Genomic DNA, 144179 nt, shown 5'->3' on the forward strand with positions numbered 1-144179 from the left:
AAATGCTCCGTCAGTTTTCCAGTCCTTTATGCATGATATTTTTCGCGATTATTTGGATAAATTTATGATTGTGTATCTGGATGATATTCTGATTTTTTCGGATGACTGGGACTCTCATGTCCAGCAAGTCAGGAGGGTTTTTCAGGTTTTGCGGTCTAATTCTTTGTGTGTGAAGGGTTCTAAGTGTGTTTTTGGGGTACAGAGGATTTCCTTTTTGGGATATATTTTTTCCCCCTCTTCGATTGAAATGGATCCTGTCAAGGTTCAAGCTATTTGTGATTGGACGCAGCCCTCTTCTCTTAAGAGTCTTCAGAAATTTTTGGGCTTTGCTAACTTTTATCGTCGATTTATTGCTGGTTTTTCGGATATTGCTAAGCCATTGACCGATTTGACTAAGAAGGGTGCTGATGTTGCTGATTGGTCCCCTGATGCTGTGGAGGCCTTTCGGGAGCTTAAGCGCCGTTTTTCCTCTGCCCCTGTGTTGCGTCAGCCTGATGTTGCTCTACCTTTTCAGGTTGAGGTCGACGCTTCTGAGATCGGAGCTGGGGCAGTGTTGTCGCAGAAGAGTTCTGACTGCTCCGTGATGAGGCCTTGTGCCTTCTTTTCCCGTAAATTTTCGCCCGCTGAGCGGAATTATGATGTTGGGAATCGGGAGCTTTTGGCCATGAAGTGGGCTTTTGAGGAGTGGCGCCATTGGCTTGAGGGGGCCAGACATCAGGTGGTGGTATTGACGGACCACAAAAATTTGATTTATCTTGAGACCGCCAGGCGCCTGAATCCTAGACAGGCGCGCTGGTCATTATTTTTCTCTCGGTTTAATTTTGTGGTGTCATACCTACCGGGTTCTAAGAATGTTAAGGCGGATGCCCTTTCTAGGAGTTTTGAGCCTGACTCGCCTGGTAACTCTGAGCACACAGGTATCCTTAAGGATGGAGTGATATTGTCAGCCGTTTCTCCAGACCTGCGGCGGGCCTTGCAGGAGTTTCAGGCGGATAGACCTGATCGTTGCCCACCTGATAAACTGTTTGTTCCTGATGATTGGACCAGTAGAGTAATCTCTGAGGTTCATTCTTCTGCGTTGGCAGGTCATCCTGGCATTTTTGGTACCAGGGATTTGGTGGCAAGGTCCTTCTGGTGGCCTTCCCTGTCACGAGATGTGCGAGGCTTTGTGCAGTCTTGTGACGTTTGTGCTCGGGCCAAGCCTTGTTGTTCTCGGGCTAGTGGATTATTGTTGCCCTTGCCTATTCCTAAGAGGCCTTGGACTCACATCTCGATGGATTTTATTTCAGATCTGCCTGTTTCTCAGAAGATGTCTGTCATCTGGGTGGTGTGCGACCGTTTCTCTAAGATGGTCCATTTGGTTCCTCTGCCCAAGTTGCCTTCTTCTTCCGAGTTGGTTCCTCTGTTTTTTCAAAATGTTGTTCGTTTGCATGGTATTCCTGAGAATATCGTTTCTGACAGAGGGACTCAATTCGTGTCCAGATTTTGGCGGGCATTCTGTGCTAGGATGGGCATAGATTTATCTTTTTCGTCCGCTTTCCATCCTCAGACGAATGGCCAGACCGAGCGGATTAATCAGACCCTGGAGACATATCTGAGGTGTTTTGTGTCTGCTGACCAGGATGATTGGGTTGCTTTTTTGCCATTGGCGGAGTTCGCTCTCAATAATCGGGCCAGCTCTGCCACTTTGGTGTCCCCGTTTTTCTGTAATTCGGGGTTTCATCCTCGATTTTCCTCTGGTCAGGTGGAATCTTCGGATTGTCCTGGAGTGGATGCTGTGGTGGAGAGATTGCATCAGATCTGGGGGCAGGTGGTGGACAATTTGAGGTTGTCCCAGGAGAAGACTCAGCTTTTTGCCAACCGCCACCGTCGTGTTGGTCCTCGGCTTTGTGTTGGGGATTTGGTGTGGTTGTCTTCTCGTTTTGTCCCTATGAGGGTCTCTTCTCCTAAGTTTAAGCCTCGGTTCATCGGCCCGTATAAGATATTGGAGATTCTTAACCCTGTTTCCTTCCGTTTGGACCTCCCTGCATCCTTTTCTATTCATAACGTTTTTCATCGGTCATTATTGCGCAGGTATGAGGTACCGGTTGTGCCTTCCGTTGAGCCTCCTGCTCCGGTGTTGGTTGAGGGTGAGTTGGAGTACGTTGTGGAGAAAATCTTAGACTCTCGTGTTTCCAGACGGAAACTCCAGTATCTGGTCAAGTGGAAGGGATACGGCCAGGAGGATAATTCTTGGGTGAATGCATCTGATGTTCATGCCTCTGATCTGGTTCGTGCCTTTCATAGGGCCCATCCTGATCGCCCTGGTGGTTCTGGTGAGGGTTCGGTGCCCCCTCCTTGAGGGGGGGGTACTGTTGTGAATTTGGATTCTGGGCTCCCCCGGTGGCTACTGGTGGAATTGAACTGGTGTCTTCATCTTCTCTGTTCACCTGTTCCCATCAAGATGTGGGAGTCGCTATATAACCTTGCTGCTTTGTTAGTTGCTTGCCGGTCATCAATGTTATCAGAAGCCTCTCTGTGCTTGTTCCTGCTCCTAGACAACTACTAGATAAGTTGGACTCTTGTCCATGTTTGTTTTTGCATTTTTGTTCCAGTTCACAGCTGTAGTTTCGTTACTGTGTCTGGAAAGCTCTTGTGAACAGGAATTGCCACTCTGGTGTTATGAGTTAATGACAGAGTTTTAAAGTAATTTCTGGATGGTGTTTTGATAGGGTTTTTAGCTGACCATGAAAGTGTTCTTTCTGTCTTCTGCTATGTAGTAAGTGGACCTCAAATTTGCTAAACCTATTTTCATACTACGTTTTGTTATTTCATCTTAATTCACCGCCAATACATGTGGGGGGCCTCTGTCTCCTTTCGGGGTATTTCTCTAGAGGTGAGCTAGGACTAATATTTTCCTCTGCTAGCATTATTTAGTCCTCCGGCTGGTGCTGGGCATCTAGAATCAACGTAGGCATGCTACCCGGCCACTGCTAGTTGTGCGTTAGGTTTAGTTCATGGTCAGCTCAGTTCCCATCTTCCAAGAGCTAGTTCCTATATATGCTGATGCTATGTTCTCTTGCCATTGAGATCATGACACTCGGAGCTCTTCCGGGACTCTTGCGTCGCCCCACTCCTGTTGTTACCCCCCTGTGTCTTCCTGGGTCTGGGTGAGACAGCCCGCCTGTAACTGACTGTCCTGCCGTGGGTTTGAAGTTTGGCTTGGAGCTCTATACTTCCTCGGCGTTCCGGCCACCGGTTATGCGCCTCAATAGGATGTTGCCTCGTCTTACAGCACGACTCCTACTGGTATTCTCCTTGTTGCGTTGATCTCGTTTCTCACTCAGCACAATAAATCTCGCTTCTTATCCTTTCTTGGGGTACCGCCGGTATATCGTGCAGGCGCGGTCCTGTAACGTTCTCTCTGTTCGCTAGGCCTCTGTCAGGATCCCACCCCTGACAGGGACCCCTCTGAATCTTCCCCTACAACACCCTCTGCCACAAGGTGTTGCCTGGTTCCAACCCAGTCAGCTTTCTGTCTAACTTCCTGCCTTACCCCCAGTTTTACCAGACTGTGAGGAGTGGCCTAATAAATAGAACCCTTAGCTCCCCCTGGAGGCCAGACTGTGAAATGTATTGGTGTCTGTGATACCTGGTCAGATGAACTCCTTCAGTGCCATCAGACGTACCATAGCCCCCCTTAGCGGCGGAGCCACAGTACTGCAACGACCAGGACTCTGGGGCGCTGCACTCCCCCCCGGTTAAATCCAGTACTCCTGGACTGGGAAGAAAACAACAATACATGTCAGCAAAAAGACATACAATTTTGAAAATGCAAGTACAAGTAAACTTTTTAACAGAGCTTCCCTTTATGGGAGGTGAGGACACTTGAACGTTACAAACATGGTTAAATACTTTAAATAACATACTATAAATACTTTTCTTACCCAACCGGGTATTCTACTAAGTGCAAAATCTTTGAACAATAATTTAACTTTGCCTTTAAGGACGTACTCGCTGAATTCACTAAAGACCTTCTTATAACACATTATAAGGCTACTCAACGTTTTTGCATTCTCCTACTTTACGTCTGCAGGACCGCCTGTCCTAACTGCTCCAGACCTACTGCCTCTCCTTTCTGTACAGGACCGCCCCTTTCCGCCCGGGCCTACTGTCCTTCCACTACTATACACAGTATAGAACATATAATTTTTCTTTCAGTTCAAGATCACTGAGCCATCTCTGTATGGCTCCTAGGAGGACTCACTAACTAACCCCGTACGGGTTCACTTCCTGTCCTCGTTCTTCTATCAACATCATTAAACATTTCTTACAATCAACTAGTTAGCTACATTTAACTTTCACATATCAGCATTATTACTTTTCCTTTTAGAGCATCATCATTCTCTAAGTACTATCAAGGAACATCCCCTTTAAGAGGGGACCAAGTCTCTATGAGGTAGTGCAACTTCTCAAGCTGCAAGTCTGTTTGCAGTAAGGACTCCGATGCTGGTTCTGCGACCAGTGTCTTCGCAAAGAGTCCTTTCGCTTATAAAACCAGTAGAGAGCACCTTTAAGAAGGTGCAAACAATTTACAACAAGTTTGTAATCATGCATTGTTCATGATTCAGCAGTTCTTTGTAACATTGTGGAACAAAAGCAAAAATGAAAATAAAAGCAAAAATAAAAGCAATAGGGATCCCGGGTAAACGAAGGGATCCCTTTAAGAATAACCCTAGTCGGGTTTAAAGCAGCAAAAAGCAGGGAAACAAGCAGTTATCTATTTACATATCCATGGCATTGAGGTTTACTCTCGCTCTGGCGGCCGTAGCTCCGCATAGACCTCGCTCAGCAAGGTGATCGGCGAGATCGGGGCCTTTAAGAAGTGCTCCATACCCGTGGCCCGATCCCAGGGTGTAAGGCGCCGGAGTCTATAGGTCCCAGGGAGAGGGGGTGCTGTGACGGGGTCTATCAGCAGGTCCTCTGCTGGCGGGGCAGGGTCGTTCTTCATACCTGCTTCAGATGCGGTCCCTCCGGTGCCGATTTGCTCCGTCTCCGCTGGGATCTGGAACGCTGGTTGCAGGGCCTTGCGCTGCGGCGTTGTCATCTCTGTTTGCAGTATCTCGCTTTCCAGCAGGGCCTTGCTTTCTGGCTTCGGAGCGCTGGAACTTCTTTCTTGCTCCGGACCAGACGAGGCTGCCGACAGATGTCTCTTGAGGCTCCCAATGATGGTCTTCTTCCACCCGGCCTCAGTGCTCAGCTGCGTCCGCAGGAGTTGGTGGATCAGCTCGTCCGCTCCAGTCTGCAGGAGGTCAGCGTCAACTGTGGAGGTCTGGCTGCGGTGCCTCTCCGGGTAGCTGGGGGAGTCCTCGGCTCCGACCCCACGCTCCGGCTCCGGGCGGCTGGCCATGGCGTCCTCCATGTCGCTCGCTCCTTCTTCCTGGTCCTTTTCCCGCTCTCTCCTTCGTGGGCGATTTCGCTTTCGTTGTCTCCGCCCCCCATTGAGAATCAGTAGGCGGATCTCGGCTGCTGACGGACACGTCCTCAAGGGACAGAAATACTTAGACTGGGCGGCCATTGTCTTTTGCGCTCTTCAGCTTGTTTACGCCCACTTCCATGCCCTTCTTCTTCTCCTGCGTTCTCCTTAGCGCTGTAATGGCGGCGGTTTTGGCGGGAACTTTTCGCGGCAAGTGGCAATACACAGTCTTTGCAATAAGTCACAGTCCAAGTATAATAAATCACAGTTCCAAGGCACACATGACCTGATTCTTCAGGCTTAAGTAGATCCTGTTCGTGACGCCAAGTTGTAGCGCCCCCACTGCCGCAGGGCCGAGGGGTACCCGGTACCGGGCCTCTGAGTCTCTGCTCTGGGATTGTCACGGTGGCTAGACCCGGTCCGTGACCCTGCTGAGGGGCGTACAATAATAGATGTGGATGGTGGTGGAGGTGCGGTGCAGTAAATAATGAAGACACCAGGTTGCAGTCTCTTTATCTCTTTACTGAAGGCTTCTGAGTCCTCAATCCGGAATACGGTTAACAGGGCTGCGCAAGTCCGGCCGGTCCGATGGCACCTCCAGAGTTCCCTTTGCAGGTGGAAATCTGTGCCTACCTTCCTGCGCTTGTGTTGTGGTCCTCCCCTGCTGTGCTTACGGGATAGTACCCCACAACTGTTGTGTCTGTTTCTCGTGTTCCCTCACAACTCGATTCTGATGTTCTCCCTCTACGTCCCCCTGATCTTACGGTTAGGACGCACCCGTATGACGGGAGGCTCAGAGCTCTTCTGGGACTCTTGTGTCGCCCCACTCCTGTTGTTACCCCCCTGTGTCTTCCTGGGTCTGGGTGAGACAGCCCGCTTGTAACTGACTGTCCTGCCGTGGGTTTGAAGTTTGGCTTGGAGCTCTATACTTCCTCGGCGTTCCGGCCACCAGTTATGCACCTCAATAGGATGTTGCCTCGTCTTACAGCACGACTCCTACTGGTATTCTCCTTGTTGCGTTGATCTCGTTTCTCACTCAGCACAATAAATCTCACTTCTTATCCTTTCTTGGGGTACCGCCGCTATATCGTGCAGGCGCGGTCCCGTAACGTTCTCTCTGTTCGCTAGGCCTCTGTCAGGATCCCACCCCTGACAGGGACCCCTCTGAATCTTCCCCTACAACACCCTCTGCCACAAGGTGTTCCCTGGTTCCAACCCAGTCAGCTTTCTGTCTAACTTCCTGCCTTACCCCCAGTTTTACCAGACTGTGAGGATTGGCCTAATAAATAGAACCCTTAGCTCCCCCTGGAGGCCAGACTGTGAAATGTATTGGTGTCTGTGATACCTGGTTAGATGAACTCCTTCAGTGCCATCAGACGTACCATAGCCCCCCTTAGCGGCGGAGCCACAGTACTGCAACGACCAGGACTCTGGGGCGCTGCAGCAGCATCTGCCATGCCCGCATAAGCAGGGGTAGCAAAACTACCGGCCTGACCACCACCAGCATGATCAGGCACATGGCAGCAAAGCACCCACATTTGTGGGCTGAACCCCAAGCTCCAGGAACACTGTCTGCAGGTGACACCACTGCTTTTTCCACTGTTTTGCATAGAAGCCAATCCCCAGGCCATGGAGCATGTAAAGATGCCTCATTCCCTACACCTGTTGTTGCCCACAGTCAACCAGCACCATCATCAAGCCCGTCCATTTCCTTCTCCCAGCGCATTCTTCAGTTATCTATACACCAGTCATTAGAACGCAAGTAGAAATATGCAGCCAATGCCCGATAGGCCACAGAACTGAATTTTAACATTTCTCATCTGCTTGCCCTCAAAATGTTACCTTTTAGGCTCATTGAGACAGAAGCTTTCCGCAATCTGATGGCGGTGGCCGTCCCTAGGTATTTGGTCCCCAGTCATTACTATTTCTCCCGTTGTGCAATATCAGCTTTACACCAGCACGTGTGTCACAACATCACCCGTGCCCTCAACTATGCTGTTACTGGGAAAGTCCACCTAACCACGGACACGTGGACAAGTGCTTATGGGCAGGGATGGTACATCTCACTGACGGCACACTGGGTTAACATAGAGGAAGCCGGGACTCAGTCGGACCTTGGGATGGAACACATCCTCCCGACGCTGAGGATTGCGGGACCTATGTCAATCAGGGTTGCCCCACAGTCTACAGCTCCTGCATCACCTCCTCCTCCTCCTCCTCTTCAGCTTCCATCTCTGAAATGAGCACATCAGTCAGAAGCTGGAAGCACTGCAGCACTGCATCAGCCAAGCGGCTGCAGGCTATGCTGAAGCTAATCTGCATAGGTGACAAAACCACACAATGCTGAAGAGATGTGGCCACTGGCCAGCGCTGAAAGAGCAGTCAGATTTTTGGATGACACCACTGAACCTACAGCCAGGCATGGTCGTGTGTGACAATGGCTGGAACCTGGTGGCGGCTCTGAGACAAGTTGAGCTTACACATGTACCTTGCCTGGCCCATGTGCTTAACCTCATCGTTCAACATTTTCTCAAAAGCTACCCAGATCTACTAGTGAAAGTATGCCATCTGTCTGCCCATTTTAAAAAGTCAGATACAGCTTCAGCCGCCCTTGCCGTGCTTCAGCAGCATTTGCATCTTCCGGCTCACCGACTGGTGTGTGATGTTCCCATGCATTGGAACTCTACACTGCATATTCTGGAAAGGATTTGTGAGCAGAAGAGGGCAGTTGTTGACTACCAGCATCAACATGGCCTTCGTTATTCAATTCAGACTCCACACATAAGAATTCAGGAGTGGACATTGATGTCAAACACATGTACCATCCTCAAAAACTTTGAGGACTGCACCAAGATGGTGAGCAGCAATGATGCCATAATTAGTGTCACCATCTCGCTTCCCTGTATTCTGAAAACCTCTCTGCTCACAAATAAAGAGGATGCATTGCAGGCAGAGCAGGACTACATGGAGCAAGGAACCATACAGGGTGATTACACTCAGCTTAGCCTCATGTCATCCCAACATGGATTGGTAGACAATGAGGAAGAGGAGTAGGAAGAACAGAAGCTACTTTCATGTGCTATAGATGGTACTACAAGCACAGCTGTCATACTGTCTGTTCAGCGTGGATGGCCTGAGGACAGGGAGGAGAAGGAGGAGAATGAGGAGGACAGCATGATCAGTCATCCTGTTGGTGAGGACATGGCAGTCTTACCTGTTAGCAGTCTGGCATGCATGGCTGACTTTATGTTGCGCTGAGTTTCTCGTGAACCTCGCATTATTAAAATTTTCGGTGACACTCATTACTGGTTGGTGACACTTCTAGACCCATGCTACAAGGAGAACTTTCAATCTCTTCTCATCTTCCAGAGGCAGACAGGTGTACTAAAATGTTGCAGTACCAGAAGGCCCTTGTAGCGGAATTACTAAAAAAATTCCCATGTGAGAACGCTGGCAGCAGACGTCAGAGTTTGTTGTACAACCAAGGAGTCCAAGCGAGAGAGACAGAAATACAATCGAGCACAGGCAGGGGAACAATGGCAAAGTTCTGGGACAGTTTCCTCAGACCCTCCCATCATGCCGGCACAAAGGCAAGGGGTGCTGTCACAAGAAGTGCAATGCTTGGGAAGATGGTGAGGGAGTACCTTGCTGATCATGCAAACGTCCTCCGTGATTCCTCTGTGCCTTTTAATTATTGGGTATCCAAGCTCAACACGTGGCAAGAACTGGCTCTCTATGCCTTGGAGGTCCTGGCCTGCCCTGCTGCTAGTGTTCTGTCAGAGTGGACTTTTTGTGCCACTGGCAGAATTATAACTGATAAGCGCATCCGCCTGTCAACTGAAAATGCTGACAAGGACTAAATTATAAAAATGAACAAGGGCTAAATTGGGCAAGACTTCTGTACACCACCGAATGAAAACAATGAAACATAACCTCAAATACATTGTATTTTTTGTGGAGGTGTATTCTTATGCACCTCTTCACAACCACACATGGGTATACGCTTCCTGATTTGGTCTATTTGGTGTTATCCTCCTCCTTATCCTCATATTCATCATCCACAACCACTATAACACCAGGGTGAACATATTCTGTGATGCAAAAGTCACTAAATTTTTGTGCAAGGGTGTTTTTATGATGCCCGTTACTAATTTGAAAACAAAAAAAATGTACTCCCCTATGGGGGAAATGTTTGTCAGCCCATGCACTTAGTGTATGGGTATTACAAGTCTAGGAGACCCACTCCTTTAAATTGGGCCTAGTTTTTATAAGGCCTTCCTCAATGTCTTATCATCCACCACCACTAGATCCCCAAGTTTAACGTGCTCCATGCTGCTAAAGCCAGTACATTTTTTGACAAGGGTGTCTATGATCCCCATAAAATATTTTTAACAAATGTACCCCCATGGGCAAATGTTTATCAGCCCATGCACTTAGTGTATGGGCATTACAAGTCTAGGAGACCTGCTCCTTTGTAATGGGATAGTTTTTTATGAGGCCCTCCTCCATGTCTCTTCCAAGGGGGAATTGGGGTGGGTGCAAATTTGGGTCAAGGCGGCCCTTGCAATCAATGCATAAGGAAACAATATGGCAGGACCAACGGAAGAATGTGAAGTGGGTTTTCCTGTGGCCATCCAGTGCCTGGGTTCAAAGGCTTATTGGGGTGCATATGACTTGGTAGCAGGGCAGGTCTTGCAGTTAATACATAAGAAAACAGTATGGGAGTACAAAATGAATAATGTGAAGTGGATTTTCCTGTGGCCATCCAGTACCTGGGTTCAAAGGATTCTTGGGGTGCATATGACTTGATAGCAAGTCAGGCCTGGCATTCAATGCAACGTTTTTTTCAGGAAGCCCTTCTGTACCTCTCGTGAAAGGGGTATTGGGGTGCGTCATAATTCTTGGCAGCCCAGCCACTCACTGCATAGGTAATAACAGAATAGGAGCCCCACTGTTTAATAATGGCCCTTTAAGAATATTAATGCAGTCTGATGCCCCTTTAAAAATAGGCTTTGTGACTTTAAGAGTCCCTCCTTCCTAAATGAAACAAGATGTGTCTGCTTATGTGTCACACAACACATGGCTAGCTAGGGTTGTTAAATGTTACAATGACATTTCCCAGTGAATGCATTTGTATTGGTTGAATGCAATGTTAAAGTTGAAAAACGCATCAAAAACATAACCCAAGTGGTGGATGAACATTTTGGTCTGGGGTTAATTATTTTGCCTTATATACAAGTCATTACCCTGGAAAGGATGTACCTTAACATATTTCCCAGCAAAATCCATTTTGGTTTTGTTTTTGGATGTTTTTTGGTGCACCTGTAAAAATGGCGTGAAACTCTGACAACATTGTTTACAGCTGTGACCTAGGAGTCAGAAATGCTTCCAGGGGCGATCCCCATGATGTTCTCGTGTCATTTGAGCAGGGTTTCCATCATTTTGAGACGTTTTTAGATCTTTAAAGAACCCCCCGGGGGGGGGGGGAATCGTGGTAAAAATGCTCGGGTCTCCCATAGACTTACATTGGGATCGTTGTTCTGTCCGAGTACCCGAGTATTCCAATTTGCTCGAAACGAGCAATGAGCACCCGAGCATTTTAGTGCTCGCTCATCACTAATCATCACATAACGATATCAAAATATCTCATAGCTATATATTAATAATTTACAAAAGTAAAAGAATAATGGACACTAGTGTTGAGCATTCCGATACCGCAAGTATCGGGTATCGGGTATCGGCCGATACTTGCGGTATCGGAATTCCGATAAGAATGAGGAGTTTAGGACCTGCGATGACGTCGCGGCTTGTGATTGGTTGCGTGAGCGGTCACATGAGCGGTCACGCGACCAATCACAAGCCGCGACGTCAGCCGTGACGTCATCTAAGGTCCTAAACTCCTCATTCTTAGGAACGGAGGCTGCCGGTTAACAGCGGTAAGGTCCAGGGGCCGCCGGACGCGTGAGTATATCCATATTTTTTATTTTAATTCTTTATTTTTTACATGAATATGGATCCCAGGGCCTGAAGGAGAGTTTCCTCTCCTTCAGACCCTGGGAACCATCCAGGATACCTTCCGATACTTGAGTCCCATTGACTTGTATTGGTATCGGGTATCGGTATCGGCGATATCCGATATTTTTCCGATACCGATACTTTCAAGTATCGGAAGGTATCGCTCAACACTAATGGACACTCCACCAGAATATTAATCCTAAAAGAGTCTTGGAGTACCAAACCAGAGTACAATATAAAAAACAACTTTTTTAAATTAATCACATAAGATAACAAAAGCTAATACATGAAAACGTCTAAAGGTTTGAGACAATGGCACATGGTGTCAATAAGCTACACATCCACAAAAATGGTAACAGGTGTGGGAAATACAGACAAACCAATGATATTATAAGGGGCTCACAAAAGTGTTGTTTCCCTTTTAATTAACAAGTGAAAGAATAACATACATTGTTAGGGTTGGCGGATTGCACTAAATAAAATATAAATTAAAGTGCAATCGCAACCCGGGGTCCACCATGCAGAGATGTATAACTGCTGCTAGTGTGAACAATGATGGAACAAAACAGCTAGCATTACCTTAAACACACTGTGTTAACTCCACACAGTATGAACAGGATGCATAATACCTTGCTCAGTTAACTTCAGAGAGGTAGAGCTCCATGTTTACTAAGTATTGTACCCTGTTAAACATCACAGGGAAGATAGCACATACAGAGAGCATGCTCTGTAACTAAACTGTGCTAACTGCACGCATGAATGAAGCAGATGCTAAGCCATGAGAACGTACTCATATGACATTAGGTACAAAACCCTGTAGCCTTTGTAGAAAAGAATAGCATAAGGGTTGAGCTTGCTCTGTAACTGAACTGTGCTAATCGCACACATGTACTAAACAGATGCTAAGCCAAGCAGCTAGTTACCCCATTCCTGACACCACTGAACCTGTGACTGATTGGCACCCTTAGCATGTAGCAGACTAGAGACTCAGGCATAGAGCCAAGGGTACAAAACCGCAAACGTGTGCAACCTGCCTGCCAACGTGTACAGTCTCTGAGCAAAGACACACACACATGTGCAGACAGAGTGGTAGAGTAGCCACACACCAAACATAAATGACACAAGTGCGCCCGCGTGCGCCACTGAGAGTCTTTTAACCAACTCGGAAGTCAGAGTACAAAATTGGATGGCAAATTGACTAACCATGGACGAACCCCGAGTTAGTGCCAGAAGTTGAAGTGTGGGACCATGAGTTACTTGTGGCCCCCAAAAGACCTCTTTCAGGGCACCCTAAAAATGAGAAGTTAAGAGCCAATGGTCATCATGCTCTCATAACGGCATAGCCCGCTCCAACGCTCTGCCTGACAAAAGGGAAATCACAAATCCCACCTTGGTTCACTCCATTGGGAATCGTTAAGCCAGTAACTCAAGAGGAATTGAGCACTGATTCATGAAACCTCTATAGGCCTTGCCATCCCCGGAAAATTTATCGGGCAGCAAAAAGCATGGTACAGGTGAAACAAGTGCCACAGCAGAAACCATATAGACAGCTTTGCTGGCTGATTCTGCTGCCACTGCGGTAAAGTCCACAGCTGAGGTTGAAAGCTCAAGGGTGGACAACCTGCTCTCCAGCTGTTGGATGTACCGCTGGAGTCGCTGCTTGTCCACCATTTCTAGCCAGACCCTGGTGCTAGTATAATGTTAGGGTTGGCGGATTGCACTAAATAAAATATAAATTAAAGTGCAATCGCAACCCGGGGTCCACCGTGCAGAGATGTATAACTGCTGCTAGTGTGAACAATGATGGAACAAAACAGCGAGCATTACCTTAAACACACTGTGCTAACTCCACAGTATGAACAGGAAACAGAATACCTAGCTCTGTTAACTTCAGAGAGAGGTAGAGCTCAGAGTTTGCTAAGTATTGTAGCCTGTTAAAGGTCACAGAGAAGATAGCACGTGGAGAGAGCATGCTTTGCAACTAAACTGTACTAACCGCACACATGAATGAAGCAGACGCTAAGCCAAGAGAATGTACTCATATGATGCTAGGTACAAAACCCTTTGTAGAGAAGAATAACATAAGGGTTGAGCTTGCTTTGTAACTGAACTGTGCCAATCATGCACATGTACTAAACAGATGTTAAGCCAAGCGGCTAGTTACCCCAGTCCTGACACTACTGAACCTGAGCCTGATCGGCACCCTTAGCATGTACCAGACTAGAGACTCAGGCTTAGAGCCAAGGGTACAAAACCATAAAAAGTGTGCAACCTGCCTGCCAACGTGTACAGTCTCTGATCAAAGACACATGTGCAGACAGAGTGGTAGAGTAGCCACCCACACACACCAAACAAAAATGAGATTAGCGCGCCCGTGTGCACTGCTGAGAGCCTTTTAAACCCTATGATCCACTGAAAACACTCACATCCAGCTGACAGTGACAAATCCCGCATGTCAATCCGGAACCGCCATTTAACCAGAGCAGTTAATGTCTGACCACCAATGAGAAGATGCCACATCATGGACATCCTCAGTAAGGTGGTCTCTAGACTTAGACTCCAGTTCGCAAGACTGCAATTGCATATCACTGGTTACCATAGACTTAACTGGAGAGCCAGCAGTAACCAAATGTATACCACGAGCCTGAGCAGGATGCTGGGATCGACATCTGTGCTGAGCAGCAATCCCAGCAGCTGGACCAGAATGGGAGGCCACAGCACCAGATGATGCTTGAGATCTATCCAGCACAGTGGGAGAATCCCGATGGCTAACATACATATCATCAAGTCCCATAAGGGAAAATACCACCAATAATTAATAAGAACACCCAGGTAATCAATTGTATACATATGCCATAATGTTTACAAGAAAATAGCAGCAACAATCTTGATATACAGATGTAATATATGTAATAAGTATAAGTAATAGAGCCAATAAAGGCATAATCTTAAGAAAACATGGCATGAATGCTCAAAGAGGAGATATCTCACCCATAGTAACCTATGTGGGAATGTACAGACAACAGGAACCTCAAAAAGGCATTTTGCATGAGCTTCTTTGGGGGGCTGTGACAGGGTGCAGGATGGAGACACATGGTGCAGGATCATGGGGCAGGATGGAGAAAGATGGAGCATGATGGAGACGTGGGGCAGGATAGAGTCAGATGTTGCAGGATCATGGGCAGGATGGAGACATGGGGCAGGATGGAGACAGATGGTGCCTTTTTTTCTTCATCTGGTGTAGTGTTGAAGTTGGAAAAAAATTAAGTAGTGAACTCTGCAAGCGGTGCTCTAGATAACTGTTATTTCCTGCAGAAAGAAGCCCTAGGTGGAGTCTGTGCTGGATGAAGATGAAAAACGAAGATGAAGGCCTTCACCTAGAGACGTCACTGGTGAGTCAGTGTGTTACCTGTATACTGACACTATACATTGTATTCTTTATACAGAGGTCCTGTGCACAATGTCACCAGTGATCACTGTATTACCTGTACACTGAGAATATATACAGAGCTCCTGTGTATGCCACTGGTGATCACTATTACCTTTATACTGACACTATATACAGAGCTTCTGTGTACAATGTCACCAGTGACCACTGTATTACCTGTACACTGACACTGTATACAGTACTTCTGTGTATAATGTCACTGATCACTGTATTACCTGTACACTGACACTATATACAGAGCTCCTGTGTACAATGTCAGCAGTGACCACTGTATTACCTGTACACTGAGAATATGTACAGAGCTCCTGTGTATGTCACTGGTGATCACTGTATTACCTGTACACTGACACTATATACAGAGCTCCTGTGTATAATGTCACTGTTCAATGTATTACCTGTACACTGAAACTATATAAAGAGCTCCAGTGTACAATGTCACTGGTGATCACTGTATTACCTGTACATTGACACTATATACAGATCTCCTGTGTATAACGTCACTGATCATTGTATTACCTGTACACGGACACTGCATACTAAGTACAGCTCTCCTGTGTATAATGGCACTTATGGTGATATTAGTATTGTGTTTTTTTATTAATTATCAGTATTGCAGCAGTCGATCAATATGTGGTTGTAATATATGGTCCGGCCATGTTGTGGCTGTATTTGTTCCTTGTATGTGGCATTATAGGTCACTATGTGGTGTGTGATGCAGCGGTATGACCATACACAGTGAAACGGCAGTGACCCAAACAAGTTCAAACAAAACGTTCTTTTATTGTGTTACTTCACACAGTCAATATAGTATACGGCTTCTTCATACAGTCCATTAATAATGCATGGCTATATGACGCTGTCAATACACAGGCCAAACTTCCCTCTGTCCAGTTTCCCTGGGTGACCGCACACCGGTAACAAGTCTCTGTACTCACTCAGCGCACTGCACTCTTTATTCCCTGGAGTGCAGCCGGGTACACGTAAGACAGCCCAAGACGCAGGGTGTCATGGTTCTCAATGGCAAGAGAACATAGTAAAGCATACAAAAAGGACTAGCTCTTGGAAGATGGGAACTCGAGCTGACTGTGAGCTAAACCTACCGCACAACTAACAGTGGCCGGGTAGCGTGCCTACGTTTTATCCCTAGACGCCCAGCGCCAGCCGGAGAACTGACTGACCCTAGCAGAGGAAAATACAGACCTGGCTTACCTCTAGAGAAATTTTCCCCAAAAGGCAGACAGTAGCCCCCACATATATTGTCGGTGATTTCAGAGGAAATTAACATACGAAGTATGAAAATAGGTTTAGCAAATTGAGGTCCGCTTACTAGATAGTAGGAAGACAGAAAAGGGAACTTCACAGTCAGCTGAAAACCCTTTCAAAACACCATCCTGAAATTACTTTAAGACTCTAATATCAACTCATGACACCAGAGTGGCAATTTCAGCTCACAAGAGCTTCCAGCCTCAGAAATAATCAATCACAGAGAACTGGAACAAAAATGCAAAACAAACTTAGGACTACAAGTCCGACTTAGCTGATAGTAGTCTAGGAGCAGGAACATGCAACAGAAAGGCTTCTGGTAACATTGTTGGCCGGCATAGAAATGACTGAGGAGCAAGGTTAAATAGAAAACTCCCACATCCTGATGGAAACAGGTGAACAGAGGAGATGAAGCACACAAGTGCAGTACCACCAGAAACCACCGGGGGAGCCCAGAAACCAAATTCACAACAGCTGGGTGTCAGTCTCTCTGGTTCCTTTAGCCTCTGTGCTGCTCCACACAGAGAGCTCTGCAGACAACTGCCCTGTCTGCTTCCAAGAACACACTGACACACCTCCCCCACTACTACAGGGCTTTTTAATCAGTCACTGCTTCACTATTCTAATTACAACCACACCTGTGTCTGTAGTACGTCCTCATGGCCTCACTATGCTTCCATGCACATTCTGCAGAGCACATACAGCGCCCCCTAGCTGTAACAGAGGTCACTGCCTCACAGGTGGTAAATTGGTAATATGTTGTCTGGTCATGGTGCGGTGGTATTTGTCCCTTGTATGTGGTATTATTGGTAATTTTAAACATTGAAAAATTATTAAAAATACACCTAAATTGTATTAGGTAATTTTTCTCCTTGTGGAGCGTGACATACCAGCTCTAGCTTGTCAAGGTAAGGAGGCTTATTCGCTGTGCAATGCCCTTCTGAGAAATTTTACATGCAAATTGCCTTTTCAGAGAGAAAGAGGACTTGAACTCTATAGTGCCTCCTGTTGGAAGCAGCGATCCTACAAGTCACAATCAACCCTTTAACGAGTCTTGAGATATGACTTAGGATAAAAGCCAAATCAGAATCTCAATTTGCAGACTTGGTGTTTTGGGCTATTTACCCTCGTCAGTTGAAAGTTATGAGATCTGATTTGGCTAGGTGAGAGGCTCTGCACTGGGGTCTAAGGGGTAAAGTTTCTCCTTTTAGAGAGTGACATACCAGCTCTGGCTTGTCAAAGTAAGAAGGCTTATTCCCCATGCATTGCTCCTCTGGGAAATTTTATATGCAAATTGCCTCTTCAGAGAGAAAGAGGACTTGAGGCACTATAGAGTTCAAGTCCTATTTCCCTCTGAAGAGGCAATTTGCATATAAAATTTCCCAGAGGAGCATTGTACGGCGAATAAGCATCCTTACCTTGACAAGCCAGAGCTGGTAGGTCATTCTACACAAGGAGAAACTTTACCCCCTAGACCCCAGTCCAGAGCCTCTCATCTAGCCAAATCAGATCTCATACTTTGCACTGGCGAGGGCTAATAGCCCGAACATGGTGTCTGCAAATGGAGATTCTGATTTGGCTTTTATCCTAAGTCATATTGCAATACTTGTTAAAGGGTTGATTGTGACTTGTAGGACTGCTGCTTCCAACAGGTGGTGCTATAGATTTCAAGTCCTCTTTTTCTCTCAAGCAGCAATTTGCATATAAATTGTATTGGATAGTTTAACAAATGATTAATTGTATAGAGTAGAGTCGGGCTCGGCCAAAAAGTCGACCATGTCATGGTTTCGGATTAAAAAATGTTTTGGCCAAAACAAAAGCTGCTGGCTATGTATGTGATCTGATGATGGGAACTGTTAATGTGTGATTGATGAGGACGTGGTGCAGAAATGGAGTTTTTCCAAGAGAGGGCGGTGGGACTGTGGACAGTTTGAGGGGTGGAAGCGGAGCTGGGGTGGAGCCGTGGCTGGAGTCTTCAGGGGGCCCTGAAAATTTTGCCAGTATGGGGCCCCGAAATTCCTAATGGCAGCCCTGATCCCTGGAGCTGGTTTATGAGGAATATACAAAGGCCGAAAACAATGTGATGAATATTTTTTCATTTTTGACTGAGGTGTTACTTTAACATGAGAGTTTTTGCTGTATTACATTTATTATATTATAATTCTGTGTATGTCTATGGAGTAGTGCGTAACAGCATGGCTGGAATACATGGAAAAGAAACAGAGAGTAAAAAATGTTTTAGTAGGCTGTTTCCCTCAGCAGTTCAAGTTGTTCTGTCTCTTACTTCAACTTAGGATAGACGGGTACTTGCTCCCACTGCTGCTTGTTATGCGAGGTGCTGGTTGCTGAATGCCAATCTGGTTGATGTTGCTTGGCAACAAGAGAACAATGCGGAGTGCTGACTTGCTCAGGTACCGCAGCAGTAGTTCATCTTTTCCATTGTTACAGTAAATACAGGATGAAAGTAATCACTTTGTACCATACTTGTACTGGAACAAAATGAGGATAAATACATGAACTCTGTACTGTTTTGTAGAAGGACATTAAACATGGTGGATGAGATAGGTTTCAATTTTTCGATCATAGTCACAAATGTGCATGCTGCATGGTACATAATAAACATTTCATACAAGGCTAAACAGTGATATTACAAGAAACCAAACAATGAGCCTATGTGAACATTTGTCTCCTGGAAAATGTTTCTCCTTCTTCTCCTATTTTTTTATTTAGCTATCAATTTCTGCATAAGTCTTGGTGAGGGCCTCAAATTTACTCAATGTTAACCCCTTGCCGCCAAGGCCAAATTCAGGGGTTTTTTTTTCCTCCCCATCTTCCAAGAGCCATAACTTTTATATTTTTCTGTACATATAAACATATTGATAACAAAAATCCCAAATACATATTAGAAAGTCGAGAATGTGGCCTGTAATAATGCCCACCCCCAGACTAATTCAATCCGCTAAAAAGGAATCATGTGAATAAGGAGGAGAATACAGAGCATCGATGAAAATTAGGTAGCATATTTTATTTTTATTAATATTAATCCATATAAAAGTTAAAAATATTGCACCACAAAATGACACAGTAACAAGACGACGCCAATCAAAATGCAGGAAAAAACCCCAAACACCCCAAAAAGGGACCCCCATCATCCAGTGTATGTCAAAATGACTGATGGTCTATACCAGGTGAGCTAGCACAACAAAGTACCATAGCCACAGACTTCCTAAAAAAGTTAAGTGTCACTAAATATCATAGCAAGTGCAAGAAGTCTGCTGTGAATGAGCAGGGCTTACCGGTAGAGGGGCGTGATGAAGGAACAGGCGGATGATGGACGCCGACGTGCGTTTCGCGGCAGCACAGTGTAACATCAGGTTCCCAATAGGACCTTCAAATACCCTAGTGAACCTGGTCACATGGATGCCGGCAGCAGATGACAGCGGCGCTTTCGGCGCATGCGCATTGAGGCCATCAGGTCCTTGAACGCAGACACAAGCGTCAAGCCCAGCGCGCACGTGCGGGGAGGGAAGCTCCCTGAGCATGCGCCCAGAGCATGAAGACGCTGGTCCACAACAGGGCACAGCTGGCAACAATGCGATGCGCACGGCCACAAAAAGGTAGCAAAATTATACATACAACCATGACACATTTCAGAACCGTAAACAGAACACATGTAATATATACAATGCAACGCTTATTCTTCTTGTCCAAGTTCGTGCAAAGAGGCAAATGTCCCTAAGCATTGTAGTACAGGTCAGATGGTTGAGTAGATGTCAGTCCATTCAAAATGTACAGCTATGTTCCATAGCAGCAAGAAGGAGATTGTGCCTCTTATCCCTAATATGTGTCTGAAGTCCATAATAGGTGTGATGGTGACATGGTACAGGTCACAGATTTCAAAAGAAGAAGGGCAGAAGGAGGACATAGTGGACTCCGGATTGTCACAAGTTATTGGTGATGGAAAAATAAGAAACATTAAAAACCACACAAATTAACAAATTAAAAACAAAAACAAAAATAACAGGGCCAGCTAAAAGCAAGGGGGTAAATTGATGGGAAACAGAAGGAAACCTAGCGTTAAAGCAGCCAAAAGGGGGGGGGGGAGACATTTTTTAAGAAAGGGGCGAAACTCAATATTTTGTTTAAGTACTTCGGTGACATAGTATCGAGTGGCACAATCCACCTTGTTTCGATTTGTGCCAAAAGTTTCTTGTTGTCACCACCTCTAATACCCATGTGCAGGGCATCAATCCCCCCTCACCTGAAGTAATTTTGCATCGCACTTGTGGTGCGACTTGAAGTGGCATGGGATTGTTTTTAAATCAGAGATGTCGGACACTGTCTTGACTGCACCAATGTCCTGCACATGGTCCTGTACACGAACTCTAAGTTCACGGGTAGTAAGTCCTACATATATCCTGGGACATGGACACGTGGCATAATAAATCACATTAGATGAACTGCAGGAGATCCACTGTCTGATTTGAAATTCCTTGGATCCATCTGCAGAAACAAAACTGGGGCAGTGCAGGATATTGGTGCAGGCAAGACAGTGCCCACATGGGAAACACCCCCGGGTAGGGCCGTTAGTACCAAAAGGATTGCTAGGAGTAGGGATATAATGGCTCCGAACCAATAAATCATTTAAGTTTTTGAATCTCTTAGAGGTCATTTGCGGAGAAGTACCCAGAGTGGCCAGAGTGGAATGCATGTTGTTCCATTCATGATTGTAGGTGGAGATGAACCGAATGGGTCCATCGCCACCCACATAATTCCGCTTCTTGGCTGGGCGCAAGAGACTGTTACATGGAGATTTCCTGGCATGATCATACCCAGACTTAACACACCTCCAACTGTAACTCCGAGCCATGAAACGCTTTTTCAGGTCCAAAGCTTGTGATTCAAATTTAGTGTCAGAGGAACAGATTCATCGCATCATGAGTAACTGTCCGACTGGGACAGCCCTAATGGTGGACGGATCATGAGCTGAATAGGCATGCAATAGAGAATTGACAGACGTCAGCTTCCTGAAGACATCCGCTTGGATGCGCCGGTTGGTGTCAACCTCCAGGCAGATGTCCAGGAAATCAACCATCGTACCACTATAAGTGTATGTAAGCCGAATGTTAGAAGCATTGCCATTGAGTGTTTTCACGAAATCCTCAAGCTGGTGGACCGACCCATCTAACAAAAACAGGATTCGCCCCTCTCTTATAAAATCTCCCCCCCCTTTTGGCTGCTTTAAATAGGTTTCCTGTTTCCCATCAATTTAACCCCTTGCTTTTAGCCGGCTCTGTTGCTTTTGTTTTAGTTTGTAATTTGTTCATTTGTGTGGTTTTTAATGATTCTGATTTTTGCATCACCAGTAACCTGTGACAATCCGGGGTCCACTATGTCCTCCATCTGCCCTTCTTCTTCTTTTGAAACCTGTGACTTATACCATGTCACCATCTCACCTATTATGGACTTCAGACACATATTATGGATAAGAGGCATGATATTTGTATATTTTGAATGGACTGACACCTACTCAACCATCTGACCTGTACTACAATGCATAGGGACATTTGCGACGTTGCACGAACTTGGACAAGAAGAAAAAGCGTTGCATTGTATATATATTGCATGTGTTCTGTTTACGGTTTTGATATGTGTCATGGTTATATGTATAATTTTGCTACCTTTTTGTGGCCATCGGCATCGCGTTGTTGCCAGCTGTGCCCTGTTGTGGACCGGTGTCTTCATGCTCTGTGCGCATGCTCTGGGAGCTTCCCTCCTCGTGCGTGCGAGCTAGGCTTAACGCTTGTGTCTGCTCTCTGGGACCTGACGGCCTCAATGCGCATGCACCGAAAGTGCCGCTGTGATTTGCTGCTGGCAACCATGTGACTGGGTTCACTAGGGCATTTGAAGGTCCTATTGGGAACCTGATGTTATCCCCTTGAGAAAGCGGCACTGTGCTGCCGCGAAACGTGCGTCGGGGTCCATCATCCTGCTGTTCCCTCATCACGCCCCTCTACCGGTAAGCCCTGCTCATTCACAGCAGACTTCATGCACTTGCTATGATATTTAGTGACACTTAACTTTTTTAGGAAGTCTGTGGCTATGGTACTTTGTTGTGTTAGCTCACCTGGTATAGACCATCAGTCATTTTGACATACACTGGACCATGGGGGTCGCTTTTTGGGGTGTTTTGGGTGTTTTTTTTGCATTTTGACTGGCGTCGTCTTGTTATTGTGTTATTTTGTGGTACAATATTTTAAACTTTTATATGGATTAATATTACTAAAAATAAAATGTGTTACTTAATTTTCATTTATGCTCTGTATTCTCCTTCTTATTCACATATAAACATATGATGGCTTATTATTTGCAGGGCGAGTTGTACTTATGAATGACATCATACATTTTATCACATGATGTACTGGAAAGTGGGAAGAAAATTCCAATTGCAGCAAAATTGCAAAAAAAGTGAAAATAATAGTTTTTTGTTTGTTTTTACTTACCATGTTTCACTGTAAGGTAAAAACGACATGACAGTATGATTTTCTAGGTTAGTATGATACCAAATATGCATAGATTTTTGTTATTTAGCCCCTTATCGAAAGCCAATACGCCTTTTAACGACTGCAGTTAAGGGTACCTATTCCTCAGCGTCGCTTTTTAACGACGCTGAGAAATATGGGTATAGTGCCAACCAGCATTGGAAAATCTCCAGGGTCTCAGCTACCGGGGGTAGCTGAGACTCCAGGAAACATGTTTCAGGTTGTTTTTACCCTACCAGTGTTGCAATGACCACTATTCACCAAATAATGGCAACTGCAAAAAAGTGTCAGATTTCCCATTCATTTCTCTCTCCTCTGATATGATCTAGCTTACCAGAGGAGAAAGAAATGGGGTCCACAGAGCCCCCTGGTGCCTTTGTAACACCCCAGTTATAGTGACATTGCTTTCCTCATTGGGAGAGTAATGTTACACTTGGAAGCAAGGAAGGGTCTCTCTTATCAGGTAACCACAAGTATACAACATATTCGTACTCCAGGCCAGAAGGGGAAGCTCTGAAACAGCTTGTCGGTGGCTCCCCTATATATATTCTGGTCTGGAGGGAAAGTTAGTTCAGACAGTCTGTCAGAGGGACAGAGAAGAGAACAGTCAGACAGTGAAAGTCAGGAAGACTGAAGGGGCAGTGCAGTCACAAGAAGTACTGCAGCCCCTGGCAAGAGATAGAAGAGAAAGAACAGAATGTAGTGAGCGGGTAGGGGAAGTGGAGCGCAGGAGAGAGAAGAACTGGGGAGTTAGCTGTGACTGGGTTACCTCCTTACTGAGCGCAGACACCGGTAGCCGGAAGACCGAGATTGTGAGAGACTCCACGTCTCACAGCAGAAACCAGCAGGACAGCTGGATTACAAATCACCTGTCCACCCTTACACCTGAGGACACAGTAATGCATAGAACCCGGGTCTTGACAGAGTCCCTGTAAAAAGGCTCAAGCTACCTCTCACACGGAAAATATCCTACCAACCTGGAGGACAGAGAGAACACATGAGGACCTTGTGAGAGGCTTAAGAAAGCAAGAGACTAAATCACACTGCTAGAAGGAAGGCTTCTAACCCCACCTAGTAAGGGGGACTCCCAACTCACTTCCAAGCCAGCCGGACCATTGACACCTGTGATCTGGTACCCTGGACTGTGGCTGCCTGAATTCATCAGAAAACCAGGTAAAGAGACTGCAAACCTATGTCCTCCGTTTCCTGCTATACCACCCACCATCTTCATCTATACACCGGGAGCCCTGGTGACCCAGCTTCACCTGTAGGAAGCCATACCATGTTAGCTACCATAACATCACCCCAGTGGACCCCTTTAAGCAGCGTCGGTCATCCCTGACAGAAAACCACAGGTGGCGTCACAAACACAAACTTTATTCAAACCCCTTTAAAGACCGTCCCTTTTATTTGAGCGCCCATAGTAATGGACCAGATCGCTGACATGACACATCCCCTTTAAGTACCGACCCAGTACCGAATACCCCACGGCCCTGTTGGGCGTTCCAACTTCAGCATCCCCAATCCATCCGGCTCTGTCCTCCGGCCCTTGGCATCTTCTTCCGGGAAGAAAATGGCTGGCGCATCAGCAGTGCATCCGCCAAGATCTGCCGGCTGGCACCCGGCAACAATAGATTTTTCCTATTGGTTTATTTTGATCACTGTGATAGACCCTATCACAGTGATCAAAATAAAAAAATGGAAATCAAACCTCCCTTTATCATCCCTTTAGTTAGGTAAAAATAATAAAATGTATATATATTTTTTTAGATTTTTCCATTAGGGTTAGTGTTGGGTCTAAGGTTAGGGTTAGACTTGAGGCTAGGGTTGGGGATAGGGTTAGAGCTAGGGTTAGGGTTGGGCTAAGGTTAAGGTTGGAGCTAGGGATAGAGCTAGTTTTAGTGTTGGGCTATGGTTAGTATTTGGGCTAGGGTTGGGGCTATGGTTAGGGTTGGCGCTAGGGTTACAGTTGGGGCTAGAGATAGAGCTATGGTTATGGATGGGGCTAGGGTTATGGCTAGGGTTGGGGTTAGAGTTGTGTTAGGGTTGGAGTTAAAATTGGGGCTTTCAACTATTTAGGTACATCAGGGGGGTCTCCAAACGCGACATGGCACCCGCCATTGATTCCAGCCAATTTTGCGATCAAAAAGTCAAACGGTGCTCCCTCCCTTCTGAGCCCTGCCATGCACCCAAACACTGGGTTTCCCTCACAGACGGGGTATCGACATACTCAGGAGAAAATGTACAATAAATTTTGTGGTTCATTTTCTCCTGATACCCTTGTGAAAATAAAAAATTAAATATGTAACCAAATTTTTTATGAAAAAAGTAAAATGTTCATTTTTTTCGTTACACATTGCTTTAGTTCTTGTGAAGCACCTGAAGGGTTAATAAACTTCTTAAATGTGGTTTTGTTCACCTTGAGAAGTGTAGTTTTTAGAATGGTTTCACTTTTGGCTATTTTCTGTTATATTGACCCCTCAAACTCACTTCAAATGTGAGGTGGTCCCTAAAAAAATGGTTTTGTAAATCTTGTTGTAAAAATGAGAATTCCCTGGTCAATTTTAACCCTTATAATGTCCTAATAAAAAATATGTTTCCAAAATTGTGCTGATGTAAAGTAGACATGTGGGAAATTATATTTATTAACTACTAGATGGTGGCCTGATTCTAACGCATCGGGTATTCTAGAATATGTATGCGTAGTGTATAGCACAGCCCACGCAGTACATCGCGCAGCCCACGCAGTACATTGCACAGCCAACGCAGTACATTGTGCAGCCAACGCAGTACATTGCGCAGCCAACGCAGTACATTGCGCAGCCAACGCAGTACATTGCGCAGCCAACGCAGTACATTGCGCAGCCCACGCAGTACATTGCGCAGCCCACGCAGTACATTGCGCAGCCCACGTAGTACATTGCGCAGCCCACGTAGTACATTGCGCAGCCCACGTAGTACATTGCGCAGCCCACGTAGTACATTGCGCAGCCCACGTAGTATATTGTGCAGCCCACGTTGTATATTGCGCAGCCCACGTAGTACATTGCGCAGCCCACGTAGTATGTTGCGCAGCCCATGTAGTACATTGTGCACCTCACATTGTACATTGCGCAGCCCACGTAGTACATTGCGCAGCCCACGTTGTACATTGCGCAGCCCACATAGTACATTGCGCAGCCCACGTAGTATATTGCGCAGCCCACGTAGTATATTGTGCAGCCCACGTAGTATATTGTGCAGCCCACGTAGTATATTGTTCAGCCCACGTTGTATATTGTGCAGCCCACGTTGTATATTGCACAGGCCACGTTGTATATTGTGCAGTCCACGTTGTATATTGCGCAGCCCACGTAGTATATTGCGCAGTCCACGTAGTATATTGCGCAGCCCACGTTGTATAGTCACGTAGTATATTGCACAGCCCACGTATTATATAGCACAGCCCATGTAGTGTATTGCCCAGCCACGTAGTATATAGCACAGCCCATGTAATATATTGCCCAGCCACGTAGTATATTGCCCAGCCCATGTAGTATATTGCCCAGCCCACGTAGTATATAGCAATGTGGGCATCATATCCCTGTTAAAAAAAAGAAATAAAATAAAAAATAGTTATATACTCACCTTCCGGAGCCCCCGGATCCAAGCGAAGCGGTTACCGACGCTGCTCGTGCGCTCCGGTCTCAAGAGCGCATTGCGGTCTCGCGAGATGATGACGTCTACGCTGACACTACGTCATCATCTCGCGAGATCTCAGCATGGACCGGTTACCGGAGTGTCGCGAGGAGCAGGAAAGGCCTGTTCCTGATCCGAGGGGCCGACGGACGGTGAGTATATAACGATTTTTTTTTTTTAATTATTATTTTTAGCATTCGATCGCTTTACTATTCATGCCGCATAGGCAGCATGAATAGTAAAAAGTTGGTCACACAGGGTTAATAGCAGCGTTAACCGAGTGCGTTACACCGCGGTCAACGCTGCTATTAACCCTGTGTGAGCGCGGACACTGACTGCGGGGAGGAAGGAGCGGCCATTTTTCCGCCGGACTGTGCCCATCGCTGATTGGTCGTGGCTGTTTTGCCACGACCAATCAGCGACTTGGATTCCATGGCAGACAGAGGCCGCGACCAATGAATATCCGTGACAGACAGACTGACAGAAGGACAGACAAAAAGACGGAAGTGACCCTTAGACAATTATATAGTAGATTTTGACAATATGACTCTCTGATTCAAGGGCACAAAAAATAAAAGTTTAAAAATTGCAAATTTTTTGTCAAATTTCCATTTTTTTCATAAATAAACACAAGTCATATAAAAATTTTTTTACCACTAACATGAAGTACAATATATTACGAAAAAACATTCTCAGAATCAGTGGGATACATTGAAGCGTTCGAGAACTATAACCTCATATAGTGAAAGGAGTCAAAATTGTAAAAATTGGCTTGGTCATTAAGTACAAAATTGGCTCTGTCATTAAGGCGATAGGCGGTGGGAAAAAAAATTTGGAAATTTGTTAAAAAATGTTTTTTTTTGCTTATGGCGCCATTTTCCGAGGTCTGTGGAGTTTTAAATTTCTGACTGAAAGGGCTTTGTGAGGGCTTATTTCTTGCAACCTGAGCTGATGTTTTTATTGATATAATTTTATATAGATATGCTTTGATCACCTCTTATTGCATTTTATTGCAGTGCTGTGGCAGCTGTAAAACCATAATTCTGGAGTTCAGATTTTCTTTCTCACTACGCTGTTTACTGATCATATTAATTCATTTTATATTTTAATATATTAGACTTTAGCAGAGGTAACAATACTACATGTGTATTTTTTACATTTCTTTCATTTTAATGGGGCAAAATGGGAGTAATTTGAACTTTTATATAATTTTTATATTTTTTAAAACTTTTAATTTTCACTGTATTTGTGACCCCTTTGGAACTTGAACCTACGATCATACTATCATTTGTGCTGCATATATCAATACCACAGCACTGTGTAAGCAGGTTGCGGGATGCAGTGTCACAAGAGAGGCAGAGCAGGGGTTAACAGTTTTAATTTAACAGGGGATACTCCATGCAGGGAGATAAACAGTTAAATGAGGGTTAAACAGTTCAAGGGTAGGCAATAGGTAGAGTTAATGAGAAATAAACAAGATAATGGCAGTTCCTTAAATCAATTATCGTGACAAAGGCTTCCCAGTCTATAGGCCCCGTCTCACTAAGCGATTTACCAACGATCACGACCAGCGATACGACCTGGCCGTGATCGTTGGTAAGTCGCTGTGTGGTCGCTGGGGAGCTGTCACACAGACAGCTCTCTCCAGCGACCAACGATCAGGGGAATGACTTCGGCATCGTTGAAACTGTCTTCAACGATGCCGAAGTCCCCCTGCAGCACCCGGGTAACCAGGGTAAACATCGGGTTACTAAGCGCAGGGCCGCGCTTAGTAACCCGATGTTTACCCTGGTTACCAAAAAAAAAAAACAGTACATACTCGCCTTTCGGTGTCCAGGTCCCTTGCCGTCTGCTTCCTGCTCTGACTGAGCCGCCGTACTGTGAGAGCAGAGCGCAGCGGTGACGTCACTGCTGTGCTCTCACTTCTCACTGTACGGCGGCACTCAGTCAGAGCAGGAAGCAGACGGCAAGGGACCTGACGGACATCAGAAGGCGAGTATGTACTGTTTGTTTTTTTTTTACATTTACGCTGGTAACCAGGGTAAACATCGGGTTACTAAGCGCGGCCCTGCGCTTGGTAACCCGATGTTTACCCTGGTTACCAGTGAAGACATCGCTGGATCGGTGTCACACACACCGATTCAGCGATGTCAGCGGGGCCTCAACGACCAAAAAAAGGTCCAGGCCATTCCGACACGACCAGCGATCTCGCAGCAGGGGCCTGATCGCTGGTACGTGTCACACAGAGCGAGATCGCTATGGAGGTCGCTGTTGCGTCACAAAACTAGTGACTCAGCAGCGATCTCGCTAGCGATCTCGCTATGTGAGACGGGGCCTTAAAGCTGAAGCTTGGAGGGAGGTGGCACCGACAACAGCTAGCACAGTGCTGTTCCAGTGGGGTCCTGAAAACAGCGGTCCATCTTTTGGCGGCAGTGGTCGGTTTCCAGTACTTTCTGCTGAGCCCCTAGTCCACAAGTTGGAGTGGCAGTTCTTGATACAGAATGAAAGAAGGTTGTGGTCAGAGAGCCGGAGAGGGGAGTTTGTGAAAACATCCACTGAGCAAAGCCGGGAGAACACTAAGTCAAGGGAGTTTACGTCTTCATGCGTTGGAGAGTTAGGCTTCTTTCACACTTCCGTTGGTACGGGGCCGTCACGAAGCATCGGCGCGACGTACCGAAAGAAGTGTGTGAAATTTTGAGTGACGTGAGCAGCAGACGCAGTGTTTCAACCCGTCCACTGTCCAATGTAAAGGCCCAGGGAGGAGGGGGGGGGGATTTCCAGCTGGGCATGCACATTAAAAAATGCAGGATAGGACGCACGAAAAAAAACGTTCCCTTGAACGTTTTTTCTATACGACGGCCTGCCAAATACCGACGCATTCAGTGCACGACGTATGGAACGTGTGTCCATACGTCGCGATGCGTCGGTAATACAAGTCTATGTGAAAAAAACGCATCCTGGGGGCAACTTTGCAGGATGTTTTTTTTTTTCACAAAACGATGCATTGTGATGGTTAGCTGAAAACGTAAGTGTGAAAGTAGCCTTAGTAAGCTGCGAAAGGCCGAAAAAGGGGGTTAGAGATAAAAGGTGAGTAGCGGATGGGGAGAGGGGAAAAACAATGGAGATGTTGAAATCACCAATGATGAGGGTGGGGATGTCACAGGAGAGAAAGTGTGGAAGCCATGTGGCAAAGTGATCCAGGAACTGATGGGAGTGGAACGGAAGACGATACATCACCACTACTCGCATATATAAGGGGATGTAGAGTCTGACAGCATGGACCTCAAAAGAAGGGAAGACAAGTGAGGATACTTGAGGGATAACCTGAAAGGTACATTTGGGTGATAGGAGCAGACCAACACATCCACCTGCTCTGTTTTCCGATCTTGGGGTATAAGAAAAGTGTAGTCCACCATAAGAGAGAGCAGCAGCAGCAGCGGTGGTGTCTGACTGCTGGATCTAGGTTTCAGTAAGAGCCAGGAGGTTAAGAAAAAAGAAAGGAAGAAGTCATGGATGAAGGAGAGTTTATTACACACTGAGCGAGAATTTCAAAGGGCTCAATTGAAAGAGACAGAAGGCATGCATGGAGTACCGACGTTGCGAGGGGGTCACATAGAAAGAGCCCCATCGCCCGCAGAGCCAAGCATGCACAGTAGCATGCCAGAGAGACCACTGTGGAGCAGTGCAAAGCACAGACGAGCTGTGTATGTAGAGCTGAGACATGCACACTGAGTAGAGCTGAGCTAGCCATGCAGCAGCCCTGAGAACATCTGCAGGGTGCAAGCTAGTGCCAGATGTCACCCGTCACCAACAGCAGGGACCAGAGAGAAAGGGATGCACAGCATGAGTCCGGTGACTGTCACAAAGCAAGGCACAGAACACTCAGAGTCTGTGAGTATAACACACATTCCCCATATGAGTGACCGAGTACAGGACAGACCCTTGTACCCTGACCATGCCGTTAAACAGGAGAGAGGGAACCTTGTAAGCGAGCCACAGGCAGCAAGGACCTCACATAAACGTACTGTCACATTAAGCGACGCTGCAGCGATATAGACAACGATGCCGATCGCTGCAGCGTCGTTGTTTCATCGTTGTATGGTCGCTGGAGAGCTGTCACAGACAGCTCTCCAGCGACCAACGATGCCGAAGTCCCCGGGTAACCAGGGTAAACATCGGGTTACTAAGTGCAGGGCCGAGCTTAGTAACCTGATGTTTACCCTGGTTACCAGTGTAAATGTAAAAAAAAAAACCACTACATACTTACATTTCGGTGTCTGTCGGGTCCCCCAGCGTCCGCTTCCCTGCACTGTGTCAGCGCCGGCCCTAAAGCAGAGCGGTGACGTCACCGCTGTGCTCTGCTTTACGGCCGGCCGGCGCTGACACAGTGCAGGGAAGCGGATGCCAGGGGACGCGACAGACACCGGAATGTAAGTATGTAGTGTTTTGGTTTTTTTTACATTTACACTGGTAACCAGGGTAAACATCGGGTTACTAAGCGCGGCCCTGCGCTTAGAAACCCGATGTTTACCCTGGTTACCAGTGAAGACATCGCTGAATCAGCGTCACACACACCGACTCAGCGATGTCAGCGGGTGAGCCAGCGACTACATAAGGTGCTGGCCTTCTAGCTCCGACCAACGATGTCACAGCAGGATCCTCCAGGACGCTGCAACGTCACGGATCTCTATCGTTATCGTTGTTAAGTTGTTCAGTGTGAAGGTACCCTAAGAGTACAAGAAGGAAGGCTTACAAACCTCACCTGGGAGAGGGATCCACCATTGCCTCCAGGCCGACCACACCAACACCTGTTGCCAGTACCCTGGACTGAGACTGTCTACATCAGTAAACCAGGTAAAGAGACTGCAACCCTGTGTCCTCCGTTTATTTCCGGCACTACACCATCCTTGCCAAACACACCGGGAGCCCTGGGGACCCAGCTTCACCTGTGGGAAGCGATACCATCTTTGCTGCAGTACCATCACCCCCCAGAGGACCCCTGGCTGAGTACCACAGGTGGCATTACAAACTTTTATTACTTTACAAATCCCTTTAAAGACTATCCCTTTATCTTGGGCGCCCAGGGCCACAGACCTGGTCGCTGCCACTATGACCACCCCTTTAATAATGACTGGACCCGGTACCGAGTGCCCCACAGCCCTGGCAGGCGTTCCAACTTGGCATCACGAACAGGATGGACCGACCCATTGAAATGGGTCTGTGCACCATGGACTGTATTGAATTGTTTAATGGCCACCATTGCTGCACCACTAGGCGTATAGAGGATGCAGAAGATGTGCTGTCACGGGTGGAGCCCATGGATAGGCGCGAAAGCTGGATATGCCCACTACAGAGACTGTAATGCTAAAAGAACATGTCGATCAGGAGGATGGATCCGCCCCTGGAGATGGCTGGCGGGAAAGTGTAGCAGATTCCTCCCACAAACAGGAAAGGAGGAGGACGTGGGAAAGCGTGGCCGGAGCATGGCTGCACGCTACCTGGTGAAAGCGATGGCTGACAGCAGTGGACAGCCACCGGAACATGCTGACACCAGAGAGGTTGTCCACAAGAAACCCTGGACTAGATGACAGCATTGGATCCAGAGCTCCTTGGCGCAGAAATGGAGTAGCTGGCCCGACAACTCCTGCGGACCCAGATGGCAGCGGTGACCGCATGGAAGGAGTCTCTGATCAAAAGAGTGAACACAGCACAGCACCAGTCCTTACCACCAGCGCTCACAGCCCCAGCGGAGCCGGAAAGAGAGATGACGATATCGCAGCCACAGGCCCTGCAAACAGCGCACCTGACCCCAGTGGAGGCGGAAAAGGACACCGGCACCAGAGAAGCAGGTAGGCAAACTGCCCCGGTAGCTGATGAGACTCTGGTGGAACCCTTAGAACTCCCGCCAATCCTAACGCCCGGCCAGGTAGTTAAAACCGTAGCCTGGGACCGCGTGACAGACCTGGGGGGTAAACTCACAGACCCGCTGGTACCTAAAACCTTGCCCCTGAGAGCACGCAAGCAGCAGGAAGCCATACACTGGAGGCACCCAAAGACAGACCTTATGGGGTTCCCAGAAGAGGCCCAAGCAGCAGCTAATCGCTTAGAGATAGTGGAAAAGGAGGAATACTGCCGGCAGCAAATATTAAAACTTGTGGCAGAGCATAAAGAGCGTAGAGCTAAGTAGGAGATAATGGAGGAATGTAATATGTTAGTGCAGCACCCCGTTGCAGTACTGATGCTCCGCCGCTAAGGGGGGCTATGGTATGTCTGATGGCACTGAAGGAGTTCACCTGACCAGGTATCACAGACACGAATACACTTCACAGTCTGGCCTCCAGGGGGAGCTAAGGGTGCTATGTATTAGGCCACTCCTCACAATCTGGTAAAACTGGGGGGTTAGATAGGAAGTTAGGGAGAAGCTGACTGGGTTGGAACGAGGCAACATCCTGTGGCAGAGGGTGTTGCAGGGGAAGATTCAGGGGGGTCCCTGTCAGGGGTGGGATCCTGACAGAGGCCTAGCGAACAGAAAGAACGTTACGGGAACGCGCCTGCACTTCATCGCGGCGGTACCCCAAGAAAGGACAAGAAGCGAGGTTTATTGTGCTGAGTAGGGTTGAGCGAAACGGATCGTTCATTTTCACAAGTCCCCTGTGTGGGGTCTGCCATGCGGTACGCGACTTTCGCGCCAAAGTCGCATTTCAATGACGCTAAAAGCGACATTTCTCAGCCAATGAAGGTGGATGCAGAGTGTGGGCAGCGTGATGACATAGATCTCAGTCCCCACCATCTTAGAGAAGGGCATTGCAGTGATTGGCTTGCTTTCTGCCGCGTCACAGGGGCTATAAAGGGGCGTTCCCGCCGACCGCCATCTTACTGCTGCTGATCTGAGCGTAGGGAGAGGTTGCTGACGCTTCTTCAGAAGCAGGGATAGTGATAGGCAGGGTACATAAAGCCACAAACCGCTTGTGCTGTAGCGATTTCCGCTGTCCAACACAACCTTTTGTTTGCAGGGACAGTGGAAGCTACATTTTTTTTTCCTCAGCGCTGTAGCTCACTGGGCTGCCCTAGAAGGCTCCCTGATAGCTGCGTTGCTGTGTGTGTACGCCGTGCGCTGTGCAAACCAACTGCTTTTTTCAAAGCACAAATCCTGTTGTTCCTTCCTTTCTGCACAGCTATCTTGTGTGTTTGTCCCCACTTTTGTGTGCAGCAGTCCTTTTTATAGCTGCCTGCCATACTTTCCTGAGATTACTGCAGGGAGATAAAGATTGGCAAGTCTGCCTCTGTGCCAGTCCTGTGTGTGGCATCTGTCTCTCATTGTGTGCCACCGAAAACCACTGTGTAATACTTGGCCATTTAGTTTTTTGGGGTAAATTCTCCCTGGAAAAAAAAAATAATTAGTGGGAGATAAAGATTAGCAAGTCTGCCTCTGTGCCAGTCCTGTGTGTGGCATCTGTCTCTCATTGTGTGCCACCGAAAACCACTGTGTAATACTGGGCCTTTTTTTTTTTCTAAATTCTCCCTTTTAAAAAAAAAATAATTAGTGGGAGATAAAGATTGGCAAGTCTGCCTCTGTGCCAGTCCTGTGTGTGGCATCTGTCTCTCATTTTGTGCCACCGAAAACCACTGTGTAATACTGGGCCATTTATTTTGTGGGGGTAAATTCTCCCTTTTAAAAAAAAAATAATTAGTGGGAGATAAAGATTGGCAAGTCTGCCTCTGTGCCAGTCCTGTGTGTGGCATCTGTCTCTCATTGTGTGCCACCAAAAACCACTGTGTAATACTTGGCCATTTATTTTTTGGGGGTAAATTCTCCCTTTAAAAAAAAAATAATTAGTGGGAGATAAAGATTGGCAAGTCTGCCTCTGTGCCAGTCCTGTGTGTGGCATATGTCTCTCATTGTGTGCCACCGAAAACCACTGTGTAATACTTGGCCATTTATTTTTTGGGGGTAAATTCTCCCTGGAAAAAAAAAATTAGTGGGAGATAAAGATTGGCAAGTCTGCCTCTGTGCCAGTCCTGTGTGTGGCATCTGTCTCTCATTGTGTGCCACCGAAAACCACTGTGTAATACTTGGCCATTTATTTTTTGGGGGTAAATTCTCCCTTTAAAAAAAATAATAATTAGTGGGAGATAAAGATTGGCAAGTCTGCCTCTGTGCCAGTCCTGTGTGTGGCATCTGTCTCTCATTGTGTGCCACCGAAAACCACTGTGTAATACTTGGCCATTTAGTTTTTTGGGGTAAATTCTCCCTGGAAAAAAAAATAATTAGTGGGAGATAAAGATTGGCAAGTCTGCCTCTGTGCCAGTCCTGTGTGTGGCATCTGTCTCTCATTGTGTGCCACCGAAAACCACTGTGTAATACTTGGCCATTTATTTTTTTGGGGTAAATTCTCCCTTTTAAAAAAAAAATAATTAGTGGGAGATAAAGATTGGCAAGTCTGCCTCTGTGCCAGTCCTGTGTGTGGCATCTGTCTCTCATTGTGTGCCCCCGAAAACCACTGTGTAATACTTGGCCATTTATTTTTTGGGGGTAAATTCTCCCTGGAAAAAAAAAATTAGTGGGAGATAAAGATTGGCAAGTCTGCCTCTGTGCCAGTCCTGTGTGTGGCATCTGTCTCTCATTGTGTGCCACCGAAAACCACTGTGTAATACTTGGCCATTTATTTTTTGGGGGTAAATTCTCCCTTTAAAAAAAATAATAATTAGTGGGAGATAAAGATTGGCAAGTCTGCCTCTGTGCCAGTCCTGTGTGTGGCATCTGTCTCTCATTGTGTGCCACCGAAAACCACTGTGTAATACTTGGCCATTTATTTTTTTGGGGTAAATTCTCCCTTTTAAAAAAAAAATAATTAGTGGGAGATAAAGATTGGCAAGTCTGCCTCTGTGCCAGTCCTGTGTGTGGCATCTGTCTCTCATTGTGTGCCACCGAAAACCACTGTGTAATACTTGGCCATTTATTTTTTGGGGGTAAATTCTCCCTGTAAAAAAAAAAATAATTAGTAGGCGATAAAGATTGGCAAGTCTGCCTCTGTGCCAGTCCTGTGTGTGGCATCTGTCTCTCATTGTGTGCCACCGAAAACCACTGTGTAATACTTGGCCATTTATTTTTTGGGGGTAAATTCCCCCTTTTAAAAAAAAAATAATTAGTGGGAGATAAAGATTGGCAAGTCTGCCTCTGTGCCAGTCCTGTGTGTGGCATCTGTCTCTCATTGTGTGCCACCAAAAACCACTGTGTAATACTTGGCCATTTAGTTTTTTTGGGTAAATTCTCCCTGGAAAAAAAAAATAATTAGTGGGAGATAAAGATTGGCATGTCTGCCTCTGTGCCAGTCCTGTGTGTGGCATCTGTCTCATTGTGTGCCACCGAAAACCACTGTGTAATACTTGGCCATTTATTTTTTGGGGGTAAATTCTCCCTGTAAAAAAAAATAATTAGTGGGAGATAAAGATTGGCAAGTCTGCCTCTGTGCCAGTCCTGTGTGTGGCATCTGTCTCTCATTGTGTGCCACCGAAAACCACTGCGTAATACTGGGCCTTTTTTTTTTTTTTCTAAATTCTCCCTTTTAAAAAAAAAATAATTAGTGGGAGATAAAGATTGGCAAGTCTGCCTCTGTGCCAGTCCTGTGTGTGGCATCTGTCTGTCATTGTGTGCCACAGAAAACCTAGTGTGTAATTTTTTTTTATTTATTTATTTTTTTTAAATTCTCCCAGAAAATAAAAATAAAATAGTGGGAGATTAAGATTGGCATTTCTGCTTGAGTGCTGGTCCTGTGTGTGCCATCTGTCTCAAATTATTGGGGCACAGAAAACCTAGAGTGTAACATTGGGCCTGATTTTCCTTTCAGTGTCAGGCACCTATAAAGGTATATATAAATCCTACAGAAGTTTGAGTTCACCTTATAAGTTCTTTTACAGTATCAAATACCGTTACTTTGGTTACGTTTTGCAAACAATGAGGAAGTCTAGTGGAAGAGGTCGTGGCCGTGGGCGGTCATTGTCAGCTGGTAATGATGGTAGTGGTGGTGGAGCATCAGGTGATCATGGTAAAAGCAGTACAGCACCTAAGTCTCGAGTTGTTGAGCCAGGTTCGTTGTCTGGCTACACAAGGCCTCGAACGCTCTCTTTTCTGGGAGTAGGAAAACCACTTTTGAAGCCGGAGCAGGAGGAACAAGTATTGGCTTTCATTGCTGACTCTGCCTCTAGCTCTTTCGCCTCCTCCTCGGAAAGTGCCAAATGTCAGAGCAGTGCATCGTCAGTGGATGCTCCCGGTCAGGAACAAGTCGCTTCCTTGTGTCCTTCACCCAGAACAACAGTGAAGGATGCGTCAGTCAACAGAACAGGTTACTCCATGGAGCTCTTTACACATACCGTTCCTGGGTTAGACAGTGAAACAGTTAACAGGCCATGCCCATTCGAAGTTGAATCGGACATGGAGTGTACAGATGCACAGCCACAGCCAGATTACTATGCTGTTCCTTTGACTCAGACCAGAACATTGCCCTCGCAGTGTACTGTGGCAGAATCAAACTCAGCGGAGACTATGGTGCCCCGTCACGAATGCAATACCACCGGCTTACACGGTGACACAGACGAAGTTGCACACGACATAGAAGAGGAGGTCATAGATGACCCAGTTGTTGACCCCGATTGGCAGCCATTGGGGGAACAGGGTGCAGGCGGCAGTAGTTCTGAAGCGGAGGTGGAGGAGCCGCAGCAGGCATCAACATCACAACAGGTTCCATCTGCCGGGCCCGTATCTGGCCAAAAACGCGGGGCAAAACCAAAACGAGTTGGAGGACAGCGTGGCCATCCGGTTAAAGAAGCTCAGTCTGCAATGCCTGAAAAGGTATCCGATAGTAGAAAAAAGTGCAGTCTGGCATTTTTTTAAACAACATCCAAATGATCAGCGCAAAGTCATCTGTCAAAAATGTTCAACTACCTTAAGCAGAGGTCAGAATCTTAAAAGTCTAAATACAAGTTGCATGCATAGACATTTATCCACCATGCATTTGCAAGCCTGGACTAACTTCCAAACGTCCCTAAAGGTTGCAGCACTCTCGGCCACTGAAGCTAGTCAGCAACGCTACATCCCTTCCCTCCCTGTAAGACCACCATTTCCCGCGCCACCTGCAGTATCTGTGCAGCTTTTGTCGCCAGGCCAAAGCAGTCAGGGAATCACCAGGTTAGTTGTAGTAAACAATGCATGTAGGGCACCGGCAAGAATACCATCTCCAACCCTCTCTCAGTCACCCATGTCCACCGGCACCACCGCTAGTTCCACGATCTCCAGTCCAGCTCACCCTACATGAGACTCTTGTTAGGAAAAGGAAGTACTCATCCTCGCATCCGCGTACACAGGGTTTGAATGCCCACATTGCTAGACTAATCTCATTAGAGATGATGCCCTACCGGTTAGTTGAAAGCGAAGCTTTCAAAGCGCTGATGGACTACGCTGTACCACGCTACGAGCTACCCAGTCGGCACTTCTTTTCTAGAAAAGCCATCCCAGCCCTCGAACAGCATGTTAAAGACCGCATCGTCCATGCACTCAGGCAGTCTGTGACTACAAAGGTGCACCTGACAACAGATGCATGGACCAGTAGGCATGGCCAGGGACGTTACGTGTCCATCACGGCACACTGGGTTAATGTGGTGGATGCAGGGTCCACAGGGGGCAGCAATATTGGGACTGTTCTGCCTAGCCCACGGTCAAGGAAAGAGTTGGCTGTAGGCGTTCGCCCCCCCTCCTCCTCTTCCTCCTCCTTCTCCTGCAGAAGCGAGAGCTCGTCCACAGACCGCAGTCGCACATCCACTCCATCCGCAGCTGCCACTGTTGCACACCAGGTGTGCCATTATGGGACAGCTAGTGGCAAGCGTCAGCAGGCTGCATTGGCAATGAAGTGTTTGGGCGACAACAGACACACCGCGGAAGTTCTGTCCGAGTTCTTGCAGAAAGAAACTCAGTCATGGCTGGGCACTCTACATCTTGAGGCAGGCAAGGTAGTGAGTGATAACGGAAGGAATTTCATGGCTGCCATAGCCCTTTCCCAACTGAAACACATTCCTTGCCTGGCTCACACCTTAAACCTGGTGGTGCAGTGCTTCCTGAAAAGTTATCCGGGGTTACCCGACCTGCTCCTCAAAGTGCGCAGACTTTGCTCGCATATCCGCCGTTCGCCCGTACACTCCAGCCGTATGCAGAACTATTAGCGTTCTTTGAACCTTCCTCAGCATCGCCTAATCATCGACGTTGCAACAAGGTGGAACTCCACACTGCACATGCTTCAGAGAGTGTGCGAACAGAGGCGTGCTATTATGTATTTGTGGGAGGATACACACGGTCAGGCAGTTGGATGGCAGACATGGAGTTGTCAGGTGTGCAGTGGTCGAAGCTACAAGACCTGTGTCAAGTCCTTCAGTGTTTTGAGGAATGCACACGGCTGGTTAGTGCAGACAACGCCATAATAAGCATGAGCATCCCCCTAATGCGTCTGCTGATGCAAAGTTTGACGCACATAAAGGAGCAGGCGTCTGCAGCTGAGGAAGAGGAAAGCCTTGATGACAGTCAGCCATTGTCTGGTCAGGGCCGTGTAGAGGACGCGGTAGCGGGCGAAGAGGAGGAGGAGGACGAGGAGGATGATGGGGATGAGTACTTTTTTAATGAGGAAGCTTCTCCTGGGCCAACAGAAATTAGTGGCGTTGCAAGGCCGGGTTCTGTTTTTTTAAGGGAGACAAGTGACGTAGATTTGCCTGTAACTGCCCCTCAAACCAGCACAACCACAGATTTGACAACTGGAACTTTGGCCCACATGGCGGATTATGCCTTACGTATCCTCAAAAGGGACCCACGCATTAGTAAAATGATGAGCGATGACGATTACTGGTTGGCCTGCATCCTTGACCCTCGCTATAAAGGCAAATTGCAAAATATTATGCCACATGAGAACCTCGAACAAATATTAGCAACCAAACAAGCTACTCTTGTAGACCGTTTGATTCAGGCATTCCCAGCACACAGCGCCAGTGATGGTTCTCACACAAGCTGCAGGGGGCTACAGGGCAGAGGTGTTAGAGGTGCACAGATCAGAAGTGGCATTGGACAGAGGGGTTTTCTGACCAGGTTGTGGAGTGATTTCGCAATGACCGCAGACAGGACAGGTACTGCAGCATCTATTCAAAGTGACAGGAGACAACATTTGTCCAGTATGGTTACTAACTATTTTTCATCCCTTATCGATGTTCTCCCTCAACCGTCATTCCCATTTGATTACTGGGCATCCAAATTAGACACCTGGCCTGAATTGGCAGAATATGCATTGCAGGAGCTTGCTTGCCCAGCAGCTAGTGTGCTATCAGAAAGAGTATTCAGTGCTGCTGGTTCAATATTAACCGAAAAAAGGACTCGTCTGGCTACACAAAATGTGGATGATCTCACCTTCATTAAAATGAACCACTCCTGGATTTCAAATTATTTTGCCCCACCTTTCCCGGCTGACACCTAGCTTTCCTATAAAAAGATCTTGCTTGTGGACTGGTCTTACTGAGTGTTCCAATCTCTTAATTTGCAGCAGCTGTTTGTGCAGCATACGACATGTTTACACCTCCCTCAATGGGAAAATTCCCCCCACGGGGCCGTGGTCTCGTCACTTGGCGCAAGCACCCGTTACAGTGCCGTTTGTCTGAAGAGGTGGGTGTGCCCGCTTTTGGTCGACGGCACTGCCACTGGGTCCCTCATAGTACAATGAAGTGTCTCTGGCGGTGGTGGTGCGCACCCAACGTCAGACACACCGTTGTAACATGAGGGGCCCTGGGACGGTACCGCCGGCCACAAGAGAGTTCCCCCCCCCCCAGATCAAACTGTGCTCTACCACGTGCAAAATTATCTCGCACAGCTCCACCAATGTTTAGTCTATGCGCTGACATCATTCAATGCCTGGCACTGACAATACCAATTTGTTGACATCTATGATGCTAGTTAAAGTAGTCTGGGTCAGTGTCCTATATTGAAAACAGTAAATACTGCCAAATTACTTTGTCAGAAACTCAGCAGATGAGCCCACCCCTGTACCTAAGTATGCCACACCTTTTTTTTTGTTGTTTTGCGAGACATTAACATCAATTTTTTTTTTGAGTACTAACTGTGTCAGACCCTCCTTGCAATCCTCCTCCGCTGACCACAATGCTGCCTGTGTATCCATGTAACCGATTTAAAAATGCCTTGAGCCTATTTTTTGTTATTTTAGGCCTTCGTTAGCCTGTCTGCGGTCCTTCCTTGCAATACTCCTCCACTGACCACAATGCTGCCTGTGTATCCATGTAACCGATTTAAAACTGCCTTGAGCCTATTTTTTGTTATTTTAGGCCTTCGTTAGCCTGTCTGCGGGCCTTCATTAGCCTGTCTGCAGTCCCTCCTTGCAATACTCCTCCACTGACCACAATGCTGCCTGTGTATCCATGTAACCGATTTAAAACTGCCATGAGCCTATTTTTTGTTATTTTAGGCCTTCGTTAGCCTGTCTGCAGTCCTTCCTTGCAATACTCCTCCACTGACCACAATGCTGCCTGTGTATCCATGTAACCTATTTAAAACTGCCATGAGCCTATTTTTTGTTATTTTAGGCCTTCGTTAGCCTGTCTGCGGTCCCTCCTTGCAATACTCCTCCACTGACCACAATGCTGCCTGTGTATCCATGTAACCTATTTAAAACTGCCTTGAGCCTATTTTTTGTTATTTTAGGCCTTTGTTAGCCTGTCTGCGGTCCCTACTTGCAATACTCCTCCACTGACCACAATGCTGCCTGTGTATCCATGTAACCGATTTAAAACTGCCTTGAGCCTATTTTTTGTTATTTTAGGCCTTCGTTAGCCTGTCTGCGGTCCCTCCTTGCAATACTCCTCCATTGACCACAATGCTGCCTGTGTATCCATGTAACCTATTTAAAACTGCCTTGAGCCTATTTTTTGTTATTTTAGGCCTCCGTTAGCCTGTCTGTAGTCCCTCCTTGCAATACTCCTCCACTGACCACAATGCTGCCTGTGTATCCATGTAACCGATTTAAAACTGCCTTTAGCCTATTTTTATTTATTTTAGGCCTTCGTTAACCTGTCTGCGGTCCCTCCTTGCAATCCTCCTCCGCTGACCACACCAATGCTGCCCGTGTACCCCTGGAACCTATTTAAAAGTTCATAGAGCCTATTTATATATTTTATTTAATATTAATAAAGCCATGATGGACTACGCTGTACCACGCTACAAGCTAACCGGTCGACACTTCTTTTGCGAGAAAAGCCATCCCAACCCTCCACCAGCATGTAAAAGACCGCATTGTCCATGCACTCTGGCAATCTGTGAGAACAAAGGTGCACCTGACAACAGACGCATGGACCTGTAGGCATGGCCACGGAAGGTTACGTGTCCATTACGGCGCAATGGGTTAATGTGGTGGATGCATGGTCCACAGGGGACAGCCTACTAAGTCTGTCTGCAGTCCCTAATTCAAATTGTCCTCCACTGTCTAAATCTGGGCTTCAACCTTCTGCCTCTCCTTAAGTGTTTTTTTTTTTTTTTTAATTGGTGTTTGGGGCCCAATACCTCTGTTTGCCGCTCACTGGTGTTCTCCTCAACTAAATAAATCTGAGCTTCAACCTTCTGGCTCTCCTTAAGTGCTGTTTTGTTAAAAATTGGTGGTTAGGGCCTACTAACGGTGTCTGCCGCTCCCTGGTGTTTGTCCTCAACTGTATAAAGCTGAACTTCAACCTTCTGGCTTTCGGCCTATAGTATCAGATATTAAACAGCATTTGGCCTTCAACTTTGGTTGCGGCCTACTAACGGTGTCTGCCGCTCCATGGTGTTTGTCCTCAACTGTATAAAGCTGAGCTTCAACCTTCTGGCTCTCATTAAGTGCTGTTTTTTTAAAAATTGGTGGTTAGGGCCTACTAACGGTGTCTGCCGCTCCCTGGTGTTTGTCCTCAACTGTATAAAGCTGAGCTTCAACCTTCTGGCTTTCGGCCTATAGTATCAGATATTAAACAGCATTTGGCCTTCAACTTTGGTTGCGGCCTACTAACGGTGTCTGCCGCTCCATGGTGTTTGTCCTCAACTGTATAAAGCTGAGCTTCAACCTTCTGGCTCTCATTAAGTGCTGTTTTTTTAAAAGTTGGTGGTTAGGGCCTACTAACGGTGTTTGCCGCTCCCTGGTGTTTGTCCTCAACTGTATAAAGCTGAGCTTCAACCTTCTGGCTTTCGGCCTATAGTATCAGATATTACACAGCATTTGGCCTTCAACTTTGGTTGCGGCCTACTAACGGTGTCTGCCGCTCCATGGTGTTTGTCCTCAACTGTATAAAGCTGAGCTTCAACCTTCTGGCTCTCCTTAAGTGCGGTTTTTTAAAAAATTGGTGGTTAGGGCCTACTAACGGTGTCTGCCGCTCCCTGGTGTTTGTCCTCAACTGTATAAAGCTGAGCTTCAACCTTCTGGCTTTCGGCCTATAGTATCAGATATTAAACAGCATTTGGCCTTCAACTTTGGTTGCGGCCTACTAACGGTGTCTGCCGCTCCATGGTGTTTGTCCTCAACTGTATAAAGCTGAGCTTCAACCTTCTGGCTCTCATTAAGTGCTGTTTTTTTAAAAATTGGTGGTTAGGGCCTACTAACGGTGTCTGCCGCTCCCTGGTGTTTGTCCTCAACTGTATAAAGCTGAGCTTCAACCTTCTGGCTTTCGGCCTATAGTATCAGATATTAAACAGCATTTGGCCTTCAACTTTGGTTGCGGCCTACTAACGGTGTCTGCCGCTCCATGGTGTTTGTCCTCAACTGTATAAAGCTGAGCTTCAACCTTCTGGCTCTCATTAAGTGCTGTTTTTTTAAAAGTTGGTGGTTAGGGCCTACTAACAGTGTTTGCCGCTCCCTGGTGTTTGTCCTCAACTGTATAAAGCTGAGCTTCAACCTTCTGGCTTTCGGCCTATAGTATCAGATATTAAACAGCATTTGGCCTTCAACTTTGGTTGCGGCCTACTAACGGTGTCTGCCGCTCCCTTGTGTTTGTCCTCAACTGTATAAAGCTGAGCTTCAACCTTCTGGCTTTCGGCCTATAGTATCAGATATTAAACAGCATTTGGCCTTCAACTTTGGTTGCAGCCTACTAATGGTGTCTGCCGCTCCATGGTGTTTGTCCTCAACTGTATAAAGCTGAGCTTCAACCTTCTGGCTCTCCTTAAGTGCTGTTTTTTTAAAAATTGGTGGTTAGGGCCTACTAACGGTGTCTGCCGCTCCCTGGTGTTTGTCCTCAACTGTATAAAACTGAGCTTCAACCTTCTGGCTTTCGGCCTATAGTATCAGATATTAAACAGCATTTGGCCTTTAACTTTGGTTGCGGCCTACTAACGGTGTCTGCCGCTCCATGGTGTTTGTCCTCAACTGTATAAAGCTGAGCTTCAACCTTCTGGCTCTCATTAAGTGCTGTTTTTTAAAAAATTGGTGGTTAGGGCCTACTAATGGTGTCTGCCGCTCCCTGGTGTTTGTCCTCAACTGTATAAAGCTGAGCTTCAACCTTCTGGCTCTCATTAAGTGCTGTTTTTTAAAAAATTGGTGGTTAGGGCCTACTAACGGTGTCTGCCGCTCCCTGGTGTTTGTCCTCAACTGTATAAAGCTGAGCTTCAACCTTCTGGCTCTCATTAAGTGCTGTTTTTTAAAAAATTGGTGGTTAGGGCCTACTAACGGTGTCTGCCGCTCCCTGGTGTTTGTCCTCAACTGTATAAAGCTGAGCTTCAACCTTCTGGCTTTCGGCCTACAGTATCAGATATTAAACAGCATTTGGCCTTCAACTTTGGTTGCGGCCTACTAACGGTGTCTGCCGCTCCATGGTGTTTGTCCTCAACTGTATAAAGCTGAGCTTCAACCTTCTGGCTCTCATTAAGTGCTGTTTTTTTAAAAGTTGGTGGTTAGGGCCTACTAACGGTGTTTGCCGCTCCCTGGTGTTTGTCCTCAACTGTATAAAGCTGAGCTTCAACCTTCTGGCTTTCGGCCTATAGTATCAGATATTAAACTGCATTTGGCCTTCAACTTTGGTTGCGGCCTACTAACGGTGTCTGCCGCTCCCTGGTGTTTGTCCTCAACTGTATAAAGCTGAGCTTCAACCTTCTGGCTTTCAGCCTATAGTATCAGATATTAAACAGCATTTGGCCTTCAACTTTGGTTGCGGCCTACTAACGGTGTCTGCCGCTCCATGGTGTTTGTCCTCAACTGTATAAAGCTGAGCTTCAACCTTCTGGCTCTCCTTAAGTGCTGTGTTTTTAAAAATTGGTGGTTAGGGCCTACTAACGGTGTCTGCCGCTCCCTGGTGTTTGTCCTCAACTGTATAAAGCTGAGCTTTAACCTTCTGGCTCTCATTAAGTGCTGTTTTTTAAAAAATTGGTGGTTAGGGCCTACTTACGGTGTCTGCCGCTCCCTGGTGTTTGTCCTCAACTGTATAAAGCTGAGCTTCAACCTTCTGGCTCTCATTAAGTGCTGTTTTTTAAAAAATTGGTGGTTAGGGCCTACTAACGGTGTCTGCCGCTCCCTGGTGTTTGTCCTCAACTGTATAAAGCTGAGCTTCAACCTTCTGGCTCTCCTTAAGTGCTGTTTTTTTAAAAATTGGTGGTTAGGGCCTACTAACGGTGTCTGCCGCTCCCTGGTGTTTGTCCTCAACTGTATAAAGCTGAGCTTCAACCTTCTGGCTTTCGGCCTATAGTATCAGATATTAAACAGCATTTGGCCTTCAACTTTGGTTGCGGCCTACTAACGGTGTCTGCCGCTCCATGGTGTTTGTCCTCAACTGTATAAAGCTGAGCTTCAACCTTCTGGCTCTCCTTAAGTGCTGTTTTTTTAAAAATTGGTGGTTAGGGCCTACTAACGGTGTCTGCCGCTCCCTGGTGTTTGTCCTCAACTGTATAAAGCTGAGCTTCAACCTTCTGGCTTTCGGCCTATAGTATCAGATATTAAACAGCATTTGGCCTTCAACTTTGGTTGCGGCCTACTAACGGTGTCTGCCGCTCCATGGTGTTTGTCCTCAACTGTATAAAGCTGAGCTTCAACCTTCTGGCTTTCGGCCTATAGTATCAGATATTAAACTGCATTTGGCCTTCAACTTTGGTTGCGGCCTACTAACTGTGTCTGCCGCTCCCTGGTGTTTGTCCTCAACTGTATAAAGCTGAGCTTCAACCTTCTGGCTTTCAGCCTATAATATCAGATATTAAACAGCATTTGGCCTTCAACTTTGGTTGCGGCCTACTAACGGTGTCTGCCGCTCCATGGTGTTTGTCCTCAACTGTATAAAGCTGAGCTTCAACCTTCTGGCTCTCCTTAAGTGCTGTGTTTTTAAAAATTGGTGGTTAGGGCCTACTAACGGTGTCTGCCGCTCCCTGGTGTTTGTCCTCAACTGTATAAAGCTGATCTTTAACCTTCTGGCTCTCATTAAGTGCTGTTTTTTTATAAAATTGGTGGTTAGGGCCTACTTACGGTGTCTGCCGCTCCCTGGTGTTTGTCCTCAACTGTATAAAGCTGAGCTTCAACCTTCTGGCTCTCATTAAGTGCTGTTTTTTAAAAAATTGGTGGTTAGGGCCTACTAACGGTGTCTGCCGCTCCCTGGTGTTTGTCCTCAACTGTATAAAGCTGAGCTTCAACCTTCTGGCTCTCCTTAAGTGCTGTTTTTTTAAAAATTGGTGGTTAGGGCCTACTAACGGTGTCTGCCGCTCCCTGGTGTTTGTCCTCAACTGTATAAAGCTGAGCTTCAACCTTCTGGCTTTCGGCCTATAGTATCAGATATTAAACAGCATTTGGCCTTCAACTTTGGTTGCGGCCTACTAACGGTGTCTGCCGCTCCCTGGTGTTTGTCCTCAACTGTATAAAGCTGAGCTTCAACCTTCTGGCTCTCCTTAAGTGCTGTTTTTTTAAAAATTGGTGGTTAGGGCCTACTAACGGTGTCTGCCGCTCCCTGGTGTTTGTCCTCAACTGTATAAAGCTGAGCTTCAACCTTCTGGCTTTCGGCCTATAGTATCAGATATTAAACAGCATTTGGCCTTCAACTTTGGTTGCGGCCTACTAACGGTGTCTGCCGCTCCATGGTGTTTGTCCTCAACTGTATAAAGCTGAGCTTCAACCTTCTGGCTCTCATTAAGTGCTGTTTTTTTAAAAATTGGTGGTTAGGGCCTACTAACGGTGTCTGCCGCTCCCTGGTGTTTGTCCTCAACTGTATAAAGCTGAGCTTCAACCTTCTGGCTCTCCTTAAGTGCTGTTTTTTTAAAAATTGGTGGTTAGGGCCTACTAACGGTGTCTGCCGCTCCCTGGTGTTTGTCCTCAATTGTATAAAGCTGAGCTTCAACCTTCTGGCTTTCGGCCTATAGTATCAGATATTAAACAGCATTTGGCCTTCAACTTTGGTTGCGGCCTACTAACGGTGTCTGCCGCTCCATGGTGTTTGTCCTCAACTGTATAAAGCTGAGCTTCAACCTTCTGGCTCTCCTTAAGTGCTGTTTTTTTTTTAAATTGGTGGTTAGGGCCTATTAACAGTGTCTGCCGCTCCCTGGTGTTTGTCCTCAACTGTATAAAGCTGAGCTTCAACCTTCTGGCTTTCGGCCTATAGTATCAGATATTAAACAGCATTTGGCCTTCAACTTTGGTTGCGGCCTACGAACGGTGTCTGCCGCTCCATGGTGTTTGTCCTCAACTGTATAAAGCTGAGCTTCAACCTTCTGGCTCTCATTAAGTGCTGTTTTTTTAAAAATTGGTGGTTAGGGCCTACTAACGGTGTCTGCCGCTCCCTGGTGTTTGTCCTCAACTGTATAAAGCTGAGCTTCAGTCTTTAGGCTTTTGGCCTATAGTAGCAGATATTAAACTGCATTTGGCCTACTAGTGTGGTTGGGCCCTTAAAACAGTGTCTGCTGCTCCTGGGTTTGCTACTCCACTGAACAAAGCAATGCCGCCAGTTTAGCCTGTTACCAATTTTGAACTGCATTTATCCTACTTTATTCTTTGGCCCTATATCTGTGTTTCCTCCTCATCCTGCCCATTGCCCAGCCACTGCTAGATGAGTCTGCTGGTACATTGACCTAGACCACTACATTACCCTTGCACTCTACACAGCCAGAATCTGACCCTGCTGAAATAAGATTCCCCTTCCCGCATGTTATACCACCTTACACAGGGACAAAGAGGAAGGTGAAGATGAAAGTGCAGGTTCCTTCATCAGGTGGGGGGGCATACTCGTTGGCGACGTCACTGGCACAGGGCCCCTCAGAGTACGCAAAAGTGTCGCTGCTGGTGGGAGGCGCCACCGCCATGCAAACACACCGCTGTACTTTGAGGGGCCCTGTGCCAGTGCCAATGCCAACGAGTGGGCCCCCCTGCTTGCTTAGAATCACAGCACTTGCAAACTTGACATACTTACCTTTCACTGCTCCACCGCCGTGACATAGTCCACGTTTCCTGGGCCCACTAAAACCTTGAACTAGCCCTACCCCCCACAACTTTTGCCAAATGACCCCCAATTTCCAATGCCCAACTATTATTATAAAGTTAATTAAGATTGACAAGCTTCAGAAACAAGAATGGATGTTTTTGGCATTAAAATGGGCACTGTAGGTGTTTTCCTGGCCTCCACTCACTGTCGACTATGCTTCCCCATTGACTTGCATTGGGTTTCGTGTTTCAGTCGATCCCCGACTTTAAGCGATAATCGGCCGACTGCACTCGACTCGACTCTGGACAAAGTCGGGTTTCGCAAAACCCGACTCGATCTTAAAAAAATGAAAGTCGCTCAACCCTAGTGCTGAGTGAGAAACGAGATCAACACAACAAGGAGAAATACCAGTAGGAGTCGTGCTGTAAGGCGAGGCAACATCCTACTGAGGCGCGTAGCCGGTGGCCGGAAACGCCGAGGAAGTATTGAGCTCCAGGCCTTACTTCAAACCTACGGCAGGACAGTCAGTTATAGGCGGGCTGTCTCACTCAAATCACCTAAGAAGACATAGGGGGCAACATTTGGAGAGGGCGACTCTAGGGTCCCGGAAGACCTCCGAGCCTACCCGTCATACGGGTGCGTCCTAGCCATATCATCTGGGGGGACGAAGAAGAACATCATAATCGAGTTGTGAGGGAACTTCAGAAACAGACACAACAGTTGTGGGGACTCTCCCGTAAGCACAGCAGGGAAGGACCACAACACACAAGCGCTAGAAGGTAGGCACAGATTTCCACCTGCAAAGGGAACTCTGGAGGTGCCATCGGACCGGCCGGACTCAGGTAGCCCGGTTAACCGTATTCCGGACTGAGAATCCTGAAGCCTTCAGTAAAGAGGTAAAGAGACTGCAACCTGGTGTCCTCGTTATTCACCGCGACCTGCACCACACCACAACATCATCACTCTCCACCTTCATTGGACGCCCCTCAGCAGGGTCACGGGCCGGGTCTAGCCACCGTGACAACCCCAGAACTGAGTCAGAGAGGCCCGGTACCGGGTACGCCTCGGCCCTGCGGCAGTGGGGGCGCTCCAACTGCTAAAGCCCGGTCCCGCAAAATTAATCTTGCGGATAGAGGACCAATAAGAAAAGGAACTGTGGTCACATTTAACCTGGACAGAGGATGGGGGTTTATTAAGGAACATGGAGAAAATACTGAACTGTTTGTCAACTGCAGAGACATGAAGTCATACCTCTTAAAGGGACACCGTGACTGGGACCTATACCCTGGAGATAAAGTGACATTCACCCGGCACAATGGTGAAAGGCGATACTATGCCCTGCACTTAAAAAGGTGCACAGAAGAGAGTGCCAATACCGGTGTAGCCACAGAGAGTAGGTTGCATACCCAGGCTACACAAACCCCTGTTACTGGACTGTTTTCAGCTGAGTGTTGTGACATTTGCAAAAGAACTTCCCCAGTCAGGAAGCAGTGGACACCAGGATCTACCATGGAAAAAGAAATAAGTAAATGGAGATACAGAGTTACCTGGTTTAAAAATGTTTGATTGTGTTTAATTATGTTTATTGAAGTTAACAGGACAGTAGGGTAATGAGCTGTAAATACCTGAGAACTTTCCCCTATAAATAGTTGGCACCTCTTTAGGTGCCCCTTATTGGTTTTACCATGCGCCGTCAACGTGTGTGGAACCATGTGTGTTTACAGATTCGAAGAAAAAACGTCTGGCATGGCTGAAGACCAGGTCTGGATGATATGCCTTGTAGCCTGCCCAAGACTACGTTGGAGGTTTATGACGGGTCCCCCGCTCATTGCTGTTATTGGTGCACAAGGACACCTGATATTAAAGTTTGCAATTTTCATTTGTTTTCACTTTTTGTAAATTTGTTATGTAACGTTAAAGCCAAGAACCTCCCATAAAGGGAAGCAAAAGTTTTTACCTGTTAAACCTGTTGATATGCATATTCAAAAATGTTTGCATTATTCATTACCTGTATTGTTTATGCCTTCTTTTCCCAGTCCGGGAGTACTGGAGTTAATGGGGGGAGGAGTGTAACACCCCAGGTAACCAGATGTTACAGTGATGTTGCCTCCTCTTCAGGGAGGGTGATGTCATGCCTGTAGGTAAGGAGGATTACCTTTAACAGGTACTACACCTACATAAAACAATTCTGAATCCAGGCCAGAAGGGGGAGCTCTGAACCCAGATTCAGGGGAGCTTCCCCCAGATATAGATATTCTTTTCTGAAGGAAGAGTTAGTTAGTTGGTGACAGAGAGAGAAGGAGAGAGGAGTGTGAGGAGAGAGTGGGGCCCTGAAGCCACGTGTGGTGCTGCAGCTCCAGGACAAAAGAGAACCAGAAGGGTTGCAGTGTTAGCAGGTGTTGGAGGGGAGAAGCAAAGGAGAACAATAGAAGCTCAGAGGGGAACTGTGTCCGGGCATCCTCTCTGAGTTGAAGTGCAGGAACCAGGCACCTGGAGCCCAAGGCTGTGTAGAACTTCTTGTCCCACAGCAGAACTAGAGGGCAGAAGACTTTATGTAGTCTGTCCGCACCCACACCCGAAAGTGCAGCAGTACACAGAGCCCGGGTCATGATTGAGACCCTGCAAAAAGGCTCGCATTGCCCACCATACAGGGTACTGTGCCAGGACAGGAGAGAGGGGACCTTGTAAGGGAGCCACAGGCAGCAAGGACCTCGCATAAGAGTGCGAGAAGGAAGGCTTATAAACCTCACCTGGGAGAGGGATCCACCATTGCCTCCAGGTCGACCGGACCACACAAACACCTGTTGCCGGTACCCTGGACTGAGACTGCCTACATCAGTAAGCCAGGTGAAGAGACTGCAACCCTGTGTCCTCTGTTTATTTCCGGCACCACACCATCCTTGCCATACACACCGGAAGCCCTGGGGACCCAGCTTCACTTGTGGGAAGCGATACCATCTTTGCTGCTGTACCATCACCCCTGGAGGACCCCTTTAAGCAATGTTACCCCTGACCGAGTACCACAGGTGGTGTCACAAACTTTTATTACTTTACAAATCTCTTTAAAGACTATCCCTTTGACTTGGGTGCCCAGGGCCACGGACCGGGTTGCTGCCACCGTGACCACTCCTTTAATAATGACCGAACCCGGTACCGAGTGCCCCACGGCCCTGTCGGGCAATCCACTTACCTTTGCAGAAAGCTACAGTATATGGACTAGGGGCAGTGGAAGGTACTGGATACCAACCACTGTCACCAGAAGACGGGGGTATTGTTGTCTGCTTGACCCCATTAATGCGGACACTGCATCGGCCGTTGCCTGCACCATAGAGTTTGCAGCAGGAGCTGCAGTATTGACTTCCTTATATGCTTGCTAATATTTGAACCGTTGTATGGTACTGTGCCGTTAATACTGTTTTACTCTTTACCTCCCTGCGTGAAGTATCTCCCCTGTAAATAAACCTGTTAACCCTTGCTCTGCCTCCCATCTGTCACTGCATTCCGTGTTCCTGCTTGATATCTTACACTTGGCGTAGTCGGCAGGATGCAGTCTACAGACGTGGGGATGGCAGACCAAGTGGTCAGGGGTACACCAAGAGCCACCATACCATTGGGAACAATATTGAATAACCTCCCTAAGTTTACAGGAAGCAACATTCTACTGTGGCGCTGGACTGAGCGAGTTAGGGCATGTTAAGGATGTATCCCATGGATCCCATATTGAAGGCAGAGGTTTCCCTGATGGCTCTGGACGGAGAGGCGAGGACCTCCGTTATGTTATGGCCTTCCCATGAGCGAGACATCTTTAATAAGGTGTTGCAAATTTTAGAAGAGACCCATGGAGATCCCACAGACGTAGGGGAACTGAGGACACGTCTCTTTAGCAGAATGCAGAGGGAGGTTGAGTCTGTAACACAAAACATGAGTGCATTGCAGGAGTTACGCACTGCGATTACTAGAAAGGATGGTATGGGGTAGGCCCCACAGACATAATGTTGCAAGAACTCCTAGTGACTGGTTTACGAGACGTGATGACAAAACAGGCCCTGCGGAATCATGTGCGAGTAAACCTGTGAACGAGGGTTTCCCTGAGGTAGTGAGTGAGGCATGCATAGGCGAGCAGGAGCAGGGGGTTGCAGCCTTGACAGGGATGGTCTGGTGTTACAGGGTAACCACCCTGATCGAGGATGAATCAAAGTGGTCCTGCGAATTTCAGCAGGGAATGAGAAGAATTTGGGAAGAAGTCGAAGGCCTGAAAGAAACCCTTGCTGCCATCCTGGAGTACAGCATCCTACCACGAGGTAACTCACGGCTAAAGGCAGAAGAAGTCAGAGTGGAGGTGCGGAGCATCAGAAGCACCCCAGCATTTGTCCCAAGATTTGCTCCCAGTTTGTGGAATGAAGAGCAAAAGGAAAGGAGGTTATGCCTTTTGGAGAGGTCGATGATTCAGACTGAGGTGCCCATTAGACAGGCCCAGAAGTGAATGTTGGACATGTGGAGGAATGGACACCTTTCCAGAAGTTGCCCTACCCGAGACAGATGACAGCAAAAATCCAGTCATCCCTCCAAAGGACCTGCTAATTGGAGAGAACGCTGCCCCTGGGAGAAAAGGTTCGGCGAGAAGAGGGGGGTCACCCCCAGAGCCAGTCAGAGTCACAAAGTCGAATGCCGAGAAGGGATGAAGAAGGAGTCGAGCGTTTGCGGTGAGATACCTGCTCTGTCCAGATGCGTGGAGAAGAGTCTGGTGGAACTCCATCCTTGGTCCAAAGGTCATGTCTGCAAGTCTCGACCCGAAGGAGAAGAAGGGATATCTGCTAGAGGGGCCTACCAGAGTAAATTGTTACATTGTCCACCACAAGCACCCGACGGAAGAGAGAAGGTGACCAGTGTTTCTGGTGTCATGAATCCCAATGGCTAGGGATAGCACAGGACAAGCAAAGTACAAATATATTACGGACGAGCTCTAGGGTGATGGAACCTGGGCTGACCGCTGCCCTACGCCTGACAAACGCAACTAGAGATAGCCAGGGAGCGTGCCTACGTTGGTTCTAGACCCCACGCACCAGCCTAAGAGCTAACTAGCACTGCAGAGAAAATAAAGACCTCACTTGCCTCCAGCGGAATGAACCCCAAAAGATATAGTTGCCCCCCACATGTATTGACGGTGAAATGAGAGGAAGGCACACACATAGAGATGATATATATAGTTTTAGCAAATTGAGGCCCGCTGTAAACTAGAAAGCAGAACGATACAAAAGGGGACTGAGCGGTCAGCAAAAAACCCTAATCAAAAAAACCATCCTGAGATTACAAGAACCCATGTGCCAACTGATGGCACATGGGGAGAACCTCAGTCCACTAGAGCTACCAGCTAGCATAGAGACATAATAAGCAAGCTGGACAAAAAACCAAACAACTGAAAATCAGCACTTAGCTTATCCTGAAAGATCTGGGAGCAGGTAGGCAGGAACCAAACAGAGCACATCTGAATACATTGATAGCCGGCAAGGGAAATGACAGAAAGGCCAGGTAAAATAGGAAACACCCAGCCACTGATGGACAGGTGGAAACCAAAGGCCGCAACCCACCAAAGTCACCCAGTACCAGCAGTAACCACCAGAGGGAGCCCACAAACAGAATCCACAACAGTACCCCCCCCTTGAGGAGGGGTCACCGAACCCTCACGAGAACCCCCAGGGCGATCAGGGTGAGCTCTATGGAAGGCGCGGACCAAATCAGTCGCATGAACATCGGAGGCAACCACCCAGGAATTATCCTCCTGACCATAACCCTTCCACTTAACCAAATACTGGAGTTTGCGTCTGGAAACACAAGAATCCAAGATCTTCTCAACAACATACTCCAATTCTCCCTCCACCAGCACCGGAGCAGGAGGCTCAACCGAAGGAACAACGGGCACCTCATACCTCCGCAACAACGACCGATGGAACACATTATGAATAGCAAACGATGCTGGGAGATCCAAACGAAAAGATACAGGGTTAAGAATCTCCGAGATCCTATAAGGACCGATGAACCGAGGCTTGAACTTAGGAGAAGAGACCTTCATAGGGACAAAACGAGAAGACAACCACACCAAATCCCCAACAAGAAGTCGGGGACCCACGCGGCGACGGCGATTAGCAAACTGCTGAGTCTTCTCCTGAGATAACTTCAAATTGTCCACCACCTGATTCCAAATCTGATGTAGCCTGTCCACCACCACGTCCACTCCAGGACAATCCGAAGGCTCCACCTGACCAGAGGAAAAACGAGGATGAAACCCCGAATTACAAAAAAAAGGAGAGACCAACGTGGCCGAACTAGCCCGATTATTAAGAGCAAATTCGGCCAGTGGCAAAAAAGCAACCCAGTCATCTTGATCAGCAGAAACAAAACACCTCAAATAAGTTTCCAAGGTCTGATTAGTTCGCTCCGTCTGGCCATTCGTCTGAGGATGGAATGCAGACGAGAAAGACAAATCAATGCCCATCTTGGCACAAAACGTCCGCCAAAATCTAGACACAAACTGGGATCCCCTGTCAGAAACGATATTCTCCGGAATCCCATGCAAACGAACCACGTTCTGAAAAAATAAAGGGACCAACTCAGAGGAGGAAGGCAACTTAGGCAAGGGCACCAAATGAACCATCTTAGAAAAGCGGTCACACACAACCCAGATAACGGACATTTTCTGTGAAACCGGGAGATCAGAAATAAAATCCATGGAATTGTGCGTCCAGGGCCTCTTCGGGATGGGCAAGGATAACAACAACCCACTGGCCCGAGAACAGCAAGGCTTAGCTCGAGCACACACTTCACAAGACTGCACAAAGGTACGCACATCCCTAGACAAGGAAGGCCACCAAAAAGACCTGGCCACCAAGTCTCTAGTACCAAATATTCCAGGATGACCAGCCAACACAGAAGAATGGACCTCGGAGATGACTCTACTGGTCCAATCATCCGGAACAAACAGTCTTTCTGGTGGACAACGATCCGGTTTATCCACCTGAAACTCCTGCAATGCACGTCGCAAGTCTGGGGATACGGCGGACAATATTACCCCATCCCTAAGGATACCAGTAGGCCCAGAGTCTCCAGGAGAGTCAGGCACAAAACTCCTGGAAAGAGCATCTGCCTTCACATTCTTTGAACCAGGCAGGTATGAAACCACGAAATTGAAACGAGAAAAAAACAACGACCAACGAGCCTGTCTAGGATTCAAACGCCTGGCAGACTCAAGGTAAATGAGATTCTTGTGATCAGTCAAGACCACCACACGATGTTTAGCACCCTCAAGCCAATGACGCCACTCCTCAAATGCCCACTTCATGGCCAAAAGCTCCCGATTACCCACATCATAATTGCGCTCGGCGGGCGAGAATTTTCTAGAGAAGAATGCACATGGCTTCATCACCGAGCCATTAGAACTTCTCTGTGACAAAACCGCCCCCGCTCCACTCTCGGAAGCATCAACCTCAACCTGAAAAGGAAGTGAAACATCTGGTTGACACAACACAGGAGCAGAAGAAAACCGGCGCTTAAGTTCCTGAAAGGCCTCCACGGCCGCAGGAGACCAATCAGCAACATCAGCACCCTTTTTAGTCAAATCAGTCAAAGGTTTAACAATACTGGAAAAATTAGCAATGAACCGACGATAAAAATTAGCAAACCCCAAGAACTTCTGAAGGCTCTTAACAGATGTAGGTTGTGTCCAGTCACAAATCGCCTGAACCTTGACGGGATCCATCTCAATAGTAGAAGGAGAAAAAATGTACCCCAAAAAAGAAATCTTCTGGACTCCGAAGAGACACTTTGAGCCCTTCACAAACAGAGAATTGGCCCGCAGAACCTGAAACACCTTCCTGACCTGTAGAACATGAGACTCCCAGTCATCAGAAAACACCAAAATATCATCTAAATACACAATCATAAACTTATCCAGATATTCCCGGAAAATATTGTGCATAAAGGACTGAAAGACTGACGGAGCATTGGAGAGTCCAAAAGGCATAACCAAATACTCAAAATGGCCCTCAGGCGTATTAAATGCGGTTTTCCACTCATCACCCTGTTTTATCCGCACCAGATTATACGCACCGCGAAGATCTATCTTAGTGAACCACCTAGCCCCCTTAATGCGAGCAAACAAATCAGTCAATAATGGCAATGGATACTGATACTTGACTGTAATCTTATTCAGAAGGCGATAATCTATACAAGGCCTCAGGGAACCATCTTTTTTTGCCACAAAAAAAAAACCTGCTCCCAGAGGGGACGAAGATGGACGAATATGTCCTTTTTCCAAGGACTCCTTAATATAATTCCGCATAGCAGTATGCTCTGGCAGTGACAGATTAAATAAACGACCCTTAGGGAACTTACTGCCAGGAATCAATTCTATAGCACAGTCACAATCTCTATGCGGAGGGAGCGAATTGAGCTTAGGCTCCTCAAAAACATCCCTATAGTCAGACAAAAACGCAGGGATCTCAGAAGGAGTAGATGAAGCGATAGAAATCGGAGGTGCATCATCATGAACCCCCTGACATCCCCAGCTTAACACAGACATTGTTTTCCAGTCCAGGACAGGATTATGAGTTTGTAACCATGGCAGACCAAGCACTAGTACATCATGTAAATTATAAAGTACAAGGAAGCGAATCACCTCCTGATGAACGGGAGTCATGCGCATGGTCACTTGTGTCCAATACTGCGGTTTATTCATAGCCAATGGTGTAGAGTCAATTCCCTTCAGAGGAATAGGAACTTCCAGAGGTTCCAGACTAAATCCGCAGCGTTTAGCAAATGACCAATCCATAAGACTCAGGGCAGCGCCCGAATCCACATAGGCATCGACGGAAATGGAAGACAGTGAAAAAATCAGAGTCACAGACAAAATGAACTTAGGCTGCAGAGTACCAATGGCAAAAGATTTATCAACCCTTTTTGTGCGTTTAGAGCATGCTGATATAACATGAGCTGAATCACCACAATAGAAACACAATCCATTTTTCCGCCTATAATTTTGCCGTTCACTTCTGGACTGAATTCTATCACATTGCATAGTCTCAGGTGCCTGTTCAGAAGACACCGCCAACTGGTGCACGGGTTTGCGCTCCCGTAAACGCCGATCAATCTGAATGGCCATAGCCATAGACTCATTCAGACCTGTAGGCGTAGGGAACCCCACCATAATATCCTTAATGGCCTCAGAAAGACCATTTCTGAAGTTTGCAGCCAGGGCGCACTCATTCCACTGAGTAAGCACCGACCATTTCCGAAACTTCTGACAATATATCTCCGCTTCATCATGCCCCTGAGAGAGGGCTAATAAAGCCTTTTCAGCCTGAATCTCCAGGTTAGGTTCCTCATAGAGCAATCCCAATGCCAGAAAAAACGCATCCACACTGAGCAATGCAGGATCCCCTGGTGCCAATGCAAATGCCCAATTCTGAGGGTCGCCCCGCAGGAAAGATATTACAATCTTGACCTGTTGAGCAGGGTCTCCAGAGGAGCGAGATTTTAAAAAAAGAAACAATTTACAATTGTTCCTGAAATTCAGGAAGGTAGATCTATCTCCAGAAAAGAACTCTGGAATAGGAATTCTAGGTTCAGACATGGGAGTGTGAACAACAAAATCCTGTATGTTTTGAACTTTTGCCGCGAGATTACTCAGGCTGGAAGCCAAACTCTGGACATCCATGTTAAACAGCTAAGATCAGAGCCATTCAAGGGTTAAGAGGAGGTAAGAAGCAGCTAGACAGCAATTAAGGGCTAGGCAGCAAAACTCTGAAGGGAAAAAAAAAAAAAAAAAAATTTCCCTCAAACACTTCTCTTTCTCCTGCTTCAGCCCAAACAATTAACACTTTGTGGGCCGGCTATACTGTCATGAATCCCAATGGCTAGGGATAGCACAGGACAAGCAAAGTACAAATATATTACGGATGAGCTCTAGGGTGATGGAACCTGGGCTGACCGCTGCCCTACGCCTGACAAACGCAACTAGAGATAGCCAGGGAGCGTGCCTACGTTGGTTCTAGACGCCACGCACCAGCCTAAGAGCTAACTAGCACTGCAGAGAAAATAAAGACCTCACTTGCCTCCAGCGGAATGAACCCCAAAAGATATAGTTGCCCCCCACATGTATTGACGGTGAAATGAGAGGAAGGCACACACATAGAGATGATATATATAGTTTTAGCAAATTGAGGCCCGCTGTAAACTAGAAAGCAGAACGATACAAAAGGGGACTGAGCGGTCAGCAAAAAACCCTAATCAAAAAAACCATCCTGAGATTACAAGAACCCATGTGCCAACTCATGGCACATGGGGAGAACCTCAGTCCACTAGAGCTACCAGCTAGCATAGAGACATAATAAGCAAGCTGGACAAAAAACCAAACAACTGAAAATCAGCACTTAGCTTATCCTGAAAGATCTGGGAGCAGGTAGGCAGGAACCAAACAGAGCACATCTGAATACATTGATAGCCGGCAAGGGAAATGACAGAAAGGCCAGGTAAAATAGGAAACACCCAGCCACTGATGGACAGGTGGAAACCAAAGGCCGCAACCCACCAAAGTCACCCAGTACCAGCAGTAACCACCAGAGGGAGCCCACAAACAGAATCCACAACATTCTGGGATGCCCACTTTTACAGTACCCGATTGTGGGAAGAATGAGCCACTTATTGCATCCTCTGGAGTGGAGAGTTTGCCGCCCATGAGCTCAAGGGACCCTGATCCAACGGAAGAGTTTCAAGATGCCCCTGAGGTACCTCCACCAGAAGTAGTGGACTGTGAAGGGGAAGTAGGTTCTGAGAAACTACCTCCGGCAGCTCTTGAGCATGGAGAGGGAGAGTTTCTCGACTTGTCAGATGTTGACCCAGAAAAGATTGCTGATCCATGGGACCATGGGATCCCTGCCACTCTACCTGAAGTTCGGAGTGTACAATCTGTGCAGGCAGAATGTGATGCAGGAGAGGCAGGAGCGGATGCAGAAATTGTGGGCATCTGTCAGCCCACAGAAGACGATATTGGAGTACGATGAAGCCTTGCCAGTGGAATGGCGAGTTAAAAAAGAGGGGGAGTGTAAGGAGATGGACCGGACCTCAGGTACCTGGAACTGGAAAGGCTGCAACCTCTGTTCCCAGGGAGAAGCCTGAGTGAGGCGGACCTTCTCATGCTGCATGAGGGAAGCTTGAGAGAGGCAGACCTTCCTGCAGACCCAAGAGGCCAGGGAGAGACACGAGAAAAGGGCGCATAGGAGCAGAGCAGTTTGGCGCCAGGGCAGAGCAGCATGCAGAGCGGTGAGAGGCACGCAGTACCGACGCCGTGAGGGGTCGCATAGAAAGAGCCCCGTCGACTGCAGAGCCAAGCTTGTACAGTAGCACGTCAGAGAGAGAGACTGCTGTGGAGCAGTGCAAAGCAGAGCCGAGCTGTGTACATAGAGCTGAGACATGCACACAGAGTAGAGCTGAACTAGCCATGCAGCAGCCAGAGAGAGAAGTGCCAAGCCCTGAGAACATCGGCAGGGTGCAAGCTAGTGCCAGACATTGCACGTCATCAACAGCAGGGACCAGAGAGAAAGGGACGTACAGCGTGAGTCCGGTGACTGTCAGAAAGCAAGGCGCAGAACGCTCCATGTCTTTGAGTATAACACACATTCCCCATATGAGTGACCGGGTACAGAAGAGACCCTTGTACCCTGACCATGCCGTTAAACAACTTCTGAGTCACGAGGGCCCCATACCAGATCGTGATCCCTTTCACCATCAGCCACTTTGGGCTCGCTTGACTGAGACTGTGAGCAGAGTTGTACAGGAGTCTTATCGAGCTTAGGCAGTAGTCGTGGTCCTTACCTTTGCAGAAAGCTACAGTATATGGACTAGGGGCAGTGGAATGTACTGGAGACCGACCACTGTCACCAGAAGACGGGGGTATTGTTGTCTGTTTGTCCCCATTAATGAGGACACTGCGTCGGCCGTTGCCAGCGCTATAGAGTTCGCAGCAGTAGCTGCAGTATTGACTTCCTTATACGTTTGCTAATATTGCAGGTATTGAACTGTGCCGTTAATACTGTTTTACTCTTTATCTCCCTGTTTGGAGTATCTCTCCTGTAATTAAACCTGTGAGGCCATGTGCACACGTTCAGTATTTTTCGCGTTTTTTTCGCGTTTTTTCGCTATAAAAATGTGATAAAAACGCGAAAAAAACGCTAACATATGCCTCCCATTATTTTCAGTGTATTCCGCATTTTTTGTGCAAATGTAGCCTTTTTTTCCGCAAAAAAATCGCATTGCGGAAAAAAAAGCAACATGTTCATTAAAATGCGGAATTGCAGGGGATTCCGCACACCTAGGAGTGCATTGATCTGCTTACTTCCCGCACGGGGCTGTGCCCACCATGCGGGAAGTAAGCAGATTATGTGCGGTTGGTACCCGGGGTGGAGGAGAGGAGACTCTCCTCCACGGACTGGGCACCATATAATTGGTCAAAAAAAAAGAATTAAAATAGAAAATAGTCCTATACTCACCTTCGATGTCTTCCCGCCTCTCCGCTGCATGCTGCCGCTTCGGTTTCTATAGCTGGTGTGCGGTGAAGGACCTGCGATGACGTCACGGTCTTGTGATTGGTCGAGACCGGTCATGTGACCGCTCACATGACTGCGACGTCATGGAAGGTCCTGAACCACACCGGCATCTATAGGAACGGACGCCTGCAGGTGAGTATAACCATTTTTTTATTATTTTTTATTATTTTTAAACATTCTATCTTTTACTATAGATGCTGCATAGGCAGCATCTATAGTAAAAAGATGGTCACACTTGTCAAACGCTATGTTTGACAAGTGTGACCAACCTGTCAGTCAGTTTTCCAAGCGATGCTACAGATCGCTTGGAAAACTTTAGCATTCTGCAAGCTAATTACGCTTGCAGAATGCTAAAAAACGCAAAAAAAAACGCAAAAAAAAAAATGCGGATTTCATGCAGAAAATTTCCGGTTTTCTTCAGGAAATTTCTGCAAGAAATCCGGACGTGTGCACATACCCTTAACCTTTGCTCTGCCTCCAGTCCGTCACTGCATCCCGTGTTCCTGCTTGATATCTTACACAAGGACGGTGGATGTGAGTGAATGCAGCAGCAAGGACATACATTATACAAATACATATGGTAAATACTGTATTTGTTGCAGTCCAAATGTACTGTGATCAGGTCTGTGTAAACGTCTTACCTGTTTCCTGCCTTATATAACTGCCATGGTACAATTGACGGTACTTTGATAAATGTACTTCGATTAAATGTACATAAATGCTGTCCCCAGCACAAATGCTTCCCTAGGCTATGTTTCAATATATAGGAGGCTAGCTCTAAGATCTCTCACTATTTTACCTCGTTAGCAAGCAATCAACTAGTTACCACAGCAGGAAGCAATAAATGAACTAACAAATAAACAAATTATGCAGGCCTACATGAATCATAAACTACTTTAAAAAAGTTGCATGACCTTACAGCATAAAGGGACAAGTACAGTAAGTTGAATTGCCTAAATAACTTTACATATGCTTGCAAATATGAATAGAATTGACTGGAGAAATGAAGGATCAATGCAGGAGTTGAAAGAGCTGAATACCATTAGAATTTGCTTGCTGGCATAGAATAGAGTGACTGGAGACATGCAGGATCAATGTAGGAGTTGAAAGAGCTGAATACCATTAGAAGCTGCTTGCTGACATAGAATAGAGTGACTGAAGACATGCAGGATCAATGCAGGAGTTGAGAGAGCTGAATATTAATATGAACAAGAAAACTCAATGCTTAATAATAATTTGCAAATGAATATTAGAATGGTATTTATACACACTGGTAAAACCAAATCAATTAGTCAATATGCCCAACATTATGCTGTTAATATTTGACAATCCTGAGATTATTCCATCAAAAAGGCAATCTATCTATAAGATCGCCTAAGGGTCACTTCCATCTGTCTGTTTGTCTGTCACGGAAATCCCGCGTCGCTGATTGGTCGCGGCCGATAGGCCGAGACCAATCAGCGACAGGCACAGTCCGGCCCCGAATTCGCCCTTCCCTACTCCCCTCCAGTCAGTGCTCCCTCCCTACTCCCCTCCAGTCAGTGCCCCCATAGCGGTTTGGCAGTACGTTAAATGGACTGCGTTACACTACGGCATAACGCAGTCCGTTAACGCTGCTATTAACCCTGTGTGACCAACTTTTTACTATTGATGCTGCCTATGCAGCATCAATAGTAAAAAGATCTAATGTTAAAAAAATAAAAAAAATAAAAAATCATTATATTCTCACCTTCCGGCGCCCTTCCCGCTCCTCGCAACGCTGCGGTCCCAAGAATGCATTGCGGCAATGACCAGAGATGACTTGTTATTGCCGCAATGCATTCTTGGGACCGAAGCGTCGTGAGAAGCATCACTAAACACCTGGGCTGGATCCAGGGGCCGTCGGAAGGTGAGTATATAACTATTTTTTATTTTAATTATTTTTTTAACAGGGATATGGTGCCCACATTGCTTTATACTATCTGGGCTGTGTTGGATACTACGTGGACTGTGTTATATACTGCATGGGCTGTGTTATATACTGCGTGGCCTGTGTTATATACTACATCTCTGTGCTATATACTACATGGGCTGTGCTATATACTACGTGGCTGTGCAATATACTACGTGGCTGGGCAATATGCTACGTGGCTGTGTTATATACTACATGGGCTGTTATATACTACGTGGGCTGTGTTATAAACTGTTTGGACTGTGTTATAAACTGCGTGGGCTGTGTTATTTACTACATGGCCTGGGTTATATACTGCGTGGGCTGTGCTATATACTGCTATACATATTCTAGAATCCCCGATGCGCTAGAATCGGGCCACAATCTAGTATATATATATAATTGTCTAAGGGTCTGTTTGTCTGTAACCGAAATCTTGCGTCGCTGATTGGTCGCGTCTGGCCGGCCTCGACCAATAAGGGTTCATAAATAAACTACATATACTAGAAGGAGAATAACATGAAGGACAGTCTGTGAGGGAGAGAATAACATGGAGAACAGTCTGTGAGGGAGAGAATAGCATGGAGGACAGTCTGTGAGGGAGACAATAACATGGAAAATCTGTGAGAGAGAGAATAACATGGTGGACAGTCTGTGAGGGAGAGAATAACATGGAGGACAGTCTGTGAGGGAGAGAATAACATGAAGGACAGTCTGTGAGGGAGAGATAAGCATAGAGGACAGTCTGTGAGGGAGAGAATAATGTGGAGGACAGTCTGTGATGGAGAGAATAACATGGAGGACAGTCTGTGAGGGGGAGAATTAACATGGAGGACAGTGTGTGAGGGAGAGAATAACGTGGAGGACAGTCTGTAATGGAGAGAATAACATGTAGGACAGTCTGTGAGGGGGAGAATTAACATGGAGGACAGTGTGTGAGGGATAGAATAACATGGAGGACAGTCTGTGAGGGAGAGAATAACATGGAGGACAGTCTGAGAGGGCGAGAATAACATGAAGGACAGTCTGTGAGGGAAAGAATAACATGGAGGACAGATTGTGAGGGAGAGAATAACATGAAGAACAGTCTGTGAGAGAAAGAATAACATGGAGAACAGTCTGTGAGGGAGAGAATAGCATGGAGGGTAGTCTGTGAGTGAGAGAATAACATGGACAAACTGTGAGGGAGAGAATAACATTAAGGACAGTCTGTTAGGGAGAGAATAACATGGAGGACAGTCTGTGAGGGAGAGAATAACATGAAGGACAGTCTGTGAGGGAGAGAAAAACATGAAGGACAGTCTGTGAGGGAGAGAATAACATGGAAGACAGTCTGTGAGGGAGAGAATAACGTGGAGGACAGTCTGTAATGGAGAGAATAACATGAAGGACAGTCTGTGAGGGGGAGAATTAACATGGAGGACAGTGTGTGAGGGAGAGAATAACATGGAGGACAGTCTGTGAGGGAGAGAATAACATCAGTCTGTGAGGGAGAGAATAACATGGAGAACAGTCTGTGAGGGAGAGAATAACATGGAGAACAGTCTGTGAGGGAGAGAATAGCATGGAGGAGAGTCTGTGAGGGAGAGAATAACATGGAGGACAGTCTGTGAGGGAGAGAATAACATGGAGGACAGTCTATGAGGGAAAGAATAACATGAAGGACAGTCTGTGAGGGAGAGAATAACATGGAGGACAGTCTGTGGGGGAGAGAATAACATGGAGGACAGTCTGTGAGGGCAAGAATAACATGAAGGACAGTCTATGAGGGAGAGAATAACATATAGGACAGTCTGTGAGGGAGAGAATAACATCAGTCTGTGAGGGAGAGAATAACATGGAGGACAGTCTGTGAGGGAGAGAATAACATGGAGGTCAGTCTGTGAGGGCAAGAATAACATGAAGGACAGTCTATGAGGGATAGAATAACATGGAGGACCGTCTCTGAGGGAGAGAATAACATCAGTCTGTGAGGGAGAGAATAACATGGAGAACAGTCTGTGAGGGAGAGAATAACATGGACAACCTGTGAGGGAGAGAATAACATGGAGGACAGTCTGTTAGGGAGAGAATAACATGGAGGACAGTCTGTGAGGGAGAGAATAACATGAAGGACAGTCTGTGAGGAAGAGAATAACATGAAGGACAGTCTGTGAGGGAGAAAATAACATGGAGGACAGTCTGTGAGGGAGAGAATAACATGGAGGACAGTCTGTGAGGGAGAGAATAACATGGAGGTCAGTCTGTGAGGGCAAGAATAACATGAAGGACAGTCTATGAGGGACAGAATATCATGGAGGACCGTCTCTGAGGGAGAGAATAACATCAGTCTGTGAGGGAGAGAATAGCATGGAGGGTAGTCTGTGAGGGAGAGAATAACATGGACAATCTGTGAGGGAGAGAATAACATGGAGGGCAGTCTGTTAGGGAGATAATAACATGGAGGACAGTCTGTGAGGGAGAGAATAATATGAAGGACAGTCTGTGAGGGAGAGAATAACGTGGAGGACAGTCTGTGAGGGAGAGAATAACATGGAGGGCAGTCTGTTAGGGAGAGAATAACATGGAGGACAGACTGGGAGGGCGAGAATAACATGAAGGACAGTCTGTGAGGGAGAGAATAACATGGAGGGCAGTCTGTTAGGGAGAGAGTAACATGGAGGACAGTCTGTGAGGGGGAGAGTTAACATGGAGGACAGTGTGTGATGGAGAGAGTAACATGGAGGACAGTCTGTGAGGGAGAGAATAACATGGAGGACAGACTGGGAGGGCGAGAATAACATGAAGGACAGTCTGTGAGGGAGAGAATAACATGGAGGGCAGTCTGTTAGGGAGAGAGTAACATGGAGGACAGTCTGTGAGGGAGAGAATAACATGGAGGACAGTCTGGGAGGGCGAGAATAACATGAAGGACAGTCTGTGAGGGAAAGAATAACATGGAGGACAGATTGTGAGGGAGAGAATAACATGGAGAACAGTGTGTGAGGGAGAGAATAACATGGAGGACAGTCTGTGGGGGAGAGAATAACATGGAGGACAGTCTGTGAGGGCGAGAATAACATGAAGGACAGTCAGTTAGGGAGAGAATAACATGGAGGACAGTCTGTGAGGGAGAGAATAACATGAAGGACAGTCTGTGAGGAAGAGAATAACATGAAGGACAGTCTGTGAGGGAGAAAATAACATGGAGGACAGTCTGTGGGGGAAAGAACAACATGGAGGACAGTCTGTGAGGGCGAGAATAACATGAAGGACAGTCTGTGAGGGAGAGTATAACATGGAGGACAGTCTGTGAGGGAGAGAATAACATGGCGGACAGTCTGTGATGGAGAGAATAACATGGAGGACAGTCTGTGAGGGCGAGAATAACATGAAGGACAGTCTGTTAGGGAGAGAATAACATGGAGGACAGTCTGTGAGGGAGAGAATAACATGAAGGACAGTCTGTGAGGAAGAGAATAACATGAAGGACAGTCTGTGAGGGAGAAAATAACATGGAGGACAGTCTGTGGGGGAAAGAATAACATGGAGGACAGTCTGTGAGGGCGAGAATAACATGAAGGACAGTCTGTGAGGGAGAGAATAACATGGAGGACAGTCTGTGAGGGAGAGAATAACATGGAAGACAGTCTGTGAGGGAGAGAATAACGTGGAAGACAGTCTGTAATGGAGAGAATAACATGAAGAACAATCTGTGAGGGGGAGAATAACATGGAGGACAGTGTGTGAGGGAGAGAATAACATGGAGGACAGTCTATGAGGGAGAGAATAACCTGGAGGACAGTCTGTGGGGGAGAGAATAACATGGAGGACAGTCTGTTAGGGCGAGAATAACATGAAGGACAGTCTGTGAGGTAGAGTATAACATGGAGGGCAGTCTGTGAGGGAGAGTATAACATGGAGGACAGTCTGTGGCGGAGAGAATAACATGAAGGACAGTCTGTGAGGGCGAGAATAACATGAAGGACAGTCTATGAGGGAGAGAATAACTTGGAGGACAGTCTGTGCAGGAGAGAATAACATGGAGGACAGTCTGTGGGGGCGAAAATAACATGAAGGACAGTCTATGAGGGAGAGAATAACATGGAGGACAGTCTGTGAGGGAGAGAATAACATGGAGAACAGTCTGTGAGGGAGAGAATAACATGGTGGACAGTCTGTGAGGGAGAGAATAACATGGAGGACAGTCTGTGAGGGAGAGAATAACATGAAGGACAGTCTGTGAGGGAGAAATAAACATAGAGGACAGTCTGTGAGGGAGAGAATAATGTGGAGGACAGTCTGTGATGGAGAGAATAACATGGAGGACAGTATGTGAGGGGGAGAATTAACATGGAGGACAGTGTGTGAGGGAGAGAATAACGTGGAGGACAGTCTGTAATGGAGAGAATAACATGTAGGACAGTCTGTGAGGGGGAGAATTAACATGGAGGACAGTGTGTGAGGGATAGAATAACATGGAGGACAGTCTGTGAGGGAGAGAATAACATGGAGGACAGTCTGGGAGGGCGAGAATAACATGAAGGACAGTCTGTGAGGGAAAGAATAACATGGAGGACAGATTGTGAGGGAGAGAATAACATGAAGAACAGTCTGTGAGAGAAAGAAAAACATGGAGAACAGTTTGTGAGGGGGAGAATAGCATGGAGGGTAGTCTGTGAGTGAGAGAATAACATGGACAATCTGTGAGGGAGAGAATAACATGGAGGACAGTCTGTTAAGGAGAGAATAACATGGAGGACAGTCTGTGAGGGAGAGAATAACATGAAGGACAGTCTGTGAGGGAGAGAATAACATGAAGGACAGTCTGTGGGAGAGAATAACATGGAAGACAGTCTGTGAGGGAGAGAATAACGTTAAGGACAGTCTGTAATGGAGAGAATAACATGAAGGACAGTCTGTGAGGGGGAGAATTAACATGGAGGACAGTGTGTGAGGGAGAGAATAACATCAGTCTGTGAGGGAGAGAATAACATGGAGAACAGTCTGTGAGGGAGAGAATAACATGGAGGACAGTCTATGAGGGAAAGAATAACATGAAGGACAGTCTGTGAGGGAGAGAATAACATGGAGGACAGTCTGTGGGGGAGAGAATAACGTGGAGGACAGTCTGTAATGGAGAGAATAACATGTAGGACAGTCTGTGAGGGGGAGAGTTAACATGGAGGACAGTGTGTGATGGAGAGAGTAACATGGAGGACAGTCTGTGAGGGAGAGAATAACATGGAGGACAGTCTGGGAGGGCGAGAATAACATGAAGGACAGTCTGTGAGGGAAAGAATAACATGGAGGACAGATTGTGAGGGAGAGAATAACATGGAGAACTGTGTGTCAGGGAGAGAATAACATGGAGGACAGTCTGTGGGGGAGAGAATAACATGGAGGACAGTCTGTGAGGGCGAGAATAACATGAAGGACAGTCTGTGAGGGAGAGTGTAACATAGAGGACAGTCTGTGAGGGAGAGAATAACATGGCGGACAGTCTGTGATGGAGACAATAACAGTAGTATAATGAAGGAGATCATAGTAGCGCTTAGCTAGTAGATATGAGTGAATATGGCAATATTCGGTTCAGCTCTCGATTGACGAGTTTGCAATATTCACTAATGTAATCATCGATTTAATGTCAGAATATAGCCCAACATACACAGCACAAAAGCCAGTGTTTCCCACTCTGTGTGTGAGTAGCGCTTCTGATCGGCGGTGAAATCATCCCCGCCAGTCAGAGAGCCACGGTTCCCACGCTGTCAGAAGACAGTTGTGATCAGAGGAATAAAGTTTACCTCCAGTCACAAGTGTCAGTGGAGCACCCTCTAGGACCCTGGGGTACTCAGGCCGGGTCCGGTGGTCTTTAAAGGGGTATTCACGGCAGCAGTGACCCGTTCGTAGCCCTTGGCATCCAAGTTAAAGGGAAGGTCTTTAAAGGGGTTGTTTGAATAAAGGATGTTCGTGACACCACCTTTGGTATTCGGTCAGGGATGACCGACTCTGCTTAAAGGGGTCCACTGGGGAATGAAGGAACTGCAGCAGGGATGGCATGGCTTCCCACAGGTGAAGCTGGATCTCCAGGGCTCCCGATGTAGTAGGCAAAGATGGTGTGGTGCCAGAAAGAATCAGAGGATGCAAGGTTGCAGTCTCTTTACCTTTTACAGGTGGTAAACTGCCACAGTTCAGGTTACCGGTAACAGATGATGGTGAGGTTAAGGCAGCCTAGAAACGATTAGGAATCCCCTTAGCCAGGTGGCATTGGGAGCCTTCCTCACTGCGCTGTAATGTGGGTCCCTTGCATGGCAGGCAGCTTGAGCCTTTTTACAGGTGTTTCTATTTACGGTGACTCTGGGCTCTGCATGCTGCTGTGCCTTCAGGTGTAGTTGTGGGCAAGAAACTTTCAATCTCCTGCCCTCTGGTTTCTGCTGTGGGGCATACAGTCACACACAGTCTTGGACTCCCAGTGTCCAGTTCCTGTGCTTCAGCGAGGAGGGAGCCCAGTCGCAGCTCTCCTCCAGCTCCTCACTTCTCCTCTGCTCCTTCCTCATTCACACTCTCTACAAACTGACCTGAACCCACTCCTCCTCCAAGCCAGAGTATATATATCGAAATTCCCCTGAAACCGGGTCTAGAGCTCCACCTTCTAGCCTGGAGTCAGAACATGTTGCATATATTGTGCTACTTGTTAAAGGAATCCTCCTCCTCGTTTCCAGGCATGGCATCACCCTCCCCGAGAGGAAGGCAATACCACTGTGGTACCCAGACTCTTGGAGTGCCATATTTCCCCCTGTTAAATCCACTACTTCCGGGACTGTGAAAACACAAACAATAGCAGGTTAGAAAAAGCAAACATTTTGAAATGCATTACAACAGATAAATAAACTTTTTCTTCCTGTTATGGGAGGTTTCTTTCCTTGAAAGTTGCAAAACCTTATTTACAAGAGTGCAACTGATCTTATACCAGGGTGTCCTTGTTCATGAACTGTAATGATACGGGGGACCCGTTCTCAACCCCCATCGTGGGACTTTGGCGGGCTGCATGGCGCAAACAACCAGACCTTTCTTCAGCCACACCAAACGGTTTTTGTTCTGGTCTTTTGAAACAAACAAGGTTCCACTCACGCTGCCAGTGCATGGTAAAAGCAATAAGGTGCACCTTAGGAGGTGCCAACTATTTACAAGGAAAGTTTTTTAGGTAATTCACCATCCATTATCCTATTGTCCATTTAAACTTTCAATAAGCAAAATCAAACATTTCTAAACAGGTAACAACTAGTGTTGAGCGATACCGTCCGATACTTGAAAGTATCGGTATCGGAAAGTATCGTCCGATACCGGCAAAGTATCGGATCTAATCCGATACCGATACCCGATACCAATACAAGTCAATGGGACTCAAGTATCGGACGGTATTCCTGATGGTTCCCAGGGTCTGAAGGAGAGGAAACTCTCCTTCAGGCCCTGGGAACCAGAATAATGTGTAAAATAAAGAATTAAAATAAAAAATATTGCTATACTCACCTCTCCGACGCAGCCTGGACCTCACCGAGGGAACCGGCAGCGTTCTTTGCTTAAAATGCGCGCTTTTCCTTCCTTCCGTGACGTCACGGCTTGTGATTGGTCACGTGCCGCCCATGTGGCCGCGACGCGACCAATCACAGCAAGCCATGACGTAATTTTCAGGTCCTCAATGCCTAATTCTAGGCATTCAGGAATTTAAAATTACGTTCCGGCTTGTGATTGGTTGCGTGCCTCCCATGTGACCGCGACGCGACCAATCACAGCAAGCCGTGACGTAATTTCAGGTCCTGATGCCTATTTCTGCGGTCACATGGGCGGCACGCAACCAATCACAAGCCGTGACGTAATTTTAAAAATGCGCGCGTCTCCTGCCTCCTGTGACGTCACGGCTTGTGATTGGTCGCGTCGCCCATGTGACCGCGACGCGACCAATCACAAGCCGGAACGTAATTTTAAATTCCTGAATGCCTAGAATTAGGCATTGAGGACCTGAAAATTACATCACGGCTTGCTGTGATTGGTCGCGTCGCGGCCACATGGGCGGCACGCGACCAATCACAAGCTGTGACGTCACGGAAGGAAGTAAAAGCGCGCATTTTAAGCAAAGAACGCTGCCGGTTCCCTCGGTAAGGTCCAGGCTGCGTCGGAGAGGTGAGTATAGCAATATTTTTTATTTTAATTCTTAATTTTACACATTAATGTTGTTTCGATACCGATACCCGATACCACAAAAGTATCGGATCTCGGTATCGGAATTCCGATACCCGCAAGTATCGGCCGATACCCGATACTTGCGGTATCGGAATGCTCAACACTAGTAACAACATTAATTGACTTCGTATATTTTAGTCCCTGTAACGGGCTTGGATCTGACATCTGGTACTATGGGTAGATCTACGCAGAACAGGCACTGATGGTGATCTGACTGGATTCACTAAGCTTGCTATCACTGGTGTTGTGCGCCCTCTTATGGCTACGCTACTGGGGATTCTATGTAGCACCGGTGTACCTGATCTCCTACTAGTACTTCTGCTCACTGTGGGCATGACAGATTCACCGATAACAGGGGGTGAATTCTCTTGCTCCTTTGCTAATGTTACATCTGCTGCTTGAGCCCACTGGTGTAGAGTCTCTTCTAGTTCAGATTGATTGTGAGCCACATCTACTTCTGGTATTTCCAACTGGGGAAAGGACAAAATGGGCACCACTGTGGCCTAATTTACTTGAGTCCATGACTGGAGAAAGTCTCCAAGAACGGCATAGATTCTCTTTTCCTCCTCTTCTGTGGATTGAGGGCTATCTTGGTCTTCCTTGCTGCCTTTCATTTGGTCAGGGCATACCTTAAGAGGATCTCTTGATACCGCTGTCTTTGCTTATGAGACACATCTTGGTGTTATCAAAGTTTGAAAGTAAGATGGTGTATGGTTCTGCCTCCCACTGATCCTCAAGTTGTGCATTCTTCTTTTCCTCTTTAGAATTTGTTCACCTGGTGACAAGTTAATTGCAGGGGTGTGCTGGTTATAGTTTCTCTCCTGCCTCTGTCTTGCCAGGGACAGACTTCTTTCCACGCATTCTTGTACTTGGCGGTATTTCTGCTGCTGCTCCGTATCCAAATCTGCATCTGGTGATGTTGTTTCTGGTGTTGTGACTCTCATATCAAAGTCAACAGATTATTTGCTAGGTCTTCCTTTCATTAGGTAGGCCGGAGTGCAGTTGATGGAATTCACAGGGATGTGATTGTACAGATCTACCAAGTCCGGCAACTTCTCTGGCCACAGTTTTCTTTCTTCCATGGCCAAGGTCTTCAGCATGTCGGTTACCACCTGATTCTTTTTCTTACACATACCATTTGTCTGCGGATGGTACAGCATTGTCCCGATTTTCTTGCATCCGTACAGGTTACAGAACTCCTGGAACACTTCTGCCTCAAAGGCTGGGCTTTGGTCAGTGAGTACCTTTTCAGAGTAACCATGTTTTCGACAAAATTGTTGTTGGAATGCCTTGGCTGCCATCTTTGCTGTTTGGTCCTTAACAGGCACGACTACCAGGAATCTTGAGTAATGGTCCACTATAGTCAAGGCATAAACATAGCCTGACCCGCTTAGGGAGAGCATCACATGATCCAAAGCTACTAGTTCAAGTGGCTGTTTGGTGACTATGGGCTGTAGGGGTGCCCTATGGCTATCACGGTCCTTTCTGCACAGGTTGCATGGGCCACACTCTCGGCACTACTTTTCAACTGTTGTTCTCATGCCAATCCAGTATAATCTCCCACGAAGTAGGACCTCCAACTTCCAAGACCATTGGCGCATCTTACCTCAGGATTACCACCTGCCAGACCAGCTCATGAGTGGGTGGATCGAGATTCCTCCAACACAGCTTACCGTAGATAAACAATTTGCCCTTCTCCTTCCACAACTGTTGGGTCTCCTGTGGAGCATCTGGACCACAGTGTGAATCGGCTTGTGTCAGCAGCTCTTTTACCAGATGGACTGCTGGGTCGCTATCCTGCGTCTCTGCACATCCATGGTGGGGCAATGGTTTCAGTGTGGCTATTCGCCTGTTATTGTGCTTGTTATCCACATAATGAGAGCACTGGGTCGCCTCGGGGTGTTGGAAGGCTGGTATCTCAATCTCTTCAAGTGCTTCCAGATCTTCTCCCTCGTCTGGCAAATTGGGCATCCTGGAGAGTGCATCAGCATTTGCTTTCTTGTGCCCGGCACGGTACTCGTAGTTGGACAACCAGGCCATCCATCGCTGCTCCCATGCACCTAGCTTTGCCATTTCCAGGTGAGTCAGCAGATTGTTGTCTGTGAAAATGGTGAATTTTGCTGAAGCCAGGTAGGGCTTGAACCGCTCTGTTACTGCCCAGACTATGACGAGGAACTCCAGCTTGAAGGATCTGTAGTTGTCAGGGTTCCTTTCAGTGGGAAAAAGCTTCCTGCTGGCGTAGGCAATTATTCTTTCTCTGCCTTTCTGCACCTGGGACAGCACTGCTCCCAATCCCATGTTGCTGATGTCTGTGTAGAGTACAAAAGGTTGGTCATAGTCAGGGTAAGCCATTACTTCATCTCCCATGAGAGCCAACTTCAACCCAGTGAAGGATCCTTCCAGCCTGTCGTTCCACTCGAACGGAGGTCTCTTGTTCTTGGTTTTTTGGATTGCCCCACTAACAGGCTTACAGGGGTGTGGCTATCTTAGTGAAATCCTTGATGAATCTCCGGTAGTAGCCTACCAACTGCTGTACTTCATGAATGTTGCTAGGTTTTGGCCAATCCCTGATCACGGTGACTTTGTCAGGGTCTGGTGCCACACCTTCGGCATTTACCACATGGCCCAGTTACTGCACTTTGGGCTTTAACAGGTGGCACTTGGACGGCTTCACATTCAAGCCATAATTGGACAGGACTTCAAATGCCTCCGCCAGGTGCTTCAAGTGGTTTTCATAGGTCTTGGAGAAGACAATGACATCATCCAGGTACAACAGATCAGTTTCAAAGTTCTTGTGCCAAAGACAGTACTTCATCATCCTCTGGAATGTCTCTGATGTGTTGCAAAGTCTGAACGGCATGTAGTTGAACTCGGAGAGGCCTATCGATGTTGTGAAGGCGGTCTTCTCTTTATCCGCCTCTGCCATGGGAACCTGCCAATGCTCACTAGTGAGATCTAAGGTGGAGAAAAAATAGTTAGCATATTTTAAGGCAGCTAATGACTGCTCAATTCTGGGCAACGGGTAGGCATCCTTGTGTGTAATGCGGTTAATCTTCCTTTTGTCAACACACATCCTGATTGTGCCATCTTTCTTTCTAACGAGGGCTAATGGAGCTGCCCAGGGGCTACAACTGCCTCTGATTACCCCAGCGTCCTTCATCTCCCATAACATACTCTTGGCACATTGATAGTAAGCTGGAGGTACAGGCCGATACCTCTGTTTAATGGGCGGATGATCTCCAGTGGGGATATGATGTTGGTCCCCATTTACCTGCCCAAAATCTAGTGGGTGTTTGCTGAATACCGCTCATACTCATGGACCACCCGGTAAGCCCCATGTTTTTGGTGTGAAGGGGTAGAGTCAGTAACTACATCTAACTTCTGGCACCAATCCTCCAACTGTCCTGCAGAGCCACTGTCTTCCACCTGGTTGGACAGGACCAAGGGTTCTATTGCTTGTTTTGCATTATCACTAACAGTGAACAGTTTATCAAGGGTGGCATATCTGGGTAAATTGACCTCTTTCTCTCCACAATTAAGGATGTGTACTGGTACCCTGCCCTTGCGGATATCAACCACCCCCCTGGCTGTCAGGATGGTGGGCCTACTATCTGAATATAGAGGTTCTACCAGGGCCTGGTAGTCTTTGCTTCTGAGGCCTATTGCTGCCCAACACCAGATTAACATTTCACTCCTGAGGGGTATTGCAATGGGGATGGGATCACTCACTGTGACTCTGACAACTTCTTCACCAGACAGTTCAACCTGTTGTCACTGCATCAGGGCTTTGATTTCTTTTTGGGGGTCATGCTACTCATTGAAACCAGCAGTTTCGGCCACCTGTTGTAACAAGACAAGTCGGCAAGATAGTTTTCTATTGCATTAGTACCTAAGCTGATCATTGGGTTACATTCTCACTGGTCAATATCTACAATCATCAGACCTTGGCTTTTTTATTCTACCCGCCCCACCTTAATGGTCACCTCCTTATGCAACACTTGTCGCAAAGGCTGGCCATTGCTGGCCAATATTGTCAGGTCACTATCTGGGCCACGGGTAATGTCTGACTCAGCCCAGTACTGTTTGTAAAGAATATATGGCATAATTATCACCTTAGAGCCAGTCTCCAATAAGGCGTTCATCGGGATGCCATCAATCACAATTGGGAGGACTGGTCGTCCTCCGACGTATTTGGCTCACCAACTTTGTGGGCCTGGTCATCCTACTCCAGGGGATTGGCCCTCTGCCCCAGGGATGGCTCATTTAAACTGCAGAATCTTGCGATGTGTCCCACCTAGTTGCAGTGGCGACAAATGGGTCATCTGTCCTGATGGTAGTGGTGTCTCTTTCTCTGATTGGTGGAATCTAGTGATGAGCGAATTTACTCATTGCTCGGGTTTTCCAGAGCACGCTCGGGTGGTCTCTGAGTATTTATGACTGCTCGGAGATTTAGTTTTCCTTGCCACAGCTGGATGATTTGCGGCTACTAGACAGCTTGATTACATGTGGGGATTCCCTAGCAACCACGCAACCCCCACATGTACTCAAGCTGGCTAGTAGACGTAAATCATCCAGCTGCGGCAAGGAAAACTAAATCTCTGAGCAGTCACAAATACTCGGAGACCACCCAAGCATGCTTGGGAAAACCCGAGCAACGAGTATACTCACTCATCACTAGTGGAATTCTCTTCTGCTGTCACCATGGGACTTCATCTGGACCAGAAGCCAGCTGGATCTTTTCCTTTGGGGACTCTTGCAGGGACTGCACGGTTTTGGCTAATGCAGCTACGCTTTTGGTCAGTTCCTGAACCTGGAGGCGCAGTCCTGCGGAGGGGTAATCATCCAGGGCCTGTGCGTCAGCCTCAATGGGGGCCTGATGAAAGGATGCCACTTCCTGGTGGTACGTAATTGCTGGATGCCTAGGGGGAGATGTGCAGCTGGAATTTGGCTCATGCAGCACCCGGATGGCCCTGTCTTTAAAGTGTGCAAAGTTCAAGTCAGGGTTTTGCAGGGTCAGGTTGTGCAGCTGTGTCCTGTGGGTGCCAGACAGGAGTCCCTCAATAAACTGCTCCTTTAATAATTTGTCCCCATCCTGCATGCTGTTCGGGTTGACCTGCTTAATGGCCCACAGTGCCTCCTGGAGATTAAGGGCATAGTCCAGTATGCTCTCCTGCACCCTTTGTTTGCACCCAAAGAACCTCATCATTATTTCTGTAGCAGTGCGGGTGTCAAAAGTGTTTTTCAGTTTGACAAATATCTGCTCCACAGTTCCTTTTTCAATATCCAACAAGGATTTTACCTCCCTTTGTGCTGCTCCAATTAATTGGCCAGTTAGGATGCTGACCTTTTGATGTTCCGTCAGGGGGTACACTTCAAATAGGCTGCAGAGTCTTTCTATGAAGTCACTCAGGATGTGGGATTCTCCTGAATATTGTGCCAACTAGGCCGCTCCCGATATATAGGGCTTGGATAACGGCATTATGGGAGCTGTGGCTGTGGCTGGGTGCTGCCGGATCATGGAGGCTGTGGCCACCACGGGGCCTGGTGGCATCATGGGGCCTGCGACTGTGACCGCCGTGGGGCCTGGTGGAATCGTGGGGGCTGCGGCTGCCACTGGATCTCCTCCCGGGTCAGACACATCCCTTCCTCCATGATAACCTCACACAGGCCTGACGTTTTGTCGCCAGAGTCTGCAGCTGTACCACCGGTGCTTAGTACGGTGCTCCTTCCAGTTCTCTGTCAGGGCCTCCTGCTTCTTCACTCACGTTACGAAACGCTGATAAGTATTTTTTGTGCAATAGCACCTTGTATTATACTTCAGCAATATGAGTGAGCACTCTAATTGAGCCTTTATATTAAGTCCTAATAAGGTGTTGCTAAAGGCTACTACTACGCTGTAACTGCTTATATAAATTCCTTTTGCTATCAACATACCTTAGCAATATGAATGAGCGCTCTAGTCTAATTTATAACATTAAGTTCTAATAATGTGGTGCTGCTAGTTACCAATATCTCCTAATTACTATTAAGGCCTCTTGCTAAAGCATGTTTACCCTTGTCCAGTATAGACTGATTGGAGTCTGACCATTGAGCCAGTAAAAACTACCATATTATTGGAGTCTTATGTGGTGTATAATTCTCAGCCTTGCATTGATTGGGCACTATATGGCAGGATTAGGCCATACCTCTCTAAAAACAATAGAGATACACTATGGAGAATATCCAAGTGCTGTAACTGTAAATAATTATTTGTTCGGATTAAGGTATATTAGTACACTCCAGTGACCTGTGCTCCCATTTAGGACGTACCAGTCTGTTGTTTATCTAAACAGTACTTTAAAACCACCCTTATGGGTAACAATAGTCTGGCAAGGTGTCTATACATTGTTTGATTTTTGCTAATTTTTTCTGGTTATTTTGTATTTTCTGTTTTGTTTCTTTTTTCACGGGTCGGTGGGATGTATTGGGACATACATCTTTTATCTTTCCTGATTGTAGGGTGAGTAAGGGAACCCAGGGTCAGCCGCCGCGGAGTGGGGGCGCCTACCGTGACAATTTAGGGTGCCTACCTCCACTGTCAGGTAGTGGTCACTATAGGGGCAGGTTTTAGTGCCTATTAGGTTTCCAGTATTACAGGGAGCCCTAGGGCAACAATAGGGCCAGCCTTCGACGAGTGGGGGCGCCTACCGCGGTAAAGTAGGGTGCCTACCTCCACAGCTAGGTAGGGTGAATCTAAGTACCACACAGGGCTATTTAGGTACATTTGTTGCCTTTTTAAATTTATATAATATTATGATTAATAAAGTCCATTTTAAAAGTACCCTAATAAAGGTTATATTTTAGGGATCCTTGTTTTGTTTAGGTTAGTTTTTGCAACCATTTAAAACAGTATCCTCAAAAAATAAAATAAATACATTACTGCAGTAATAATATCCCTTAATTAGCCCCTATGGTAAAAATATTCCCCATCCTGGCCCCTGTGTGTCTCATTCCTGGCTCTAGCCATATGTTCTCCTATCCTGCCCCCATGCGATGTCCCATCCTGCCCCATATGATATCCCCATCCTGCCCCATGATCCTGCCCCATCTGTCCCATGATCCGCCCCATCTGTCCCATGATCCTGCCCCATCTGTCTCCATCCTACACCATCTGTCTCCATCCTGCCCCATCTGTCCCACGATCCTGCCCCATCTGTCTCCATCCTACCCCATATTCCTGCCCCATCTGTCTCCATTCTGCCCCGTGTCTCCATTCTGCCCCCTGCTTCTCCATTCTGCCCCCTGTTTCTCCATTCTGCCCACTGTCTCCATTCTGCCCCAGTGTCTGCATTCTGCCCCAGTGTCTGCATTCTGCCCCACTGTCTCCATTCTGCCCTAGTGTCTGCATTCTGCCCCACAGTCTCCATTCTGCCCCAGTGTCTGCATTCTGCCCCCATGTCTCCATTCGGCCCCAGTCTCCATTCTGCCCCACAGTCGGCATTCTGCCCCCGTGTCTGCATTCTGCCCTAGTGTCTGCATTCTGCCCCGTGTCTCCATTCTGCCCTCATGTCTCCATTCTGCCCTCGTGTCTCCAATTCTGCCCCATGTCTGTAATTCTGCCCCCGTGTCTGCAATTCTGCCCCCTTTTCTCCATTCTGTCCCATGTCTGCATTCTGCCCCGGGTCTGCATTCTGCCCCAGTGTCTCCATTCTGCCCCAGTGTCTCCATTCTGCCCCACAGTCTCCATTCTGCCCCATGTCTGCATTTTGCCTCAGTGTCTGCATTCTGCCCCACAGTCTCCATTCTGCCCCGGTGTCTCCATTCTGCCCTCGTGTCTCCAATTCTGCCCCCTTGTCTCTATTCTGCCCCGGTGTCTCCATTCTGCCCAGTTGTCTCCATTCTGCCCTCGTGTCTCCAATTCTGCCCCCTTGTCTCCATTCTGCCCCATGTCTGCAATTCTGCCCCCTTGTCTCCATTCTGCCCCATGTCTGCATTCTGCCCCGTGTCTGCATTCTGCCCCATGTCTCCAATCCTGCTCCCGTCCTTGTGTCTCCATCCTGAAACATTGCCGCTTTCAATTAAAATAATAAAAAAATAAAAAAAAACTTTTTTCTTACCTGACCGCGCTTCTGCTGCGAAAAGATGATCCCTTCTGACGTTTCAGCGCACATTCGCCGGCGAATGACAATGACATCATATGCCAGCGATGCGCGCTGACGTCAGCTGCCAGCATAGCGACGGATCCAGCAAAAAACGTATGAAACTGAGATGTGAAATGATGAATCCAGCCTCTGAATCCAATTTTTCATGCACGTTTCCATTCAAATCATGCACATTTTCCGTTTATTTATTTATTTCCAAAAACTGCATCAAACTGCATCAAAACAGCGCAAAAACCGCACCAAAAACTGTATCAAAACTGCACCAAAAACCGCACCAAAAACTGCACCAAAACTGCATAAAAACTGCTTCAAAAACTGCATCAGGGTATGTGCACACGTAGAATGGTCCACTACGTTTTTTTCTGCAGGGGGTTTCATAAATCCGCAGGGCAAAAACACTGCGTTTTTCCTGCTGATTTATTGTGGATTTACAGCGGATTTACCGTGTTTTGTTGTGCGGATTCCACTGCGGTTTTCTATTATGGAGCAGGTGTAAAACCGTTGCAGATTCCGCACAAAGAATTGACATCCTGCGGAATGTAAACCACTGCGTTTCCGTGCGTTTTTTTTCCACAGCATGTGCACTGCGAATTGCATTTCCCATAGGTTTAAATTGTAATGTAAACGCATGGGAAACTGCTGTGGACCCGCAGCTGTGGAAACACTGCGGATCCGCAGCAAAATCCGCAGTGTGTGCACATAGCCTCATAACTGCACCAAAAACTGCACCAAAACTGCATCAAAAACGCATCAAAACTGCACCAAAAACTGCATCAAAACCTGCATCAAAAACTGGTGCAGGTTTGTTGCAGTTTTTGTTGCAGTTTTGGTGCAGTTTTGGTGTGGTTTTTGATGCAGTTTTGGTGCAGTTTTTGGTGCAGTTATGGTGCAGTTTTTGATGCAGTTTTGGTGCAGTTTTGATACAGCTTTTGCTGCGGTTTTTGCGTGGTTTTGATGCAGTTTTTGGAAATAAATAAATAAACAGAAAATGTGCATGATTTGAATGGAAACATTCATGAAAAAATTGATTCAGAGGCCGGATTCATCATTTCACATCTCAGTTTCATACGTTTTTCACCGGATCCGTCGCTGTGCGTTTTTTCCCCGGACAGAAAAACCGTTCCTCTGTATGTGTTTTCCGTCCGGTGTTTTTGACGGATCCAGGCAAAAAACGGATGAAACGTGTGGCCATCAGGCACAATCTGGCACTAGTACAACTCTATGAGAAAAAACGGATCCAGCAGAAAAAAAACGGATCTTTTTTTAAAACTCGCCGGCTTGTGCCTGACTGCAAAAACCTGATGTGTGAAATTAGCCAGATAGATATATGGATAGAAACATCTATGTATCTATAGATATATCTGTAGATAGATATATCCATAGATAGGGCGATGTTGATAAATTAACATAAAGAAAAAAACGGGAAAAAAGCGACGAGGGCTCTCGCGCAATTTTCTGCGCCAGAGGGGAAAGCCAATGGCCGACGACCAAAATTTGTAGCCTGGGAAGGGGGTAATACCCATGGCCCCTCCCAGGCTATGAATATCAGCCCGCAGCTGTCTGCGTAGCCTTTACTGGCTATTAAAATAAGGGGACCCCCCCAAAAAATGATGTGGGGTCCCCCTATATTTTATAGCCAGAAAGGCTACGCAGACAGCTGCGGGCTGATATTCACAGCCTAGAGAGGGGCCATGGATATTGGCCCCCCCGGCTACAAATACCAGTCTGCAGCCGCCCCAGAAATGGCGCATCTGTAAGATGTGCCAATTCCGTCACTTAGCCCCTCTCTTCCCACTCCCATGTAGAGGTGGGATATGGGGTAATAAGGGGTTAATGTCACCTTGCTATTGTAAGGTGACATTAAGCCGGGTTAATAATGGAGAGGTGTCAATAAGACACCTATCCATTATTAATCCTACAGTAGTGAAAGAGTTAAAAAAAAATAAAGAAACATCCAGAAAAAAGTATTTTAATATTCTTAGGGTACTGTCACACAGTGGCACTTTTGTCGCTACGACGGTACGATCCGTGACGTTCCAGCGATATCCATACGATATCGCTGTGTCTGACACGCAGCAGCGATCAGGGACCCTGCTGAGAATCGTACATCATAGCAGATCGTTTGGAACTTTCTTTCGTCGCTGGATCTCCCGCTGTCATCGCTGGATCGTTGTGTGTGACAGCGATCCAACGATGCGTTCGCTTGTAACCAGGGTAAACATCGGGTTACTAAGCGCAGGGCCGCGCTTAGTAACCCGATGTTTACCGTGGTTACCAGCGTAAAAGTAAAAAAAAACAAACAGTACATACTTACATTCCGGTGTCTGTCCCCCGGCGTTCTGCTTCTCTGCACTGTGAGGGCCGGCCGGCCGGAAAGCGAGCACAGCGGTGACGTCTGTGCTTTCCGGCTGGCGCAGACACAGTGGAGAGAAGCAGAACGCCGGGGGACAGACACCGGAATGTGAGTATGTACTGTTTGTTTTTTTTTACTTTTACGCTGGTAACCACGGTAAACATCGGGTTACTAAGCGCGGCCCTGCGCTTAGTAACCCGATGTTTACCCTGGTTACCCGGGGCCTTCGGCATCGTTGGTCGCTGGAGAGCTGACTGTGTGACAGCTCTCCAGCAAGCACATAACCACTTACCAACGATCACGGCCAGGTCGTATTGCTGGTCGTGATCGTTGGTAAATCGTATAGTGTGACAGTACCCTTATTTTAACCATACTTACCAGTGCCTGCAAAAAATGTAAAATACTAAACCGTATACTACCTGTCCGCCGTAGTCCAATTAATAACGAGTGTCCCACGACGATCTCCCCTATAGAACAGTGACATCAGGTGATGTCACTGCTCTATAGGACCTCCAGTGACTCACTGACAGGAGACAATGGCTCCTGCAGTGCATCACTGAGAGGTTACTATAGTTCACTGGTCTCACGTTATGGCAAAAAGCTGTGTGGGAACTTTCTCACACAGCAATGCCAAAAGTGAGACTAGGGACTATTTTTTTACAGCAGCGGAGGAATACAGTGTGGAAGGATAGCTTCCTCCCATCATTGTATTCCTGGAGAGTGGTCGCATCAGCTGATGCTGCTGTTCTAAACGGGAGATAGACTAGTGGAACGCATACCAAGACACATGAAAGCTGTGATTAAAAAATCATGGTTATTCCACAAAATTTTGATTTCTGAACTCTTCCTGAGTCAAAACATTAGTATTGTTGTTTCTAAATGATTATGATCTTGTTTTCTTTGCATTATTTGAGGTCTGCAAGCAATGCTTTTTTAAATTTTGCCAATTTCTCCTTTTCAGAAAAAAATACAAAATGTATTGCTTTGAAATTCGGAAACATGTTGTCAGAAGTTTATAGAATAAAAGAACAATTTACATTGTACTCAAAAATATACCTATAAAGAGAAAAATCGGACATACTGAACATTTTTCAATGGTCTCTTAATTTTTGCAAAAGCTGTATATGTGATTTTTACTTTGTTGGATTCATTGACTACATACAGATATGTTTTCGTAAATACATGTCTGGCTACTGAAAAATTGAGCTGTATATATGAAAAAATGTTTGTCAATTTACTTGTTTGCTAAGATGATTTTACAGTTGGTTAAGACTTCAATTCCATATAATATATCAATCTAAATTTGCCTTATAATTTATACCATTTTATGCACAGTACATTTCTTTGGTTTGCAGAATTCCTCGCCACCATCTTCTAGACTCCGGCAGTCTAAAAATAAAAAATGTAAATGTGCTGCTGAAAATGAAAAGTGAAGATTTTTTGCTGTAATTTTGTGTACAAATTTTTGTTTTTATGCATGTTTTCTTTTCTTTAGTTATGCTATGGCATTTGAGTAGCTGCGTGTACTCTTATTTTATTAGCACTGATAAATTGGATATTGCAGGTATGGTCATGTGGTCTGTTTTGGCTTAATAACTGTTTCAAGTTTTCCTATCCAGCTGCTGTCTCATAATTAGAGATGAGCAAAAATTTCAAGGCTTGGTTAGGTTTTGTCCGGTCCGGATCGGCAAACTTAATAATGATCGCCTAACACACCAGAACCCCATTGAATTCAATGGGAGGCAAGACCAAATGCTTAGACAACACCTCAAGGGGGCCAAAAAGCTTCCCAAACAGCTCAAATTAGAAGCAGACACCAGGACAAGTGGCATCAATTGACTCAGAGTACAACTAGTATAATTGTGCAGCATGGATGCATGGGACGAGACTTGGACCAGCATTTGTACTGAAACATTGATCAGTAAAAAGGTGGATAAGTGACAGGTGCAGGACTGATACTCTGAGAGGCCAGCCAAATTCAGGCAACAAACATGAAGAGACCCATCTTAGAGTCCAAACATTTCCAAAAATTAGGGGCAAACCTGAGGAATTGTGGCATCCATTGACCAACAGTAGAAATTTTATGGTAGCACAGCACCAGTCAGCCATGGGCCGTACATGAGGTATCTGCATCTGGGCCAGCACTTACAGCTTTGAATTTAAGTTTCAATTAAGAAGAGGTGGGTGAGGGAGCGGTGTAAGCCTGCTATGCTGGGAGTCCTGATACATCATGTAACAGCTAAAACTGTTTTTTCTTCAGCCACACTGAGGTAGCACAAACATCCGTTTCATAGACTGATATTGGTAGAAAAATGTAAGGATAGTAACACAGGTAGTTGACTGATCAATTGACCCATAGTAGAACATTTTAGAATGGTGCAGCAGCAGTCAGCCATGTGCCATACATGAGGTATCAGGGTCTGGGCCAGCATTTAGAGCTTTGAAAAGAAGTTTCAATTAAAGAGACTCTGTCACCTGAATTTGGAGGGAACAATTTTCAGTCATATGGGCGGGGTTTTCGGGTGTTTGATTCACCCTTTCCTTACCCGCTGGCTGCATGCTGGCTGCAATATTGGATTGAAGTTCATTCTCTGTCCTCCGTAGTACATGCCTGCACAAGGCAATCTTGCCTTACGCAGGCGTGTACTACGGAGGACAGAGAATGAACTTCAATCCAATATTGCAGCCAGCATGCAGCCAGCGGGTAAGGAAAGGGTGAATCAAACACCCGAAAACCCCGCCCATATGACTGAAAATTGCTCCCTCCAAATTCAGGTGACAGAGTCCCTTTAAGACTAGGTAGGTAAGGAATCGGTGTAATCCTGCTTTGCTGGGAGACCTGATACCTTGTGCAACAGCTCAAATTGAATTTTTACTCAGCCACACTCAGGTGGTACAAATATCAGCTTTGTAGACCACAAATGTTATAAAAATTTAAGGATAGTAGCGCAGGTAGTTGACTGAAAGTAAGTGCAGGCCTCTCGGTCTGGGAGCTGTAATGCTACAGGCAACACACATGAAGGAGACCCAACTTGGAGTGCAAACATTTAAACAAATTATTGCCACACACCACTAAAATGGGCATCAATTTCCCCAGAATAGAAATAGCATAATGGGCCTATGACACCCCGTCTACTACATGCAACCCACCAGATGGAAAACCAACTTGGAGTATCCACATTTTTAAAAAAGTGACATTAATTTCTGCAGAAGAGAAATAGTATAATAGGAATCTGACACCTTTTCCACTACAGGCAACACACCAGATGGAGATCCAACTTGAAATCTCCACATTTCAAGAAATTATTGCCACACACCACTAAAGTGATATTAATTTTCCCAGAAGAGAAATAGTACAACCCCTGGCAAAAATTATGGAATCACCGGCCTTGGAGGATGTTCATTCAGTTGTTTAATTTTGTAGAAAAAAAATAGATTGCAGACATGGCACAAAACTAAAGTCATTTCAAATGGCAACTTTATGGATTTAAGAAATACTAAAAGAAATCAAGAACAAAAAATGTGGTAGTCAGTAATGGTTACTTTTTTAACAAAGAATAGGGAAAAAAGTTATGGAATCATTCAATTCTGAGGAAAAAAATATGGAATCACCCTGTAAATATTCATACCCAAAAATAACACCTGCATCAAATTAGATCTGCTCCTTAGTCTGCATCTAAAAAGGAGTGATCACACCTTGCAGAGCTGTTGCACCAAGTGGACTGACATGAATCATGGCTCCTACACCATAGATGTCAATTGAAACAAAGGAGAAGATTATCAAAGAGGGTAAATCATCACACAATGTTCCAAAAGATGTTGGTTGTTCACAGTCAGCTGTGTCTAAAATCTGTTCCAATGAGATTTATAAAGATGACTGCCTGAAGAGAACATGCAAATTTCCACAGTCATTGATGATATGGGGCTGCATGTCAGGTAAAGGCACCGGGGAGATGCCTGTCATTACATCTTCAATAAATGCACAAGTTTATGTTGATATTTTGGACACTTTTCTTACCCCATGAATTGAAAGGATGTTTGGGGATGATGAAATCATTTTTCAAGATGATAATGCATCCTGCCATAGAGCAAAAACTGTGCAAACATTCCTTGAAAAAAGACACAAGGTCAATGTCATGGCCTGCAAATAGTCCGGATCTCAATCCAAATGAAAATCTTTGGTGGAAGTTGAAGAAAATGGTCCATGACAAGGCTCCATCCTGCAAAGCTGATCTGGCAACAGCAATCAGAGAAAGTTGGAGCCAGATTGATGAAGAGTACTGTTTGACACTCATTAAGTCCATTCATCAGAGACCGCAAGCTGTAATGAAAGAACACCATAAGAGGAAAAACCTCCACTATTCTTGACAAAAAAACACCAGTACACAGGCAAAGATGCTTACCTGTCCAAGGCCTCCAAACAATTGCACTATCCTAGGTGCAGCGGACCCAAGTTAAGATGGCAAATAAACAGGTGCAATAATACCGATAAGGCAGCCAGCCTACAATCAGGGATTGGCCGCTTGGTACACCTGTGCAAACAAATAATCTGTATGTGGCATGTTCACACAGAAATGCAGAGCATCTGGCAAAGCCTATTATTGACGCCATATGGCGCTGTAATAAAAGCCAGAGGTGGTGCAACAAAATACTAGTGATGTTTTGGAGTGTTTTTTTGTTTGTTTGTTTTTCATGATTCAATAATTTTTTCCCCGGAATTGAATGATTCCATAATTATTTCCCTATGCTTGGTTAAAAAAAGTAACCATTACTGACTACCAGATTTTTTGTTCTTGATTTCTTTTAGTGTTTCTTAAAGCCAGAAAGTTGCCATTTGAAATGACTTTAGTTTTGTACCATGTCTGTGATCTGCTTTTTTTCTACAAAATTAAACAACTGAATGAACATCCTCCAAGGCCGGTGATTCTATAATTTTTGCCAGGGGTTGTATAATGGGATTCTGACACACCTTCCACTACAGGCAACAAACCAGATGGTGACCCAACTTGGAATCTCCACATTTCAAAAATGTATTGTCACAGACTACTAAAGTGGCATCAATTTCCCCAGATTAGAAATATTATAATGAGCTTCTGACACCCCTTCCACTACAGGCAACACACCAGATGGAGACCCAACTTATTAAAAAAATATTTTCACACACCATTAAAGTAGCATCAATTTCCACGGAGTCTCCACATTTCAAAAAATTGTAACATCAGTAGCAAAAGCAACAGCAGGCATAGAAGCCATGACAAAGGTGTCACAGACTGCAATAACTCTTTTCCAGGGGAAAAGAATCTGGCTAAATTTACTTTGGTACCATGGGTCTAACAGAGTGGCAATCATAGATTTATAAACACAGTCTATTAAAGTGCATATAATCAGAGAAAAATATTCCTCTCACATATTAGATATCAACACAATCCCAAATCTAAATTAATTTAGGAAAAGAGGATCCATTCCACAAAAATAGATTTTAAAAAGACAAATTTTATTTCAAATAATCTTAAAATGATAGCAAAATTCAAGCAGGTAGTACAAAAAGTGACACATGCAAATCTATATACTCATATGCATGGTCCGATTACTCCCAATGGGCCTTAGCTACTTGGCATATAGAATATTATTTAACTATTACTCATAACCTCATGAAGAAATAAATGCATATAGGTAGAACAAATTGCTTTTCTACATAAAGTGCACGTGCTTATACTTTAATGCTCAGTAAAATCTATAGACTGCAGTATATTGTAGTATATGAGATGTCCATTAAAAAGTAGAGAGGACAAAGAGTAAAGTTCAGATAAGGTGGAGTACTTATGGATCGCCCCCAGGCGCAGGGCAGTGGGGTACTCGGTACCGGGTCCCTCTGTCTCGGTTCTGGGGATGTCACTGTGGCCCGACCCGGTCCGTGGCCCTGCTAAGGGGCGTCCAATTAAAGGGAGTAGATGTAAGTTTGTCAAGTGTTCGTGACGCCACCTGTGGTGTTCGGTCAGGGTGACCGACGCTGCTTAGGGGTCCGCTGGGGTGATGTTATGGCAGCTAGATGGAATACCTTCCCACAGGTGAAGTATGTCCCCAGGGCTTCCCAATAAGGTAGATGGTGATGATGTAGGTCGTAGTAAATAACGAGGACACAGGGTTGCAGTCTCTTTACCTCTTTACTGTAGACTTCAGCATCCACAATCCAGAGCACTGCTAACAGGCCTGGCTGAATCCGGCCAGTCCGAAGGCACATCCAGAGTCCCCTTTACAGGTGGAAATCAGTAGCCTTCCTACTTGAGCCTGTGTGTTGTAATACCTCCCTGCTGAGCACCACGGGATAGTCCTCACAACTCTTGTGTATGTTTCTGATGTTCTCTCTCCGTCCCCAGATGGTATGGATAGGACGCACCCGTATGACGGGGTAGGCCTGGAGTTAATTTATAGTGACCGTAGTGATGCCCCTCTCCCACAATTGCCTCCGTTGTCTTCATAGGTGTAAAGGTGAGACAGCCAACCTAGAGTTAACTGCCCTGCCGTTGTCTGAAGTAATGCGTAGAGCCTATTACTCCCTCGGTGTTCCGGCCACCGGCTACGCGCCTCAGAAGGATGTTGCCACGATCTTAAGGCAGGACTCCTCCTGGTATTATCTCCTTGTGCTGTGATCTCATTTCTCACTTCTCCACAATATACTTCGCTTCTTTTCCTTTCTTAGGATGCTGCCGCAATGAGGTGCAGGTGCAGCTCCGTAACGTTCTATCTCGTGCTAGGCCGCTGTCAGGATCCCACCCCTGACAGGTCCTCCCTTGGTCTCCCCAGTCAGCTTTCTCTCTCTCTGACTCGATGTTACCGGGGCCGAGCCCAGTCAGCTTCTCCCTAACTTCCTATCTAACCCCCAGTTTTACCAGAGTGTGAGGAGTGGCCTAATAGATAGGACCTTTTGCTCTCCCTGGTGGCCGGAGTGTGAAGTGTAGTGTGTGTCTGTGATACCTGGTCAGGTGAACTCCTTTAGTGCCATCAGACGTACCATCACTCCCCCTGGTGGAAGAGCGACAATACTGCAACGACCAGGACTCTGGGGCACTGCACTTACATAAGGTGTTAAGTACTTCTATGAGGTAGATAGCTAAGTGTCACCACCCCGACGCCGCCGTTTCGCCATATGCTTCTTCAAAAAGGGGGCGATCATTACCTGCAGAACTGTTTCCTATATATATCCTGGTAAATACATCCCATTGGTTGTCAGCAGTAGTGCGGTGCATGTCAATCCCTCGCTGCATATCCTATTGCAAATGACCTCCGGGTGATGCCGCACTGGAATGCAAGCGTGGAATGCAAGCCGTTCCATAGTGCGCAGGACCAGAAGTCAAGGAGCAGTTGAACTGACATGCGCACACATTGCCATCCAAGAGATTATTACAACTATACCATGGGGTGGTGCGCAAGGGGTGGGATTGTATACCGATCCCATAGCAAAAACATGGACTATTCAAGTCACACATGAATCAAGGGGTGGAGTCACAAATAAACGGAAAAATCCTTGCATCTAGCAAACGAAGGTATCGATTTTAAGGGTGTGTAAGTGTCTAATGTATAATAAGAACAAACATTTAAGTGAAAAAATCCTGTGAATGAGAAAATCTAATATCTATATAACAGACCACAGTGAAAGGAACAGGACAGAACCCACAACCAAAGAGCAAGAAGACATACAAAAAAGCAGGGATCACCTTAAGAAATGTCAAATTTTATTATTACACATAAACCCACAACACCAGGACTTTTAAAAAACATTTAAAAACAATCGGTAAGTATACTATTAATGTAACAATCAGGAGCAACGGTTAATACAGTCAAGGCAGGTATTTACCATGCAATAACAATATAATAAAGCACAAATGGTAGATTTTAAAGGAGGCAAACCTTTATAGCATAACTAAATGCATTTATCATCTCTGAATAGATTGGCACCAAATACAAGGTAAGAAACCTATAACCTCATAGGCAACCCCAACCAAAGGATATGGGAACATAAATATCAACACTAGGGTTGAGCGACTTTTATTTTTTGGGGTCGAGTCGGGTTTTGCGAAACCCGACTATCACAAAAGTCGAGTCGAGTGCAATCGACCGATTATCGCGAAAAGTCGGGGATCGACCGAAACACGAAACCCAATGCAAGTCAATGGGGAAGCATAGTCGGCAGTGAGTGGGGGCCAGGAAAACACCTACAGTGCCCATTTTAATGGCAAAAACATCCATTCTTGTTTCTGAAGCTTGTCAATCTTAATTAACTTTATAATAATAGTTAGGCATTGGAAATTGGGGGTCATTTGGCTAAAGTTGTGGGGGGTAGGGCTGGTTCAAGTTTTTAGTGGGCCCAGGAAATGTGGACTACGTCACGGGGGTGGAGCAGTGAGAGGTAAGTATTTCAAGTTTGCAAGTGCTGTGATCCTGAGCAAGCAGGGGGGGCCCACTCATTCGCATTGGCACTGGCACAGGGCCCCTCAAAGTACGGCGGTGTGTTTGCATGGCGGGGCCGCCTCCCACCGGCAGTGACACTTCTGCGTACTCTGAGGGGCCCTGTGCCTGTGACGTCGCCAACGAGTATGCCCCCCCACCTGATGAAGGAACCTGCACTTTCATCTGCACCTTCCTCTTTGTCCCTGTGTAAGGTGGTATAGTATGCGGGAAGGGGAACCTGACTTTCAGCAGGGTCAGATTGTGGCTGTGTAGCGTGCAAGGGGAATGTAGTGGTCTGGGTCAATGTACCAGAAGACTCATCTAGCACTGGCTGGGCAATAGGCAGGATGAGGAGGAAACAGATATAGGCCCAAATAATAAAGTGGGCTAAATGCAGTTCAAAATTGGTAACAGGACTAACAAGGCCGCATTGGTTTGTTCAGTGGAGTAGAAAACCCAGGAGCGGCAGACACAGTTTTAAGGGCCCAACCACACTAGTAGGCCCAATGCAGTTTAATATTACAAATCTAGCCTGAAAGCCTGAAGATTGAAGCTCTGGAAAATAACACAGGACAACACCAAGGTGCGGCAGACACCGTTACTAGGCCCAACCAAAATAGTAGGCCAACTGCAGTGTTATATAAACAACAACTTAATGAGAGCCTGAAGATTGAACCTCAGCTCTGTTCAGTGGAGAACAGAAAGCAGCGGCAGACACCGTTAGTAGGCCCCAACCACACTAGTAGGCCAACTGCAGTGTTATATTAACAACAACTACTTAATGAGAGCCTGAAGATTGAAGCTCAAGAAAACCAAACAGGAGAAAACCCAGGAGCGGCAGACACCGTTAGTATTCCCCAACCAAACTCGTAGGCCAAATGCAGTTTAATATCTGATACTATAGGCCGAAAGCCTGAAGATTGAAGCTCAGCTTTGTGCAGTGGAGGACAACACCAGGGAGCGGCAGACACCGTTAGTAGGCCCCAACCAAACTCGTAAGCCAAATGCAGTTTAATATCTGATACTATAGGCCGAAAGCATGAAGACTGAAGCTCAGCTTTGTACCGTGAAGGACAACACAAGGGAGCGGCAGACACCATTAGTAGGCCCCAACCACACATGTTAACAACAATTACTTAATGAGAGCCTGAAGATTGAAACTCAGCTTTGTGCAGTGGAGGACAACACAAGGGAGCGGCAGACACCGTTAGTAGGCCCCAACCACACATATTAACAACAACTACTTAATGGGAGCCTGAAGATTGAAGCTCAGCTTTGTACAGTGGAGGACAACACCAGGGAGTGGCAGACACCGTTAGTAGGCCCCAACCACACATATTAACAACAACTACTTAATGGGAGCCTGAAGATTGAAGCTCAGCTTTGTACAGTGGAGGACAACACCAGGGAGTGGCAGACACCGTTAGTAGGCCCCAACCGAAATAGTAGGCCAACTGCACTGTTATCTTAACAACAACTACTTAATGAGAGCCTGAAGATTGAAGCACAGCTTTGTACAGTGGAGGACAACACTAGGGAGCGGCAGACACCGTTAGTAGGCCCCAACCAAACTCGTAGGCCAAATGCAGTTTAATATCTGATACTATAGGCCGAAAGCATGAAGACTGAAGCTCAGCTTTGTACCGTGAAGGACAACACAAGGGAGCGGCAGACACCGTTAGTAGGCCCCAACCACACATGTTAACAACAATTACTTAATGAGAGCCTGAAGATTGAAGCTCAGCTTTGTGCAGTGGAGGACAACACAAGGGAGCGGCAGACACCGTTAGTAGGCCCCAAACACACATATTAACAACAACTACTTAATGGGAGCCTGAAGATTGAAGCTCAGCTTTGTACAGTGGAGGACAACACCAGGGAGCGGCAGACACCGTTAGTAGGCCCCAACCAAACTCGTAGGCCAAATGCAGCTTAATATCTGATACTATAGGCCGAAAGCATGAAGACTGGAGCTCAGTTTTGTACAGTGAAGGACAACACAAGGGAGCAGCAGACACCGTTAGTAGTCCCCAACCAAAATAGTAGGCCAACTGCACTGTTATCTTAACAACAACAACTTAATGAGAGCCTGAAGATTGAAGCTCAGCTTTGTGCAGTGGAGGACAACTGTAATGGGAGACAGACACAATAAGTAGGCCTAAATAAGTAATTAGGCAAAATGCAGTTCAAAATTGGTAAGTGGAGTACACTTGCAGCATAGCGTGGTTCAGCGGAGGAGGGCATGTGTAATTAGTGGCTCTGACACCGGAAGTAGGCCTAAAATGAAAATGAAGGCTATATTAAGTTCAAAATTGGTAAAAGGAGTACACAAGTGGCATAGCTGGGTTCTGTGGTGGAGGACAACTGTTATGACAGGCTTACACAGTTACTAGGCACAAATAAGTAAGTAGGATAAATGTAGTTCACAATTGGTAACAGGAGCACACAGGCGGCATAGCTTTGTTCAGTGGAGGACAACTGCAAGGAGTGGACTGGCCGAGATAGACACAGGTAGTAGGCCTAAAATAGAAAGTAGGCTCTATGCAGTTTAAAGTAGGCTACAGGGGTACACAGGCATCATTGTTGTGGTCAGCGGAGGACGATTTCAAGGAGGGACCACAGACAGACTTCCTAGGCATAAAATAATAAAGCAGGCTCGATGCGGTTTAAATTAGGCTACAGGGGAACACAGGCAGCATTGGTGTGCTCAGCGGAGGACAATTGGAAGGAGGGACCGCAGACAGACTTAGTAGGCCTAAAATAACAAAATAGGCTCTATGCAGCTTCCATTATGTGGCAGGGTACACAGGCAGCATTGGTATGCTCAGTGGAGGACAATTGGAAGGAGGGACCGCAGACAGACTTAGTAGGCCTAAAATAACAAAATAGGCTCTATGCAGCTTCCATTATGTGGCAGGGGTACACAGGCAGCATTGGTGTGCTCAGTGGAGGACAATTGGACGGAGGGACCGCAGACAGACTTAGTAGGCCTAAAATAACAAAATAGGCTCTATGCAGATTCCATTATGTGGCAGGGGTACACAGGCAGCATTGGTGTGCTCAGGGGAGGACAATTGGACGGAGGGACCGCAGACAGACTTAGTAGGCCTAAAATAACAAAATAGGCTCTATGCAGCTTCCATTATGTGGCAGGGGTACACCGGCAGCATTGGTGTGCTCAGTGGAGGACAATTGGAAGGAGGGACCGCAGACAGACTTAGTAGGCCTAAAATAAAATAGGCTCTATGCAGCTTCCATTATGTGGCAGGGGTACACAGGCAGCATTGGTGTGCTCGGCGGAGGACAATTGGAAGGAGGTATCGCAGACAGTAAGTACTCAAAAAAACTAAATAGATGTTAATGTCTCGCAAAAAAAAAAGGTGCCATACTTACGTACAGTTGTGTGCTCCTATGCTGACTTTCAGACATTTTAATTTGGTGCAAAGTATTTACTGGTGTAAATGTAGGACAGGGCCCCTGCCTATTTTAAATAGCATCATACATGTCAACAAATTGTTATTGTCAGTGCCAGGCATTGAAGGATTTCAGCGCATAGACTAAACAGTGGTGGAGCAGCGAGAGATAATTTTGCAAGTGGTAGAGCACTGTGTGAGCTGGGGGGGACACGCAGACAGACTTAGTAGGCCTAAAATAACAAAATAGGCTCTATGCAGCTTCCATTATGTGGCAGGGTACACAGGCAGCATTGGTATGCTCAGTGGAGGACAATTGGAAGGAGGGACCGCAGACAGACTTAGTAGGCCTAAAATAACAAAATAGGCTCTATGCAGCTTCCATTATGTGGCAGGGGTACACAGGCAGCATTGGTGTGCTCAGTGGAGGACAATTGGACGGAGGGACCGCAGACAGACTTAGTAGGCCTAAAATAACAAAATAGGCTCTATGCAGATTCCATTATGTGGCAGGGGTACACAGGCAGCATTGGTGTGCTCAGGGGAGGACAATTGGACGGAGGGACCGCAGACAGACTTAGTAGGCCTAAAATAACAAAATAGGCTCTATGCAGCTTCCATTATGTGGCAGGGGTACACCGGCAGCATTGGGGTGCTCAGTGGAGGACAATTGGAAGGAGGGACCGCAGACAGACTTAGTAGGCCTAAAATAAAATAGGCTCTATGCAGCTTCCATTATGTGGCAGGGGTACACAGGCAGCATTGGTGTGCTCGGCGGAGGACAATTGGAAGGAGGTATCGCAGACAGTAAGTACTCAAAAAAACTAAATAGATGTTAATGTCTCGCAAAAAAAAAAGGTGCCATACTTACGTACAGTTGTGTGCTCCTATGCTGACTTTCAGACATTTTAATTTGGTGCAAAGTATTTACTGGTGTAAATGTAGGACAGGGCCCCTGCCTATTTTAAATAGCATCATACATGTCAACAAATTGTTATTGTCAGTGCCAGGCATTGAAGGATTTCAGCGCATAGACTAAACAGTGGTGGAGCAGCGAGAGATAATTTTGCAAGTGGTAGAGCACTGTGTGAGCTGGGGGGGACACTCTCTCTTGGCCGGCGGTACAGGCCCAGGGCCCCTCATGTTACAACGGTGTGTCTGACGTTGGGTGCGCGCCACCACTGCCAGAGACACTTCATTGTACTATGAGGGACCCAGTGACAGTGCCGTCGACCAAAAGTTGGCACACCCACCTCTTCAGACAAACGGCACTCTGACGGGTGCTTGCACCAAGTGGCGAGACCACGGCCCCGTGGCGGGAGTTAGGCCATTTGAGGAGGTGTAAACATGTCGTATGCTGTACAAACAGCAGCTGCAAATTAAGAGATTGGAACAGTCAGTAACACCAGTCCCAAAGCAAGACCTTTTTTCAGGAAAGCTATGTGTCAGCCGGGAAAGGTGGGGCAAAATATTTAGAAATCCATGAGTGGTTCATTTTAATGAAGGTTAGATCATCAACATTTTGGGTCGCCAGACGAGTCCTTTTTTCGGTCAGTATTGAACCAGCAGCACTGAATACGCTTTCTGATAGCACACTAGCTGCTGGGCAAGCAATCTCCTGCAATGCATATTCGGCCAATTCAGGCCAGGTGTCTATTTTGGATGCCCAGTAATCAAAGGGGAATGACGGTTGAGGGAGAACATCGATAATGGAGGAAAAATAGTTAGTAACCATACTGGACAAATGTTGTCTCCTGTCACTTTGAATTGATGCTGCAGTACCTGTCGTGTCTGCGGTCATTGCGAAATCACTCCACAGCCTGGTCAGAAAACCCCTCTGTCCAACGCCACTTCTGATTTGTGCACCTCTACCACCTCTGCCCTGTTGCCCCCTGCAGCCCGTGTGAGAACCATCACCGGCGCTGTGTGCTGGGAATGCCTGAATCAAACGGTCTACAAGAGTAGCTTGTTTGGTTGCCAATATTTGTTCGAGGTTCTCATGTGGCATGATATTTTGCAGTTTGCCTTTATAGCGAGGATCAAGGAGGCAGGCCAGCCAGTAATCGTCATCGGTCATCATTTTTATAATGCGTGGGTCCCTTTTGAGGATGCGCAAGGCATAATCCGCCATGTAGGCCAATGTTCCAGTTGTCAAATCAGTGCATGTGCTGGGTTGAGGAACACTTTCGGGCAAATCAACGTCACTTGTCTCCCTCAAAAAACCTGAACCCGGCCTTGCAACGTCAGCAGTTTCTATTGCCCCCTGAGAAGCTTCCTCATCCAAAAAATACTCATCCCCATCATCCTCCTCGTCCTCCTCCTCTTCGCCTGCCACCTCGTCCTGTAGACTTCCCTGATCAGACAATGGCTGACTCATCTAGGCTTCCCTCGTCCTCGGCTGCAGACGCCTGCTCCTTTATGTGCATCAAACTTTGCATCAGCAGACGCATTAGGGGGATGCTCATGCTTATTATGGCGTTGTCTGCACTAACCAGCCATGTGCATTCCTCAAAACACTGAAGGTCTTGAAACAGGTCTTGTAGCTTCGACCACTGCACACCTGACAACTCCATGTCTGCCATCCAACTGCCTACCCGTGTATGTGTATCCTCCCACAAATACATAACAGCACGCCTCTGTTCGCACAGTCTCTGAAGCATGTGCAGTGTGGAGTTCCACCTTGTTGCAACGTCGATGATTAGGCGATGCTGGGGAATTTTCAAAGACCGGTGATGGTTCTGCATACGGCTGGAGTGTACGGGCGAATGGCGGATGTGTGAGCAAAGTCTGCGCACTTTCAAGAGCAGGTCGGGTAACCTCGGATAACTTTTCAGAAAGCACTGCACCACCAGGTTTAAGGTGTGAGCCAGGCAAGGAATGTGTTTCAGTTGTGAAAGGGCTATGGCAGCCATGAAATTCCTTCCGTTATCACTCACTACCTTGCCTGCCTCAAGATGTACAGTGCCCAGCCATGACTGAGTTGCTTGCTGCAAGAACTCAGACAGAACTTCCGCGGTGTGTCTGTTGTCGCCCAAACACTTCATTGCCAATACAGCCTGCTGACGCTTGTCACTAGCTGTTCCATAATGGGACACCTCGTGTTCAACAGTGGCAGCTGCGGATGGAGTGGTCGTGCGACTGCTGTCTGTGGACGAGCTCTCGCTTCTGCTGGAGGAGGAGGAGGGGGGACGAATGCCTACAGCCAACTGTTTCCTAGACCGTGGGCAAGGAAGAACTGTCCCAATATTGCTGTCCCCTGTGGACCCTGCATCCACCACATTAACCCAGTGTGCCGTGATGGAGAGGTAACACCCCTGGCCATGCCTACTGGTCCATGCATCTGTTGTCAGGTGCACCTTTCTACTCACAGATTGCCTGAGTGCATGGACAATGCAGTCTTTTACATGCTGGTGGAGGGCTGGGATGGCTTTTCTCGAAAAGAAGTGTCAACTGGGTAGCTCGTAGCATGGTATAGCGTAGTCCATCAGGGCTTCGAAAGCTTCGGTTTCAACTAACCGGTAGGGCATCATCTCTAACGAGATTGGTCTAGCAATGTGGGCATTCAAACTCTGTGTACGCGGATGCGAGGATGAGTACTTCCTTTTCCTAACGAGAGTCTCATGTAGGGTGAGCTGGACTGGAGAGCTGCATAAAGTGGAACTAGCGGGGGTGCCGGTGGACATGGCAGACTGAGAGAGGGTTGGTGATGGTATTCTTGCTGTTGCCCTACATACAGTGTTTCCTACCACGAACCTGGTGATTCCCTGACTGCTTTGGCCTTGCGACGAAACCGCCACATTTACTGCAGGTGGTGTGGTAAACGGTGGGCTTACAGTGAGGGAATGGATGTAGCGTTGCTGACTAGCTTCATTGTGAGAGGGTGCTACAACGTTAAGGGACGTTTGGTAGTTAGTCCACACTTGCAAGTGCATGGTGGTTAAATGTCTACGCATGCAACTTGTATTTAGATTTTTAACATTCTGACCTCTCCTGAAGGTCTTTGAGCATTTCTTACAGATGACTTTGCACTGATCATTTGGATCTTGGTTAAAAAAATGCCAGACTGCACTCTTCCTACTATCGGATACCTTTTCAGGCATTGCACACTGAGCTACTTTAACCGGATGGCCACGCTGACCTACAACTGGTTTTGGTTTTGCCACACGTTTTTGACCAGATACAGGCCTGCCAGATGCAACCTGTTGCGATGTTGATGCCTGCTGCGGCTCCTCCTCCGCTTCAGAGCTACTGCCGCCTGCACCCTGTTCCCCCAATGGCTGACAATCGGGGTCAACAACTGTGACATCTTCCTCTGGGTCACCGTGTAAGCCGGTGCTATAGTGTTCGTGACGGGGCTTAATAGTCTCATCAGGGTCAGATTCTGGATCAGTACACTGCAAGGGCAATGTTCTGATCTGAGTCAAAGGAACTGCATAATAATCTGGCTGTGGCTGTGCATCTGTGCACTCCATGTCCGATTCATCTTGTAATGGGCACGGCCTGTTAACAATTTCCCTTTCTAACCCAGGAACAGTATGTGTAAATATCTCCATGGAGTAACCTGTTGTGTCGCCTGACGCATCCTTCTCTGTTGTTCTGGGTGAAGAACACAAGGAAGCGACTTGTCCCTGCCCGGGAACATCCACTGTCGACGCACTGCTTTTACATTTTGCACTTTCCGAGGAGGAGGCGAAAGAGCTAGTCAGAGTCAGCAAGGAAAGCCAAAACTTGTTCCTGCTGCTCCGGCTTTAAAAGCGGTTTTCCTACTCCCAGAAAAGGGAGCGTTTGAGGCCTTGTGTAGCCAGACAATGACACTGGCTCAACAACTCGAGACTTAGGGTCTATATTGCTTTTCCCACGACCACCTGATGCTCCACGACCACCACCACTACCATCATTCCCAGCTGACAATGACCGCCCACGGCCATGACCTCTTCCACCAGACTTCCTCATTCTTGGAAAAATGAAACCAAACTAACAACCGTTATGTGGTCCTGTACAAGCAGGTAGAAGGTGTACGTAAACTTGTTGTGAATTTGAATCTCACTTTTTTATGTGTGGGAGAATGCAGGAAAAAATCAGGCCCACTGTATTACACTACACAGTTTGATTGGCAGAAAGAGGCTGGCAGATATGCCACGAACAGGACTGACACACGCAGATGCAGACACTGGCAATAGAAATCTCCGTCTTTATGTGTGGGAGAATGCAGGGAAAAATCAGGCCACTGGATTACACTACACAGTTTGTATGGCAGAAAGAGGCTGGCAGATATGCCAATAACAGGACTGACGCACACAGATGCACACACTGGCAATAGAAATGTCCCTCTTTATGTGTGGGAGAATGCAGGGAAAAATCAGGCCCACTGGATAACACTACACAGTTTGATTGGCAGAAAGAGGATGGTAGATATGCCACTAACAGGACTGACGCATGCAGATGCACACACTGGCAATAGAAATCTCCCTCTTTATGTGTGGTAGAATGCAGGGAAAAATCAGACCCACTGGATTACACTACACAGTTTGATTGGCAGAAAGAGGCTGGCAGATATGCCACTAACAGGACTGACGCATGCAGATGCACACACTAGCAATAGAAATCTCCCTCTTTATGTTTGGGAGAATGCAGGGAAAAATCAGGCCCACTGGAAAACACTACACAGTTTGATTGGCAGAAAGAGGCTGGCAGATATGCCACTAACAGGACTGACGCACGCAGATGCACACTGGCAATAGAAATCTCCCTCTTTATGTGTGGGAGAATGCAGGGAAAAATCAGGCCCACTGGATAATACTACACAGTTTGATTGGCAGAAAGAGGCTGGCAGATATGCCACTAACAGGACTGACGCACGCAGATACATGCACTGGCAATAGAAATCTCCCTCTTTATGTGTGGGAGAATGCAGGATTTAATCAGGCCCACTATATCACAGTATATTTTCTGTGGCACAAAATGACTGACAGATACCACAGACAGCACTGGCACAGATGCACAGATTTGGCAAGATTATTCTCCCTTTATTTTATTTTTTTTTATATGGGAGCAAAGTGAATAAATCAGGCCCACTATATCACAGTATAGTTTCTGTGGCACAAAATGACTGACAGAAACCAAAGACACGACTGGCACAGATGCACAGATTTGGCAATATTATTCTCCCTTTATTTTAATTTTTTTTTTTTTTTTTTATATGGGAGACAAGTGATTTAATCAGGCCCACTCACTATATCACAGTATAGTTTCTGTGGCACAAAATGAATGACAGATACCACAGACAGCACTGGCACAGATGCACAGATTTGGCAAGATTATTCTCCCTTTATTTTAATTTTTTTTTTATATGGGAGACAAGTGAATAAATCAGGCCCACTATATCACAGTATAGTTTCTGTGGCAAAAAATGAATGACAGATACCACAGACATCACTGGCACCGATGCACAGATTTGGCCAGATTATTCTCCCTTTATTTTATTTTTTTTTTATATGGGAGACAAGTGATTTAATCAGGCCCACTATATCACAGTATAGTTTCTGTGGCACAAAATGAATGACAGATACCACAGACAGCACTGGCACCAATGCACAGATTTGGCAAGATTATTCTCCCTTTATTTTATTTTATTTTTTTTAATATGGGAGACAAGTGATTTTATCAGGCCCACTATATCACAGTATAGTTTTTGTGGCAAAAAATGACTGACAGAGATACCACAGACAGCACTGGCACAGATGCACTGATTGGCAATATAAATCTCCCTTCTTAGGTGTGGGACAGTGCAGAAAAATACAGGCCCACTGTTTTACACTACACAGTTTCAGGGGCTGAAAGTGGCTGGAAGATATTAAAAAGAAAAAAGGGACTGTACTACAATTACTATCTCCCTACAATAATCTCTGAAAAGTATAGCAGGCAGCAATAAAAAGGACTGCTGCACACAAAAAATGAGGACAAACAAACAAGATAGCTGTGCAGAAAGGAAGGAGCAACAGGATTTGTGCTTTTAAAAAAGCAGTTGGTTTGCACAGCGGCGTACACACAGCAACGTAGCGATCAGAGAGCCTTATAAGCTACAGAGCTGTTGCACAGAAATCTTGCCTCCACTGTCCCTGCAAAGAAAAGGTGGTATTGGACAATGGAAATCGCTACAGCACAAGCGGTTTGGGGGTTAATTTACCCTGCCTAAGGCTAGTCTCACATTTGCATTTAAAAACGCAGCATTTAAAACGCAAACACAGGTGGTGAAAAAACGCATGTAAACGCATGCAAACGCTGCGATTTTTAGACACATGCATTTTCTCATGCGGTAACAAATGTGGCGTTTTGACGCGTTTACATGCGTTTTTTCCTGCGTTTGCGTTTTTGAAACTCATGCTGAGAAGTGTGTGACAGCTGCCAATCATCAAAATTATCTAGAAAACCCACTATAAATAGAAATCGCTAGGGTTAGGGTTAGGGGTAGGGTTAGGGTTAGGATCCCTAGGGTTAGGGTTAGGGGTAGGGTTAGGGTAAGGATACTAAAGAAAAAAAAAAGTAGCCAGCTCACCAGTAACCACCGCAGGTGCACGGAACTCCGTTGCAGGAAAACGCCATGTTCATCAGAGAAAAAAAGAAGTGTTGAGTTCCAGCTCCTTAAAACATAATTTTAATGATATCCAAAAATATAAAAACACATGTGCAAGGTGGACAAGCTCCCTTCGGTAAGTGCCCCAAAGCAGAAGAAGCTATACGGCAACGCGTTTCGATCAACTGATCTTTTTCAAAGCCATAACTAAGTCCGGCTGTGCTCCTCTAAATGAGGAGACTCCACCAACCAGAAACCTTGTATAAATCACATGATAAATTAGAAGATCCTAACATAAAACCATTACTAAACATCTATACATAATAAAATATTCACTTCAAAATCAGCAGTAGTGCAGCATAACTTCATTTCTTTTGTTTAGTCCCATCGGGGATCGGGTATTAAGCTGGAATATCCAGTATGCTTCTCGCGTGAGGAGACGCCGCCTTGTGTCTCCGCCGTGAGGAGACATATTAACCCTTTCTATTCCTTGAACCTGGAAACTTGCTGTACTCCGTGCATGGTACGTAACAAAGTGTTTAGATGCTGCCGATATGTTTCTATTTCCAGTCTGTGTGTTACCTACAGTATGTCATATAAATGCTCCCTGATGCGTGTCTTTAGTTTCCTAGCCATGCATCCCACATAGGACAGGTTGCACTCTCTACAATTAATTTTATACACTATATTAGTTGAATTGCAGTTTATATATTGCTTAATATAGAATTTAATTGTTTCATCTGCATTATGGAACATTTTAGCTACAATAGCATATCTACAAGTGCTACAGTTATTAGTGCCACATCTAAAAAACCCTGTGTAATTTAACCAGGTTTTTGTATTTTTTGACATGTCAGAACGAAACATGCTGGGAGCTATTTTGTTACCGATGGTCGGTGCTCTTCTGGATACAACATTAATACCAGAATTTAGTATATCATATAATTGCTGGTCTTCATATAGAATGGGCAAGTATTTATAAATAATATCTTTCATTTTATTGAACTGTGGACTATATTGAAAACATATATAGGGCTTTTTCTCCATTTTCCCGTAGGTACTTTTTTGAGATGTTATTAATTTTTTCCTATCTTTTCCTTCTACAATCCTTTTTGCCCGATTTATCGTCCACTGAGGATATTTCCAATTTTTTAGTTTATTCACCACTTGATCAAATTCTCCCTTCAGGTCCCCCTCCAAACTACAGTTTCGCTTGATCCGGGAGAACTCACCCACTGGGATCGACTTGATCGTATGCTTACTATGGCTGCTATTGGTGTGCAAGATGGTATTACCTCTTACTGGCTTATGATGTGTTTTAGTGATGATATTCTGATCTATACACCCCGTAAGCTCCAGATCCAAAAAGGAGATATTGGTATTATCATGTTTATATGTAAATTTAATGTTATAGTCATTGTGATTGAGATAATCAATGAAGTGTGGTATGGCAGATACATCCCCCTCCCAAATGATGAGGGTATCATCTATGTATCTGCCATACCACACCACGTGATCCAAATAGGGATTGGTCACAGAAAAAAACAACCTCCATTTCCCAATAGGACATTACCAGATTTGCGAGGGAGCGTGAATATTTCGCACCCATAGCCACTCCCGTTTTTTGCAGGTAAAATTGACCATCAAGTGAAAAGAAATTATTCGTCAGCAAAAATTGTATTACAATCAATAAATATTCAATCAGATCTGTAGTATAATTGCTGAATTTCACAAGGTGGTAATGTATCGCTCGTATTGCTAGACTATTCGGAATGCAGTTATATAGGGATATGACATCGCAGCATAGCCAGGAATAATTGGCCTGCCACACCCTCACCCTATTGTCCAGAATTTGTAATACCTCTTTAGAGTCTCTAATGTACCCTGGAGTACGTTTCACGAGGGGCTGAAGGAGTGAGTCTACACATTGACACAGTTTTTCATTGCATGAGCCGATTCCGGATACTATGGGTCGCATGGGGGGAATACCCTCTTTTTTATGTATTTTAGGTACCCCATATATAATGGGGAAAATTGGATTTTCTACTGTGAGATATTCTATCTGTTTTTTCGTTAGTACCCCCAAGCTTTGTCCCTCCTTAATAATCAGGTCCCTCTTTTTTATAATTTCCTGAGATGGATTCTGTTTTAATTGTTTGTATGTATTTTGGTCAGATAGTAGTTCTAACATTTTCTTGTGGTAATCCATTGTATTTAACACCACAACAACTCCTCCCTTATCTGACATTTTAATGGTAAGATCTGCCATTTCTTTCAGCTCTTTAATTGCATTCTGATGTCCTTTGGCTATATTTGTTCGACTATTTTTACCATCACTCTTTATATTATTATACAACAATCCCAATTCCCTCTCAACACTTTCCTGAAATCGGTCCATGCATTCCGACCTAGCCTGAACAGGATAATATGGATTCTTAACACTAAAGTCCCGAGAAGAATTAATCCGTTCCTGATCTGGCAATAATTCAGTGTTTAGATCTTGCAATGCAACCAGTGTCACCTGTTCTTTAAAATCCATTTGAGAAAATTCATTCTCCAATCTCTCTGAGGCAATAGTCTCTACTTGAGCTTGTTCCTCTTCATCATTAACCCCGTGCTAAAAATGTTTCTTAATGGTTATATTTCGTATAAATTTGTTGGTATCCATAATAGCCGTAAATAAGTCAAAATCCTGATCCAGGACAAAATTTAAACCTAGTGATAAGACTTGGATCTGCTCCTTTGTCAAAGGTTTCGATGATAAATTAAGCACATTGGTATATTCATTTATTTCTTGTGGAGTTTTTTGTTGCGCGTAATCATCCCCCCTTCGTCTGTGCTTTCTCCCCCCCCCCCCCTGCGTTTTTTGTCTGGCGATAATCATTTCTTGGGGCAACTGCCCTATTCTCCATGAGGGAAACATCTGAAGCACTACCTTGGTTATCCGACGAATCTGGGTCTGACGAGGTAAAGTACACGTGCGGTTTGGTTACATTCTTTTTATAATTTTTGTGTTTATAGTGAGGCTGACTCGGTTTCGATCCATGATTTGTTCCTCCAGAGCTGCTACTCTTTCGTTGATTTTTACCATTAGCGCATCATATTGTACATCAGTTTTATATTCCCCCAACAGGGAATTAACTTCATCCAACTCTTGCTGAACATTTTTCAATTTTTCATCCTCATATTTAGAGGAGCACAGCCGGACTTAGTTATGGCTTTGATGCACTACTGCTGATTTTGAGGTGAATATTTTATTATGTATAGATGTTTAGTAAGGGTTTTATGTTAGGACCTTCTAATTTATCATGTGATTTATACAAGGTTTCTGGTTGGTGGAGTCTCCTCATTTAGAGGAGCACAGCCGGACTTAGTTATGGCTTTGAAAAAGATCAGTTGATCGAAACGCGTTGCCGTATAGCTTCTTCTGCTTTGGGGCACTTACCGAAGGGAGCTTGTCCACCTTGCACATGTGTTTTTATATTTTTGGATATCATTAAAATTATGTTTTAAGGAGCTGGAACTCAACACTTCTTTTTTTCTCTGATGAACATGGCGTTTTCAACGGAGTTCCGTGCACCTGCGGTGGTTACTGGTGAGCTGGCTACTTTTTTTTTTCTTTGGTATATTTATTGCTGGATTGCCGTGCTCCTAATGTTGCTCCCAGAGAATTGATTGCATACAAGTGTATATATACTAAATTCGGTATAGTTGCCCATAAGCACGGAGCGGTTTTATTCACCTCTTGTATCAGCATGGCTACGGATCTGTCAAGAGACAGTATAAGGAAAGCTGCACAGGTGTTCTCCACTCAACAAGATGAAGATATGAGTATATCAAGTCTCAAAGAAAATCTGAATAGATTGGAAATACTTATGATGCAGGAAACCAAAGTGTGGTGGGATCAGACCACTTTAAAAAACTATGTGGCTAAAGACATGATTCCGAGGGGTCTGCGGATTAAAAAATTGCCTACAACGGTATATTCAGTGGAGTTTACTGAGGAATGGAACTCTGTTTTAAACAACTGTTCGCTCAATTTGATGAAACTCATTATTAAATATGACGATGAAAAATTGAAAAATGTTCAGCAAGAGTTGGAGGAAGTTAATTCCCTGTTGGGGGAATATAAAACTGATGTACAATATGATGCGCTAATGGTAAAAATCAACGAAAGAGTAGCAGCTCTGGAGGAACAAATCATGGATCGTAAGAAAAGGAAATTCACGAGAGATTCTGATGATTATTCCACCAACAAGGTTTATGATTGGGGTAATTGGACTAATGTGAATAAAACCCCTAAATCTATACTGAAACAGAGTCAGCCTCACTATAAACGCAAAAATTATAAAAAGAAAGTAATCAAACCGCACGTGTACTTTACCTCGTCAGACCCAGATTCGTCGGATAACCAAGGTAGTGCTTCAGATGTTTCCCTCATGGAGAATAGGGCGGTTGCCTCAAGAAATGATTACCGCCAGACAAAAAACGCAGGAGGCGGGGGGGGGGGAGAAAGCACAGACGAAGGGGGGATGATTACGCGCAACAAAAAACTCCACAAGAAATAAATGAATATACCAATGTGCTTAATTTATCATCGAAACCTTTGACAACGGAACAGATCCAAGTCTTATCACTAGGTTTAAATTTTGTCCCGGATCAGGATTTTGACTTATTTACGGCTATTATGGATACCAACAAATTTATACGAAATATAACCATTAAGAAACATTTTCAGCACGGGGTTAATGATGAAGAGGAACAATCTCAAGTAGAGACTATTGCCTCAGAGAGATTGGAGAATGAATTTTCTCAAATGGATTTTAAAGAACAGGTGACACTGGTTGCATTGCAAGATCTAAACACTGAATTATTGCCAGATCAGGAACGGATTAATTCTGCTCGGGACTTTAGTGTTAAGAATCCATATTATCCTGTTCAGGCTAGGCCGGAATGCATGGACCGATTTCAGGAAAGTGTTGAGAGGGAATTGGGATTGTTGTATAATAATATAAAGAGTGATGGTAAACATAGTCGAACAAATATAGCCAAAGGACATCAGAATGCAATTAAAGGGCTGAAAGAAATGGCAGATCTTACCATTAAAATGTCAGATAAGGGAGGAGTTGTTGTGGTGTTAAATACAATGGATTACCACAAGAAAATGTTAGAACTACTATCTGACCAAAATACATACAAACAATTAAAACAGAATCCATCTCAGGAAATTATAAAAAAGAGGGACCTGATTATTAAGGAGAGACAAAGCTTGGGGGTACTAACGAAAAAACAGATAGAATATCTCACAGTAGAAAATCCAATTTTCCCCATTATATATGGGGCACCTAAAATACATAAAAAAGAGGGTATTCCCCCCATGCGACCCATAGTATCTGGAATCGGCTCATGCAATGAAAAACTGTGTCAATGGGTAGACTCACTCCTTCAGCCCCTCGTGAAACGCACTCCAGGGTACATTAGAGACTCTAAAGAGGTATTACGAATTCTGGACAATAGGGTGTGGCAGGCCAATTATTCCTGGCTATGCTGCGATGTCATATCCCTTGTGACGGGGTGTACGGCAGAGCAAGAAGGGACAACAGGCCAAGGGATGATTCCACAGATTTATTATCAAGAACGCTGGAACAACACATGCAGGTAGATCTACAGAGTCCACAATTAGTCTACGGAAAACGGAACAGGTACGGGGGCACCTCCCGATAATCCTTGTGCCAGCTAACAAAACAATAGTCCACACGAGTCCAAGCGATCACAAAACAATCCCACGAACGACGAGATATGTCCTCAGCTCAAGTCTCGCCCCGTTCGCTTCCGCAGTCACAGATGGACATGGGGTCTTGCCTCAGCTAAGAATCCCCACTCCTTCTCCTTCAAAAGTCAACTCACATCTGATCTCAAAAATAAGAATGGATTGTCTGAGCTCCTGGGATCCGCCCATGAAGGGGGTAGGGGTCACACCTTCTATCAATGGTTGGGTCCATCAGAAGATTCTATTCTGGTCGGCTCCGCTTAGTCTACGTAGTATGTACATTTGACTAGCCACCTGCTGTGAGGAAGAATAGCTATTCCACTAGAGGTGTTGACAAAGCTTAATTACATTATAGCTTAGGGCTGCAAGTATTGGGGGAAGGAGACATTGTTACAGGTGAACTCCCAGCACAAGAAAATACATAAATTACAGCTTATAGAAACCAGAGAACAGTTACATACATCAAATGGCATATTACTCAAATACAGGACCGGGGAAAAGTACATACCATGACAATCCCTTCCCCTCCAAATTTGTGTACGTACTAGGGACCTCTACAGGTCGCTGGTTAAGTACACACAGGCAGAGCGTAACTTACATGTGGCTTCATGCAGCCACGAATTGGCATCGTAGCTCTCCCACATCATTGCCCCGGAGAACATCTGCAGGCAGACCACCCATCACCCCAACCACACATCGCCTGACCCCAAAACCAAAGTTCAGATCCACAGTGGCTGTGGGAATAGTCCTCCATTGCCCACCAGCCAGTTTAATGACAATCCCAGGTCCTCTATGAATTGCCTCAGGCCGAACCACTCAGGGATCAGCCACTGTGAGGAAAGCCCCTGAGTCACAAAATCCAATAAGTCTCTGTCCATCCAGCACGACCTCCTGCAAGTGCTTACCTCGATGAGCAGAAGTCGTCATAGCTGCAGGTCGCACACCATAAACTCCTAGTGGTGCAACATGGGTGGGTGAGGCACTAGGCCAGTCCTCACATAGTGGTGACACGTCTTCCTCCATGGCACTTGGCTGTACATAATTAATAATATGACTGGGTACAGGATCAATCCTCATTTGAACAGCTGGGCAGGAGGCTTGCAGATGCCTCGGCTGCCCACATCGATAGCATCTGTGCTGGGTCTCACTCCATCCAAGGCATCCTCTTGGGCGAGGGGTAAGGGAACCTAGAGGCCGGCTCCCACCTAAAGGTGCTGTAGGGGTTTGAGGACGACTCCTCCATGGGCTGGCTGGGCATGAGGCCTGCAGATGCCCCGGATGCCCACAACCATAACACCTGCGCTCTGCTACTTCCTTTCCTCTTCGTATTCCAGAAAATGCAGTAGAAGCAACTGGAGGCACATTTACACGGGTATCAGCATGAGGTGGTGGCTTAGAGGAACAGGGAACAATGGGGACAGAAGAACTGGGGGCCACCGATGTTGTGGAGCTGGTAGGCCTCTCTCCATCCTCCAACAGAACCCTCCACTGAGGCTTGATGGTGAGAGCCTCATCAGCGAGAGATGCAGCTTCTTCCACTGTCGCTGGTCTCCTCTCACGCACCCATTCCCGGATCTCAGCAGGGCACTTGAAGTAAAACTGCTCTTTTAGGATAACCTGGAGGAAGGTCTCCCAGGTTAAGGCCTCCTCTGCCTCCAGCCAGTGATGACATATTTGTTTGACAAATCCAAAAAATAGGTTAAACCGCACCCTATGTCCCTTACAGCCTTCCTAGGCCTGTGGATGCAAGTCCTTGCCAGGGGGTCAGCCCAGCTAAAAAGTCCAATCCATAATGTAAAAAAGAGGACAGCGCCACAACGGTCAGTGATGAGAAAAAACTTACAGCTTTAATCTGCCAACTGCGGCGACGTTTCGGTATAAACCTTTATCAAGCACAGTGTGACACATGTTCCAACCACCATTATATATCCCAAGCACCACCCCTCATTAGAACAAAACACCAATAGGAGTATAGTACTACAATGACACAATACATCAGTACATCAAAATACATATAAATATACAAAAAATACTTGTACAAATACATAAACATTGACAATACAGCATCAGAAAAAGGCATACTAGTCCTGATCTCTAAAAATCCAACGAACTAACCTACAAAAATGCAAAAAAGATCGCCCTCAAACAGATGTAAACAAACGACATTCCTCCAATAGAACTATAGCATTCCCCGTAGTCAAGATACAAACCACCCCCCCAGGATGATGTCATAACGGCCGTAGTCCAATCAAATACTCCTCCACAAATCATGTGATCATGGTGATAGAAAAGATTGCTGCACAGATCCAGTCCATACATGGGAGAAGTCTCCATTGCGCATAGCAGGATTAGTATCCAGGATATCGATCAGCTCCCAAACAAAATAACAGTAGTCCAATGCAAAATAACAGTAGTCCAATGCAAAATAACAGTAGTCCAATGCAAAATAACAGTAGTCCAATGGGATCTTTGTTTACATCAGTGTGGTCACAGGGGTAAGATGAATCCCTGCGCATGTTCAGTTAGTTCACAGCAAGCATACCCACTATATATGCCACAGGCAGCGTCCATAACGATCCAGATAAATAGCGATATCCTGCAGACTCATCATATTCCGATAGCGTTCACCTATGCAGGAAAATGGGGGCAGCAGTCCATATGTGGCAGTTGTAGGTATGCTGCAGCTTGTCCATAGTGCACATTATCCCGGCCATATATAAATATATCAAATTCAGAACTAACAGTCTATGAAAATAAAAGTAAAACATCTCTACATTATTAGACTCAAATACTGTCACCCAGGCCTGATTCAGAACACACCCTCAATGACAATATATCAAAGACCGCCCACAAGTGTACCTCCCCCATTGGAATCTACTTCAAAACATCAACATCATATATAGAAAAAAACTTTAAGCTGATAACCTTTAATAGTGCAACAAACATGAAGGACCGAAGAGATCTATCATGATAGCCGCACTGATATGTGCAAATAGCCCTCCTGGGGAGGAAATAAAAAGTCAGTAAACAAAAAATGCTTAACATTAAGGGAATCATTCATCATTAATATCCCCACACATAAAAATAGCTAGTTCAATGGGACAAACCCTCAATATTCTACCAGGGATTCCCAGCTAGTCTCCCATGCTGGTACTTGCCTAGCCTCAAGCTGCTTAGCATTTACAATCTGGCGAGGGCAGGCACATTCAGCCTAAAGTGGCCATATATACCATAAAGAAAATAAAAAAAGAAGAAAGAAAAACAGGAAAACAATAATGGTTAAAAACATTATACCAGAAGATTATTGTCAGAAATATTTAGCAGATACTAAAGGCAACAGCTCTGTTGGTACTCCAAATTTAACCCCCTAGGTGACAGGGTGTCGAGCTCAAAAATCCATCTTAATTCCCTCTTTTTTAAAAGGGCAACACGATCTCCCCCACGTCGCATCACTGGTACATCATCAATCACCCTGTACCTTAGTTGATTGACCGAATGTCCCTTATCGTGAAAGTGTCTCGGTACGGGCAGATCCAATAATTTGGTCCTAATCGTACTTTTGTGTTTGCTGATTCTTGCCTTGACCTCCATAGTGGTCTCCCCCACATAGAAGAGACCACACGGACAGGTCAAGACATACACCACAAAACTGCTCTTACATGTATACCGCCTCCTAATGTCGTATTTTTTACCAGTATAGGGGTGACAGAATGAAGCCCCCTTGAGCATGTTACCACAGCAAGCACATCCCAAACATGGAAAATTGCCAAGGCTCGGCTGACTCAATGTCATTTGTAAATCCCTTTTAGAACTTCCAATATCCGAAAGGACCAATTCATCCCTTAAATTTTTGTTCCTTCTGTATGAGAATAAGGGAGGTGCCTGAAACTCAACAACATTGGAGTGACCCTTATTCAGCAAAGACCAATATTTACGTATGATACCCGAGACCTTCGAACTCATACCATTATATGTACTCACAAATGGAATTCTTTTGTTAGTCTCTACCCTATCCTTTGGGACCAAAAGATCCTCGCGTCTGGTATCCAAGGCCCGCTGTTTATATTTTACAAGGTCACCCCTGGGATAACCCCTTGTTAGAAATTTATGGCACATATCTTCCAGTCTATCATCAACAGAAGTTTCACAGGAAACAATCCTCCTCACTCTCAACAGCTGACTCCAAGGCAGGGACTCAACCATCCTGCGTGGATGTTCACTGGAAAAGTAGAGAAGATTGTTTCTATCCGTTTCTTTCACATACAAATCAGTATGTAAGCAACCACCAAGTTTGTAGACACAGGTATCCAGAAACTGGATCCTATCCTGAGAACATTCCATCGTAAAACCAAGACCAGGATGGATGTTATTCAGATAGACAAGAAAAGATTCCAACTCAACTCTATCCCCATCCCATACCAGGAAAATAATTTTAAAATGCGCGCGTGTCCAGCCTCTCGTGACGTCACGGCTTGTGATTGGTCGCGTCGCCCATGTGACCACGACGCAACCAATCACAACGCCGGAACGTAATTATAAAATCCTGAAGGACCTAAAATTACGTGACGGCTTGCTGTGATTGGTCGCGTCGCGGTCACATGGGCGGCGCGCGACCAATCACAAGCCGGGACTTTAAGTAAGGAAGTTAAAGCGCGAATTTTAAGCAAACAACGCTGCCGGTTCCCTCGGTAAGGTGCAGGCTGCGTCGGAGAGGTGAGTATAGCAATATTTTTTATTTTAATTCTTTATTTTACACATTAATGTTGTTTCGATACCGATACCCGATACCACAAAAGTATCGGATCTCGGTATCGGAATTCCGATACAGCAAATATCGGCCGATACCCGATACTTGCGGTATCGGAATGCTCAACACTACTAGGAAACTAAAGACACGCATCAGGGAGCATTTATATGACATAGGTAACACACAGACTGGAAATAGAAACATATCAGCAGCATCTAAACACTTTGTTACGTACCATGCACGGAGTACAGCAAGTTTCCAGGTTCAAGGTATAGAAAGGGTTAATATGTCTCCTCGCGGAGGAGACACCAGGCGGCGTCTCCTCACGCGAGAAGCATACTGGATATTCCAGCTTAATACCCGATCCCCGATGGGACTAAACAAAAGAAATGAAGTTATGCTGCACTACTGCTGATTTTGAGGTGAATATTTTATTATGTATAGATGTTTAGTAATGGTTTTATGTTAGGACCTTCTAATTTATCATGTGATTTATACAAGGTTTCTGGTTGGTGGAGTCTCCTCATTTAGAGGAGCACAGCCGGACTTAGTTATGGCTTTGAAAAAGATCAGTTGATCGAAACGCGTTGCCGTATAGCTTCTTCTGCTTTGGGGCACTTACCGAAGGGAGCTTGTCCACCTTGCACATGTGTTTTTATATTTTTGGATATCATTAAAATTATGTTTTAAGGAGCTGGAACTCAACACTTCTTTTTTTCTCTTAGAGTTAGGATCCCTAGGGTTATGGTTAGGGTTAGGGGTAGGGTTAGGGTTTGGATCCCTTTATCACCTTGATGGTTAGAGTTAGAGTTAGGGTTAGGGTTAGTGTTAGGGGTAGGGTTAGGGTTTGGATCCCTTTATCACCTTGATGGTTAGGGTTAGGGTTATGGTTAGGGTTTGGATCCCTTTATCACCTTGATGGTTAGAGTTAGGGTTAGGGTTAGGGTTTGGATCCCTTTATCACCTTGATGGTTAGAGTTAGGGTTAGGGTTAGGGTTTGGATCCCTTTATCACCTTGATGGTGGGGGGTGGCTTATCAGTGTGTATTCTTGTTTTTTCTATGGAAACGCATGCATTTAAAACGCAACCAAACGCATATGCTTAAAAACGCATGCGTTTACATAGACGGCAATACGTTTTTTTGCTGCAAAAATACGCATGCGTTTTTTTTCGGGAAAAAAAACGCCTCTAGAAATTACTACATGTTGCATTTCTGCAACAAAATGCAAGCATAGAAAAGACGCATGCGTCATCAAACGCGGCAAAACGCATACAAAAAAAACGCATGCGTTTTTAATGTTAAATATAGGAAAAAAAACAAACACATGCTTTTTTTGCGCTAAAACGCAGCAGAAAAAAACGCAAATGTGAAATCAGCCTAATGCTATCCCTGCTTCTGACGAAGCGGCAGCAACCTCTCCCTATGCTCAGATCAGCAGCAGTAAGATGGCGGTCGGCGGGAATGCCCTTTACAGCCCCTGTGACGCCGCAGAAAGCAAGCCAATCACTGCCATGCCCTTCTCTAAGATGGTGGGGATCAGGACCTATGTCATCACGCTGTCCACACTCTGCGTGCACCTTCATTGGCTGAGAAATGGCGTTTTAAGCGTCATATGAAACGCGACTTTGGGGCGAAGATTGTGTACCGCATGGCCGATCCCACACTGGGATCGGGTCGGGTTTCATGAAACCCGACTTTGCCAAAAGTCGGCGACTTATGAAAATGACCGATCCGTTTCGCTCAACCCTAATCAACACTGTTAATATTCAATATACATACTCCTAGCATCCCATATGGGGATTGAGTACAATACTCCATTCATACATTACCCATGAGTTGTACAGAAAGGTTGCCTACATGACCAAATATCTGCCTGCAGAAAGATGGATACAGGACTGAACCCCGCTCCTGAGAGCCCGACGCGTATCATCACTTCCGTGACTTCATCAGGGGCAGAGGGAAGACTCTATCTCTATTGTATGATAATGGCAAATTTTTAAAGTGAGATACCCAGTAAGTGAAATAAATGTGTCTGTATAAAGGGGGAAAGGGGGAAGGGAGGGGGTGGGATTAAGTGGCAATCATGTTGCAGCAAGAAGGCGCTCAAGTGTCGGGCGCTTCCATGAAGTCCAAGTCCATGGTGTGTTGGTGGCAGGGTAACCCTCAAGGTTGCTTCCTCCATCCCCTCCCACCAACCACGGACAAAAGAGGGGATTATTATCCTCTTTATCTCCAGACTATTGCGCACCCATCACCTCTTCCTCCTCATCCTCCTCCATTTGTTCCTCAGCTACTGCACCTTCAGTAACAGTTTGTCTGGTACCATGAGCCCCCCTCTATCACTGTAATCCACACTCCCATGGCACTTGCCTGTGTGATGACAGTTCAGAAATTAGAGATATTGTTATCCTTTCGCATCCTCCTCTGCTTCCATCTCTTCCTCTGGGACCACCACCTCCTCTCACAGACTATTCAAAGTGTGCTCCAGCATGTAGATGATTGGAATATTGTTGCTGATGATAGCATTGTCAGTGCTGTTGTAACACCACAGGTAACTGGTTGTTACAGTGATGTTGCATTCCTTTCAGGGAGGGCAATATCATGCTTGGAGGCAAGGAGGATTCCCTTTACCAGGTAACGCACCCACACACAACACATTCTGAATCCAGGCCAGAAGGGGGAGCCCAGGACCCAGATTCAGGGGAGCTTCCCCAGCTTTAAGTGTTCTGGTCTGGAAGAGAAGTTAGGCTGTTAGTGAGAGACAGTTGAGAGAGAAGGAAGTCTGGAACAGAGGGCAGACAATGGAGCCGTGCAGCCAGGAATGAGTTGCAGCTCCAGGAAAGGAAGTGAACCCGAGGGGTTGAATGTAGTGAAGCGTCTAAGGAAAGGAGCACAGAAGTAGTAAAGGGGCTCAGAGGGGAACTGTGACCGGGCATCCTCAGAGCCGAAACACAGAAACCGGGCATCGGGAGCCCGAGGCTGTGTTGTACTCTAGGATACATAGCAGAACTGCAGGGCATAGGACTGTATGTTATTTGCCCACACCACGCTTGGAGGTGAAACAGCACCTGAAGAGCCCAGATCATGATAGAGACCTTATAAAACAGCTCAAGCTGCCCACCAAACAGGTACCTGTCTCAGCACAGGAGGGAGAGGACTTTGCTAGCAAGCTACAGGCAGCAGGGACCTCGCATACTAGTGCAAGTAGGAAGGCTTATGGTCCCCACAGGTAGCATCATGAATAGACTTTATTCCAAAATACCCTGTAAAGACCTTCCCCTATTAAGTGAGGGCTCAGAGCCACGAACTGGGTCACATCCCCTTTAAGTGCGACTGGACCCGGTACTGAGTACCCTACTACCCAGGTGGGCGACTAACTATCAATTTAGTAGCTATTTTGAAACTGTGCAGAAGGGTGCAGAGGTCTTTCATTTGTTCCCACTTCGCAAGCGTGATTTATACTACGTCTGTACTGTGTTGGCCCAGGCTATGCAAAATTACATACTGCCCCATGGCTCATTGCTGCTACCACAATCGCTGCAGCAAGTGCAGAGTGGAATCCCATTGTGTCCACGTATCGCATATCAAACGGTTAACCGGCAGGCTGAAAGACCTACAGTATGCAGCAATGCAAGTCGATGACCTGTGGGCTGCTGATGGCGATAGTGAGCACACAGTGACCAAGCTTTCGGCAGCAGCGCATCCAAGCCAAGATAGTGGCAGATAAATTGCTGTATCATCAAGTTGAGGATGTGAGCCAAGCAAGGCACATGTGAGAGGTTTCTCCGGTGTAGGTCTGCCTCTGGATTTGCAACATTATCGGACATGGCCTTCCCTGGCTTCAGGTTCAGTGGAGATAGCCATTGCTCAAAATCAGCCTGAATAGCTGTCCAAAACTCTTGAGCTATGTGACTGCAATCTATAAGGCATATTAATTTAAACACTGCTTGACTTCCATGAGGTCTGGCTGTGCAGTAGGGAGTTGGGGCAGATTCTCTCTGCACTGTCGGAATGATTAGCCCTATCAATTTTGATTAGCAAATGGAGTCCCCTTGATGCAGTCCAATATTCATTCAAACAAATTTTTTTTTTTTTATAAATTCTTTATTTATGAATAAACGTAAAAGCAGTGACAAATATCACGTAATACAGTAAGTAAAGACAGGAGTAAAGAGAAAAAAAGGGGGGGGAAGGGGATCAGTTAGGTTTAGAGTAGGGGGTAATGTAGGGTAGGGAAGGGAGAGGGAGAACAGGGGGAAATCAAAGGGAGGAATTAAAACGACTAAAACGTGAAATGGTACTTTACATAGAGACATAACCAATAACAAATACAGTTTGCGATAATACATCCAGTCATAGCTCAGAACCACATGGGCATACAATGGGAAGCAAAATTAGATTAAGTATATCCACTCGCTCGTAACTCTTTCCAAGGAGTCCAAATTTTAACATACAGGTCATGGTTGTTCATTTCCCAACTAGGTAATTCTTCGAGCCTAGAGATTTGGTCAACTTTGGAAAACCACTCAGACACGGTTGGAGGGGAAGTATCTTTCCAATGTAAAGTGATTAAATGCTTTGCAGCACTTACTAATAGTGGTAGAAGTCTATGCTTCTTGGGATGGAAATTAATGGATGGGCAGGAAAGTAGGACTTCAGAGGCCTGCAGATTAGTTTTAATTAAATTTAGTTTCTTAAGAATCCTATTGATCTCTCCCCAAAACGTGTTCAAAATAGGGCATTCCCAAAAAATATGGGTATGGTGGCCTAGTGAACCATGACAACGCCAACAGGAGCTGTCCTCTAACAGACCCAAATGAGACAATTTAGCGGGAGTTAGGTGCCACCTGGTCAATATTTTGTAAGAGTTTTCTTGGAGTAGTATGCAACGGGAAAATCCCCGCGCAAATGCTAAGATTTTTAACGTTTGTGTCTCCGTAAAAACAGTACCCATCTCCAGCTTCCAGGAATGAATAAATGTAGGCTTATTTTGATTTTTGACGGAGTTGAGTTGTGTATAAATACGAGAGACGTTCTTCATTTCAGGGTGAGGAATTTTAGACATTATATCGAGCCATGACCAAGTGGAGCCATGGGGAATTTTTTTTTTTAAATTAAGGAGCGTACGTCTAAAATGTAGTATTTGTAAATAATTTTTGGGGTGCGTCAGAGAGTTAGGGGGCCAGGTTCCTTTATGTAAAATTTTGTCATTATAGAAGTTTTTCAAAGGCTCTTTAGGAAGAGAGGACCACAATCTGTATGGGTCACTATAGTTTGGGTCTAGTAAATAAGGTATAGAGCAAATTGACGCAAACATTGAGGGGAAAGAATCCAAAGAAGATCTTTGTTTAGTAAGCGTCTAAAGGTACCTTCACACGAAACGACATTATAACGATATCGCTAGCAATCCGTGACGTTGCAGCGTCCTCGCTAGCGATATCGTTTCGTTTGACACGCAGCAGCGATCAGGATCCTGCTGTGATGTCGCTGGTCGCTGAATAAAGTCCAGAACTTTATTTGGTCGTCCGATCGCTGTGTATCGTTGTGTTTGAAAGCAAAAGCAACGATACCAGCGATATTTTACACTGGTAACCAGGGTAAACATCGGGTTACTAAGCGCAGGGCCGCGCTTAGTTACCCGATGTTTACCCTGGTTACTAGCGTAAAATGTAAAAAAAACAAACAGCACATACTTACATTCACGTCCCCCTGCAGTCTGCTTCCTCCTCTGACTCAGCGCCGCAAAGTGAAAGTGAAAGCAGCACAGCGGTGACGTCACCGCTCTGCTCTCACTGTACGGCGCTCAGTCAGTCAGGAAGTGGACGCAGGGGGACGTGAATGTAAGTATGTGCTGTTTGTTTTTTTTAGATTTTACGCTGGTAACCAGGGTAAACATCGGGTTACTAAGCGCGGCCCTGCGCTTAGTTACCCGATGTTTACCCTGGTTACCAGGGGACCTCGGCATAGTTGATCGCTGGAGAGCGGTCTGTGTGACAGCTCTCCAGCGACCAAACAGCGACGCTGCAGCGATCGACATCGTTGTCGCTATCGCTGCAGCGTCGCTTCGTGTGAAGGTACCTTAACTTTGAGTGTTGTTAGAGACACAGCATCCAGTCTGAGTTCACTGGGAGGTTTAGCCAGCGACCAGAGGCATGGTATTCCCTTCGGTCCTAACAAAGCTAAGTCAACACTGTCATGGTTTTGGTTATCACTCTCAAAGGTAGCTATTATTTTAAGCCATCTACATATGTGGACTGCTCGAAAATATAGGGCAGGGTTAGGCAATCTTAGACCGCCATCAAGAGTTGATCGAGAGAGAAATCTGTATGTGATTCTGGCTGGTTTCTGTTTCCAGATAAATTTGGTTATTAAAGATTTCAGGTTTTTAAAGTAAGTTTGTGGGATGTTTATCGGGACCATGTTTAATGTGTACAAGATAATTGGCATGATGTACGTCTTGAAGACGTTGATACGTCCTAGCCATGAGAGTGTGGGTAAATTATATGCTTTCAGCATACCTTGCACTTTTTTAGTTAGAGCAGAATAGTTCGCTTGAAAAAGGTGGCTAGGGTTCTTTGTGATCTCAATACCGAGATATTTTATAGAATTTGTAGCCCAAGAGAAGGGACAAAGTGAGTATAACTCAGCCAGACACTTATGGGGGAGAGAAATATTTAAAGCCAATGATTTTGTATTATTAATTTTAAAATTGGATAAACGCCCAAATTGCAGTAGGATGTCCAAAATTGCTGGGAAGGCCTGAGAAGGATTAGTGATCAAAAAAAGCAAATCATCTGCAAAGGCTAAAGTTTTTAACTCCATTGAGCCAATCTTCAGACCTCCAACCAATGTTTCTTGTCTTATTTTTGAATTAAAGTTTCTATGACCAGAATAAACAGGGACGGGGACAATGGGCATCCCTGTCTCGTACCATTGTGAATACTGAAGCTATTTGACAGGGTGCCATTCACTCGTACCTTAGCCGTAGGTTGCGAGTAAAGAGAGAAGATCGCATCGATAAATTGCGATGGGAAGCCAAACTTCATCAAGGTTTGTTCCATAAAGCACCAACTCACCATGTCAAATGCTTTCTCCGCACCTGTTGAGAGGAGGACTAAAGGGATCTCTCTATTCTTAGCAAAAGTTATAGACTGAATAATTTTGGTTGAATTGTCCTTTCCTTCCCTCCCCTTGACGAATCCCACCTGGTCTGTGTGGATCAGTTTGGGTAGAAGAGAACTTAGCCTAATTGCTAGGATTTTGGCCCAGAGCTTAATATCTGAATTAAGAAGGGAAATAGGTCTGTAATTAGAACATGTTGCAGGGTCCTTGCCTTCTTTAGGGATAACGGAGATAAAGGCTTCAAGGGATTGTCTCGGCAAGGGTTGACCTTCTAAGAGTGAATTGAACAGAGAAACTAAATGGGGCAGAAGTTGTTTAATAAATTTTTTATAATAGATAATGGGTAAACCATCAGGGCCTGGGGCCTTCCCATTGGGAATCAATTTTAGTGTATCTAGTACCTCTTTAGTAGAAATAGGCACCAATAATGTCTGATGTCCTTCTATCGAGATTTTAGGGAGTTTGAGGGGTGTGAGAAAATCCTTTATTTTGGTGAGAATTTCGGATGGGTCTCTAAATTGCGGTGAAGTGGGTAAATTGTAGAGGCCTTCATAAAAAGAACGAAACTCTTCTGCAATATCTGAAGTCTTGTATTTAAACGACTTATCAGTTGATAGGATACGGTTTATAAACCTCAGATCATTGCGTTTTTTAAGTAATGAAGTCATTAATTTACTACCTCTATTACCATGTAAGTAGAATTTTTGTTGGCTCCTCATGTAGATTTTAGCTGACTGTATATTCAGCAGGTTTTTCAGCGCACCTCTTAAGTCTAATAGTTCGTTCTGTATTATCTTACTTCGGGATTTTTTATGGATCTTCTCAAGGGTATTGATTTGTTGTAGAATTGAGACTATTTGCTTTGATCTTTCTTTTTTGACAAAGGAGCCCAAAGCTATGAGTTCGCCCCTAATAACCACTTTGTGCGCCTCCCAAATAATAGCGGTTTGAGGCCCTGAATTAGAATTCTCCTGAAAGAAGTAATTAAGGGTATTTGCCAATTTGGTTATATGGGTGTCTGAATCTAACAATGTTTCGCTTAGGGACCAAGTTAATGTCCGTCTGGGAAGGGAAGTGATATTCATTTCTAGGAAAATGGGCGCATGATCTGACAAAGTAATATTGTCAATTGTAGCTGATTTAATGGATTGGAGGTAATTCGTCGGGGTTAGCAGATAGTCAGTTCTGTGGTAAGTATTGTGGGGAGATGAATAGAATGTATAGTCTCTATCAGAGGGATCATTAAAACAAATTTGATTAGGAGATGGGGTCTCCAGTCTGCACCTCAATATTAGCCCTAATGATTTTTATTAGGAAATGGGGCTTCTGGAGTCCTGACTGCAACACAATATTAGCCAAAACAACTTGGAATAGGAAATGAGGCCTGGGCACTTCAATATTAGCCCTAACAATTTTAATTAGCAAATGTGACCTCCTGAGTCCTAACACAGTATTAGCCCAAATGTGGACACCTGCTCGCACACCACTGTTAGCACCTCTGTTCAGTGTCTAGTGTGAGCATGGGTTTACACACTGCATGTACTCCAGTTTATATCCCACTCATACTTTTTTCAGTTTGTGTGCATCATGTGCGTATTAAGGTGTGGCTTGCCTTTCATTTGAGCTGGGCAATATATTGATGTTGTCCATAAAAGAGTAAAAAAGAAGTGCACTTACCCGTATATAGTAGTCACAATTTTATTCGGACATATTACAAAATGTGCAGGGAGGGGTGTGAAAAAACGCGGACAACGGCCGTTTCGTGCCTCAGCACTTCAACGGGCCCTAACACCGAGAGGAAGTAGGGAGGATCTTATATTAACTTGTGCAGAAACTTCTGCTCCTCCTTCTACCCCTATCAGTGTGATGAAGCGATCACCTGTTTTCCAAAATGTGAACAGTGAATAATAAACAAAAATATGCGTTAAAAACATGATAAAACATGATGAACAAAACAACAAGACATTATCAATATACAGATCATTGTACAATTTTCTAAAGGAAGACTGCCATGTCAATCCTTTCGTTGAGGCCGAGGGGTCCCAATGCGCCTGCGCGCAATATCCATCTCCCTTCTCTCTGTAACAGCAGGCGCTGCAGATCTCCGCCTTGTCGCGGTAAGGAAACTTTTTCTAACCATGCAAATCGCAATGTCTGTATTTTGCCTTTATGATAGTTTCTAACATGGTTAATAAATTTCGAGACCCCCTTACCTGTCCTCACGGAATTAAAATGTTCTCTTATTCTCACAAATAAAGGCCGGATTGTCTTGCCAATATAATTAAACCCGCAAGGACAGAGGATCACATACACGATAAATGTTGATCTACATGAAATGAAGTCCCCCACTACATGCTAAATGGGGCCAATTTTAATACAAGTACCCGTGAGATGGTATATGCAAAAATTACAATGGCCACATTTGAAGTTCCCTTTAGGGGTACTGGCAGTAAGCCAATTGTCCTGATTAGAAGAAAACCTGTTATGTACCAGTTGATCCCTAATATTCTTGCTCCGTCGACATGCAAACAGTGGCCCTCTCTCTACCATTTCCCTAAAATCAGTATCCTGGCCCAAAATTTGCCAATTTTTTCGAATTGCTGACCTAATATGAACATCCATAGGTCCAAATTCAAAGCAAAAAACAAACCTTTTTTTCTTTTTTCTTAGATCTATTTGAAGAGTTTACATTTAATTCAGGGCTCAAAGCCCTATTTAAAGCCCTGTCCAAAACTGGTTGTGGATACCCTCTTTTTGTGAATCTCCTGTAAAGCTCCTCTGATTGCTGTCTGAACCCTACCGAATTACTATTAATCCTTTTAACACGTAGGAACTGGCTAAAAGGTAAAGCCTGCTTTGTATAATGCAGATGGGAGCTATTATAATGCAACAAAGAATTCGTTGAAGAAGGTTTTCGATATACTTCCGTGTGAATTGTCCCTTCAATTACCTTTAGTCTGTCATCCAAAAAAATGAACTCATTGCCTCCAAACTGTGAAGTGAACCTCATATTCATGGTGTTCGATGTCTCCAGGTACTCCACAAATCGTGTGAAAGTCTCCTGGTGCCCATCCCACACCAAAAATATGTCGTCCACAAATCTGGCGAAAAATATTATGTGCTTCAAAAAAGGATTTTTGATGGAATAAATGTATTCTTCCTCAAATTTGGCCAGGAATAAATTTGCTAGGGTGCAAGCAACTGGGGTACCCATAGCCACACCCTCTATTTGTTTATACCAATTGTTGTCGAATTGGAATGCATTGTGTTCAAGAATGAAAGATAAACCTTCACAAATGAACGCAATGGTGCCTGCGTCTGTAGGGGTGTTTTTTAGAATAGATCCAATAGTATCAACCCCTAATTTTTTGGGGATTCTGGTGTAAAGGCTCTCAATATCAATTGAAGCAAAGCAAAAACCTTCCTGCCATAAAAAGTTCTTAAATGTACCTAGGAAATCCCCAAAAAGAAGGTATGTCCCGTAATAGGGGGCGTAATAGCCAATTCAAGTAGGCGGACAAAGGTTCCGTAAGGGACCCCACTCCCGATACTATAGGGCGGCCTGGCGACCGCGTTAAAACTTTGTGAATCTTCGGGATGTGGTACCAATGCGGTTTCCTAGGATATTCAGGTAACAATTTATTTGCCTGTTTTTCTGAAAAAACCTTCTTTTCTACATTTTGCCTTAAAAAGGAACGTAAACCACCCTTAAATTTAACTGTGGGATCTCCCTTTAATTTTTCATACATGTTAGTCTTAGATAATTGTCTTAGAGCTTCCTTTTCATAATACCATATATACTCGAGTATAAGCCGACCCAAGTATAAGCCGACCCCCCTAATTTTGCCACAAAAAACTGGGAAAACTTATTGACTCGAGTATAAGCCTAGGGTGGAAAATGCAGCAGCTACCAGTGAATTTAAAAAATAAAAATAGATGCTCCATACCATTGATTATTGCCCCATATATTATCCATATATAGCTGTGCCATATAGAATGCTCTGCACCGTTCATTATGGCCCCATAGATGCTCCATATAAAGCTGTGCCACATATACAATGCTCTGCACCATTCATTATGGCCCTATAGATGCTCCATATAAAGCTGTGCCATATATGCTCTGCACCGTTCATTATGGCCCCATAGATGCTCCATATAAAGCTGTGCCACATATACAATGCTCTGCACCATTCATTATGGCCCTATAGATGCTCCATATAAAGCTGTGCCATATATGCTCTGCACCGTTCATTATGGCCCCGTAGATGCTCCTTATAAAGCTGTGCCATATATGCTCTGCACCGTTCAGTTTGGCCCCATAGATGCTCCTTATAAAGCTGTGCCATATATGCTTTGCTCCGTTCAGTTTGGCCCCATAGATGCTCATTATAAAGCTGTGCCCTATATGCTCTGCACCGTTCATTATGGCCCCATAGATGCTCCTTATAAAGCTGTGCCATATATGCTCTTCACCGTTCATTATGGCCCCATAGATGCTCCTTATAAAGCTGTGCCATATATGCTCTGCACCGTTCAGTTTGGCCCCATAGATGCTCCATATAAAGCTGTGCCCTATATGCTCTGCACCTTTCAGTTTGGCCCCATAGATGCTCCTTATATAGCTGTGCCCTATATGCTCTGCAGCGTTCAGTTTGGCCCCATAGATGCTCCTTATATAGCTGTTCCCTATATGCTCTGCAGCGTTCATTATGGCCCTATAGATGCTCCATATAAAGCTGTGCCCTATATGCTCTGCAGCGTTCAGTTTGGCCCCATAGATGCTCCTTATAAAGCTGTGCCCTATATGCTCTGCACCGTTCAGTTTGGCCCCATAGATGCTCATTATAAAGCTGTTCCCTATATGCTCTGCACCGTTCAGTTTGGCCCCATAGATGCTCCTTATAAAGCTGCCCCATATGGAATGCACTGCACCGTTCAGTTTGGCCCCATAGATGCTCCTTATATAGCTGTGCCCTATATGCTCTGAACCGTTCAGTTTGGCCCCTTAGATGCTCATTATAAAGCTGCCCCATATGGAATGCTCTGCAGCGTTCAGTTTGGCCCCATAGATGCTCCACATAAATCTGTGCCATATATAACGCTGGTGCTGCTGCTGCAATAAAAAAAAAACACATACTCACCTCTCTTGCTTGCAGCTCCTCAGCGTCCCGTCCCGGCGTCTCTCCGCACTGACTGATCAGGCAGAGGGCGGCGCGCACACTATATGCGTCATCGCGCCCTCTGACCTGAACAGTCAGAACAAGAGGACGTGAAGACAGAGCGGCGCCCGGCGTGTGGAACGAGGACAGGTAAATATGCGATACTTACCTGCTCCCAGCGTCCCGCTCCTTCCCCCGGACAGCAGGTCTCCGGGTGCCGCAGCCTCTTCCTCTATCAGCGGTCACCAACACCGCTGATTAGAGAAATGAATATGGGGCTCCACCCCTATGGGAGTGGAGTACATATTCATAAGTTTTATGAGCGGTCCCACGTGACCGCTGTACAGGGGAAGAGCTGCGGCACCCGAAGACAGTGTGACGGGCAGGGGGAGCGTCAGGATCACCGGGACTAGGTAAGTATGCCTCAGCGCCCTCTCCCCCTCACCTGCCGACCCTGCCACAGACCGTGACTCGAGTATAAGCCGAGAGGGGCACTTTCAGCCCAAAAATTTGGGCTGAAAATCTCGGCTTATACTCGAGTATATACGGTAATCTCTGGTTAGCAAAACAGTGTTCCCTCCCTTATCTGCAGATCATATTATAGTGTCCGACCACCCCCGTATCTCCTTCAAAGCCCGTGATTCTTCAGATGATAAATTATCTGGAAATTTTTTGTACAGCAAGGCTTCAATATCTTTTAAAACTTGAGTTTCAAAAACATCTATAAGGTTGCCAGGAGATATCCAGTAAAAGGTGAGCTGGGTATATCTTTACGGTCATTAGCAGTAAAGGCAGGATCCGTAAGACTAAAGGTACCTTCACATTAGGCGACGCTGCAGCGATAGCGACAACGATGCAGATCGCTGCAGCGTCGCTGTTTGATCGCTGGAGAGCTGTCACACAGACAGCTCTCCAGCGACCAACGATGCCGAGGTCCCCGGGTAACCAGGGTAAACATCGGGTTACTAAGCGCAGGGCCGCGCTTAGTAACCCGATGTTTACCCTGGTTACCAGCGTAAAATGTAAAAAAAACAAACACTACATACTTACATTCGCGTCCCCGGCGTCCGCTTCCTGCACTGACTGAGCGCCGGCCCTAACAGCAGAGCGGTGACGTCACCGCTGTGCTGTACTTTCACTTTCACTTTACGGCGCTCAGTCAGTGTGGGAAGCGGACGCCGGGGGACGTGAAGGTGAGTATGTAGTTTGTTTTTTTTACATTTTACACTGGTAACCAGGGTAAACATCGGGTTACTTAGCGCGGCCCTGCGCTTAGTAACCCGATGTTTACCCTGGTTACCAGTGTAAAACATCGCTGGTATCATTGCTTTTGGTGTCAAACACGACGATACACGCTGGTCTGATGACCAAATAAAGTTCTGAACTTTGTTCAACGACCAGCGATATCACAGCAGGATCCTGATTGCTGCTGCGTGTCAAACTAAACGATATCGCTAGCCAGGACGCTGCAACGTCACGGATCGCTAGCGATATCGTTTAGTGTGAAGGTACCTTAAGAAGTAGCAAGGCATCTTCATGTATATCTTCTTTTTTGTCTTTTCCAACCATAAATCCGAGAGGTCCTATCTGGCATGGCACTTCTCCAGGAAAGATTTCTGATGTAACTGGTCTCGATGTATTTATTTTTTTGGTAGAATTAAATGACTTAAAAAGGTGGATTTTTCTGGTAGCTTTGAATAAATCGATTTTAAAGTCTACTAAGTTAAATTCTGCCGGGAAACAAAAATTAAGGCCTTTTGATTATACTGAACAATGCATTTCATCCAGGACCTGGTCCGTCATGTTGACAATAGTATTATTTTGATTTTCTATTGCATCGGTCTCCAAGAGACCTGCTTCCTTTTCCGATGATTTCTTTCTGCCATTTCTTCTACCCCCACGGCCCGTCCTGCGTCCAAAGGGGATGCCGTATTGTCCTTAATATAAATAGGAGCAGAAGTTCTAGATGCAACACATAAATCCTCAGCGGCGCTAGAATCGGAATCGGTGGTCAAATAATCTTTTTTATTATTGCGGTTTTTCCATACAGAACCTTTATTCTGGTACGGTCTTCTTTGGGATTTACGAAAATTCTAATGCTGGTTCCCTTTGTTCCATGTAAAAATCTTGCCTGTTTCAAAGTCATTTTTATCGCGTATAAATTTATCGTGTTTTTTTTGTTTTATATCATTTTGCAGGATTATTAACTTGGTGTCTAATTTTTTATCTGTAGCCATCCATTGCATTTCGGATAATCTGGCCTTCAACTCATCTTTAATTTTACTCAATTCTCCTTTAATCATCTCATAATTTGCAATGTTCTGTTTTAGTACAAGCTGTAGGAGGTCTTGGGAACAACGTAGGAGAATATTCTCCCATTCTCTTACAAATAATTTGTTATCCTTGAATTGAGACATTTCTTTCATAACTCTAAGGGCACCGTCTCACATAACGATTTACCAACGATCACGACCAGCGATACGACCTGGCCGTGATCATTGGTAAGTGGTTGTGTGGTCGCTGGGGAGCTGTCACACAGTCAGCTCTCCAGCGACCAACAATGCCGAAGTCCCCGGGTAACCAGGGTAAACATCGGGTTACTAAGCGCAGGGCCGCGCTTAGTAACCCGATGTTTACCGTGGTTACCAGCGTAAAAGTAAAAAAAAAAACCAGTACATACTTACATTCCGGTGTCTTTCCCCCGTCGTTCTGCTTCTCTGCACTGTGTCTGCGCCAGCCGGAAAGCACAGTGGTGACGTCACCGCTGTGCTCGCTTTCCGGCTGGCCGGCACTCACAGTGCAGAGACGCAGAACGCCGGGGGACAGATACCGGAATGTAAGTATGTACTGTTTTTTTTTACTTTTACGCTGGTAACCACGATAAACATCGGGTTACTAAGCGCGGCCCTGCGCTTAGTAACCCGATGTTTACCCTGGTTACAAGCGAACGCATCGCTGGATCGCTGTCACACACAACGATCCAGCGATGACAGCGGGAGATCCAGCGACGAAAGAAAGTTCCAAACGATGTGCTACGACGTACGATTCTCAGCAGGGTCCCTGATCGCTGCTGCGTGTCAGACACAGCGATATCGTATGGATATCGCTGGAACGTCACGGATCGTACTGTCGTAGCGACAAAAGTGCCACTGTGAGACGGTACCCTAAGACCTCGTGGAACACGTCCACAGTCTACATAAGATTTTAACGAGTTATTAGTCCAAAATAAATTGACTTCCCTTTCAGCAATAGAAAAAAGTTTGTACTCCAAAGTCTTGGTGCTTAAAGAAACAATGTCCTCATGTAACTCACATTCCGAAAAATATGAATCCACATTTTCCCTCCCTGCTAACAGTCCGTGTGACAAGGGTACGGCCTCTGATTCCATAATCCAAGGAACACAGCTGGTGAATAATCATCGCTGTTAAGTGTATATTTACAGAAATCTAACACAGCATGCTCGTGGTGGAAAGGCAGCAACACAGTATCATAAATGAAGAGAAAAAGACACCTCCGCACAGCCGTTTTTTGCTAGACTCTGTTTTCTCCCAAAAAAACTTATTACAGAAAAGCCGGCAAACTAATCCCTTATGCATTCAACGGGGTGCAGCTTCCGAAGTAACACAATATTGTCCATAAAAGAGAAAAAAAAAAGTGCACTTACCCATATATAGTAGTCACAATTTTATTCGGACATATTACAAAATGTGCAGGGAGGGGTGTGAAAAAACGCGGACAACGGCCGTTTCGTGCCTCAGCACTTCAACGGGTCCTAACACTGAGAGGAAGTAGGGAGGATCTTATATTAACCTGTGCAGAAACGTCTGCTCCTCCTTCTACCCCTATCAGTGTGATGAAGCGATCACCTGTTTTCCAAAATGTGAACAGTGAATAATAAACAAAAATATGCGTTAAAAACATGATAAAACATGATGAATAAAACAACAAGACATTATCAATATACAGATCATTGTACAATTTTCTAAAGGAAGACTGCCATGTCTATCCTTTCGTTGAGGCCGAGGGGTCCCAATGCGCCTGCGCGCAATATCCATCTCCCTTCTCTCTGTAACAGCAGGCACTGCAGATCTCCGCCTTGTCGCGGTAAGGAAACTTTTTCTAACCCTGCAAATCACAATGTCTGTATTTTACCTTCATGATGGTTTCTTACATGGTTAATAAATCTCGGGACCCCCTTACCCCTCCTCTCGGAATTAAAATGTTCTCTTATTCTCACAAATAAAGGCCGGATTGTCTTGCCAATATAATAAAACCCGCAAGGACAGAGGATCACATACACGATAAATGTCGATCTACATGAAATGAAGTCCCGCACTACATGCTGAATGGGGCCAATTTTAATACAAGTACCCGTGAGATGGTATATGCAGAAATTACAATGGCCACATTTGAAGTTCCCTTTAGGGGTACTGGCAGTGAGCCAATTGTCCTGATTAGAAGAAAACCTGTTACGTACCAGGTGATCCCTAATATTCTTGCTCCGTCGACATGCAAACAGTGGCATTCTTTCTACCATTTCCCTCAAATCAGTATCGTGGCCCAAAATTTGCCAATTTTTTCGAATTGCTGACCTAATATGAACATCCATAGGTCTAAATTCAAAGCAAAAAACAAACCTTTTTTCTTTTTTCTTAGATCTATTCGAAGAGTTTACATTTAATTCAGTGCTCAAAGCCCTATTTAAAGCCCTGTCCAAAACTGGTTGTGGATACCCTGTTTTTGTGAATCTCCTGTAAAGCTCCTCTGATTGCTGTCTGAACCCTACCGAATTACTATTAATCCTTTTAACACGTAGGAACTGGCTAAAAGGTAAAGCCTGCTTTGTATAATGCGGATGGGCGCTATTATAATGCAACAAAGCATTCGTTGAAGAAGGTTTTCGATATACTTCCGTGTGAATTGTCCCTTCAATTACCTTTAGTCTGACATCCAAAAAAATGAACTCATTGCCTCCAAACTATGAAGTGAACCTCATATTCATGGTGTTCGTTGTCTCCAGGTACTCCACAAATCGTGTGAAAGTTGTTATGATCTGGTGGCCTAAGAGCAGCGTGAGACGTACACTGGAGAAGGTGGTACCTGTACTGACCGCAGACCCTGAACTTAACACCGCAACTAGAAGTAGCCGTGGAATGTACCTAGCGCTCCCTAGACATCTCGACACAGCCGGAGGACTAATTACCCCTAGAGATAGAAAAGGGAAAACTATCTTGCCTCAGAGAAAATCCCCACAAATCCCCAGTCCCCCACAAATCCCCAGTCCCCCACAAATATTGACTGAGAGGAGAGGGGAAAAACATACACAAACTGAAATCAGAATTTAGCAAAGGAGGCCACTTCTAGCTAAATAGAAAGGATAGGACATAGTACTATGCGGTCAGAATTAAAACACTAGAAAATATCCACCACAGAAAATACAAAATCTCCACAGCTAACTAAAGATATTGAGGGTATATCTGCATCTCCAGAGATACCAGCTTGGCTAAACAAATCCTTATACAGACCAAGCTGGACAAGACAAAAACATGGAAAAGAACTGAACAATAAGGCCACAGCATGTGGACAGCAAAAAATCAAGGCCAGAACTTATCTTTGTTGAAATGAACTGCAAAGCAGGAGAGACCAGGCAGAGATGTGAATCCTCCAAGAACAATGGACAACTGGCACTGACTAAAGGGTGAAGCAAGACTAAATAGCCCAGTCAGAATTGCAAAAAGTGAACACACCTGACAAATGCTGCGATTCAGAGACAGCAGCGCTACCACTTACAACCACCGGAGGGAGCCCAAGAGCAGAATTCACAACAGTACCCCCCCCCTTGAGGAGGGGTCACCGAACCCTCACAAGAGCCCCCAGGCCGATCCGGATGAGCCAAATGAAAGGCACGAACCAAATCATCAGCATGAACATCGGAGGCAACAACCCAAGAATTATCCTCCTGGCCATAACCCTTCCACTTGACAAGATACTGAGGCTTCCGCCTCGAAAAACGAGAATCCAAAATCTTCTCAACCACATACTCCAACTCCCCATCAATCATCACCGGGGCAGGAGGATCAACAGAGGGAACAACGGGCACCACATATTTCCGCAACAAAGATCTATGAAAAACATTATGGATGGAAAAAGAGGCTGGAAGGGCCAAACGAAAAGACACTGGATTGATAATCTCAGAAATCCTATAAGGGCCAATAAACCGAGGCTTAAACTTAGGGGAAGAAACCTTCATAGGGACATGACGGGAAGACAACCAGACCAAATCCCCAACCCGAAGCCGGGAACCAACACACCGACGACGGTTAGCAAAATGCTGGGCCCCCTCCTGAGACAACACCAAATTGTCAACAACATGAGCCCAAATTTGTTGCAACCTGTCAACCACAGAGTCCACCCCAGGACAATCAGAAGGCTCAACCTGCCCCGAAGAAAAACGAGGATGAAAACCAGAGTTACAAAAGACGGGTGAAACCAAGGTAGCAGAACTAGCCCGATTATTAAGGGCAAACTCGGCCAATGGCAAGAAAGCCACCCAATCATCCTGATCAGCAGACATAAAGCATCTCAAATAAGTTTCCAAAGTCTGATTAGTTCGCTCGGTTTGGCCATTTGTCTGAGGATGAAATTCGGAAGAAAAAGACAAATCAATGCCCAGCCTAGCACAAAAGGCCCGCCAAAACCTAGACACAAACTGGGAACCTCTATCGGACACAATATTTTCCGGAATGCCATGCAAACGAACCACATGCTGAAAAAACAACGGAACCAAATCAGTAGAGGAAGGCAACTTAGGCAAAGGTACCAAATGAACCATCTTAGAAAACCGGTCACAAACCACCCAGATAACTGACATCCTCTGGGAAACCGGAAGATCCAAAATAAAATCCATAGAAATATGCGTCCAAGGCCTCTCAGGGACCGGCAAAGGCAAAAGCAACCCACTAGCGCGGGAACAGCAAGGCTTGGCCCACGCACAAGTCCCACAGGACTGCACAAAAGAACGCACATCCCGTGACAAAGAAGGCCACTAAAAGGACCTACCAACCAAATCTCTGGTACCAAAAATCCCAGGATGACCAGCTAACACAGAACAATGAACCTCCGAAATCACTTTACTAGTCCATCTGTCAGGAACAAACAATTTCCCCACTGGACAGCGGTCATGTTTATCAGCCTGAAATTCCTGAAGAACCCGTCGTAAATCAGGGGAGATGGCAGAAAGAATCACCCCTTCCTTCAGAATACCGACCGGCTCAAGGACCCCAGGAGAATCAGACAAAAAGCTCCTAGAGAGGGCATCAGCCTTAACATTCTTAGAACCCGGAAGATACAAGACCACAAAATCAAAACGGGAGAAAAACAGGGACCATCGGGCCTGTCTAGGATTCAGCCATTTGGCAGACTCGAGATAAATCAGATTCTTATGATCGGTCAAGACCACAATACGGTGCTTGGCCCCCTCAAGCCAATGTCGCCACTCCTCAAATGCCCACTTCATAGCCAACAACTCATGATTGCCGACATCATAATTGTGTTCCGCAGGCAAAAACTTTCGAGAAAAGAAGGCACACGGTTTCATCAAGGAACCATCAGAATTCCTCTGAGTCAAAACGGCCCCTGCCCCAATCTCAGAAGCGTCAACTTCAACCTCAAAAGGAAGAGAAACATCCAGCTGATGCAACACAGGGGCAGAAGTAAATCGGCGTTTAAGCTCCTGAAAGGCAGAAACAGCCGCAGAGGACCAATTCGTCACATCAGCGCCTTTCTTCGTCAAATCGGTCAGGGGTTTAACCACACTGGAGAAGTTGGCAATGAAACGGTGAAAAAATTAGCAAACCCCAAAAATTTCTGAAGGTTCTTCATGGATGTGGGCTGGATCCAATCATGAATGGCCTGAACCTTAACCGGATCCATTTCTATAGATGAGGGAGAAAAAATGAAGCCCAAAAAATAAATCTTCTGTACTCCAAAGAGGCACTTAGACCCCTTCACAAACAAGGCATTATCACGAAGGATCTGAAATACCATCCTGACTTGTTTCACATGAGACTCCCAATCATCTGAAAAAATCAAAATATCATCCAAATATACAATCATGAATTTATCAAGATAACTCCGAAATATATCATGCATGAATGACTGAAACACAGATGGAGCATTAGAGAGTCCGAATAGCATCACAAGGTATTCAAAATGGCCTTCGGGCGTATTAAACGCAGTTTTCCATTCGTCACCCTGCTTAATACGAACAAGATTATATGCCCCTCGAAGGTCAATCTTAGTAAACCAACTAGTCCCCTTAATCCTAGCAAACAGATCAGAAAGCAAAGGCAAAGGGTATTGGAATTTGACCGTGATCTTATTCAAGAGGCGATAATCAATACAGGGTCTCAAGGAACCATCTTTTTTGGCAACAAAAAAAACCCTGCTCCCAATGGTGAAGAAGATGGCTGAATATGCCCCTTCTGCAAGGACTCCTTAACATAGCTCCGCATGGCGGTATGTTCTGGCACAGACAGGTTGAAAAGTCGGCCCTTAGGGAACTTACAGCCTGGAATCAAGTCAATAGCACAATCACAGTCCCTATGCGGTGGAAGGGAACTGGACTTGGACTCATTGAATACATCCTGGAAATCTGACAAAAACCCAGGAATTTCAGAAGAGGGGGAGGAGGCAATTGACATCAAAGGAACGTCACCATGAACCTCCTGACAACCCCAACTAGTCACAGACATAGATTTCCAATCTAATACCGGATTATGCACCTGTAACCATGGGAAACCCAGCACAATAGCATCATGCAAATTATGCAACACCAGAAAACGACAATTCAATTGAATCACTTGCAAGTCTGCCTATATTGCAGCCTTCCTCTCTCTCTCTCCTTCTAATCCTGGAATGGCTCTGTGTTCACCTGTTTAAAATGGATATTCAGAGTTTAGCTGCAGGTTTGAATAATCTCACCACGAAAGTTCAAAATTTACAAGATTTTGTTGTTCATGTTCCTATATCTGAACCTAGAATTCCTTTGCCTGAATTTTTCTCGGGGAATAGATCTTGCTTTCAAAATTTCAAAAATAATTGCAAGTTGTTTTTGTCCCTGAAATCTCGCTCTGCTGGAGATCCTGCTCAGCAGGTCAGGATTGTGATTTCCTTGCTCCGGGGCGACCCTCAAGATTGGGCTTTTGCATTGGCTCCAGGGGATCCTGCGTTGCTCAATGTGGATGCGTTTTTTCTGGCCTTGGGGTTGCTTTATGAGGAACCTCATTTAGAGCTTCAGGCGGAAAAAGCCTTGATGTCCCTATCTCAGGGGCAAGATGAAGTTGAAATATACTGCCAAAAATTCCGTAAATGGTCTGTGCTTACTCAGTGGAATGAGTGCGCCCTGGCGGCGAATTTCAGAGAGGGTCTCTCTGATGCCGTTAAGGATGTTATGGTGGGGTTCCCTGTGCCTGCGGGTCTGAATGAGTCCATGACAATGGCTATCCAGATCGATAGACGTCTGCGGGAGCGCAAACCTGTGCACCATTTGGCGGTGTCTACTGAGAAGACGCCAGAGAATATGCAATGTGATAGAATTCTGTCCAGAAGCGAACGGCAGAATTTTAGACGAAAAAATGGGTTGTGCTTTTATTGTGGTGATTCAACTCATGTTATATCAGCATGCTCTAAGCGTACTAAGAAGCTTGATAAGTCAGTTTCAATTGGCACTTTTCAGTCTAAGTTTATTCTATCTGTGACCCTGATTTGTTCTTTATCATCTATTACCGCGGATGCCTATGTCGACTCTGGCGCCGCTTTGAGTCTTATGGATTGGTCCTTTGCCAAACGCTGTGGGTATGATTTAGAGCCTCTTGAAACTCCTATACCTCTGAAGGGGATTGACTCCACCCCATTGGCTAGTAATAAACCACAATACTGGACACAAGTAACTATGCGAATTAATCCGGATCATCAGGAGATTATTCGCTTTCTTGTGCTGTATAATCTACATGATGTGTTGGTGCTTGGATTGCCATGGCTGCAATCTCATAACCCAGTCCTCGACTGGAACGCTATGTCTGTGTTAAGCTGGGGATGTAAGGGGATGCATGGGGACGTACCTTTGGTTTCCATTTCGTCATCTATTCCCTCTGAGATTCCTGAATTCTTGTCTGACTATCGTGACGTTTTTGAAGAACCTAAGCTTGGTTCATTACCTCCGCACCGGGAGTGCGATTGTGCCATAGATTTGATTCCGGGTAGTAAATACCCTAAGGGTCGTTTATTTAATCTGTCTGTGCCTGAACATGCTGCTATGCGAGAATATATAAAGGAGTCCTTGGAAAAGGGACATATTCGTCCTTCGTCATCTCCCTTAGGAGCCGGTTTTTTCTTTGTGTCTAAGAAAGATGGCTCTTTGAGGCCGTGTATTGATTATCGGCTTTTGAATAAAATCACGGTTAAATATCAATATCCGTTGCCACTGCTGACTGATTTGTTTGCTCGCATAAAGGGGGCCAAGTGGTTCTCTAAGATAGATCTCCGTGGGGCGTATAATTTGGTGCGAATTAAGCAGGGGGATGAGTGGAAAACCGCATTTAATACGCCTGAGGGCCACTTTGAGTATTTGGTGATGCCTTTTGGCCTTTCAAATGCCCCTTCAGTCTTTCAGTCCTTTATGCATGACATTTTCCGTGATTATTTGGATAAATTTATGATCGTGTATCTGGATGATATTCTGATTTTTTCGGATGACTGGGACTCTCATGTCCAGCCAGGTCAGGAGGGTTTTTCAGGTTTTGCGGTCTAATTCCTTGTGTGTGAAGGGTTCTAAGTGCGTTTTTGGGGTTCAAAAGATTTCCTTCTTGGGATACATTTTTTCCCCCTCTTCCATCGAGATGGATCCTGTCAAGGTTCGGGCTATTTGTGATTGGACGCAACCCTCTTCTCTTAAGAGTCTACAGAAATTTTTGGGCTTTGCTAACTTTTATCGTCGATTTATTGCTGGTTTTTCTGATGTTGTTAAACCATTGACTGATTTGACTAAGAAGGGTGCTGATGTTGCTGATTGGTCCCCTGCTGCTGTGGAGGCCTTTCGGGAGCTTAAGCGCCGCTTTTCTTCCGCCCCTGTGTTGCGTCAGCCTGATGTTGCTCTTCCTTTTCAGGTTGAGGTCGACGCTTCTGAAATGCTGGGGCGGTTTTGTCGCAAAGAAGTTCCGACTGCTCCGTGATGAAACCTTGTGCTTTTTTTTCTCGTAAATTTTCGCCCGCCGAGCGGAATTATGATATTGGGAATCGAGAGCTTTTGGCCATGAAGTGGGCTTTTGAGGAGTGGCGTCATTGGCTTGAGGGGGCTAGACATCAGGTGGTGGTATTGACCGACCACAAAAATTTAATTTATCTTGAGTCCGCCAGACGCCTGAATCCTAGACAGGCGCGCTGGTCGTTGTTTTTCTCTCGGTTTAATTTTGTGGTGTCATACCTACCGGGTTCTAAGAATGTTAAGGCGGATGCCCTTTCTAGGAGTTTTGAGCCTGACTCCCCTGGTAATTCTGAACCTACAGGTATCCTTAAGGATGGAGTGATATTGTCTGCCGTTTCTCCAGACCTGTGGCGGGCCTTGCAGGATTTTCAGGCGGAAATACCTGATCGTTGCCCACCTGGTAGACTGTTTGTTCCTGATGATTGGACCAGTAAAGTCATTTCTGAGGTTCATTCTTCTGCGTTGGCAGGTCATCCTGGAATCTTTGGTACCAGGGATTTGGTGGCAAGGTCCTTCTGGTGGCATTCCCTGTCACGAGATGTACGAGGCTTTGTGCAGTCTTGTGACGTTTGTGCTCGGGCCAAGCCTTGTTGTTCTCGGGCTAGTGGATTGTTGTTGCCCTTGCCTATCCCGAAGAGGCCTTGGACGCACATCTCGATGGATTTTATTTCGGATCTTCCTGTTTCTCAGAAGATGTCTGTCATCTGGGTGGTGTGTGACCGTTTCTCTAAGATGGTCCATTTGGTTCCCCTGCCTAAGTTGCCTTCTTCTTCCGAGTTGGTTCCTCTGTTTTTTCAAAATGTGGTTCGTTTGCATGGTATTCCGGAGAATATCGTTTCTGACAGAGGAACCCAATTCGTGTCTAGATTTTGGCGGGCATTCTGTGCTAGGATGGGCATAGATTTGTCTTTCTCGTCTGCTTTCCATCCTCAGACTAATGGCCAGACCGAGCGGACGAATCAGACTTTGGAGACATATTTGAGGTGTTTTGTGTCTGCAGATCAGGATGATTGGGTTGCTTTTTTGCCTTTCATAGGGCTCATCCTGATCGCCCTGGTGGTTCTGGTGAGGGTTCGGTGCCCCCTCCTTGAGGGGGGGGTACTGTTGTAAATTGGATTTTGGGCTCCCCCGGTGGCCACTGGTGGAATTGAACTTGTGTGCATCATCCCCTCTGTTCACCTGTTCCCATCAGGATGTGGGAGTCGCTATTTAACCTTGCTCCTCTGTCACTTCCATGCCGGTCAACATTGTAATCAGAAGCCTTTCTGTGCATGTTCCTGCTACCAGACAACTTCCAGCTAAGTCGGACTTTTGTCCTTGTTTGTTTTTTGCATTTTGTTCCAGTTCACAGCTGCAGTTTCGTTTCTGTGTCTGGAAGGCTCTTGTGATCTGAAATTGCCACTCTGATGTTATGAGTTAATACTAGAGTCTTAAAGTAATTTCAGGATGGTGTATTGATAGGGTTTTCAGCTGACCATGAAAGTACCCTTTCTGTCTTCCCGCTATCTAGTAAGCGGACCTCGATTTTGCTAAACCTATTTTCATACTACGTTTGTCATTTTCATCTTAAATCACCGCCAATATATGTGGGGGCCTCTGTCTGCCTTTCGGGGAAATTTCTCTAGAGGTGAGCCAGGACTATATTTTCCTCTGCCAGGATTAGTTAGTCCTCCGGCCGGCGCTGGGCGTCTAGGGATAAAACGCAGGCTACGCTACCCGGCTACTGTTAGTTGTGCGGCAGGTTTAGTTCATGGTCAGTTTAAGTTTCCATCCTTCCAAGAGCTAGTTCCTATGTATGCTGGGCTATGTTCTCTTGCCATTGAGAACCATAACAGACAATCTTCCTGATGGGCTGGCGCCATGCACATGGTCAGCTGTGTCCAAAACTGAGGTTTATTTTTAGCCAACGGTGTAGCATCAATGCCCCTCAAAGGAATAGGACTCTGCAAAGGCTGCAAGGGGAAACCACAACGACTGGCAAATTCTAAGTCCATTAAGTTTAGAGCGGCGCCTGAATCCACAAATGCCATGACAGAAAATGATGATAATGAGCAGATCAGGGTCACAGATAACAGAAATTTAGGTTGTACAGTACTGATGGTAACAGAATTAGCGATTCTCTTGGTACGCTTAGGGCAATCAGAAATAACATGAGCAGAATCGCCGCAGTAAAAACACAACCTATTCTGACATCTGAATCCTTGTCGTTCAGCTCTAGACACAATCCTATCACACTGCATAGGCTCAGGACTCCGCTCGGAAGACAATGCCATAGTGTGCACAACTCTGTGCTCGCACAAGCGCCGATCAATCTGAATGGCCAGAGACATAGAATCACTCAGACCAGCAGGCGTGGGGACATCTTCATGTATATCTTCTTTTTTGTCTTTTCCAACCATAAATCCGAGAGGTCCTATGTGGCATGGCACTTCTCCAGAAAAGATTTCTGATGTAACTGGTCTCGATGTATTTATTTTTTTGGTAGAAATAAATGACTTAAAAAGGTGGATTTTTCTGGTAGCTTTGAATAAGTCGATTTTATCGTCTACTAAGTTAAATTCTGCCGGTAAACAAAAATTAAGGCCTTTTGATAATACCGAAAAGAAGATATACATGAAGATGCCTTGCTACTTCTTAGTCTTACAGAACCTGCCTTTACTGCTAATGACCGTAAAGATATACCCAGCTCACCTTTTACTGGAGGAGTCAAGTCCACCTATATGCCTCAGATATCTCCTGGCAACCTTATAGATGTTTTTGAAACTCAAGTTTTAAAAGATATTGAAGCCTTGCTGTACAAAAAATTTCCAGATAATTTATCATCTGAAGAATCACGGGCTTTGAAGGAGATACGGGGGTGGTCAGACACTATAATACGATCTGCAGATAAGGGAGGGAACACTGTTTTGCTAACAAGAGATTATTATGAAAAGGAAGCTCTAAGACAATTATCTGAGACTAATACGTATGAAAAATTAAAGGGAGATCCCACAGTTAAATTTAAGGGTGGTTTACGTTCCTTTTTAAGGCAAAATGTAGAAAAGAAGGTTTTTTTCAGAAAAACAGGCAAAGAAATTGTTACCTGAATATCCTAGGAAACTGCATTGGTACCACATCCCGAAGAGTCACAAATGTCTAACGCGGCCGCCAGGCCGCCCTATAGTATCGGGAGTGGGGTCCCTTACGGAACCTTTGTCCACCTATTTGGATTGGCTATTACGCCCCCTATTACGGGACATACCTTCTTTTGTAAAAGACACTGGGGATTTCCTAGGTACATTTAAGAACTTTGTATGTCAGGAAGGTTTTTGCTTTGCTTCAATTGATATTGAGAGCCTTTACACCAGAATCCCCCAAAAATTAGGGGTTGATACTATTGGATCTATTCTAAAAAACACCCCTACAGACGCAGGCACCATTGCGTTCATTTGTGAAGGTTTATCTTTCATTCTTGAACACAATGCATTCCAATTCGACAACAATTGGTATAAACAAATAGAGGGTGTGGCTATGGGTACCCCAGTTGATTGCACCCTAGCAAATTTATTCCTGGCCAAATTTGAGGAAGAATACATTTTTTCCATCAAAAATCCTTTTTTGAAGCACATAAGATTTTTCGCCAGATTTGTGGACGACATATTTTTGGTGTGGGATGGGCACCAGGAGACTTTCACACGATTTGTGGAGTACCTGGAAACATCGAACACCATGAATATGAGGTTCACTTCACAGTTTGGAGGCAATGAGTTAATTTTTTTGGATGTCAGACTAAAGGTAATTGAAGGGACAATTCACACGGAAGCATATCGAAAACCTTCAACGAATTCTTTGTTGCATTATAATAGCGTCCATCCGCATTATGCAAAGCAGGCTTTACCTTTTAGCCAGTTCCTACGTGTTAAAAGGATTAATAGTAATTCGGTAGGGTTCAGACAGCAATCAGAGGAGCTTTACAGGAGATTCACAAAAAGAGAGTATCCACAACCAGTTTTGGACAGGGCTTTAAATAGGGCTTTGAGCACTGAATTAAATGTAAACTCTTCAAATACATCTAAGAAAAAAGGTTTGTTTTTTGCTTTGAATTAGGACCTATGGATGTTCATATTAGGTCAGCAATTCGAAAAAATTGGTAAATTTTGAGCCAGAATACTGATTTGAGGGAAATGGTAGAGAGAGGGCCACTGTTTGCATGTCGACGGAGCAAGAATATTAGGGATCACCTGGTACGTAACAGGTTTTCTTCTAATCAGGACAATTGGCTCACTGCCAGTACCCCTAAAGGGAACTTCAAATGTGGCCATTGTAATTTCTGCATATACCATCTCACGGGTACTTGTATTAAAATTGGCCCCATTCAGCATGTAGTGCGGGACTACATTTCATGTAGATCGAAATTTATCGTGTATGTGATCCTCTGTCCTTGTGGGTTTTATTATATTGGCAAGACAATCCGGCCTTTATTTGTGAGAATAAGAGAACATTTTAATTCCGTGAGGACGGGTAAGGGGGTCTCGAAATTTATTAACCATGTAAGAAACCATCATGAAGGTAAAATACAGACATTGCGATTAGCAGGGTTAGAAAAAGTTTCCTTACCGCGACAAGGCGGACATCTGCAGCGCCTGCTGTTACAGAGAGAAGGGAGATGGATATTGCGCGCAGGCGCATTGGGACCCCTCGGCCTCAACAAAAGGATAGACATGGCAGTCTTCCTTTAGAAAATTGTACGATGATCTGTATATTGATAATGTCTTGTTGTTTTGTTCATCATGTTTTATCATGTTTTTAACGCATATTTTTGTTTATTATTCACTGTTCACATTTTGGAAAACAGGTGATCGCTTCATCACACTGATAGGGGTAGAAGGAGGAGCAGAAGTTTCTGCACAGGTTAATATAAGATCCTCCCTACTTCCTCTCGGTGTTAGGACCCGTTGAAGTGCTGAGGCACGAAACGGCCGTTGTCCGCGTTTTTTCACACCCCTCCCTGCACATTTTGTAATATGTCCGAATAAAATTGTGACTACTTTATACGGGTAAGTGCACTTCTTTTTTACTCTTTTATGGACAATATTGTGTTACTTCGGAAGCTGCACCCTGTTGAATGCATAAGGGATTAGTTTGCCGGCTTTTCTGTTATAAGTTTTTTTTGGGGAAAACAGAGTCTAGCAAAAAACGGCTGTGCGGAGGTGTCTTTTTCTCTTCATTTATGAAACTGTGTTGCTGCATTTCCACCACGAGCACGCTGTGTTAGATTTCTGTAAATATACCCTTAACAGCGGTGATTATTCACCAGCTGTGTTCCTTGGATTATGGAATCAGAGGCCGTACCCTTGTCACACGGACTGTTAGCAGGGAGGGAAAATGTGGATTCATATTTTTCGGAATGTGAGTTACATGAGGACATTGTTTCTTTAAGCACCAAGACTTTGGAGTACAAACTTTTTTCTATTGCTGAAAGGGAAGTCAATTTATTTTGGACTGATAACTCGTTAAAATCTTATGTAGACTGTGGACGTGTTCCACGAGGTCTTAGAGTTATGAAAGAAATGTCTCAATTCAAGGATAACAAATTATTTGTAAAAGAATGGGAGAATATTCTCCTACGTTGTTCCCAAGACCTCCTACAGCTTGTACTAAAACAGAACATTGCAAATTATGAGATGATTAAATCAGAATTGAGTAAAACCAAAGATGAGTTGAAGGCCAGATTATCCGAAACGCAATGGATGGCTACAGATAAAAAATTAGACACGAAGTTAATAATCCTGCAAAATGATATAAAACAAAAAAAACGTGATAAATTTATACACGATAAAAATGACTTTGAAACAGGCAAGATTTTTACATGGAACAAAGGGAACCAGCATTGTAATTTTCGTAAATCCCAAAGAAGACCGTACCAGAAAAAAGATTCTGTATGGAAAAACCGCAATAACAAAAAAGATTATTTGACCACCGATTCCGATTCTAGCGCAGCCGAGGAATTAGGTGGTGCATCAAGAACTTCTGCCCCTATTTATATTAAGGACAATTCGGCATCCCCTTTGGACGCAGGACGGGCCATGGGGGCTGAAGAAATGGCAGAAAGAAATCATCGGAAAAGGAAGCAGGTCTCTTTGAGACCGATGCAATAGAAAATAAAAATAATACTATTGTCAACTTGACGGACCATGTCCTGGATGAAATGCATTGTTCGGTATTATCAAAAGGCCTTAATATTTGTTTACCAGCAGAATTTAACTTAGTAGACTTTAAAATTGATTTATTCAAAGCTACCAGAAAAATCCACCTTTTTAAGTCATTTAATTCTACCAAAAAAATAAATACATCGAGACCAGTTACATCAGAAATCTTTCCTGGAGAAGTGCCATGCCAGATAGGACCTCTCGGATTTATGGTTGGAAAAGACAAAAAAGAAGATATACATGAAGATGCCTTGCTACTTCTTAGTCTTACGGATCCTGCCTTTACTGCTAATGACTGTAAAGATATACCCAGCTCACCTTTTACTGGAGGAGTCAAGTCCACCTATATGCCTCAGATATCTCCTGGCTGCCTTATAGATATTTTTGAAACTCAAGTTTTAAAAGATATTGAAGCCTTGCTGTACAAAAAATTTCCAGATAATTTATCATCTGAAGAATCACGGGCTTTGAAGGAGAAACGGGGGTGGTCGGACACTATAATACGATCTGCAGATAAGGGAGGGAACACTGTTTTGTAACAAGAGATTATTATGAAAAGGAAGCTCTAAGACAATTATCTGAGACTAATACATATGAAAAATTAAAGGGAGATCCCACAGTTAAATTTAAGGGTTTTTTACGTTCCTTTTTAAGGCAAAATGTAGAAAAGAAGTTTTTTTCAGAAAAACAGGCAAATAAATTGTTACCTGAATATCCTAGGAAACCGCATTGGTACCACATCCCGAAGATTCACAAATATTTAACACGGCCGCTAGGCCGCCCTATAGTATCGGGAGTGGGGTCCCTTACGGAAAGTTTGTCCGCCTACTTGGATTGGCTATTACACCCCCTATTACGGGACATACCTTCTTTTGTAAAAGACACTGGGGACTTCCTAGGTACATTTAAGAACTTTGTATGGCAGGAAGGTTTTTGCTTTGCTTCAAATGATATTGAGAGCCTTTACACCAGAATCCCCCCAAAATTAGGGGTTGATACTATTGGATCTATTCTAAAAAACACCCCTACAGATGCAGGCACCATTGCGTTCATTTGTGAAGGTTTATCTTTCATTCTTGAACATAATGCATTCCAATTCGACAACAATTGGTATAAAAAATAGAGGGTGTGGCTATGGGTACCCCAGTTGCTTGCACCCTAGCAAATTTATTCCTGGCCAAATTTGAGGAAGAATACATTTATTCCATCAAAAATCCTTTTTTGAAGCACATAAGATTTTTCGCCAGATTTGTGGACGACATATTTTTGGTGTGGGATGGGCACCAGGAGACTTTCACACGATTTGTGGAGTACCTGGAGACATCGAAAACCATGAATATGAGGTTCACTTCACAGTTTGGAGGCAATGAGTTAATTTTTTTGGATGTCAGACTAAAGGTAATTGAAGGGACAATTCACATGGAAGTATATCGAAAACCTTCTTCAACGAATTCTTTGTTGCATTATAATAGCGTCCATCCGCATTATACAAAGCAGGCTTTACCTTTTAGCCAGTTCCTGCGTGTTAAAAGGATTAATAGTAATTTGGTAGGGTTCTGACAGCAATCAGAGGAGCTTTAAAGGAGATTCACAAAAAGAGGGTATCCACAACCAGTTTTGGACAGGGCGTTAAATAGGGCTTTGAGCACTGAATTAAATGTAAACTCTTCAAATAGATCTAAGAAAAAAGATAAAAGGTTTGTTTTTTGCTTTGAATTTGGACCTATGGATGTTCATATTAGGTCAGCAATTCGAAAAAATTGGCAAATTTTGAGCCAGGATACTGATTTTAGGGAAATGGTAGAGAGAGGGCCACTGTTTGCATGTCGACGGAGCAAGAATATTAGGGATCACCTGGTACGTAACAGGTTTTCTTCTAATCAGGACAACTGGCTCACTGCCAGTACCCCTGAAGGGAACTTCAAATGTGGCCATTGTAATTTCTGCATATACCATCTCACGGGTACTTGTATTAAAATTGGAGCCATTCAGCATGTAGCGCGGGACTTCATTTCATGTAGATCGACATTTATCGTGTATGTGATCCTCTGTCCTTGCGGGTTTTATTATATTGGCAAGACAATCCGGCCTTTATTTGTGAGAATAAGAGAACATTTTAATTCCGTGAGGATGGGTAAGGGGGTCTCGAGATTTATTAACCATGTAAGAAACCATCATGAAGGTAAAATACACCACGGCCTCAATGAAAGGATAGACATGGCAGTTTTCCTTTAGAAAATTGTACAATGATCTGTATATTGATAATGTCTTGTTGTTTTGTTCATCATGTTTTATCATGTTTTTAACGCATATTTTTGTTTATTATTCACTGTTCACATTTTGGAAAAGAGGTGATCGCTTCATCACAATGATAGGGGTAGAAGGAGGAGCAGAAGTTTCTGCACAGGTTAATATAAGATCCTCCCTACTTCCTCTCGGTGTTAGGACCCGTTGAAGTGCTGAGGCACGAAACGGCCGTTGTCTGCGTTTTTTCACACCCCTCCCTGCACATTTTGTAATATGTCCGAATAAAATTGTGACTACTATATACGGGTAAGTGCACTTCTTTTTTACTCTTTTATGGACAATATTGTGTTACTTCGGAAGCTGCACCCCGTTGAATGCATAAGGGATTAGTTTGCCGGCTTTTCTGTTATAGGGGTTTTCTTGGAAAACAGAATCTAGCAAAAAATGGCTGTGCGGAGGTGTCTTTTTCTCTTCATTTATGACACTATATTGATGTGTTCTCTTTTGGCTGTGTTCACTAGTTGGGCTCAGTCCTTCTCAGCCCTTATCCACATGCAAGTCACTTGACAAATGGTAAGGTTTAAAAAAATTAGTATTAGGACTGTTCCAATTACGGTTACCGTGAAGTGGTGGAATGGCGTTCACATTTTTTGATGAAAAAATATGTTAACTAAGTACCCTATATATTATGTTCATGCACTATGCTATTTATTTACTGCATTGTATTTAATCATTATATTTCTGTCTTTGTTTTTTTATTAGCACAAACTAGTTAGATGCTGGAAGGTCGATTTCACACAGGATCCTATCCAGCTATATGACAACTTACAGCAGGAGCAGCCTGTCTGCACAGTTACACTGACAAAATGCCACCAGCAAAACAACGTGTCCACTTGTTATAAAAGAGGGACATGTGACTTCGGCAGCCAATGACAGAAGCCCTTGTGTCTGGCTGGACATTATGGATGATTTCTGCGCCCTGATTGGCTGCTGGAATGTACACATATTAAGTTAATTAAAAAAATATTACACTCCACCTCTCCTCTGATCTATACACACTGCCTCCCCTCATAAACCCCCCGCACTCATCATACAGAATCACTATCCTAGCCAAAGTGCTAACAAAAGCATTAGTGAAAATGCGATCATTTACCGAACTGTGACTGAAT

This window comes from Ranitomeya variabilis, chromosome 8, assembly GCF_051348905.1.
Source record: "Ranitomeya variabilis isolate aRanVar5 chromosome 8, aRanVar5.hap1, whole genome shotgun sequence".
Lineage (NCBI taxonomy): Eukaryota > Metazoa > Chordata > Amphibia > Anura > Dendrobatidae > Ranitomeya > Ranitomeya variabilis.